Below are 144,179 nucleotides of genomic sequence, written 5' to 3' on the forward strand. Positions count from 1 at the left end.
TCTCACCAAAACATTTCATAATGTTACACATTCAGCAATCCTTCAGAATCTTACAACCCTGGGAGTCGGCGCCAGGCTGTATAATTACGTCCGAGACTTCCTCAGCCAGCGCACAGTTACACTTACCTTTGGCGACCACTGCCTTTCGGAGATCATGCTAGGTGCATGACGTACGCCCCGAGGCGCCGTCCTCTCCCCTATACTATTCAACACAGCACTCCTTCACCTACCCGAAAAATTAGCACAAATCGCCGACATTCATTTCAGCATCTACGCCGACGACATCAGTCTGGGCTAACCGCGGCAGTAATGCCGAAATAGACGAACACCTACAATTGGCACTAAACACCATCGACACATATGTAAGGGAACGTGGCCTAACTTGTTCCCCTTCAAAATCAGAACTCTTTCTCCACCGCCCCAAGCAATAGGATTCAGGCAGTACGCCTATTTCCCTCAAGCTAGGTACTCATTTGATCCCACTGGTATCCACAATCCGTGTGCTGGGTCTGGTTCTTCACTCCCATGGTGCGCACGGAGAAGTCATAAAGACTCTCCATACACAAAGCCAACAGACCACCCGACTGATTCGCCGCATAGCCAACTGTCGAGCTGGCTTACCGGAGCGAAACACAATTCGCCCCACCCAAGCTTACGTTATAAGCCGCGCCACATATGCCCTCCCATACCTCCCCCTCTAACAAAAGGAGAGAGACTGGGTGAACGCGCCGCTACGCAGTTGCACGAAAACGGCTCTACGACTTCCCCCAGAACATCTAATGCCCGACTCATTAAACTCAGTGTGCACAACACTTTCGAGGAACTTAGAGAGGCTACATTAACGGCACAAATACCCCGCCTATCCAACTCGGCGGTTGGCCGCACTTTATTAACCCACTTAAACCTTAGCCCAGTTACGCACCCCATTGACGGTGTCCCCCTTTCTCATAACCTCCGCTCTAACCTCATCATACCTCCCATCCCTAAAAACATGCACCCTGAGTGAGACCAGGGCCGCAGAATAGCCAGGGCTCATGCCCTTCAGAGACAATATAGCGACGACCAAGAGGTGATCTACGTGGACGCAGCGGAATATACGTCGGGCTCCCGTATGGTCCTGGCTGTAGCCGACAATCAAGCAAAGCTGCTTACTTCCAGCTCTATAATCACCAATTTCACCACAGAGGCAGAGGAGGCAGCCATTGCGCTTGCTCTCATCTCTACATCTGCCACAAAAAAGATCTCTAACTCCAAATCTGTGTTCTAAATTATGCCGACGGCTATATATCCCGCACCGCTGTTCGCATATTACGCTTCTGGCAGCCCCGGCCCCCCATAACCCTCATTTGGACGCCAGCACATGCTGGCCTCCCTGGCAACGAGGAGGTTAATTCCCTAGCCCGAGGTCTTACTTTCCGGGCTAGAGGAATGGAGCCCCCTCTACAGGCCGAGGAGCGCCTGCTCTCCTTCCGCGATATTCTCTCGTATTACCGGGACAAACGAAGGGAATATACACCCCCAGCCCCCTCTCTCACCATAGCGCAGGCCGTACACTGGCGAAGCTAGCAGACTTGGACGGCTCCATACCCTACACTTCTACATGCCCGATACCCAGACCAGTTTTCATCATCATGCACTCTGTGGCAAACCGGGACACTTCCTACACATCCTTCTTACATGCCCCACCTTTCCTCATCCCCAATCACCGAACTTATAGCAGAGTCCTACTGGGAGTCTCTCATGAAGAGCACCTCAAGTCAAGACCAACGGAAGATCATCTCCAGTGCTATGAGGAGGACTGCTCATCAAGGACTTTCTTTGCGTTATGAGGGTGTCTCCGATGTATTCAGGGAGCACCCAAGTGCCATGCAGGGGGCTTCGCCCCCAATATTTGTTGCAAATGGTAGTAAAATGTTTCTACCACCACCACCTCCGCTGCCTCGTGTAGGGGAAGAAAAAGACGAAGGAGAGAAAGACGCACGCCGCAACAGCCGTCGTCCACCACCTAAGTGGTGGCTAGTGCAATGACGGCCTAGAACAGACAAATATTAATTGGCTGGCTAGCCTCTGGCGCAAGCGGCGTTGACCTACCGTCCCAGCCCCGTAGGGCCAGGAACAGAAGTGAGCGATACTGAGCTTTTTGTTCTTCTGAACAAATTGTTAAGGCGTAAGCCTTTCTAGGCGCTTGGTAAAAATATCGCGTCAGCTTTATTTGTCCGCGAGTTCTATAAGCGACATTCCGCGAGTGGCCGATACGCAACGTTTCATCTCCTGTGAACCAATTTAGAAGGGAGGGGAAATTTGATGCGTTAAACGAAACATTGGCTTTGCTCGATCAGGGACGCGCGATATGTACCATGTGGACCAGTAACATCCAGGCTTTCGCACTTCTAAACTGTAGACTCTGCATTTCACTTTGCCTAGCAGTTCGAGCCGCCGGGTATGCATGGTATGTAGATAGATAGATGGATTTATTGAAAGGAAAAGGCAGAGAGGTTGGCCCGAATAATTCAAATCTGGCCTGCTACTCTGACTGGGGAAGGGGAAGGAGAAAAGAAAGAAGGTCATGATGGGTGACGATGTGGGAGAAGGCATATGTAAAATTGTAGAATACACTTTGGACCACTGAAGTGCGATGAGGAGAAAGACATTATAGCGCGGTGGCTGCTTCCGGCCCCATTGGGCTGGGACTGGTAGGTCACTGTCGCTTAGTTGCGACTGGGGCTAGCCTGCCACCTGTTATTGCACCCGACACCGCTTCGCTGGTGGACGACGGCTGTTGCTACGAGCGTCTTTCTCTCCCTCTTCTTTTTCACTTGTTCTTCTTTATGTATGTATGTATGTATGTATGTATGTATGTATGTATGTATGTATGTATGTATGTATGTATGTATGTATGTATGTATGTATGTATGTATGTATGTATGTATGTATGTATGTATGTATGTATGTATGTATGTATGTATGTATGTATGTATGTATGTATGTATGTATGTATGTATGTATGTATGTATGTACGTACGTACGGGTTCGAACCCGGGTTCGAACCCGGCCTCGGCGGCTGCGTTTCGATGGAGGCGAAACGAAGAGGCGTCCGTGTGCTGTGCGATGTCAGCGCACGTTAAAGATCCCCAGGTGGTCGAAATTACTCCGGAGCCCTCTACTACGGCTCCTCTTTCTCTCTTTCAACCTTCAGTCCCACCTTCCTCCCTTCCCTGACGGCGCGGTTGCGGTGTCCAAAGAAAACAAGTGAGACAGTTACAGCGCCTTTCCCTTCCTATAAATAAATCAGTCCACACAAAAAAGTGAGGTAGTTACCGCGCCTTTACCTTCCTATAAATCAATCAAGGAATGCCAGTAAAGCTGCGATGACGTCACATGATTAAGCTGTATACGCATGATGATGATAACTTTATTTTCCACCTGATTAGGAGGCCCCCAATTCCCGCCCCCGGCATGCTGGCCTAAGGGACGGGAGCAGAGACCTCCGCGATCAGAAGCAGGCAGAGGTGTTTGCTCTCGCGGCTTCTTCCGTCAGGCGGATGGCTTTAGCTGTGGAGCAGGGACCTCGCTCCGCAGCAGTGCTTCCCTAGCTTCTCTACAATTTATATTTGTTTTAGCCCCTGGGGAGCTAGTACGTTCCCAGATTATATGGTCGAGGGTCCCGGCGTCCCTGTCTCCCCACAGTGCTTGCATTTATCGTTTCTCCTATCTTCCGTTTGGACATAATATGCCCAGACCGGGTTTACAAAGTTCCCAGCTTGCAGGCGCCGCCATGCGACTGCCTCCCTATTGTTTAGACTGTTATCCGGTGGTGACACCAGTCTCCTGCTTAAGAATCTCCGTATAATTTTGCAGACGCTTGTCCATGTTCCGGCAATCGCGCGGCTCCACAGTTACCCGGAAGTAGAGAGCTCGGGCTAACTCGTGGGCCGCTTCGTTGCCAGGAACGGACGTGTGTGCAGGTGTCCACATTAGGCAAATTTTCCTGGCCCCGCCGGGGTGGTGCAGTGGTAAGACGCCCGACTACTGTGCCGGAGTACCCGGGTTCGATCCCGACCTCGGCGGCTGCGTTTCGATGGAGGCAAAACGAAGAGGCGTCCGTGTGCTGTGCGATGTCAGCGCACGTTAAAGATCCCCAGGTGGTCCAAATTACTCCGTAGCCCTCCACTACGACTCCTCTTTCTCTCTATCCACTTTATCTCCCACCTTCCTCCCTTCCCTTACGGCGCGGTTCAGGTGTCCACAGCTACAAGTGTGACCGATACTGCGCCTTTCCTTTCCTGTGAACCAATCAATCAATCAATCAATCAACCAATCAATCAATCAATCAATCAATTTTCCTGTTTAGTCGTCAACTGGCCAGAATCTTGCCGCTTCCGGCGAGACCCTACCTTTTCCAAAATTCCAAATAGCCGTTTTGCTATCGCTGATTATGAAATTGGCTTGTGTTCCGACGCAAGCGAGCGCTATTGCAACTTCAGCTTTTTCGGCGTTGCGGCTTCTAATGGTGGCGGCTGATACCGGGGCACCTCGGCCGTCGACTACCGAGGTGACCGCCGCCCCGTTTTGCCACTTGCCGCATCCACGTACGCAACCAACTTGCGGTCCATCGAATCGAAGCGTCTGATTAGTGCTTCTGCTCTCTTCTCCCTCCTCCCTGTGTTGAATATGGGATGCATGTTACGAGGGAGGGAGGGAATGATTAGATTTTCTCGGCAGTCCTGTGGGATACTTAATATTTCTCGTAGTCCCCTATCTGTCTGCAGGCCTATCATTTCGAGTATAGTTCTGCCCGTGGTCGTTCGACTTAATCTTTCCAGCTGCGAAACTCTGACAGCCTCCGCTATTTCGTCCCAGCTATTGTGCACTCCCATAGAAGGCAGCTTGTCTGTGGATGTGGCAGTTGGTACGCCCAGGGCCCTCTTTATGCACCGTCGAATGAGAGAGTCTAACCTCTTCTTCTCCTCCGACCTGATATTTAAGAACGGCGTGGCATAGCTCACGCGACTTATTACGTAAGCTTGGATGAGTTTAAGCAAGCTTCTTTTCTTCAGGCCTCGTCCTTTCAACGCGATTCTTCTAAATATTCCAATGGCTTGTGTGGCGAATCCCTCTAGCTTTCTGATTGTTCTATCATTAATCCATTTTCCTGAATGAATATTCATTAAGATACTGATTTGATCTACCTTTGGAACTGGTTTTCCTTCTACTTTAATGTCAAATTCCCAGCTGCGCTTGCATCGAAGTGACTTTGGGTCATAGACAAATAATTCTTATTTTTGCGGCGAGCATGATAGACCCCTACTGGCAGCGTAGTCTACGACAGTGTCCGCCGCCGCTTGCAGGCGCTCCTGAATGCTCGCATCACTACCCTGGTTAACCCAGAGATTGATGTCATCCGCATAAATACTGAAATTTAGCCCCTTTATACTCCTCAGAGCTTGTGGGAGGCCCCTCATCGCCACGTTGAAAAGGAACGTGGAGAGAACCGAGCCCTGCGGCGTCCCCCTGCTCCCTAACTTCACTGTGGGGGACTGAATGTCTTGAAACTTTATGCAGGCAGTTCTGTTTGACAAGAAGTCCTTGATGTACTCATATGTTCGTTCACCTACTTCGATTTCTTGGAGACCGTGGAGGATCGCTTCTTGTTCAACTTTGTCAAAAGCCTTTGTCAAGTCCAGGCCGAGAATCACTTTGGCGTCCCTAGAACGCGAGTCGATTATGTCGTATTTTAGTCGGAGCATCACGTCCTGCGTGCTCAAACCCGGTCGAGAGCCGACCATCTCGTGCGGCCACAGGTTGTGTTTCTCCATAAAGCGCGTCAGTCGTGTCTGGACTACATGCTCCATCAATTTTCCCATGCACGAGGTTAGAGAAATAGGTCTTAGATTTTCTAGTTTCGGGGGTTTGCCAGGTTTTGGGATTAGAATTACGTTTGCCGACTTCCACTGCCGAGGCAGGTGCCATTTAGTCCAAATTTCTTACATATACTCAGTAAGAGCGCTGATGGAGTCATCATCCAGGTTTCTTAAAATTTTGTTAGTTATCCCGTCAGGGTCCGGGGCCGAGTTTGTTTTTAGTCCCAATATTTCTGCCCTGACCTCCGTCTCCGTGATGGGTGCGTCCAGCTCCTCGTTGGGAGCTCCGTCATACTATCGGAGGGGGGCACTATGAGTATCACCAATGTACATGTTGACTAGTGCATCCATAAATTCCGCGTCTGTACCCTTAAACGCGTGCCTGGCTTCTGATAATCTAATTCCTGACTGAGATTTTGAGTTGGTCGGATCTAATAGGTGTCTCAGCAGACCCCACGTTCTGGAAAGGCTCATGCCCCCTTCCATCTCGTCGCTTCTGCTGCACCAATTCTGTTCGCATAATTTAACCGCATAATTTTCAATTTCTTTATTATGTCTAGCTATCCTCCTTCTAAGATTACGGTTCTACTTTTACTTCTTTAGTCTGCGCTCCATATCATGTTTTGCCTCCCACGTGTGAAGCAGTTTGCTATCAGCTATCTCCGGGGCACCGTCCCCTTCAAGATTCTTTGTTGCCTCTCCAACGTGACGCATGAGGGTCTTCGTCTATTTTTCTATGTTTGTAATCTTCCTTTCGGCAGCCTTCTCTCGCTTTTCCTTAAATAGTTCCCATTGCGTAACCCTCGGTTGACACACACGGCGCGTCTTTACTCCTTTTTTAAGGATCGAGGCGAGAATAAAATGGTCGCTGCCAAAATTTTGCTCCGAATTTTGCCAGTTCAGATCTTTCACATTTTTGGAGAAGGTCAAGTCAGGGGAAGTGTCTACGCAGACGATGTTACCCACCCTGGATGGAAAACTAGGGTCCGTGTGCAAGGTGAGTCCCAGCTCGTGCGCGTCTTCCCATAACTACCTGCCTTTAGGATGTTATTTAGCGTAACCCCATTCCGGGTGCGCCGCAATGAAGTCACCGACTATTAGCAAGGGGTTACTCCCGGCTGTGATTATCGCTTTGCGAAAGAGGGCCCTGAATCTCACCTTACTCTGCTGTGGAGTACTGTATAAATTTAAGAGGAACAGGCTTGGTTGCTCTTTTCGTCCCGTAAGAATTTCCAATAGCACTGCCTCAATTTCTTTCGAATTGATTTCGTGCATGATTGCAGCAATGTTCTTCACCAATGTTGTGACGCGAGATTTCTCACCTCTGTCACTTGGAAAAGATTGGTATCCCGAGAGTTTTGCTGCTTTACCCGTCTCTTGCAGGGCTATAGCTAGTCTGTCTGGAGCATGACGCAGTTGGTAAAGCGCTGAGCAGGGGCTTCAAGGTATGGAGGTTCGATTCCCGGTGGAGACAAGAATTTTCATTTATTTTAACTCTCGCTCTCAAGAGAGTGACACCTCTGCTGAAAACCCCTCTGTCGAGATTCTGAAATATGACGATGATAATCCTGAGTGGTTGCCAAAGAAAGAACTTTTGATGGATCTAAAGAAATTCTAGAACGACGGAGCCAGCCCCTGGCAGGCTTATTATATCAATGTCTTGTGTGTGTTTGTGTTGGCTTGCAAAAGTCAGGCAATAAAGAAAAAAAAAACGATGAGACCTTAAAGGATTTCGCTTTAAGATACCGCGTATGCCATCGCCGTAGAAACTGTGCATCCCCATCTGCATGCAATTGTTCCGCAAGGTATTTCCATATTTTCCATATCAGGAGCCGCAGTCTCTGCAGCATTGGGTACATCGTCCTCAAAGGTTCGCGGCGTGCCTCCGCTAGGTGTCACAAAACAAACAATGTAATTATTAAGACCAGGTTGCCAGACTTATCGCGCTGGCGCGTAGCATTTGGGCCCGTGCGCACGTTTAAATCTCTGCATGGCAAATGCCGCATTGTCAGTGCTACCGCGCACTGAAATAAAACACGTTGCAAAGTTTCCGTTTCGCCAATGTTGGCGCACTGCTCATTTAGCAAGGAAGACGGCCTATGTCGTGCTTTACATCGCCTGAACATTGTTGTTGTTATGGCTGTAGGAAGAAGGAAACGAAAATGCACGGGCCTGCTACTGGCTCTGTAGCTGCCTCGTGCAGACAGAAAGGAAATAGAAAAGAAAGAAAAGGAAGTGGGGGAGAAAGACGCGCGCCGTTACAATGGCCGTCGTCCACCACCAAAGCGGTGGCGGGTGCAATGACAGCCTACAACAGATAAAAATTCGGTAGCAGGCTAGCCCGCGGCCCAAGCGGCGGTTGAAATGTGGATTTAATAGTAGGTTTCAACGTCTAGCGCTGCCAGTAATTCGGGCACAGCAGAATCGAATTGCCAGTCGCAGGGCACAGCTTCAGCGCGAGAGATGGACGCCGGAGACAAGCGATGGTGATGGCGATGCCGCAGCATTTTCCGTTCTTTGTCTTCTTTACATTTCCCCCACGTGAAGAAGTCGCCATCCTGGCGACTCAGGGAGAAGAGACGACCAGAGGGTTGTAATATGGCTTGAGGCTGCTAACGTGGACAACCTCGCGGTCGCGACGGCGGTGGTCGGAAGAAGGGGTGACTGGCTCGATGACGTAGTTCACAGGGGATGTGCGTTCCAAGACGCGATAAGGTCCGTGGTATTTGGTGTCTAGTTTGTTGGTGGCAGGAACGCATAGCCAAACGAAGCTGTCGGCCAGGAACGGGGGAGCAGGGGTATCGGTATCATGCTGATCTTTGCGATAGCCTTGAGTGTTGGAGGTAAACGGGTGAGCTAGCTGACGGCATTCCTCGGCCTTCTGTACAATATCTGACAAAGCACTGTACTCAGAGGCATCTGGATGGTATGGCAAAATTGTGTCCAGGGTACAAGATGGTTCACGGCCGTATAAGTTGGAGCTTCCAGATTCAGATGTAATATACATTGCGAGCATGTCCCCAAGCGTACGGTTGAAGCGCTCCGTGAGGCCGTTTGTTTGCGGGTGGTACGCAGTTGTAGCCATATGTATCGATTTACAAGACGACAGGAGCTCTTGGACTACTTCGGAAAGAAAAACACGACCTCTATCACTCAGTAGCTCGCGAGAGGCGCCGTGTCGAAGAATGAAGTGGTGCAGAAGAAAATGGGCTACCTCTCGGGCTTTTGCCGCGGGAAGTGCAGCAGTCTCGGCGTAACGGGTCAGGTGGTCGACGGCGACGATGACCCATCGATTACCATCGGCACTGCATGGTAGTGGACCATAAAGGTCGATTCCCACATGATCAAACGGGCGAGCTGTACACGGTAAAGGCTGGAGAGGGCCAGCGGGGTGGCGAGAAATCTTGCGTTGTTGACAGGCGGTACAAGAGCGAATGTAGCGACGTACGAAATTGTACATTCCCCGCCAGTAGTACCTCTGACGAATTCGATCATAGGTTTTGAGGACGCCGGCATGAGCGCTTTGCGGGTCAGTGTGATGGTGGGCACAAACCTCGGAGCGGAGGTGGCGCAGAATGACAAGAAGCCACGTTCTGCCGTCTAAGTTGTAGTTCCTTCGGTAGAGAAGGCCGTCCCGAATGGCGAAATGGGAGGCCTGTCGGCGGAGTGCCCGAGGATGCGTAGCCGCGGAAGTAGTGCCAAGGATATCTAGCAGGTTAGAAACCCAAGGATCTTGTCATTGCTTGAAAGGCATATCCTCAATTGTGAGTGCTGACAAGGATGCTTGAGGAGGGGACGATGAGTTAGGCGAGCGCACCGCTGACCGAGAAAGAGCGTCGGCGTCAGAGTGCTTGCGGCCAGAGCGGTACACTCACGGATGTCGTATTCCTGAAGCCTGAGAGCCCAGCGCCCGAGACGGCCAGACGGATCCTTGAGAGACGCGAGCCAGCAGAGAGCGTGATGATCTGTAACTACCTCGAAGGAGTGACCGTATAAGTAAGGACGGAACTTCGTTACAACCCACACGATTGCTAAGCACTCCTTTTCGGTAACGGAGTAGTTGGACTCGGCTTTGGTGAGAGCACGGCTTGCGTAGGCGACAACGTATTCGGAGAAGCCAGGTTTGCGCTGGGCGAGGACGGCGCCGAGGCCGACACCACTGGCATCGGTGTGAAGTTCTGTAGGTGCAGTAGGGTCGTAGTGGCGAAGGATTGGCGGTGACGTCAGAACATTGCGCAGTGTCGCGAATGCATCATCGCAGGCTGGCGACCAAGAGGAGAGGTTAGAGGTGCCTTTCAAGAGCTGTGTAAGGGGGGCTATGATGGTTGTGAAATTCCGAACAAAACGACGAAAGTACGAGCAGAGGCCCACGAAGCTTCGCAATTGTTTCAAAGTGGTCGGTTTCGGAAAGTCAGCGACGGCGCGCAGCTTCTCAGGATCAGGCATAACTCCATCTTTACACACAACATGTCCGAGTATTGTGAGCTGGCGGGCACCAAAACGGCACTTTTTGAGGTTCAGTTGAAGACCGGCGCGGGTTAGGCAGGTGAAGACCTTGCAAAGTCGTGTCAGGTGGGTCGGGAAGTCGGTTGAAAAGACGACGATATCATCGAGGTAGCATAAACAGATGTTCCATTTCAGGCCGCGCAGTACAGTGTCCATCATTCTTTCAAATGTGGCTGGGGCGTTACAGAGTCCGAATGGCATAACAATAAATTCGTATAGTCCGTCTGGAGTAATAAAGGCGGTCTTAGGACGATCCACCTCTGCCATGGGCACCTGCCAATACCCGGAGCGTAAATCGAGTGAGGAAAAGAATTCCGCGCCTTGCAAACAGTCTAGGGCATCGTCGATTCGTGGGAGGGGGTACACATCACGACGAGGGATTTTGTTGAGGCGGCGATAATCAACACAAAATAGTATGGAGCCATCCTTTTTTTTTAACTAGGACCACAAGAGACGACCATGGGCTACAGGATTCTCTAATTACTCCGCGTTGGAGCATGTCATTGACTTGTTGGGCAATAACACGGCGCTCAGTCAAGGACACACGATACGGCCGCTGATGGAGAGGTGGATGAGCGCCAGTGTCGATGAGGTGGGAAACGGTCGTCGTGCGGCCCGAGGAAGATTGCGGGATGTCGAAGGAGGAGCGGAATTGGTGTAGAAGGTCAAGAAGTTACTCGCGGTGGCGCGGCTCTAGAGCGCTGTCCACAGAATGGTCAAAAAGGTCCCGCTGTAGCGGATCGGAAGCCACACGAGTTGGGGTCAAGGCGTCAACCTGGCAAACAGGGAATGACACATCATCAAAGGTGAACAGAAGGTCCACGGGCTCGATGCGGCCGAGGCACTCCCCTTCGATCAACATAGCGGGAGACGCAAGAGGATTGGCTACCAGAAGTGTGCTGGCGCTGTTTTTCATGTCAAGGACGGCAAACGGCAGCGGTAAGTGGCGGCGGCGGCAGACAACGTTAGAGGGCACAAAGAGGACTGTCGTGGCGGTGGTAAAAGAGGCAGTGAGGGGAACCAGAACAGCGCTAACGGGTGGGATGGTTGTGTCATGAGGTAGGTGCAATGAAGTCGGCTCCGTCATTGGGGTAGTCAATGTTCTGCTGCGAAGTTCCAGGGTGAGATGGGTACAGGGAACCTCAGATTGACCTCCACCAAGTGAAATGTGGATTTAATAGTTGGTTTGAACGTCTAGCGCTGCCAGTAGTTCGGGCACAGCAGGATCGAATTGCCAGCCGCAGGGCACAGCTTCAGCACGAGAGATGGGCGCCGGAGACAAGCGATGGTGATGGCGATGCCGCAGCATTTTCCGTTCTTTGTCTTCTTTACACGGTGACCAACTCCCATCTCCATCAAGGGAGTCAGTAACCATCGCCTGAACGCCCCATTGCTTCCCTTTGCCATGATGAGAAACATCTGTAGAAGGGAGGCTTACTTATATGTGTGTTTGGCTAACATGAAGCTTCTTGACTCCTTGTTATGGCGACAAATCATCGGCATGTTTTTTGTGCATGCTGCGTTTAGCTTTTATACCCAAGAAAGTAGCAGGGGGACAGCGGTCGATGTAGCTCAGTTGGAAGAGCACCGGACGCGATATCCAGAGGTCGTGGGTTCGGTTCCCACCATCCGCACTTCGTTTTTTGGTAATATCAGCGAACACATTTTCTAGAATACATATAGCTACTGCAATATATATAGCTGATGTGCTCAACGGAACTCTGGTGGTGTTGGAAAGGGGCGCGTGATGTGTGATTTGCAGCAGCAACGCTCAGGCTTTAGCATTTCTCAAGTGCAGATTCTGCAGTGCGCTAGAAATTTTTGCGTGCCCTGAAGCATTTCTGCCTACATTTTTTTTTACGTTTCTTATTGGGAAAATACCGTACCTGCCGATGATGATGTAAATTTTTGTGTTCTGCGTAATTCCACTCTAGCGGAGGTTTTATCCATTTGCATCTTGTAGTGTGTCCTGGCTTGTGAATGTGGTATTTATTGAATAAAATGCTTCAGCAGCAGTTAATAGTTGTAATTGTGATCATTTTTGTTCGCCTTGATTGTTTCTTGCATGAAGCTGTAATACATATATAATCAGTGCCTACAGCGTGCCACCATATGTAAACGTAGATTAGTGATGCGTGAACGGGCAACGTAGTAATAAGAGTCGGCCGGCCTGCCAAACGGACGTGCTCAAAAAAAAAAAAAAAACTGTGGTGATACGGATTTGCAAGAAAACGTATGGACCGATGATAAGTTTTGTGGGATGTTTGAAATCCTAGTTTAACAAAAAACCCACATCCGAGTGCATTGTTACCGTAAAAAGTGTTTTGGATCTGCTGTTTTCTCCGAGTAGCCTTTTTAGTCCACACTGCCTTGCATTTAACAGTGTTTAGAGCTGCTTTGGAAAAAAAGTGACTTTGTTCGTTGTAACTTAGTAAAAGGAGAGGTTATATAAATAAAAATAAAACAAACATGAAGGAAAATATTTGTGATTGAGCGTGGGATTCGCGACTTACTTAATGATTGAGACAACGAGTGGACGCTAAGAGGAAATAAAAGAGAAGTGGTAGGGCGAAAGGGCAAGTTGGCGGCATAGTAAAATTAATATAAAGCAAGTAGGTGAGCTCGCGACCAGCGTACGAATGTATTTAGCCACTGTGCTCGCAGCTGGGAAGAAAGGGGGGGGGGCGCACTCCACGCAGGAAGTTTTGCCACTGACTGAACAATCACTCAAATGACACCTCCAACACTCCCTTCCCCGTCAACCCCTTTCCCTGTAGGTTTCTATCATCCGCGTCGTGAGGCGTCATTTGTTCTTTGTGGTCTTACATGCTGACCCCCTTGAACCTGTTTCCTTTCTCGCCCTACTGCACTACACTGCACACCGCAGGTGCAGCCGATCTTGGGAGGGAGAGTAGGATTTTGTGAGTTCCCGGTCCTAGTGGCTCTGCCCGCGGGCTTCGCCTTTTGCCTTCTCCCCTCCCACCACCCTCCCCCGCCTCCTCTTGCGTAGATAGTTCTTCAAGCAATGGGAATTAACTATAACCTCCATGAAACCCACACGCAAACAGCATACATTCACGCTCAACATGACCCTGTCATATGAAAGCATAATACAACAATAAAAAGACAAACGATATTTGAGTAGAATAAATTCAATTTCTCTCAGTACAAAAGTCACGAAAAGGAAAAAAAGAAAATCAAAGTTTATAAAGTATAGTGCAAGGAATAAAACAGAATTAAATGTTTACTGAAGGAATAAATCTCTGAACACTGATTTTGGAACATTCATCTAGACAATATCTTTTTGGTATAAATAGTTTAATATGCTTGGTACTGTCTGTCGTAGCATTTGGTCGCCATAGTTAGTTCGGCTGCACTGCACTACCCAGGGCTCAGGATGCTTAGTTGTATAAAAATGTCTGTTTCTTCGTAAGTTTGCTAGATTAGTGACAGGTTTAACGTTCAGTTTCTTTTCATCTCCGCATTTTACATAGGCGAAAGTTATAGAGGTTCTCCATGTTAATTAGTCTCAATTTCCTGAGCAAGCTATCTGCGGAACAGTCTGGTTTGGAATTTGTAATAATCCGGATTATCTTATTTTGCATTACCGAAAGTTTTCTAACGTTTATTTATTTATTTATTTACAGAAGACTGCTGGCTTTATTGCAAAGCCTTAAGCAGGAGTGGGTGTAAAAGACACTTTGACAAAAAGAAAACCTCCCTGAGGTACACGCAACTCAGCAAACAATACCGAAAGAAACAACATTATACAATATTAGACGACGCCTGGCGTCAAAATGAGCACTGGGGAAAAAAATGAAAATGTTGAATGCTGCAAAATTGTTACAAATTCCTAAGCGACTCCGTAAATGACTCCACAGTAGAAGCCTCTACAATATTCGCTTTGAGGACATTCCATTCCCGCACAGTACGGGGGAAGAAAGAATTCTTGTATGTTTCAGTTCGGCATGAGTATTCCTTCAATTTTAAAGAATGGTAGGATCGTGTCGAACGACCCGGGACGAGCTCAATGTACTTGCTGCTGTTAATTCCTAATTTGTTGTGAACAATCGTGAACATATATTTAAGCCTCTCGCGGTATCTCCTGAGCTGCAAAGAATCCAAATTTGCTTTCTCAAGTAGCATGGTAGGGGACGTCTGCCAGGTGTATGAATTATAAATAAATCGCACTGACTTTCTTTGAATATTTTCGAGTGTTTTAATGTTTTCTTTAGTATAAGGGTCCCACACAACAGAGGCGTATTCTAAAACAGGTCGGATAAAAGTTTTGTAAGCTAGTAACCTAATTTCCTGCGTAGAGTACCGGAGAGATCTTCTTAAAAAGTCAAGTTTTTTCATAGCTTTATTTTTAATATTAGAAATGTGTTTGTTCCACCGTAGGTCAGAGCTAATCGTTAATCCCAAGCACTTGTAGCTGTCCACGGTAGACAGGGGATGGTTATTAATAGTATAGGCAAAACTTAATGGCCGCTTCTTCCGCGTAATAGACATTGAAACTGCTTTTTTAGTATTAATACTCATCTGCCACGTTGAGCACCAATCATGTATTTTAGCCAATGCGTCATTAAGAAGAAGCTGGTCAGCAGGAGTTCGTATTTCATGATATAATACACAATCGTCGGCAAACAGCTTGATTTTGACAGGAATTTCTTTAACAATGTCATTTATAAAAATTAAAAAGAACAATGGCCCAAGTACTGAGTCTTGTGGGATACCGGAGCTTACCAAAGCTGGGCTCGAACATGCATTGCCGATTGATATGGACTGATATCGAGACGATAGATATGCTTGTATCCACGTCAACAGTAGATCGTTTTTAAAGATAGTATTTAGCTTTAGGAAGAACTTTCTGTGTGAGACCCGGTCAAATGCTTTTTCGAAATCTAAAAAAATGACCTCAATTTGACACTGGTTATCAATGGCTGCGGCAAAATCCTGCATCGTCTCTAGAAGTTGGGTCACTGTAGAGAAGCCTTTGCGAAAACCGTGTTGCCGGTCGTCAATTACGTGACTGGTTTCCAGGAAGGCTGATATATGCCCAAAAAGCATATGTTCAAGTATTTTTGAAGAAGTACACAGTAAAGATATTGGCCTATATGAGCTAAGTAGAGATGAATTTTCAGTTTTGGGAATAGGAATAATTTTTCCGTGCTTCCAGTCCTCCGGGAGCTCGGCGTTTAACAGAGACTTCTTAAATATGAGCGTTGTACTTGGAACACCATTCGGCATATCTCACAAGAAACGTATTTGGTATGTCATCAATTCCCGGCGTCTTTTTTGCGTCACAACTGAGAAGCAGAGAGAAAACACCTTCTTCAGTTACAGAAATATCAGTAATAGGCGGACAAGCTGAGTTAAAATGAGGCTTTCTACCACCATCGTGCGTAAACACAGTAAAATGGTTGAAAGCAATCTGTGTCGCATCAGTAATCAGTTCGCCGTCAACGACAACGCTGTACACAGGTTTCTTTTTCTTTGATAACTGCCGGCAGAACTTTGCAGGGGACGAAACAAGAAAGTTTTTCATAGATACACTAAAGTGATACTCTTTTGCTTTTTTGATACTGTGTTTTAAGTTCAAGCGCATATCAGACAGTTTAGCAGCATCAACTGCCGACTGGCTTCGCCGAAGTTTTTTGCGAACTCTCTTAATTTTTCGCCCCATGCGTACAAGTTCCCTCGTCATCCAAGGGCTGCTGGTGCGTAGGGTAATTACCCGAGTAGGCACAAAACGCGAAATGCAATTCAGAGCAAGGTTCTTAAAGAAAACCCAGAGATTTTCTACTGAGCAGTCGCAGGATTCGTAAGGAACCACAAAATCTGAGAATGAAATATCAAGTAAGTCTAAAACTGCAACATCATCAGCACGCGAGAAGTTTGGCACAACACGCACCTCTTTCTTTTTATTTTTCGGAAGAAGCAATGGAATGTTTAAAGATACCATAACATGGTCAGATATGCCTTCGAAATATTGAAGTAGAGGACCGCGACGAAAGACACTGTTACTAACGAAGGAAAGATCAAGAATGGATTTCTTATCCTTTTGTATACGCGTTGCTTGCTTTACTAATTGAGTTAAATCGTGACCAAGTACGATGTCTACAAGAAGTTCGGCTGATGTGCAGAGCGGCTCTGGAAACTGTTTCTCCCAATTGACGAGCGGCATGTTAAAGTCTCCAGCCAATAGTACATTACTTGATTGTGCTTTCGTAGTTCATAAGAACTCATTTAGTTTCTCAAAGAAAACACCGTCACCTCGTGATGGGCGGTAAAACGCGCCAGTAACAAGACCAAGTTCATTTAGAATTAGTCTACAGATGACGCATTCAATTCCTTGCACGTCAGGTAGCCTGATTACTTGGAAAGATTCTTGAAAAAGAATTGCAACACCACCACCGCGAGAAGTCCTGTCTTTGCGCATAATTCTGTATCCTGGTGGTGTAATTTCTTCATCAGTGATGTCAGAGTGCAGCCAGGTTTCGGTGATTATAATGATATGCGGTTTATGCGCCACTCCTATACTTTCCAAATCCTCAGACTTGTTCACAATGCTCCGGGCGTTAAACTGAATACATTTTAGCGATTTAATTTGACTGTTCTCGATTCATTGGTCACTTTGTTTTCGATTCCGGCTGCCATGCTCTAGGACTCTTTCTTTGCTAGTGTCATCCCAAAGAAACAGATCTTCACCAATTTTTATCTTGTTGTAGATTAGCTTAACCTTCTGACCGGCTTTTCGAATCTCTGCGGTGCTTTCCCAGAGATTCTTCCGTATCTGCCGCGTGGTATACGAAAAGTCTTCTGAAATAGAGTAATCGGTGTCTTTTAGTTTCGAGGAGTTTTTCAGTATGTTAACTTTCTCACGATGATCCATCAGTTTGTTGATTGTCTTGCCCCATACTAAAGAACAGTAGTTTACGTGTGATAGAAACAATGTATGATAGATGAACAGTCTGTGCTAAGCGGAAATAAATCCCGATTTCTATACAATAATCCTATAATGCGAGCTAAGCTTGTTATGACGTGATTTGTATGAGCATCCCACAGCACGTACTCTGAGAAAAATACTCCAAGAGTTCTAAATTTGCTGACGATTTCAATAGGCTGCTGGTTTATGTGCAGATAACTGTTTGATACGATTATTTTGCTTTTAGCTCGAAAGACACCAGCCTTAGTTTTTTTCTGCATTAACAAACAATCCATTGCAAGCACACCAAGAATGAAGTTTGCTCAAAGTACTGTTAGCGCGATTGACAATCATTTCGTAATCATTTCCCTCAAAAAAACAGACTAGTGCTATCGGCGTAAATTATAAATTTTGGGTCATCATCAATGTTAACAAGATCATTTACATAAATATTAATTAAATACGGACCCAAAATGCTACCTTGAGGGGCACCGAAAAACGTAGGTTTAAGTGAGGAGAAGCTACTATCTATACTAACCGACTGCATACGATTTCCAAGATACGATTCAATCAGTTTCAAGGTAACACCACGTGAACCATAAAATTCTAATTTCTTCAGTAAAATACCCCGGTTAAGGGAATCAAATGCCTTTGTGAAATCTACGAAAACAGCCAGTGCATACCGTTTTTCTTCAAGTTTTTCTAGAATAAACTCTTTTTGATGAAGCAGGGCAAGCTCAATGGAACGGTTTTTCCTGAATTTATATTGAGATTAAGTCATAATGTTGTGTTTATCTGAAAATGTCACTAGACGGGAATGAACGGCGTTTTAGAGGATTTTCGAAAAAGAAGGTAGTATGGAAATTGGTCGCTAATTTGGTAAATTGTTTTTGTCGCCTTTTTTGTGCAGAACGCAAACTTTCGCGTATTGAAGCTTTGTTGGAAATACTCCGCTTGTCAGACAAATATTGATATGGGTAAAGGGAATAGCAATAATGTCAGCCACGAATTTGATCGGGCGGACTTGAAGGTCAAATATATCACTGGAGCTAGTACTTTTTAATTTCATGACAATAGAAAAAAGTTTTGTTCCTGAAATTGGATGCATATAAATCGTCTCAGGACAACTGTCTCTCAAGTATTGAGTGCAGTCCCCTGATTTTGCAGGAAAGGTCAAGTTTACTAGATAGTCAATGAAAACGCTAGCTAGATCTGTATCTGAAAATTTTCTTCCATTCATAACAATGTCATGAATTGTTTTCGACACTTGCACATTTTGGAATTTTGAACTTAGTTTTTTTTTCCACATTACGGTCGAATTAGACGAGTGTAGGAAACGATTGTTGAAATATGTATCCCTGGCATGCTTAAGTTCCTTATTTAGATTATTACGGTATTTTCTAAAAGCTTTCAGTAGTTCAGGATCACGGTGTTTTAGGAATGCCTCATACATTGTATACTTTGTTTTTATTTTCGCAAATAAATTTCGATTGATCCATGGTTTTCAGGTCTTCTTGGATTGGGAAATATGCCGAAGTGGAAAGCTTGATTCATAAATATTTCTAAATAGGGCAAAACAGTCATCAAAAGATGTGTGCATTATTAGATGAAAGCACATTCTCCCAAGATAAAGCTGAGAGTTGTTGACGTAAATTGTCTAGGTTGGCTGAAAAATATCTTGTGAGAATCGGGAACCTATTTTCTTTTTGGTGATGTGGAATGACTACAGACATAGGCAAGTGATCACTAAGGTCAGATGCTACTACTCCAGACATGAAATCTTTGATGGTAGAGCTAACAAGAAAAAAAGTCTATAAGTGTTGAAGAGCTAGCCAAAAATTCTAGTTGCCGAGAAAATAACATTCTTTACGTCATAACTCTCGTATAACCATGTCATTTCTCTTGATTCACGAGCGTCGGACATCATGTCGATATTGAAATCCCCGCCACAAATTTGTTTGAGCTTGTTGTTGATACAGTATTGAAAGAGAGGCTCTACTGAAGAAAAGAACATAGCATGGTTACCATCTGGTGGTCTGTACACTACAGAAATTATATGGTTACTCATTGCAACAGTCAACATTTCACATTCGTGGTTTGAAAATGTAAAATCAGGCAAGAGGTCACATCTGAGATGCTTTTTCGCTAGCAAAGCAACAACACCACCACGGCATAACGAGCGATTGAGGTAGAAAGCATCATATCCGGGTATTGAAAAAAACATTGTCATCTCTGGTATACCATGTCCCCGAAAGCATAATGACGTCAAAAGAAAAGCCAAAATTGCTAAAAAATAAATCCAAATAGTCCTCTTTATTTCTAGCAGACCGGATGTTAATATGGAAAACGTTTAAGCCTTCTAAGTAAGGTTTACTAAGGACTGATTTGAGATCGTCAGGTGCGATATGCTTAAAAATACTGAAGGTCTTTAAATAAACACTTAAACAAGCGTCGTGAGGTGATTTTTAGACTTCACAACAACGGCTGTGTCGCCTTCTTTCCGTCTGACGAGGACTTTGCCACCACTCTGCCAAACATAGCGATAGTTCATGTCGCGTGCCCATTGCTTCGCTTCCCAGAGGAGTGCTCGTGTTTGCTTAGTCAGACTGTCTTGGAAGTACACATTTCCATCTACATCCTTCCGTTCCTTTCGGTTACTGAACCAGTTCTCACGGACTGCTTGCCGAGCGAAGCGAACAATGATTCCAGGTGTCTTATCAGGTTTAGATGGCAATCGGTGAATTACAGTGACGTCACCAGCTGCAAGCAGTGGAAGCTCAAGAGAGGCCGCACACACGTTCACTTTGACAAGATCTTGATGATCTGTTCTCTTTATGCCGTGAATTTCCAGATTTAGCTTCCTGTTATGTCTTTCTAGTTCATTGATGTCTTTCCTGTTGTCCTCAATCTGTCGCCTGCTTTGGTTATTCTCGAGTTCCTCGATCTGCTTCTTCATGTCTGCCTGTCTATTGTCATGTTGGCTAAGCTCGGCGAGTGCTTTGTCAAACTTATCGGACATTACCTCAACACTTTGTCCCATTGAAATAAGAAAGTCTGAAAGCGACTGCACCTTTGCCTGAAGTTCGGCTATAATAGCAATATTGACCTCTCGACAGGCTGGACAACGCCATTGTTTTCGGGCTGATTCTCCCCTTGTTCTGAAAGTTCTTCCAGCGATACCAAAACAAGAACCCATATGGTACGAGCAAAAACACTTATTACACACTATGCAATCATCATGAGGTTCAAAAGGCTTGCCACATTCGAAGCATGACTCTTCTTGCTCACTACCCATCTTTGATAGCTGCAGGGGCAGTGCTGCAGCAGCACAGGGTAATAGAAACGCAATAGTTTCAAATGTTCAGGGACAAACCTGCAAGAACACGAGGTCCGTCAGAGAAGTGCCGTCTTTGTGCCGCTGCAGCTGCCGTGTGCTTTAGTACTGTATAGATTTATCACTGTACGATTCGTGTACGGATGATCTCTATGAACACGTCTTTTGTGCGCTCTGCTGCTGTCTGTGTGAGTACGGGGGGTGAAAGCTTGTCAAGTTGCTGTCCAGCAGCTTCTTCTTTCATTGCCCCATGTTTTGAAAAAACATGAAATAAACAGTATCTTATCTAGAACGTGTGCATGGCATAGGGAGCTCTCAGGAAGCTGTCTGGCGCGTCGGCATTCATGTCTGCTCGGAAGTGCTCGATGCTGCAAGCCCATGATCCGGTTTCTTTGTCAGAGGCTGCGGGGCTAGAGAGAAAGGAAAATGTACTTGCCCATCTAATCACAGAGGCGCTCACCCTTGTATCCCTGAATCCTATTGCCTTTTACACGGGAAAGACGTTCGTGCAGTGCCTCTGGCCGACGGCCCCTTTTGTAATTCCAAAGTTAAATAGTTTTCGTTGTTTGTGTTAATGAACGCGTCTCCGGGTCGTCACTCCATTCTCCACAACATTCACCGTCGAACGATTCAACTCGGCACATTTGGAGCTGTTTGTAGACTGTGGAAAGGAAAAGCGTCATCTGACACGTGGGAGCGCAGCACACCTCAAATGCTTTGCCTGGAAGACCCTATATGTGAGTAGCCCCGTCTTTTCATTTCGTCATACACTCGGAAAATGCAGAACATCGGACACTCTGTATTTTTTTCGGCAGGATTAGAGAATGAGAATGCTGGGATGAGTTTTTGATAACTTCTGAGAACTGTCAAGCTTAATTTGGGCGCAAAGCAGCGCAGGGAATTTGAATTCTTGTCTTTGGTAAGACTGATCCTCCGAATAGGTATCATCTCTGTCATGTCTACTGCCGTCAGTTGCGTCGGCGAGCACGGCGGAATCCGCCGGAGACCGGAAGCGCTTGCTCTTGCAATGCAGTAGGCCAGTTAAGGCTAGTTCACATGCAAATGATGCTCAATTTAGTCGTAGGCCGCGGAATTGAAGCCAAATACTTCGAACTCGTTGGAGCCTTGTCGTTCTTCCTGCTTGAGCCGCCGCAATTGCTCAAAATACTTGTTTTTGCAGCGTGACAGTAGAAATGGCGAGCATTTTCATTTGCATTTATTCTCTTTACGGAAGTGCGTAATGCTTACGTACTGTTTTTTGCATGTCTAATTTTACGCGCACATGAATTGCTTCATGTGTACAATTCATACTGCCAGCTTATTCTGACGAAGTGTCCTTTAATGAGAAAGCTATAACTGCTTTGTCAGGAACTTGTCGCATTTTTTCAATTTATAATGTCTTCTAAACTACGGCATGAGAAGCGACATGTATCTGTGTTTGTTTTAAATTAGGCTGCACAAAACAAACCTGCATTAGAGTTCATGCGTTCCGCGGATTTAGGCGTCTTTGCGAGGGTCTTTGCATCGAATTGCAAAAAGAAAATATTCAAAACAAGCAGAACATTCTCCCCCTTCTCTCTTTCTTCAGAACGATTAGGTACCTAACAACAACCTATTTTATTGAATAGCGTTGATATCTATTCCAAAAATACCAAGAAATGTTCTGTTTTTTAGATTTCTCATGTAGTGCTGCGATTTTCTTCCTTTCTCTTTCATTTTTCACGACGCTTCCGTCGTTTTGTATGAGGAGGTAAATAAGACCTTTCTGTAATTATTTATGGATACTTTAGAACAGGAAATAACTCAACAGTGAAAGTGCAGATGCTCTAAACTCGGCGCAGTTTTCCGCTGCCATTCGAGTCGCTATCTGTTTTCAAGGCACTATTGAAAAATTTCCAACCGTCTACAATGCCATTATAACATAATTAAACACAACATACCAACTAGCGCAACAACCACAAAGTTTAGGTAATAGTTCATCGGATTTTTTATGAAAGCTTTGTAACATTTTAAAAGTAATATTTGACTGCTTTATATTGCTTGCAGCATTGAACTCATTGTTACAAATGACTTGTATGCTCCCCGTTTCTGGCTTTTGTATTTCAACAATTAACCGAATTTCTACGTGGTTCAGAAATGATTGTGTTACTCATTTTTTTTTGCAGATGCCACAGTGAAAGCAAGGAATGGCTGATTCTGTCTCCCAGGATTTCACCTTCAAATGGCTGCCGGATTAGCGCGAATCCTCTCCAGATGGGCACTGTTCCCGTCCATGAGAACTTCTAAACCCCTGGGCACCTCATCAAGCGGCGTAGCCTCACCTCCCTGGATGACTCTAGCCACCTCGCAAGAGCTCCTCCTCCATGGATTTTATGCATAACGAATGGTATCTTGTAAGTATTGAGTGGCTTTGAGTCGTCAGCAGCTGAGTAATGATACGAGATATGTATAGGTATACAATTTTGAATAAATATACGCTGAATACTGAAAGGCTGTTCACCCTCTAATGAAATAGCCAATAGTGGGACCTTCCTCTCTCAAGAGTGTTGTGCAAGCAGGCACTGAATGCATGAATTGGAGTCTAATAAACATTTTTTCTGAACTATTTTGCTGCCTTTTTATTGAATGCGTTGTTGCTTGTGAGTAAAAAGGTTCATTGCACTGGTTGCCGCAGCAAGACAGAAATGACAGTTATCAACTGCGTGCCCTCATAACACTGTAAAATAGAAAAATGTCGCCTATTCATGTAGGATAAACTTCTGCAAGGCTTTTCAACGCATACGTAATGCGCAGGTTTATAATGGGAAATGAATTTCAAAGCCATTGATATGACAAGATAAGGATACCACTGTTTTCCCAACCTTGGAACGGCAGTAGATTTGGAAGGCCATCCTAATTGGGCTACGGGTGGACACTTGAATATAAACGCATATTGGTAGTGCCATAGTGGATCAACGCTGGACCACTGATGGCGGGAACGATGGTCCAATGTAAGATAAAATAGTAATTTCTCCTAGAGCCAACGAAGGTCTGACATTGAAACACCGGTTTTTCAACACTGAACCTCCGGTGGTCCAATAAAGGTGTGCTGCATGGGGAGAAGCTCACACATCGCGGAAGCGAGCCAAAATCGAGGCGGCAGCAGCGGCTACGACCGATGTCTTACGCTAGTGCAGTTTAGTCCACGAAAAGGTAAAGCTTCACGAATGTTTTGTTGTTCTTAAGGAAAGGAAAACACAACCGAAACTGGGAAGCTTGCCAACATCTGGTTCGTGGTGTTCTTGGTTTGAAGTATTTAATTGTCTTCGTCTATGAACAACGTCGTAGAGAAGTACTTCGGATAAATTGATACACCTTGACACTGAAATGGGGCACTGCACGTGTGAACTTCTCCTCGCCGGCTTACCAGGAGCGCCCATACAACGAGCCGGCGCGACGAGGAAGCAGCAAAGGGGCTTGTTGGCGAGCTGGTCATTATGTTGAAACAGCGCTTAGAAGACATACAGATAGAGAGACAAACACGCATTGCGAAATATGCTGTAAACAATTTTCAGCCTGAATGATTCGTTCGAAGGCAATTTTGTTGTAAATAAGCCTATTTTAGTACACTTTAATTATGTACATATATGAGCAATATCCTAGTCGACTGCAGAAATCAAGGCAGACGAAATGGAAAGTTTCAGCATAATATATTAAATTTTGATTCTAGCAGTCATTTTGTGTCACTAAAATTGGCATTGACGCCAATCGGAGAGAGCCTAACCTTTAAGTGAATATCAAAATATACATATATCGCTGCGCAGGCACAAAGAATATATAAGTTTGTGACCGCTTGCAACGCTCTAGGCTCGCTATGTCTCCAGTTTCGAATGCATCGAAGCTTTTCTCATTATTCCTCTTCATTCTTCTAGCTGAGTAAGTAAAACCGTTTTACCTAAAATTTATTTGACTATCAGCACGGATTATTTTAGTTCACATTCTTTCGCCAAATTCACCCAACATACGGTTTTAAAAAGAGCCTACGATTTTCGCAGATTTTAGATGAAAAATCTCGTGAACAATTTCATATCGGTGTGGCTTGTACTGCGCACAACAGACTCTGTCCAAGAAGCAAAACTTGGTTAAACTAAAAAAAAAAATAAAACTTTCGTATTATATATTCGCTCCTCAAATACCAACTGGCCGCCCAATGCAAGCCCCAAAAATAGCAGGATACGTCCAGGAGCTGTTCTTGACAAATGTCCTCGGTGGCAATAAGAAGTGTTATTTTTTTTTTGCAGCGTCCAAATGTAATTTACAGATTCTCATTACAAAAAATGGTGAAATCGTCCTTTCGCGATGGGTGCATGGACTTAGAGATTAGTCGCAAAACCAAACAGTTATGTTTTATTTTGCTACTTGCCGTGGTGGCGCAGTGGTTACGGCGCTCGACTACTGTTCCCAAGGACGCGGGATCGAATCCCGGCCTCGGCGGCAGCTTTTCGATGGATGCGAAAAGCAAGGCGCCCGTGTGTTGTGCGATGTCAGTGCACGTTAAAGAACCCCAGGTGGTCGAAATTTCCGGAGTCCTTCACTACGGCGTCTCTCATAGCCTGAGTTGCTTTGGGACGTTAAACCCCACAAACCAAACCAAACTTGCAACACAGTAAGAGTCACCAAATATACTTGCACTAAAAGAACACAAGAAAAAAAAGCTTGCACTACCAAGTATTTCAAAAAAAAAAGTGCGCAAGGCTCACTGTGCAAACTACTATACTATATGGCTTCATAAATATCATTATGCAGCTTAGGCACCTCTCTGAGGCGGTAGTTAGGAGCGCTCTCACAAAGCCTTCAAAAGAAGTTAGAGTCTTATGCTTGGTTGGTGCATAACACTAACTACTCTGTGTACTGACTTTTAGAACTGCACACTAAATTTGAACACGAATCGTTCATTTCAGAATCTTCACTGTACTTTGACTTTTCTTCATTCGTGATGATTGAATCTAGTCGAAAGAGGAATAAATAAAATTGTTGAAGTTTTAGCGTGCTGAAACATGCACTATTAGAATTACCCAAGTGAAGCACTTTAATGTGTTTGTTGCAATTGTTGCGACTGTAGGAAGAAGGAAAAGAAAATTCCCGGCCTTGCCACTGTCTCTGTAGCTTAACCCCCTCCGCTGTCACGTGTGAACAGAGTAAATAAATTCTAGAGGGGACTTTGGACCACTAAAGTGCGATGAGGCGAATAACATTATAGCAGGGTAGATCGTAGCCCTCCACTATGGCACCTCTATCTCCCTCTCTTCTTTCATACCACCTTCCTCCCTTTCTTTATGGCGTGGTGCATGTGTCCGCGGAGAATTGTGACAGATACTGCGCCTTTTTTATCCTTTAAATCAATTTGAAATGCCGTTGATGCCTGCTGCCCTAACGCATCCTAAGCATCTGGGTCTCTGTTGTTTTATTCTTCCATCAGATAAGGAGACCCCCTAGCCCCCGGCCCCGGCACGCAGGCCTAAGGAACAGGAGCCGGGAACTCCGCGATTAGAAGTAGGCAAAGAAGTCTTGGTTATTCGCGGCTTCTTCCGCCAGGAGGATGGCTTGTCGATGTAGAGCAGGGACCTCACTCCGCAGCAGGGCTGCTCAGGCTTCTCTACAATTTATATTTCCTTTTGCCAATGGGAAGCTAGCGCATTCCCAGATTATGTGGTCGCCTTTTGCCCATGGGAAGCTAGCGCATGTCCAGATTATGTGGTCGAGGGTCCCTCTCTCCCCTCAGTGCTCATATTTATCATTTTTTTTTCTGTAGTTTATATGGACATAACATGCCCAGACTGGGTTTACAAGTTCCCAATTTGCAGGCGCCGCCATGCGACTGCCTCCGTATTGCTTAAACTTATATCCGGTGATAGTACCAGCCTTCTGCTTAAACTGTTTTTCGCAAATCTCCGTATAATTTTGCAGATGCTTCTCCATGTTCCGGCAGTCGGGTGGCTCCACAGTTACCTGGAAGTAGAGAGCTCAAGCTAACTCCAGGGCCGCTTCGTTGCCAGGAACGTACGCGTGTGCATGTGGTTCAAATTAGGCTAATTTTTCTGTTTAGTTGTCTACTGGTCAGAATCCTTGCCGCTTCCGGCGAGACTCTACCCTTTCCAAAATTGCAGTTGGCCGTTTTGCTATCGCTAATTATTAAATTGGCTTCAGTTCCGACACAAGCGAGTGGTATCGCAACTTCTTCAGCCATTTTCTTTTTGCGGCATCTCATGGTGGCCGCCTATACAGGGGAGCCTCGACCGTCGACCACCGAGGTTACGCCGCACCAGACATGCCACTAGCCCCGTCGACGCACGCAACCGACTTGCTGTCCATCAAATCGTAGCGGCCGATTAGTGCTTTTGCTCTCGTTTCCCTCCTCACTGTGTTGAATGGGGGATGCATGTTAGAACGGGGGGGGGGGGGGGGGGGGGCAGATTAGATTTTCTCGACAATCCGGCGTGGTCCTTGGTTTTTCTCGGAGTCTGGTATCTGTCTGCAGGCCTACTAACTCGAGTATACCCAAGTGACAAGCCTATGGTCAGCCTACTCTCGGCCCTTGCCAATATGGCCGACTAAAACTCATCGGGCCGACCTTGACCACCCACCTCGGCCTGAGGTCAGTAATTGACAATGGCCTAACAATCGCCGACAATCTACTTCGGGTCGACGAATATGGCCGACTTGGTCAACCTACCGCCGCGCTAAGGTCATGCATGGGCCATGGCTTAACCACACATGGCCCAACCACTTTAGCGGTACTCGTGGCCCGGTGATTTATCCATATATAGTTAGTGGTCTACTCATTATTGACCTAATGTTGACCCATTAATAAGTCTGCAGTTCGATTGGGCATAGAAATTAGTGCTGCGGCAGTATTTTCAGATGCTCATATTTTCCTCCAAGCTGGTTCTAACTTTGTGGCATCAACAAGGGTGATGTTCTCCGGGCAGGTGAAAAGCAACCCATACATATGTAGCTTAAAAAAGCCTGCGCATCGACAAAGGTAGGTTTAAAGAGCATGTTTTATTGGTGGTTCTTAAATAATCGAAGCAGGCTAAAAACCGTCCTAATAAAAATGTGGCACCTTTCTTACAGCTTATTAAATGTGAGGTCTCACAGCAATTTATTCATGCTTTCAGCTTCTAAGCTGAGTTGAAGATGTCACGTGTCTCTGGTCGTTGTGCCCGCCATCCTATTACTTCTTTGTTAGGAGCCATCGCTTGACTGCTGCCGCGACCTTCCAAGACAGGGCGTACTCAAGACAGGGCGTGCATAAAAATGTACACGCTGTCCCTCCTCAGACGCCCTAGAAAATATACGAAAAAAAAATCAGCCTTCAATCAAGGCGCCCGTGTGCTGTGCGATGTCAGCGCACGTTAAAAAACTCCAGGTGGTCGAAATTTCCTGAGTCCTCCACTACGGCGTCTCTCATAGCCTGAGTTGCTTTGGGACGTTAAACCCTATAAACCAACCAACCTTCACTCCGTATTCATATGAATAATTTTCTAGCCTGTTAAAGTGATAAAAAGGCGTCACTCAGGCAATTATCATAAATACCTTCAAAGGGATCAGTGGTAAGGTTCGGTGATGTAGATATCGGATGATATCAGAAGTCAATTGAAATATGGAATGCATCATGTTTACACACATACTGCTTGTCCAAGCTAATTTGATGTTAGGACTAAAAAGGCATTTCACAGGCAGGCGAAGGAAACCAGTCATATATTTCTAGCAGCTACCTTGATTGACACAGAAAAGGTTCTGTTTGCAATCTTTAACTGACATTATTTACCTAAATTACTGATTATTGATTTACACAATGAATGGCATTTGCTACGTTGAAGACCACCTGCACAAACCACGCTTCATTATTTGGGAAAAGAACCCTCACGTCTCTAATGTTTTCTAGATAAAGTAGGAAACCCTGAAAATACAAAATTTAGATGGCCGGAGAATTCGATTGTGGCCTTGGCTTGGCTTGACAGCCCAGTGCAGCGGTAGACCTATAAGCTGGCGATGGGTTTATTTCTTTACTGTATTTTACATCTGAAAAATAATTATCTCCCCGTTCATTGCCTCACTACAAAGCCTTACGGCTTTGTAGTCCTTATCCGCATTGCAAAGTTTGGCGCGCTCACTGTAACTCACGCCTTCAGGTGCGCCAAAGGCTGACGCGAAACAACCATCACCAGCATAGCACCTGTACTCTGCACGGGGCCACCCATCATGGCTGCAGGTTGTTTCGTCTGCTGAGAATCATGTTGAGAGCAGCCCAATAGCGCTGCGCGAATGGGCTGGTAACGGTTTCGGTATCTACATTACGCGGAATTTCTCTCCAAATGGGAAAAAAAGGTACACGTGAGGTTTCTTACCACAAATAATGAACTGAGGGTTTCTGAAGGTGCTTTCTGACTCTGTAAGTAACATTCGCAGTCTAAAGTGAATATTTAGTACTTGGAGCGAATAACTTCAGTTCCCTATTTAAAAAAAGAATTACGGCGCAGTCCTAAGTGGCTGCCAGAAATATGCTACCGGTTTCGATCACCTGTTTGTAATGGTTTATTCTTCACCCTCAGCTCAAACTATCGCGCACTGAGGTATAATGCAGCTTGAATAAAACCTGTATGGGATGATATATATGGGTAGATTTGTAAGCTTTACAGATTTCACTTACAAATATACGAAAATCGCGTCACTGCGGCTTTTCTGGAATATTGACATTGCGTATGAAACAGCGCTATATTCGTGACTAGAATAAAGCATTCAACTTATCAATTCAGCTCAGCAAGTGCAGCTGCAAGAGAAAGTGGGGGATGGCGACACCGAAGATGTGCCTAGATTTCAAATTTTCTTAGGTGGCACATGCGTTCGAAATATGGAAGTTAAAAATTTTAATAGTCCCTTGATATTGGTTTTCCCACAGCATATGACAATTTTTTTTGCAATTAAATTTTTATATGTAGTGGTAAAATATCACGACACAAAGGAATGCACGTTAATTTTGCAAAACACGGCGTAGTTTCCTTGAAACAAAAAGTCGTATATATTTGTAGGTAGAAAACGCTGTTTCTTCAATTCAAAAAGTTGCATGTTTGGAGAAATGATTCTGTCATCTAATCATCTAACATTTTTTACTACTCACTAAATATATACAGTTTTTACATTTAAAAACACCATTAGAGATCCGTCTTGTTGAGTTAGTAAAAATCGTAAACATTTCTTCAGGAGCGACGCGCTGCAAAAATATCCACTTATAACCTTACACGCTGGCATGATGCGTTACGTTGGTTGCACTAAACCGTTTTTCGCTTCCTTACGCATGCTCTTAATTTCAGGCAATATTTGGAGCTCCAGACCGCCAGCTGTGTTCTCTAGAACGCATAATAATCGCCCAAAATTAGAAAAGAGCAGTAAAGGACTAATTTACTGTGAAAAAAACATCTTCGATTTTCCTTCAAATCGCTCTCAAGAATCCTCAGTGCCTAAAAATATTGCGGACTAAAAAGTGTTTCATTATATTGTTTGAAAATATAACAATAAATATAAAACTGAGTGCTTGTCCTAATAATGGCCCAATTCAGCCTGTATTCTTGCAAGATTCAATAATATAGTGGCACTGGAACTATTTCTCTACGTTAACCTGGTTCTGTTCTTTATTCCTGAAATAATTTAAAGCTGTAGACTTGTCTGCTTTTCTGCATAATATTTTGAAATCGGTAAAATTCAAAAAATGCAAAATAAAGAAGACTGACTAGAATTCAAAAAACTACCGCAGCTTCGATTTCTATCGACCTCTCTGAAAACAATTCTAAGTACTTTTTAATATGAGTCATTAAATATACTGAATTCTGCAAAAAATAATATTAGAAATGTAAAATTGCGTGTTTTTATTTCCTAGATATGCTATATGGCTTCCCCTTATAAATCAGGCTTCAAAATATCGATTTAGTATTTGCTGAATGTAGTTACATTTTATGTTAAGTAATCTCTAAAGCTTTCTAAGTGCTTATGAAGTTTTGTTCTGCTTGTTAGTAAGGGTTGCATATACCTTACAATGGTATTAATTCGTTATTTCTGGCAATTTCATGGCAGAACGCAAATGAAGGCTGATCTTTTTCTATATCTTTCATTTTTTTAATTGCAACGTGAAGTGGTATTCAGTATAGTTTCTTAATTATATTATTCCATTTCTCAGCTTTCACAACAAATAAGAATGCAATATTTTTGAAGATCTTTTTTAATGTGCACTTAAGTACAATCATAAGCAAATTGCTTTGCAGCATGTTTGTTTTGGTGGCATTGTGGCGAACACACCTAGAGGCTTAGTGCTTCAGATTCTGCCTTAAATAACGAATATCACCTGCATAATAAACAAAAACGTTTTAGTGCAAACAACATATGACATCATGCCAGTATGTAAGGTTGAAAATGAACATGTTTTAGCGCGTTGGTTCTGAAGCTGTTTGCGATTTTTTTACTAGATGAACTGCACCAATAAAACAAGCTTTTAATACTTTTTATAAAATTAAAAAGTAGCTTAGACGTGGTGAGTAAAACTAATGGATGACAAAGTTATAGTGCGCAAACAAACTTGCAACATATTAAAATGAAAAACGTCGTTTTTCACCTTTAGTGATGCATTCGTGCGTCGTTTGTATAACCCCCGTTATTATCGATGACTCCAATTATGGACAATATTTGTGGGAACCAAACATTTTTCAGTATGCGTGCGTCTCGTTAATATGGAAGCTCGTTGTTTGGACAATGGACAAGGGAACATTGCACAGCGCCCATTGAGGCCCATGTAGGTTTGTTGTGGTAATATGGGCACAATTAGACCCAGTAATTTACTTCTTCGCTGAAATCTTTGATTTTCTGCACTTTGAGCACGCGCTATTTGAGAGAGGCCATTAGGAAGCGTAAATTTTTAAGTAATACTCCCCGCCCCCCCCCTTTTTTTTTTCTGGTTTCATATTTGCAGCGTGAAGTTGTCTAGCCAGCCGAAAAACCGCACCATTTGCAGTGTTGCATGAATGGCTGTGACGAAAAGTCTCTCGCCAGCTTGTGCAGCGTACAAAACTAAATGTTAAGCAGCTATTCGCGAACTGAATGCTGCTATGATATAGCAGCAGCTCGTGGTATCTGAGCTGTTGTAATAGAAGTTGCCATTTATCCATAATACATCATCAGGTATATCTACGTATACCACTAGAAAAGTCTCGATACAATAATTTATTTCAAGCATAACGGTGACTAGTTTCAATTTCAGTACCCATTACTATGAACAAAAGCGGACCACAATCATGGATTGTTATTCAAGATTTTTATTCGCGATTCGTTATTAGAGGCAACTACCTTTATGGACAGTTCTGATCAGGAACCAAATGTCCATAATAACGAGGCATGACTTACACGGTTTTTGTTTTTCAGAAAAAGTACGCCGTATCTTACACACTTAAGGGTCAATCCTTTGTGTCGAGACATTAGCCAACCATATATAAACATTTAATTAAAAAATGGTAATGGCGCCTCGATTGCTGTTCCTGTCCGAAGACATCCATGTTTATTTTCATTTCGTCTCTTCAATAGAGGCTTTACAAAAGTTAGCGCCGTCTAGTGAAAGAGACAGAAACTGTGCGCGGCGGCCATGTTTTGTTCAGTCCGCCCGCGCCTCCAATCGAGTACGCTGTCAACGTGCACCTTCGTGGAACCCGTGCTTGCACAGCAAGGTGTATTAGAATGATCACAAGCGATTGTGATTGTGAACATCACAGCAGTCGCTGCTAGCACCAAGCTCTATTCGGAATGATGCCAGCATGTTGCTGCGTGCCCTTCTGCAGCAAGCGCACCGTCGTAGATGAGCACGGAAACACGGTATACGCGTGTACGCGACCGCTCGTTTGCAATCCTAATCGGTTTTACAAGTGTCATTTGCATCATGTAAACATTACTGCACGTCCCTCTGACTGGGAGCTAGCTCACATAACGTGCTATCACCTAAAACAGCAAGGTTGTTTTGCGTGCTATGGAGCCTTGTTAACTTGAAGGATAAGCTTATGCTTCGATGGAGGACACGAAAGAAGCAGCAATACATGTATACCGAACGCTATAGTTCAAATACGTTCTTTGAAACCTTTTGTACGTAGGTTGCATTTACCATCGTGTATTTGATTTAAGACAAGGGCATGATTACCGAAACTACTTTTCACAGTCGCACGAAATTGTAGTGCTTGGTGCATAGAGTAATACGGCTGTCTAGTGCACCCGAGGTGCGTGTTTCACGCTGCAAAAGCGGCTGCCACACCCGCGGCGTCTAGTAAAGCAGGAGAAGATGACATCCCACTAGTGTGTTGTAATATGCTCACGTCCAGCCCGTTTGGAAAGATGTTATCACGTGATAATGCATGCGCAGTCTGGTCCGCGTCCAGAGCGCGCAGCTCAGGTTTGCATTCTGTGCCTTATACCTGCGAGTGCGGCCGATGAAATAACGAAGTTTGCTTTTCACTTTTTTTTTGCGTTTTATGGAGTCGCCCGATGGCTCGCTAATTGACAGCCACCTGAATTTCAGTTGATTTTGTAAATATGCCGATTTCTTGTTTATTCCCTCTATCAGATAGCAGACATTTGAAGCCTTAACCTCAAATGAAAGTTCTGTCATGGGAAGCTTCGAGGAACTCGGAGGAAGAGGAACTCGATTGAAACGAAAAGAAATTTGAAAAGTCAACTCGCATAACTGCGAAGTGTCAGTGCTTGGTGCAACTGGCTGTGTTCATAAAGTCAGATTTATATTAATAACAGGGTTATAAAACATTAGGGGGACACTTAAGCTCCGCCGTTAAGGGTATGACGCGATAGCGTCTCTCTCTCTCACGCACACGCGCTTTCTTTCTTCCCTTTTTGAATTTTTAGCTTTTATTTATTTTATATTTCGATTATTTGTTTCTTTATTATATTTAATATTTTATATTTTTATACACCAATACTCAGGGTCAACAACAATCAGCTTTCCATTCTGAGCAATTTGACACTTTTGAACACATTCAATTATTCCAAATAACCAATTACACATTCTAAATTTTCTTCATTAGCATCACCAAGTACTGTTTTTTCCTTCTGAGCATTTTGCCACCTTTAAACCCTCAATTTCCAATTTCTTTTTCTTTTGTGTTGCTTTATTTCATCAGTTGGTCAATTAATTACAAATATTTTATTATCTAATCATCGCCTATTGCACACCAATCAATCTTCACTAGCTGGAAGCAGAAATTACCATGACACATTTTTCTTTTTTTACGCAGCCTCCGATTATTTCCGAGACCCGTGCCAATAACTGCGTCGACAGCATAGGCAGGAAAGTGCTAAGCGCCATTCCGACTTACGTCAAATTACGCACGATTTTTTCATCTGAAAACAAATTGCATCCTCGCTCATTTCACCATCAAGTATCCCACTGGTAGCAGTGGAATGAGCGACGGTGATGCGCAAACCAAGTAAACTCGCGATCGTCTCTCATAGTCGTTAAAGTAAATAGCAAAGGCACACAGACAAAAAAAATCTGCACATTACAAAACTAGATACTGCACCTGGATACGGATGACGCTGCGCGGATCGACAAGGGGCCCATGCACGATTCGTAGAGCAGTTTGTAACCACTACGCCTCGGCTGTCAAAATACGCTTCTTGGCTTCGCTAACAGACACCGTCAGGGAAAGAAGAGAGGTCCAGGCAAAGCACATTAGGTTACAACATGATAGGCGCGGACAGAACGGCGGGCGCTGACGGACGGACACGGAGAGAATCAAAGCGAACGGATGGAGCGAACAAAATATGGCTGCCAGCGCCGGTCAGCGTGCCGCGCATGGTTGCCAGACTTACTTTTGTAAACCCTCTATTAGGCTGGTTTAGGCTGTGCGCTGAATAAAGACATTATCGCATATATTAAAGTTTTTTCGCGTCTTATGCTATACCTAAAGCCACCTATATTGCTAAAACTGTCATCCGTTATATGTAGGAGACGTCACAAAAAGAATTCGATTGCATATTTTCTCAAGGTAAATAGACATACGGGATGACACACGTAACTAAATATAATTTAAAAAGTTACTAACTATAGGCAAATTAAAGCTATGATATGGAGCGTGTGTATTACTCCACTTAACAGTAAAAAAAGTCGATTTTTAACAACCTAATATATTTGACAAACTGACACACACACATGTCAACATAGGAACACAATTAATGAGGTCATCCACGCATCTAATGCCTATGGGCATTAGATGAATGAATAACTTCGTTTTATTCCAAAGCGAGCGTCACTCAACAATAAATAAACGAGAAAAATTTAGTGTCTACACAATGTTCAGCCAGTATATCACAAAATTAAACTAAGGTGCTTCCTTATAGTCAGATCATCTTGCAATTGAAGTGGGATAACAGAAGAAATCAAACACTCACCTTGATAACCATTTCGCTTTTGTGCCATCTTTATAAGTTTTTAGGCAGGCGTTTGAAATGACTATCTTCTTCTTTAATTCTCCTTCCAAACATATGACACATACATTTTGGGGGTGCCAAACTGTCGGCTTTCGCACCAGTGATTCAACGCAATCGATCCATTTTACGTAGTAAACACTCTTGATGCGCATCTAAATAAATTAAAGCATGTATGTGTAGGCAGAATCATTCACACGCGATAAAAATATGATTTCGACAATAAAGTCAAATGATCACAATCGGTGAAGCAAGAAAGTGATGAAGAGATAAGAATTGGAGCAATGAATGGCGGTTGGTTACTGAACAAATCCAATAACACGCTTGGCATCTTGAAATGGAGCAATGAATGGCAGTTGGTTACTGAACAAATCCAATAACACGCTTGGCAGCTTGAAATGATAACATTTTCAATCTTGTTATGGCCAGAATATTTCGCCCTGCCCTCAATCACGTTATAGTTTCTGCCAACGCAACAAACGCGGGAACCCATATAATTGGTGCATCGACAAACGCTCGCGTCATTTCTCCCCTCCCTTTCGCTTCCCGCTCATAGAAAACGCTCCGGCTGGGCGTTTCCACAAAGATTGAACAAAGGATGGTCGCCCGGCCTTTATTATTTTCTTAAAAAAATTATATATTGTTGACTGATGACTGATTAATAATGTCGAAAAGGCAGAGGCAAACATGATAGAGCAGCAAAACTTCCAACTTTGTTCTCAGCCCAGCTATCTATCAAACAGCGAAAGCTTAAATTTATGTGACTTTACAATACACAGATACGATCACGCTAAGTGCAAGAAAACTGCGAAAAATGAAAATTGCAGAGGAATTAGAAAAAAAAGATTTGATATTTTTAAAACTATTCGAGGACAATAAAAAAAACACTTGATATTTTAAACTTCGTCTACCTATTCTCCTCTACTTTAGCTTTCAAAATCGTTAAAACATATTGCATAATTTTATCGCACTAGCAAGTGTGGCTACTTCAAAAAGACCCTTGTACACGGCATAGGGCACCACGCAGATCGGAAGATTCTAAGGCTGTTGTGAGTCGCCCACGATTTTCAAATTGTAGTATACTATTGCGACAGGGAGAAATATTTTTAGAAAATAGGATTAAAGATATATACATTTAGAGACAGCCTAGGAGCCAGGCAATGAGCACCCCCCCCCCTCGTTCAATGCACTTTCTCTTCACCTGTCACAAACGAGCGCACCACTTCGTCCTCATGGTTCTCCTTTCTTAACAATATTGCATCTTCATTTTTCGGTCGACGTTGCAAGTTCGCTGTGACAGACACAGCAATGAATGATTCGGAGTCAGCTTTCAACCGTGCAGCTTGGTTGGAATGATCGAACTCTGAAATTACAGGCGGAGAAAATGAATTTATATATGTGCCGGGGCTTGTCGATCGTAGCCTGCGCGAGAAACTGTCGGTTTTTTTACCGCCATGCGAATGCCAAAAATAAAATGGTAACTTCGAGAGTCTTCCTGCGTTTCATTTTGCAGGGCTTATATCTAGACAGTACACACAGCGTATTCGGTCATTTCTACAGATGAACATACAATGAGGCCCAAAGTACCTTGGAGACAATGAAGAAGCGCTAGAAAAAAAGGGACTGTTTAAAGACGGTCTTTTTGATGAACTACTTTTGAGGCAACCTTCTCGGCAATGAAAAAGGTACCTTCTAATCAGTAATTTATTCTCACATGATCTTGCTATATCCACACAATTTAGTTTTGTATGCGCGTTATCACTGATAACTGAATTTGTAGTAGAAGTTAAGTAGATTAGCTGCTTTTACATTGTTGTCGTTATGTCTGTAATCGGCATCCAGTACATGCATGTTGGGTTGTGAGTGCTAGCCGGCTTCCTGGCCAACATGGCACGTGGCCAACCGTGGGCCGCCAAATTGCCGAGCAACCATTGCCCCACAGGTCGGCGTTCAGTCGGGGTTACAAGCTCGGGCCACGGATGCTGGCCGATTTCTGCCCAACCTAGTACGTGGCCGACCATGGGCCGCCCGATGGCCGAGCAACCCTGGCCGAATCGTTCGGCATTCGGTAGGGTGCCCGAGCTTAAGTCTTGTTTGATGGCCGACTTACGCCCAACCTGGTACAGGCCAACCATGGGCTGTTACTCGGTCGAGCACCACGTACCGGCCAGGTCGGCTGCCGACCAGCTGCCGATGATCGACCATAGGTCGGCAGTCGACCAATCCTAGCAGGGTAGTTCTGCCCCTCGTCGTTCGACTTAATCTTGAAAGCTGCGTAATTCTGACAGATTCCGCTATTTCTTCCCATGTATTGCGCACTCCCGTAGAAAGGAGCTTCTCTGTGGATTTGGTATTGGTAAGCCCAGGATCCTCTTTATGCACTGTCAAATAAGAGTAATCTCCTCATCTCCTCTGACCTGACATTTAAGATCGGAGTGTCAGCTCACGTGAATTATTACGTAAGCTCGGCCTAGTTTAAGCAAGCTTCTTTCCTTCAGGCCTCGTCCTTACAGCGCGACCCTTATAAATATGTCAATGGCTTGCGTGACGAATTCCCCTACCTTTTTGATTGCTCCATTATTATATCCATTCTCCTGAATGAATGTGAATAGTTCTAAGATTCTCAATTGATCTACCTTTGGAACTGGTTTCCCTTCAACTCTAATCTCAAATTACCAGCTGCGCTTGTATAGGAGTGACATTAGGTTATAGATGAATAATTTCAATTTTCGCGGTGAACATGACAGACCCATACTGGCAGCATAGTCTACGATAGTGTTCGTCACCGCCTACAGGCGCTTCTCAATGCTCGCATCGCTGCCCTGGTTAATCCACAGATTGATGTCATCCGCATATATACAAAACGTTAGCCTCTTTGCTTCTCAGTGCTTCTAGGAGGCTCCTCATCGCCACGCTGAAAAGGAACGGGGAGAGAACCGAGCCCTGCGGCGTGCCCCTGCTTTCTAAGTTCACTGTGGGGGACTGAATGTCTTGAAACTTCATGCAGGCAGTTGTCTGACAAAAATCCTTGATGTACTTGTATTTGTATGTTCGTGCACCTACCCCAATTTCTTGAAGACCGTAGAAGATCGCCTAATATTTAACGCTACCAAAAGTCTTCAAGTCCAGGCCAAAAATCACTTTGGCGTCTCTAGAACACGAGTCGATTATGTCATGTTTGAGCGGCATGAATCGCCCGGTGACATCATGACCAGTCGTGACGGTATATGGTGCGCCCCTTGTTGAATACAACCAACTTTGCATTGAACGAATAGAAGTTCACCGGCGATCTATGGTTCGTTTACAGGAGATTAAAAGTGCAGTATCTGTTATTCTCGGAATTCCGCTATCATCATCACGGTAGACAAGGGGAATTATGAGGAACGTTTCACAATCCGGGACGTGGCGCAGTTGGTGAAGCGCTCGACTGGGGATCCAAGGGTTGGGGGATCGATTCCCGCTGGAGCCAAGGCTTATTTATCTATTGTGAAGTATCTACCTCGAACGTGTGACACCCTCTGCCGACAGCATCTGAGTACACTGCACCTATGCCGAATGTTCTTGTTGACAACGGTGAGGCATTAAAGGCTTTCGTCTTAACAGAGAAGAAAGAAAGAAAAAGAAGAGGGAAAGAGAAAGACACGCGTCGTAACAGTCGTCGTCCGCCACCGAAGCGGTGGCGGGTGCAATGACCGCTTGCAATTTTACCAATCCCAGCCCAGTAGGGCCAGGAGCAGCCACCATCCTGTCGAAGCTACAGATGGTCGAAATTAACCGGGAGCCCTCCACTACGGCACCTCTTTGTATCTTTCCGCTTTCACTTTCACCTTCCTCTATTCCCTTGAGAATGGAGGAGAGGTGGTGAAGGGTGGCTGTTCCTGGACCTCCGGTGCTGGGACTAACGGTCAACACCACCTGTGGCGGGGACTAGTTTTTCACTGAATTTTTAATCTGTTGTAGGCCGTCATTTCACCCGCCAGCGCTATGTGGGGGACGACAGCTGTTGCGGCGCGCGTCTTTCTTTCTCTCTTCCTTTTCTTTCTTCTGTAAGTTCTCTCTTCTTTCCGCACGAGACAGCGGAGGTGGCGCAGCTAGGGAGCCAGTAGCTGGACCGTGCATTTTCTTTTCCTGCTTACTACAGCCACAACTCAACTCTATTCCCTTACGGACGGGTAAGGTGCTCTCAGAACACGCATGACAGGTATATGCGCCGTTCCTTTCCCCTTAAGCAATTATTTTATTATTATATTTAGGGAAAATTACTATAAGTGATTATTAGACATTGAAAAACATTGTCTTGTCAGTTACTGTTGAACAATGCAAAAAGGTAATTCTCAGAACAATGCTAATAGTGGAACTGAATTAAGCTTCTAGACATTTTTTTCCGGCGATTTTCTACACAGTGTTTTCAAAGTGGGTGCGCCAGCGTTATTTCGTTTCTTTTTGAGTAAAGGCTGCTTTGTTAGTTTCACCCATGATCAGTATTTTACTACGAATGAAAGAATTGACCTGAAACTGCCTACGAATCTTGATGTATTTTTCAGCTCAACCTTTTCACAGCCAGCCAGATTAAGAGGCAGGATATTCAGATCTGCAAGGTGAGTTTCCGTCAGCTTGTTTCTCTGAATGTAGCGCAGACACTCAAAAAGAAACGCTTCTATTTACATTCCTGGTGTTATCGCCGCCCATAAGTGTCCATAATAATAATAATTGGTTCACAGGAAGGGAAAGCGCAGCTTATGTCACACTTGTTTCGTAGTATGTAGTATGTATGTATGTTACTTGTTATGTAGTAAGGGAAGGGAAGAAGGTGGGAGTGAAATTGGATAGAGAGAAATGGGAGCCGTAGTGGTGGTATAGGGAGAAATTTCGACCACCTAGGGATCTTTAACGTGCACTGACATCGCACAGTACGCATGAATAGGAATTGTGGCCACATTCCGGGTAGTATTATTTTGCGCGAAAATTCGAGGTATCGTTTAAGTAAAGCTTAAGAATTCAAATATGCGCTTAATTCTTCATCGGAAGAATCGTTTTGTTTTATTTTTAAACAAAATCATCCCATAATTTTTGTACAACTACAGAGTCTATCATATTTGGCTGGTGCCTTAAGAACAATTCCTCTGCACAAACTACTTCCCTATTTGCAGCTCATATATAGTTCAGAAAGGAGCGCATTACTGCCCACATTGCTTAAGAAATAATTTAACATTGCAATTTGCTAATTGTTTCAATTCAACCAGAACCAACTGTTGAATGTGACCTCTGTTTACCGAGAAGTAAACAGCAGCAGAGCAGAGTGCAGGTGTAGGAGATGCGAAAGCAAAATAAACAGGCGAGGTTGATGTAAGGGTTGTATGGCTACCTGCAAGATACGCTGCTGCGCTCGCTTCCTCACAAATGAGTCCATCAAAGGCCATCTGTTCGTGATTTCGTGCGATTTCTGGTTATACATTAGTTATCAGTCAATATTAGAAGCCTTGTCGCTCGTTGTGAGTGCAGAATAATTTCAGAATCTGAAATGCACTGGGAATCTCAATTCTATACTCCCTGGGCACCCCTTATCGACATTTGCATCAGGCGAGGAAGTTGTCGAAGTTCCTCCTTTTTGGACAGTCTTAAGCCATTTTCGCTGCAGCTTACAAAGTGTGCGGAGGGGACACGACTGTCTAGTGAACGATATGGTAGAGCGTAGGGAGCCCAAAATGCAAAGCCCTAATGGAGTTTGAGTTTGAGTTTATTTTGATTTAGACAAAACTGTCTGGGTGAAGAGGGCTAAAGGTGACACGCGTGGTCACCTGACTGGGCCCTAGACACCCTACATTCATGCAGACAGAGTTTGGAACACAGCAAGAACACAGCAAGTTTGGAGCATAGCAAGAACACAGCAAACGATTTCATGTTGCAATATATACATAGAAAAAAAAAACACCTTTGTTACAAAACAAACAATACCCACAGATAGGTTTGCTTAACAAAAAAAACACCTTTGTTTCAAAAAAATAATACAAACAGATACGTTAATTTGACAGAGCGAAAAGAAAGACATTCCAGAAGAACTTGATCTTCCAAACAGTGTATAATATGCGAACATTGCATTGCTTACACACACCAGCTGGTTTAAACTTATTCACGTGGCATTCACTGAAGAAAATGACTAAAGAAGAAAATCTTTGCCTGTTTCCGGAAGGCAGGCAGAGAGGAACAGGTTTTCATGATATCAATCAGGTCAGGATAGAGGTTCAGGAGGTTAGGAATTTGCCAACTGAATAATTGTCTACCATAATTCGTCCGGCAGTTGTTCTTGATAAAAATGGTTTTCCTAAATTCGTAATGTGGCTCATGTTTTGTATATTTGAAAATGAATAGTGCTGGATTGCTTTTAAAATCTGAAAAGGCAACCTCTGACAATCGCAGCTTAAATAATGATTCAATGTCCAGAATTCGAGTCGAGTCACGTCGTGATAGATTTTCAATAAAGCGGACACCTTTCTTCTGTAATAAATAGAGGCTTTCCATATTTGTCCTCGAAGTGCTGCCCCATACAAGCAGGCAGTAATGTAGCCGCGAGTGAACAGTGCTGAAATAGAGCTGATGCCGGTGATAACGAGGCAACAGTAAACGGAACCGATTGAGCGTACCAATGCGTTGTGCAACACTGCGTTTAATGAAGCGAACATGACAAGACTGCGACTGGAATCCGCCTAACGGTCATTTTTGAACATTCTTCCCGGAGACGAGTTGCCAGTGCTCCTCCTTCACTGGAGCAACTGCTGACGATCGCAGCGAAGCTTTTTTTTTTTCATCTCCTGTTGATTGTTTGAATTTTATTCTGAAGCATAAAACTATTGTTTTCCTTTGTGTAGATGCGAAAATACTCGTGACGCAGCAGCCGTCTGCGAGAAACTGCTAATTACTTTTGACAGGTGCCTCCCTCAAAACAGAGCTTAATGGCCAGCTGCAATGTTGAGCCCAGCTTTATTGTGGGTATGCTTTACCGGCTGATAAATAACATCAATAGAGTAATTCGGTGTTTTTGTTTCGCTTTTTGTTTTTAAATTTACTTTTCGTTTGCTACTCAAGCGCATTGCATATACACACACTGACGCGGCTCGACCCAATGAGACATTCTACACCGTTTTATTTATACATCGCTTCATCTGTCGGATTCACAAGACGCTAATACGTTATCGCCAGCGATCCCGCTTGGTTGAAAATTTGGCAGCGCCATCATCGTCGCTGGCAGCGACCAAAAAGTATTGATGAAACATGAAAATTCACAAATATGTCGAAGGGTATGGGTTTATGTTAAATTCTTCAAGAAAGTTCCTGTAACGAAAGGAAAGAAATTAAGCATTAGTGAAAATTTTGTTAGTATAGAGTCGGGTGGAAATCGAACTCGGTATTTGAGAACTGCGAGACGGTCACGCTGTGATATGCAAGAACGCACGTTGGTATTAGTTGTATAAAGGCGAACCCATTGAATGCATGCTGCGAATAGGGCCCGACAACACCTCACGTTTCTATCTCAAAAGGCGGAGCATAAATAAGTGCCCCATGTTTTCGAGCATACACCCCATGGGATTAGCAGCGACAATAGATATGACGATTATGGCTTTCGTCGCACGTAGATTTGTAAATTGTGAAACACGATAATGCGAGAGCTTATATCCTTCAATAAGTTCTGCATTTCTCAAAATATAAATGTCTCAGTACGAATGCAGACTATATATTGGTACGACTATCAACAAGCTCCATGTAGGGGCCATTAAATGCACGTATACCATGCCCTTGTAGCACCGTGTTTCTTTTGTTACCTCGTATGTCACTTTCTTTATATAGATCTTTACTTTGAACTCAATGCCTATGAGATATCTTCTAGTAATAAGCGCCAGAAAAGATTGATCTTGCAGTAAACAGGTGAGAAACAAAAACCAAGAAGAGCAGAAAAGACAGGCAAGTTAAAAAAACAAAGGATAGGATATGAAAGATGGGACAACAAATGACAAAAGCTACTCTCGATTTATCCCGGTTGGGGTAGTGGCAAGCACGAGCAGAAAGGGTGTGTTGCCTCCGCAGAAGGGCCTTAATTGTTCAAACACTCGGCATCAGCTCAACCATCAGGACCCTCTATGCACAGGACACGACGATCACCCACGCAGCTAAGCATGGGTGCTTGTGCCCATGGTGGCCCAAAGTACATATAACATCCGGTTCAGTGTATGCCCCTGTACACACAAAAGGACTATTCTGTACAGCTGCCTAGCTGGTACCCGACTTGTACCTATCTCTAGAAATACTACCGAACAGCGCAATAACACGTAGTTTCTTGACTTTACCTAACTGATATGGTAGCGAACGTAGAAATATTTATTATTATTATGTACCGACAGCGTTTCAAATACTTTCACATCAAAAGGTCAGACAAAAATAACAAGCGACTGGTTAACTCGAAAATTCCCCAAACAGTGCGCTCTAGGTTCTGTTGCTAGCCGAGCTCTATGATGAGTAGACACATAGTGGTGGTTTACAGCGCAAAACACAGAGCAAGAAAGGTAAGAGACACGCAAACCAGCGTTGGTTCATGCGTCGTGCCTCTTTCTTGGTCTGTGTCTGTTTTGCGCTCTTGAAGCACCATTATGAATCAACATCAACTTGCCCAATCTGCAGTTCTTCTAGAGTGGACACAACCGTTGGAACATTTAACTAAGGAAAAACAATTGCTGGGGATGCCTCGAAGTCAGTTTCACAGGACATTGGGAGCGATTGCTGCTTATGCAATGAAGCAAACAAAAATCATGACGCAACGACTGCATAAGATATATCCAGACGACGCAACGCAGACTGCACCGCAGACCGGTCACGTGGTGGTGACCGTGCACGGTTCAGTTGGCGACAGCATCCACAAGGTGCGAGAAAATAGCAGCCGATAAGCCGTACCACGGGACGGGCCGAAAGGATACTCTATATACCTCGAAGTTTCGTGTGATACGCTCGTAGCACACCGCCTCTCAATGTTTCAAGTATTAATTCACAATGGCGAGCTGGCTGCGCATCTGGTCAGTATTCAGTATTCAGCAAATATGAAGGCAAAACGGATTAACCGACACAAGCGGCCGGTTTATCGTGCCTTTGCTCATTAAACCTCAAATTAAGCACATGAAACTTCACCAAAGTAGAACCAGTCGCACTCTGCAACCTTCACGCTTCTATAGTTAAATGCGGAAAGTTGATGACAATGTTGTTATAAACTGCTTTTCAGACAAATACAATTAATAATTTGCCTCCAAACGCACTACAGTCGATTCCCTACAAGAAATTACTATTTTTCAACGCGACTTATCCCCGCCGGCGTTCATTTGCCCATATCACCATGTAATCAATATTTGTGTCAGGCCTAGCGGCCATCAGTGGGCTTCAGTCGTTTTCCTAGAAATATGGAGCTTGATGTTTCACTCTCCAGGTCGGCTACTTTAGTACTTGATGCAAAGAAAGAAGCTTCGTAAATCTTAATAACAGGGGGTCGTGACCTTTCTGGCTGACGCGAGCAATGTTTTAAGGGTGTTAGCTTTAACTACTCACGTTTATACAATTAGTTGCTCATCCGAGATTCAAGGCCCGTGTAGATCATCAATTGCCTTGGCTCCGCCATCGCAGCCAAGTTACCACTCTCGTGCAAGCAAAAGTGGTGACCGAGGTGAATCTACAGCGGTGGTAAAGTGGTCGAAAAACACACACAAAAATAAACATCACGGCAAATTCTCGATTACATAAGCTCCGCCTTTGAGGGTATAAAATCACAGCTAATGACTTCCGTCAGTGACTCCTTTTGCAGATCCTCGTTTGCGTACGTTTATTTTGCTACATGCTCAGTCGAAAATATCTTAAGAAATAGCGTTAAAGGCCTCGTCACCAAAAAATACTGGCTTCGGCGTTGTTAATGTTGTGAGCAAAAAATTAGGTTTGGTTTAACTCTGGTTAACCCTAGTTGAATTGCGATAGCAAAGGCAGAAGCTTCTTTGCCTGCTACATTATTCCCCTATCACGCCCTATCAGTGTGGGTGCTACATTATTGGGAACGCCTAAAATCATCCTTCAAGAGTATGATGCGAGAGGGTAAGTTACCAGTTGTTCTTTTTTCATCTTCTTCTTTCTCGCCTCTTCTTTCCTCTTCTTCTTCCTGCTTCTTCCTTCTTCATTCTTCTTATTCTTCTGCGTTTTCTTCTTTCTTCTTCTTCTTCATTCTTCCTCCTTCCTTCCTTCTCCTCCTCCTCTCTTCTGCCTCCTTCTTTCTCTGCTTCTTTTTCCTTTTCTTCTCCCGCTTCTTCTTTCTCTTTATTCTTCTTCCTTCTTTCCTTCTCATCCTCATTTCTTCTCCTCCTTCCTTCTTCCTGTTCTTCGTCGTCTTCTTCTTCTCTTTCTTCTCCTTTTCCTTCTTCTTTTTCTTCGTCTTTTTCTTCTTTTCTTTCTTCTTCGTTTCCTTCTTCTTTTTCTTCGTCTATTCCTTCTTCTTCTTTTCATTCTTTTTCTTCTTTTCCTTCTTCTTTTTTCTTTTTCTGCTTTTCTTCTTTTTCTTTTTTACACTTCTTCTTCTTCGTTCGTCTTGGTTTCCTTCTTCTTTTTCTTCGTCTTTTCCTTCTTCTTCTCTTCTTCTTTTTTATTTTTCTGCTTTTCTTCTTCTTTTTCTTCCTTCCTTCTCCTTCTTCCTTCTCCTCCTCCTTTCTTCTCCTCACTCCTGCTCGGCTGTTCAAGATAAAGCGTGGCTTCCGTCGGGACCACGTGTCGGTTCGAAATGTGGCGCAGTATTGCTATCGCAATACAAATCGTGAGTGAGGTGCTGACAGGTTGTACATCTGGCAGCGGCCATGACTTAGCACTGATCTCTCCATCGTTTGTGCTTCATAACGGTATGACACGATATCAGGAAATTGGGAGGAGCCTCCGAGATTGGGTTCGGTAGTAAAATGGAATAAGAATCAACCTTCCAGACCTCTTAAATTCTGATGAAGGCATACTACATCTATGCTTTTCTTTCCTTTATTGCCTGCTTCAATATAACTGCTATACAGCCATGACAGAACGCAGTTACGTTCCAAAAGCTTGGTTTTCACTTAAAGCTAGAACTACTATTCTACACCTCGGCTACGCACGCCCATTTATATGGCTTGGTTAGAGTAGAGTTTTATGTTTGGTGGTCACCTACACTATCGCGTTACTCCCGTTAAATGTCAAGCTTAAGTGCCCCTATAGTTCTCTATTGGTCCTATTATTCCGCGCATACTCACCTGCTTGAAGTCATAAGCTGCCGAAGTATAGAAAAAGAAACACCCCTTCTACGTACAAAGCCCAATAACTGAATCCTACCAACGCGCCAGCATAGCTCAACGGCAGCTATTCTTGCCCGTTCAGTATGCAAGTTAGAGAGTAGAGAGGAGTCGACTCCCAGCCTTCAACCTCAAAGGCTAAGCCCGAGTTGGCAGCGGTTGATAGCTCGGCCACTTTACGAGTTACAGGTACTTCACGCACTGGAAGGACTATTAAGTGCTAGCCCATGTCGCCTAAAACTACCGGCTACCAGAGTGATGTCCATGATTTTTTATCTCTCAACGCTGAAGCCTGATTGTGAGAAAAAATGCCTTTATGGCTGTCACGGTAATGTTTTGTCACAGTGTGCAAGCAGCATTCGCCATCGTCTGTGTGACCCTCTTTGTACTTATAATATAAAGGTGCCGGTAAGCTGAAATGCTTCGGTGCAAGGTTGAAAAAATCCACCACTAAAGGGCTCTTTATGTCAACTGAGGAGAAAAATGGTGTGCGATCAAGACGGGTGCACTACCTAGGCGCATTTGCTGAAGGATCGCCTAGTTTGTGGTCATCAAAATAACCATTGGTAGTGCTGAGAGGGCGGGAGGGTAATGTTTTAAATTATTGATGCCAATCCTCCGCGCTGCAATAGAAATGCCTGGTAGTATTTATTGTGCTTGACCGGATACTTTCAGGCCTGGCATTACATCTCGCGGGGGTGTCCAAAATAGCAGTTAGAAGCATGGAGAGCATCCGATGGAAGGAGGTTTTAAGATATTGTTCGAAGCGTTAGGATTGATGAGCTTCGGTAAAGCCAATCACATTACCTTTGCTATTGTTTTCCATTGGTCTTGACCGTAATAATTTCTTTTCAATACGCTCGCTTTAAATAATGAGCCCCTATATTTTTTATATGTTGACAATATCTCCTTACCCCTTTTTTATGGGACTGGGAAGGGCTGATCACTTAATAATCAGCTGCTACATTAATATTTTTTTTGCTTATATTTCAGATATATTAATCCCAAAAGTCCGTTGTATCCCCATCGTCACTGTGTTAGAGCGGTAAGATACATGTTTACTTACGTCCTTTGTGCGGCGAAACAGTGCAGTTACACTTTAGATGTTCGGGAGAGAAATGTCCTATTTCGACACCTGCTGCAGTAAGAGCGTCCAATGCAAGCAGGTTCATTGCTGGTTTGGCAGCCTAAGGAGCATAATGCGTGCAACTCCATATAATCGGACATTGAGAAAAAGTGAAATTGGAACTTGTTTTATAACTGGGCGAAGTTAGGCATGTTTAGTTTCTTGTCGTCTGAAGAGAGATAGGTGTGCCCACATTGCTGTCTGCTTAAGACAGGAATTAGAAGCAAATCTGCAGCACGAAAGGGAAAATGCTACGAGAACATTGCGTTAGAACGCATTTCGGAAGTACTTGCAAATTATTACTACCAGCTTACCTGTTTCACTGAATAAGGTACATGTGACTAAAAGGTGCAGGCTACCGAAAGGTATTTACTTAAGGTAACGACAATACAGAGAGTTATGGAACAAAAAATTAAAAGTATAATGCTAAGAGATAATAAGAAAATAAGTCAAGTAATGACGTTTTAGAAGTAATCAAGAAACGGCCATCAGCAGGACATGTAGTGCGAAAAGAAGATAATGGATGGTCGCTAGGAGTAACAAATTGAATTACAAAGGAAAGTGCAGTAAGGAGGGGGGGGGGGGGTGCTGACGATTAGGTGGGTGGAGGAGGTTATGAAGTTGCAGCGTTCTAATGAAACAGCTAGCGCAGGACCAGATTAATTGAGGATTATGGTCAGGGTGTAGTCCTGTCGACGATGATAATGATGAACATCCCGATTTAAAACATCGCCACCAACAGACGCCATACCTGATGATCACCGCATTGCGAAGTCGAATACTAAGACCTGCTCAAGGTTCAGCGTTATTTTTATATTATCACATGGCCACGCCTCAGTGGTGCAGTGGTTAGAGAGCTCGATTTCTGTGCCTATGGACGCGGGACGTAATCCCGACCGCTTTTCAATCGAAACTGCTGCTGTAGGATGCTTTGCTAAGTAGTTCAGTTGCGTGTTAGCATTACAATCATTTGTTTATTATATACACACTTCGGTCTGGGCCCGTATAAGCTTAATTACAAACTTAATTACTCATTCAGCAAGCAAACGACTTACTGAATCAGAGTTATCAAAGCTGGCGAGCTTTAACTGCTGCGACGACGCGCACCGGCTGCAGCATTGCTGCTTTATGATAAAAAGACACAACTGATGCTGCCACACAATCAGTCAGATGCAAGCGACCTCTGAACAAGTAAAGGGTTTCCTCTGCAAAAGCAGAGGACCGTCAGGAGCCTGACAGAGGCCTTCGCAATAGCACCGGCGGAAGCGCTACTGTTCCCCTCTTCCTTTGAATGTAGAGCAGAAACATTTGACAATGAGAATGACATGGATTAATTTTTTTAGCAAGAGTGAAGACATGAATTCTACGCAGCGAATTCTTGCGCTGTTACTACCAACATTGGCACCCTTGGTTAGAGCGGATACTTGGTTCTCCGCGCACAGTTGTTTTTTTACCATACCTCGATCCGCACATCACAATATGCCTGCCATTTCCTATCTTTCATTTGTTCACAGACTGTAATTTTAACTGCTGAAGTGTTGGAGACGCTGCCTGAGACAACTCACCATTCATACCGCTGCCCGAGGCGGGAGGATCTTCTGTTACACTCCAGTAAAACTGCCATGTCAAAGTGTTCGTTTCGTATAATTTGAGACTTTCTGGCTTTCGCACGATCCTTCCTTTCTTTGGGAGCGTACTGCTCCACGAAGAAGTCGACATCTTGTCCATCCCTCCAGCAATAGTATCGTTTGCTTCACAAATGACAACCTCAAAATAAAACTCGCGCGCCGTTTCTTCTGAAGCTCATCGAAGTGTTTAGCGCGAACTCAATGGACAAAATCTTGATCACTGAAATGTGCGCTATGCACATCATGACGTTAATCACTCACTTCTTTGCCCAATCAAGTCTTGAATAGGGAATATTCTGCGAGCCTATGTTTCGGGTAGCAATGGGAGCTAGCCCCGGGTTCCCTCGCTTACCTCCGTGTACAGAGCAGTAACGGATCATAGCAACAGCTTAAATAAACTTCAGTAGCCTCAGTAAGATGCAAGATCAAAAAGTGGAAGGCTGGTACTGTTTATCAACCAAAACTACAGAAACAACGGCGACTTTTAGCATTTAAGACGCACAAATTCAATCGAACGCCTGCATCAGCAGCAGTAAGAGGAGTCACGTGATCCCACTTGCTTTCCGTGGTCAACACTAGTGCCGCTCGCTCCAGTGGTGCCGCTCGCGCCCAATAGAAAAACAGGGCGCAGGCACTCGGACAAGCACTCACATCGTTCAAGTGAGGCTGACGTCCACCTCAGTCGCCTCTGCGTATGAGCGCAGCCTGCCGGTGTCATGCGTTGTCTTTATAAGCGCGCTTAGGCAGACCATACATTGAGGTCCCCTATCTTCGATACGGCGTTTGTCCGCAGCCTTAGCCTGGCGCTCTCTTGTGCAGCAGATAAACATGGCTTCGGTATAGCTCCTACGCTTCTGAGATAAATATTTCAATTGCTGTTTTTTGGATCATAAAGCATTCTACGAAGTCAGAGACCTTCGGCACAAAAGGCGGGCTAAATTAACACTTCTGAATACGCATAAAAGCAAGAAATATCGAACATAAAGCAAACACTTTTGAGAACATTTACCTTTGTTTTGCGTTGTTGCACCATGCTCAACTTTCTGGAAAATGAGATTGTGCTCGAAATGCTTAAATATTTCACCACTTTTTAAATAAAGACTTGAAAAAGTTATGTGATGATAGCATTGGAATTGATGCAATTTTACAAATATGAAGCGTAAGAAATGTGCATAGGGCACTTCGCATCGATATCTTCAACTATATATCCAGCAACTAAATGATAATTCTGCTTACTGAGCATGCTCATGGTTTCAAATATTAGGGTAATTTTGCGACTTAGAATTAAATATAGACAAGTTGATCAGTCAGTTTATTTCCTTTTAAACCTATGAATCGCAAGTAATCTATAGATAACGTCCAATTTTATATCTATATAACCGCTGCACAGGCCGTGGCAATGTACATTTTACATTTATTTATTCACTTTACTCTCGGGATACAGAGTATATTACAGAAATTAAGGGCAGTTCACAAAAATACAAATTATCATGAAGGATAATGGGTAAAATGATGGAAAACAAGAGGTACACATTACTAGAGTTAGCATTTTTGCTAAGAATATAATTTGTTTACCATTAATATAAATTGGGGCGACAAAATTGCATAATAAGTCAGCTAAAGCAGAGAAACGCATTATTTAGAGAGTTAGTACTTCAAGCGCTTTTTTAACATGAAAGGGATCACTGACGCTAATCATAATGCAGGGAACGGTTTGAATTCTTTAGAGGTTTTTGAAAATATGATTGTGCACATGACGCTATATTGCAACGGAGCTTTCAGACGTTTTTTGTTAACCTTCGCTGGATCATGGAAAAAGCAAGAGAGTTCCAGAAACCCATCTACTTCTGCTTTATTGATTATGCGAAAGCGTTTGACTGCGTAGATCACAGCAGATTGTGGCAAGCTCTCCAAGAGATGGGAGTTCCAATTCACCTCATCTGTCTCCTAAGGAACCTGTATGAAGGGCAAGAGGCCACAGTCAGAACTGGGCATGGTCTTACTGATTGGTTTCCGATCGAGAAAGGAGTGAGGCAAGGCTGCATACTGTCGCCCTGCCTATTTAACCTATATGCAGAGTGCATCATGAGGAAGGCCGGTCTGGACGAGTCTTCAGCTGGAGTGAAGATTGCTGGAAAACGTATCAACAACCTTAGATATGCGGATGATACCACTTTAATTGCAAAAAGTGAAGTGGAACTCAAGAGACTTCTGATGCGCGTACAAGAAGAGAGTGAGAAGTTTGGGCTTAAACTGAGCATTAAAAAGACAAAGATCATGGCGTCTTGCCCTATCAAGTCCTGGAGCATCAATGGACAAGAAGTGGAAGCTGTGACAGATTTTCTGTTCTTGGGCTCCAAGATTACCTCGGAAGGAGACTGCAGCCATGAAATTAGGAGACGCCTGCTTCTGGGAAAGAGAGCAATGGTTAGCCTTGACCGCCTAGTAAAAAGCAGAGATATTAGTCTGCCAACCAAGATCCGTGTAACTCGTGCTATGGTCTTTCCAGTTGTGATGTATGGATGCGAGAGTTGGACTGTGAAAAAGGCTGACCGCCGAAGAATTGACGCGTTTGAATTGTGGTGCTGGCGAAGACTCTTGAGAGTTCCTTGGAATGCCAGAAGATGAAATCAGTCGATATTGTCGACCATAAACCCTGACTGCTCATTGGAGGGTCAAATTTTAAAGTTAAAGCTCAGCTACTTTGGTCATCTGATGAGAAGAGAGGAGTCGCTGGAGAAAGATTTGATGTTGGGAAAGGTTGAGGGTCGCCGGAGAAGGGGTAGGCAGCGAACGCGATGGTTAGATGGCATCCACGAGGCACTGCAGATGAAGTTATGTGATGTTAGGAAGATAGTGAGAGACCGGAGAGCGTGGCGTGACATGGTCCATAGGGTCACGAAGAGTCGGACACGACTGAACGACTAAACTGAAACTGAAGGCGATGAGAAATGAAGGGTGCTCGGTATGAAATTCCGCATTATCGTAAAAAATTGTATGAAAGAGAGAAATGCGTGTGTGCTTTCGGCAGGAAGCTAGTGGTATAAGGTTTAAGACAATTTTGTTTGGGCAACACAAACTGAACAGTGATGGACAACATAAATGGCCCTTCACGGCTTTGCACAGAGTGCAACGTTTTTATCAGTGTGACCTGTTCAGAATCCTACATATGAAGAGTCGCACACAGGTGGTTTATAATAATGATTTCAATAATAAAGAAAAAGAACTTTCTTCTAAACTAGCACAGTGTTTTGTTTGTTTTGAATGTGGTATATTCAGTATGTAATTTCCAGGGCAGTATGTCACTTTTATGAACGTCGAGACACCGGTAAGATTTTAAGTTCTCAAGATAATGACAGTACAAAATAAGTAGGGCATGTATTCGAATGAGAAATCCTCATAGACTTTTATTTTGCTATGTTTACGGCCATTTTTCCTAATAGTCAGCTTCATTATTTAGGTGAACCAGCATCGAAATTGATATTTTGCGGCAAAAACAATGTTTAGCATAAAAACAAATTAAAGAGGTGACTAATAGATGCGTCATTCATATAGATTAAGAGCAGCAGAGAGGCAAGTACTGATTCTTTATGCATTCCTGAACCAATTGTTACATAGAGGAATTAGCGTCCTTAGTGCTGACCAGTTTGAACACGGGAAGCTTTGGGTGCTTGAAACATGTGACACAAAACTGATATGATGTTTTTTCTCTGCCGTTATCTGAAATGATGCATGATCGATAAACATTATTGGGCTTTTTAAAAACACCTTTCTGATACTGAGTCAAGTTTTCATGCCTCATATTGTTTTACACCCTGCAAAATTTGACTGCTTAGTTTTCTTTTACTGCCCAGTGTGATCCGATCTGGAACTCATTTGACTGCCCTGATGGCTGCCTCTGTTACCCGGAGGATGGTAGGTCTTATAGTGGGATGTGCCTCGACCCTTTACTCCCACGGCCCCCTGGCTTCGGTCCCAGACTCGAGCGTCATATACAACCCAAACCTCGTGTGAGACTTGCAGGATCAACGTGATGAATAATATTCTTTCTAGAAAATATATTTTTTTGCAAGAAAATATATGTCACCATAATAAAGTTTGAAGCTTTAAGATGAATAAAGTCTGAAAGGGCCTCTTGACAAAGAGAGACACTGCTAAACAGGAAACTGATATACGTGAACACATTCATGTCTTGCTCCTACATTTGTGCCCCTTCAGCAGTGTGATAAGTAAATGACATCCAACAGATAAATCTCTTCCGTCTTCTTACGTTCAAGGTTTAAATGATCACTGCTTGAACGTACAGCCCTGTCAATTCGTTTACAATAACGCGCGAGCATCGACTGTCCGGTGCCGCGGCGCCTAGCTGAAGCAGAGCGGAAATCGGGAGAGGGAACGTGCAGGGAGGCCTAATCTCGCTGTTGGAACGAGTGTTGTCTGCTCGGCTGTTCTGCATCGTCGGAAGCGAACCCTTGAATCCAGTTGAATACCCGTGTTCTGCGAGCGCTTGTTCTAACTGCTGTATGCTTTGGCTTTGATTGGTTCTAACTTGTAACGTTCCAAATATTACTTGTCCTTGGTTCCATCTGCGGGTACTGTTTCGAGAAGGTTTTTTTTTCGAAAGTAATCAAGGGGACGATATTTAATGTTGTCGAGAATAATTCGGACACGGTAACAATTGCAAATAATATTTGGGCGTGGAAAGTGTTTCATTGCAAATGTGTTATTTCAAGATACTATTCGCTGTATATGCACACAAGGAGGACGACAACAAGCAGTGAGAGCTTCTTCGGGTACTGATGCCTACCAGGCGATTGTGAGCAGTGGTTGCTTCGCGCTAATCAGAACAGCCTAGCAGGCGAGGGTCGTTGCAGCAGCAGGAATTGTGGGCATATCTTACCTTCGCTTGCCTTGTCACCTACTGCGTCTTCAGTTGTAGCAGCGCCGGACAGTCGACGCTCGGCCGGTAGTGTTAAAGAATTGACAGGCTGTATAGAGCTGGAGCAGAAAATATATTCGGTTAAGAATTGAATATCTTGCTGTACTAATACGCTGCCACTAGATAACGGTCCAGCTGTCGCTGCCCTCTTGCTTGTTCTTGTTCCCGTCGTTGCATACGGCGGAACTAGTCTTCTTTGTAACATCCGAACGGCCCCTTTGCAACCTTCGTGCATAAATGATAAGCATAGGCACTGCGAAATGTGTTTAAAACACACTCAACTATGAATGCGTAGTGAGACGAGATGTCCATGCAAACCCACTGACATAGCTACTGGGGAGTATACTGTGATGCCCCCCTCAGAAGAAAGCGCACTTTGATCAGTTGCGCCGCCTCTGACATCAGGTACAGTGCCCGTGTAACTAATCAGTGTTTATGTGTGCTCATCGCCGCGCAAGAAATGGACTCAACTGCGATCATCCTCTGCACTTCCGGCGCTCCCAAGCTGTGAATGCTCATATATTTTATTTACAACTGACACACTGCCTCTAATCAAGGATTGGTATTGCGCTATTACATGAAATAATGTGCGGGATAAACCGTGGCCTGCCGTGCTATCTCAGTCTCCCCCGAATGAATGCATGCATTATATTAGAGTTAAACTACTCAAACGCTCACCGCTTCCAACCAAGGAGTCTGGCATAGAGACTCTAACGAGCTATATTCACAAACAGCCCTTTTGAGTTACCAGGCCAGAAGCCCAGTAATGAAGCCTGATGGCTGATCATGAGCGCTTGAAGTGCAAACCATACTAAATAAAGACCATCAGAAGAGACTGCAACTGGACCGGTTAAAATGCTGGTTCTCGTATTCAGTACTGAGAGTCTGAAATACTCAGCCACCACGCCTTTTTGCTTTATTGCATTCATTTCAAAAACACTTCAGGCTGGCCGATTTTTTAATAAGTGAGCTGGCTTACATGCAACACATCTAACTGTGAAACGTTACTATTTATCACACTTTACAATACACTGGCAAACTCAGGTACAGACAATTTCGCTCGCTTTATGCAATGAAGGCTATAAATAAAATAGTGTCAATAACAGAAGCCCACGTCTATACAGACTGCGCAGCCGCCATAAACAACTGAAAAGAGCAACAAAGACACTGCGTGTAACCAAGGAGATCCATGCACTTAATAAGCAAACAAAATATCTTCCGAAAACATTGGGCACAAGATAAAGCTAAGAACGCTGAACAGAGAAACGTTTACAACCTCTAACACCAAGTTTTAAAGTTCCAAACACTAATCCACTCCCCTAATAAGCTACTTTTTGATGCCCGCTACATTGTCGCCATCCTAGCATCCTCTTCGCGGAAAAGTACACGTGCCATCATCCCGCTGTATACTTATTCTCTCTTGACAAATTAAGTAGACTGGAGGAGGTATCCCTTAGAAGGATAAGGGCTGGGACGTCCCTTACCCCGTCGGTAAAGTGTCGACAGGACTCCCAAGATATAGGACCAACCATCTGCCCGAAATGTTCCGCACCGTCTGTAGACTTGTGCAGGCAAGAGGGCGTAAAGAACACAGGTTCTCCAGGAAGTGAGACTGTCGGCGGTGAGGGACGAGGATATCAAGCGGAAAACAGACATCAAAAGCAAAAGCCTTCTCCAGTTATTGGCAGAAAACGAGTTACAAGACTTTTTGTAGTATGCCTTATGGCAATTGAGCGAAAAAAAAAAAAAACACCGTTCTTAAGCACGGCGGCTTCCAGATGGCGCCACATGTACAGGGCCATCCACTTCCAGCTATAACACGGTCACTGCTTTCAAAGCAACACTGCATCCAACGCTGGCGCATATCGACGCAAAATGACACAGGAACAGAGATACCCGAAGGTGGTGCTTCGAATGGCATGCCACAGCTTCATTTCACAGTCAGGTCACACTATATGCTGTTTTGAAAGCAGGGACTGTGGAAGCTAGAAGTGGATGACCCTGTACACCTCAAACTGCAGTTCTCTAATTCTTGGCCGCCGAAATTTTGTATCAGGCAATTATTGTGTGAAAAGGAAGGAATTACACTAATTTAATTCAAAACAGGTGCATTGACGGGGGTCGTCAATAAAGAAGCTTAATGCTCTGCCTTTTTTTTTTTGCTATCAACTGTGCGCAACGACATGGCAACTGTGAAACTGTGATGATGTGACATTTCTTACAAGCCTACATAGCATCGACTGCTGTAGGCGTGCTAAGCTGTACTTTTATCATGTTGCCACGCTTACTTGGTGCGGATGGCGAGTTGTATATATGAAAAGAGTAAGATAACGTCGCTATAAACTAGATTTTAACACCACCATGGTAAATCTCTTGTTTTGCAAAAAACGTGGCGCTGTATACGGCGTTTCAGCAAATAGCAACTAGCGTGCATGAGGTGTGTGGTATACGGCAGCTGACAAGCCCGGGCACTGATTATTAGGTAAATATACGACATCACTCGACCACATGACATAACCGAGTTGGCAAGAGCTGGTTACAAATTTTGGGGTTCAACTCTTACCCCAAACTTTAGATCGGAAGTGAGGAACCACATAGTTACTCCTAGGATGTGCAAGCATATTCATTTGGCTTGAATAAAGCAGAGATTTATACTATATACCTTAATCTTCCGCGTAATGCGATGAGTTACGATTCTATTTTAAGGCTTATTCGCGAGATAATGCAGAAACAAATTGAGACTAAGTGATTAGCTGGACAGCTAGGTGCGAAGCGGGGAGTCTTCGGGTGAAGCATATTCGAGTGAAGATACACAACGCTAGCCGCAGGCGGGAGCCATTGATAGTGAGGTGTCGCTTTCTTAAAGGTGGTGGTTATACGTGACCAAAATGCTCATATGTACTTCAATACGCCCCGCCCCTTATTCAATGCATGACGCACCGCTGATATTTTGGGCACCTCACATGCCGGTTATTTGTTAAACTTCGCAAAATCATTCAGGCAATGAATGACACCGTAGTGGAGGGCTCCGGATAATTTTTGTAACACAGAGATTTTCAACGTGCATTCTGATTAGATAGCAAGAAGTTTCGGGCTTTTATAGCATCGCACGAGTCTTCTTCGCGGCACTATTGCGCCTGAAGACAAAGAAGATAAGAGAGCATGGCAATGACAAAGGCATGCCCACAGGCCATGCTTTTGAAGGTAGCGTCAGAAGTTAGGCTGTTGTCATTTCTCTGAAGCAACTCTTGCATTTCCTTGTTTCTTATGCACCTATTCATACGATTCCCTTCATAATGTTTTACCCGTAGCATACGCTGCGAGCGAAATAGGAACCAACGCACATTTGTAAGAGACAGCCAACCATGAACAAGGAATAAAACGGAAGTGTTGAAGCCGGCATTCACGACATGTTGTGGGACTGCCCAGCCCTGAAACCGACACGAATCCGGCACTTTACAATAGCAGGCCTTTCAGCAACCAATCGCGCCTCATATATCGCTTGGACGCAGGGACCTCATCATCGCTCACTGCTGGACTTCGTAAAACTAGGCAACCTTTTCCATTCATTTAATCATTTATTCATCCTTCATCGCATACCCTACTGATGCCTTCAGGCAATAAATATCGTTTAAAAGAAAGGAACCACTTGCGATCGCTACTTGTACTTTATTATGTACGTGGGTCTTTACTAAAAAAAAACAACGGAAGTAGAGTGATGTTTACCTGCCCTGGTATGTGCTCTCAGTGACTAAGGCCCTTGAAGTGGGGCGTGGTTATATAGATATAGAGAGGGACAGGGAGGGAAAATTAAAGGTGTGAGAGACATTGAAGGTCATTAGAGTGGAAACACAGACTCATGCCACGAGTAAGAACATGGCAGATTAAAATAAAATAAAAATGTATCATACGCTATAATACAGTTGACAGCAGGAGTTTTGATGGCCGCCCGCGATTGCCTTGCTTGACTGAAGCATATGGGCAGAGCTCCAAAATGAGGGAGAGCACGGCGGCGAAACCGATTCAGTAACGTAGTGGCTTGCGCTGCAGAGTAACAGAGGCGGAGTAAAAAAAAACAAAAAACAAAACAACAAATCGCATGCGCAGTGTCTCTGTCAATACTAAAAGATACAACGCGAGCTTATGACACACTGCTCCTCTCTACTTACAAAAAAATAATCCTAAAACCTGGGGCCCTTCGCCATTGGCGCAGTAATTTAATTATGAGGGAACGATTACTTACTAGAGCCCGCGAAGGCAATGAGATAAGACCGGAAAGCAAAATTATGCGGATTACAAAGAAACATCTAAGTGAGGAAAACTTCACCCCAAAGCAGGGCTCAGGTCCGAGACCACTGCCTTCCGGGGCATTCACCCTACCATCAGATCTAACACTAAAGGCGAGCAACTAAAACAATCGGCAAACACTGCCCATAAACATGACCGGCGCCCACCGTCATGCTTGTAAAGCTCCGAGCTGGCACCCCTGCTCTGCTACAAGCATACAGCCAGTATACGCGAAACAAATGAGACATCCGCTGGGCATTGCTTGCACGAAGCAGGATAACCGAAGACACGCATGCTCTCTTGCAGTATTGCCGATGCGCAGCGTGTCCCCTATGCATATATTCGCCCCACTTCTCATCAGATTCGCTGTACCTAGGAATAAAACTGCACGATAATATTACAACATATGAAGGCCGTTGACGGGCGTCTTGTGTTTGGCCTCCAAATAGACATGGCACCATCGGGCGTCACTGAACTCGGGTCACCGGGCTCAATAGCTGCAGTACTGGGCGTTAAGTGCCTATCAAAGAAGGCGCTCCACTTGATGGTATCGACCGGGTCCCGTGATGTGGGGGTTAACCACGTCGAAAGAAATTGTAATGAATACTATATTCGAGGAGACTAGTGGCCGTGCAGAAAAGGCCCTGGCAGAAAAGAGAAGGTGACTGGCTTTTGCCCCCGTCCCATGCACAATGGGTCCTACCGCCCGTCCGCCAACTCACCTCCACACTACCGCACCCGTAGTCCGAACAATACGCACCACTGCATGTAAACAAAGGCGTGCCTCTCTTCCTTTCCTGCCTGGTTTCGGCTGCAGCGCCACAGAATAAGCTGCCCGCGAGATTGACCGCAACAATCCCGGTCGACGCCATTAGATGGAGGGACTCCTTGATGCGTATTTGCCTCTCAGGTCTTGAGCTGTACTGACTACAGCCACCTAATTATTTTGGAGGGCATAGCCAAATACATCTTGTACTAATAAAAAGAATATATCGAGATTTGTTCATGTGACGCATTATACTATAACTTGGCTTATGGTAGGAATGCGATCAGTTGGCTTAATTTAGTTTGGTTTCTGGAGTTTAACATCTCAAAGCTATTCAGGCTAAGAGGGACACCACATTGGAGAGACGCCATAGGGTGGTTAGAGGTGAGTGAATGAATGATAACTTTATTACACAGCCGTGGGTACAATGCGACATCTTGTAGACTAGAAAATGGTGTGTATGATGCATTCGTCAATTTCATTTAATGGCTGGTCTAGTTCTTGTTTACAATACCCAAAAGCATCGTTCACCCGGTTCTCGCGAGTTGTCAGGAGGTCTTTATGCTTGGTTAATTAGGAATCGATCAAGGGATTCGAGAGAGGAGCGTAACTGGTGGACAGTTGCATGACCCCGCCGGGGTGGCGCAGTGGTTACGGCGCTCGACTACTGTTCCCAAGGACGCGGGATAGAATCCCGGCCTCGGCGGCCGCTTTTCGGTGGAGGTAAAAAGCAAGGTGCCCGTGTGCTGTGCGTTGTCAGTGCACGTTAAAGAACCCCAGGACAAAGGACAAGAGAAAATGAAGCCACAGTACAAGCGCTGACTCACAACTATGTCTAAGCCCTTACTCCAAGGCCCGGTTAAAAACAAACATGACGAAAATGAAACAATCACGTGAAACAACCCCTGGGTTCACTTGCTGCACAAAAAGTCACTTAAAAAAGACACCTCTTTGCTTCAAAGAGCAAGAGAAGTCTTGCTCTTTCAAGCAGAGATGACGAGAGAGATAGTTGAAGCATATTGTATTTCAACGAACAATAAGTGTGTCAGCAAGACTTCTCTTGCTCTTTCAAGCAAAGAGGTGTCTTTTTTGAGTGACGTTTTGTGCAGCAGGTGAACCCAGGGGTTATTTCACGTGATTGTTTTGTTTTCGTCATGTTTGTTAAAGGCTTAGACATAGTTGTGAGTCAGCGCTTGTACTCTGGCTTCCTTTTATCTTGCCCTTTGTCTTAGTGTTCACGCTGTTCAAATTATTAATAATTTCGGCGCCTTTGCTCTCCCGTAAATCAAATATAATTATAGATAACACGGCAATGAATTGAAAGGAAATAAAAGTTTCACTGTGGGGCACGAGCCCCGGCCTTGCTAGCAAAACCGCCGTTGATACACACCAATGCTGGTTGGGGGGGGGGGGAGGGGGGGAGGGGGACTTTAATGTATATATAGACGAACAGGAATTTCTTACCACATGCGGGATAACATCCCGTTCCTATTACTCATCAAGACTCCGACAGCTGTGAAAACTTCGCGAAATACTTCCATAGACATCGTCTTCGGGAACTTGGTATTGGTGCTGCAATTCGAGCATGTATCCGTCTATTTCTTCGACCGCAAGGCTTTCTTCATGAAAATCAAGAACTGCTTCGGGAGCATTTCTCAAAGAAGGATGATGTGTGACGAAAAAGTCTGTAATCGCAGTACGTGTCGTGCCCGAATTATTTGCCTCAATATATCGAAAAGCTGGAACAGCTGATCAGCTTCACTGAAACTTTGCATTATGCAGTAACGTAATCGTCGGCAATTTATTTATTCGAATGACGTTATTTTCAGTTACGGGTAATAACGTTTTTCATTGACAGTATGATTGTAAGCCAATTTCAACCCTCATCTCTATGCTCGAACAATGTCTACATCCCTGATTTTGACTCGAGATGCCTTTTGACATCTGACATCCAAGGCGATCAGTGGCATTTTTTCTGAGGATCAGTGGAAAAAGTTTGACAGGTTAACCATGACTATTTATTACTGTTGTAAGGTGTTCGGGCTTAATAGAGATGTTTGTGGATAGAGTGCGGGTTCTTTAGGCAGAACAGTTCAATGCAATTCAATTTTATTACAGCTGCGTTAGTGCACATTTCGGCATATGTATACCTACAGCTTCCAGTGAATGGCAGGATATGTGGACAGTTCCCAGTTACACATTCTGTGCGTCAGGGTTGTCCTTTGGCGCCTGCACTATACGTTCTGTCTCTTTACTTTAATTTGAAGGCGGTTGAGACCGGTTGCAGAATTCGGGGCTTCCAACTCAAGAGACAGGACGCTGTTCGTATTTCAGCTTATGCAGGTGGCTTCTCATTGTTTTTACATGATTTTGAAAGCTTCAGTATTTTATTGCGAAAGCAATACTACTCCCATTTTCAGCCCTTCGCGAAGCCACGGTCGGTAGGCACGTTTGACCTTTAATGACTAAAGTAGCTGTTACGTCATACCACCTGCGTGAGATGAGCTACCAAGTCGAGTCGTTGGGTGGCGGCGGTCGGTGGCACGGCGGTCGGTAGGCACGGCGCGCCGCAGATGAGATGATGACGTTACTGTGACGTCATAGTAGCTGTATGAGATGGGCTATCAAGTCGAGTCGTCGGGTGGCGGCGGTGGGTAGGCACGGCGCGCTGCAGGTGTAGCCGTGCTGCTACCTAGTGGAGGCGCTGCTGTCACTTCTTCTTTCGCAGTTGAGAGGAGGAGTTGGAAGAAAAACTGATTGATTTATAGGAAGCAGCATTGGGCTCGGTCAGTACTTGGGAGGGAGTAGGAAAATGATTAGTATATAAAGCTTCGCGCTTGCTAAGCTGAGGTAGGGAAGGGTGGATGCTCCTGGCCCTCATGAGGCTGGGACAGGTGGGTTACCGCCGCTTGCGGCAGTGGCTAGCCTTCCGCCGACTTTTTATTTATTGTAGGCCGTCATTGCACCCGCCACCGCTTTGACGACGGCTGTTGCGGCGCGCGTCTTTCTCTCCCTCTTCTGGTTTTGTTCTCTATTTTTTCTTCTGGGGTGGTGCAGTGGTAAGACGCCCGATTACTGTGCCGGAGGCGTATTTGGGTTTGCTCGGCACGGTGGCTCCGCAAGGGACAAAGCAACAGAAGAGACGAAGAAAACGGACTGTTCCGACTATCACCTACCACCCCCAGGAGCCGAGCAGCCGAGCTATTACCGGCTCATGCTTTTTCAATGGGCGTCACGTTGGAAGCGGCAATAGCTTGAGAGAGCCTATAATACTACTACTACTACTACTACTACTACTACTACTACTACTACTACTACTACTACTACTACTACTACTACTACAACTACTACTACTAAATAATAATAATAATAATAATATTACACAATAATATTTTTCTGCTAATTATTATTATTATCATTAGTAGTAGTAGTATAGAGGAAGACTTGCTTCTCGAAGTTGGCGCTGAATTGTCTAGTTAACGGCCGAATTAACTGGCTAAGTATTATCTTCACAGTTTTAATTATAATAGTAATAATAATTGTTTCACAGGAAGGGAAAGGCGCAGTATCTGTCACACTTGTGTCTGTAGACACCTGAACTACTCCGTAGCCTTCCGCTACGGCTCCTCTTTCTCTCTTTTTCCCTTGTGTTTGTGGACACCTTCATCCCTTGGTGTTCACAGACATGTGTGTGACAGATACTGCGCCTTTCCCTTGCTGTGAACCAATTTATATTATTATCATTAATAATTAAAACTGAAGATATTTAGCCAGTTAATTTGGCCGTTACCTACAGACAATTCAGTGCCAACTTAGTGACACGAGTCTTCCTCTATACTACTACTACTACTACTATTACTACTACTACTACTAATAATAATAGTAATAGTAGTAGTAGTAATAGTAGTAGTAGTAGTAGTAGTAGTAGTAGTAGTAGTAGTAGTAGTAGTAGTATAGGCTTTCTCAAGCTAGTGCAGCGTCCAACATGACGCCCATTGAAAAAACATGCGCCGCTAATCGCTAGGCTGCTCGGCTCCTGGGGGCGGTAGATGCTTGTCGGAACAGCCCGCTTTCTTCGTCTCTTCTGTCGTTTTGTCCCTTGCGGAGCCACCGTACCGAGCAAACCCAAATACGCGTGCCGGAGTACCCGGGTTCGAACCCGACCTCGGCGGCTGCGTTTCGATGGAGGCGAAACGAAGAGGCGTCCGTGTGCTGTGCGATGTCAGCGCACGTTAAAGATCCCCAGGTGGTCGAAATTTTTCCGTAGCCCTCCACTACAACTCCTATTTCTTTCCGCTTTCACTCCCACCTTCCTCCCTTCCCTTACGGCGCGGTTGAGGTGTACACAGAAAACAAGTGAGACAGTTACCGCGCCTTTCCCTTCCTATAAATAAATCAGTTCAATCAGTTCAGTTCTTCTGTCCGCACGAGGTAGCGGTGGCGGCTCAGCTACAGAGCCAGTAGTAGGCCCATGCATTTTCTGTTCCCTCATACAGACACAACAACAACAGCTGAGGTAGGCGGTGAAGTGTGGCTGTTACTGGCCCTACGGGGCCGGGAGGGCAGGTCAACGTTGCTTGTGGCGGGAGCTAGCCTGCCACTAAATTTTTACTTGCTGTGGGCCGTCATTGCGCCCGCCACCACTTAGTAGTGGAGGAGGCTGTTGAGGGGCGCGCCTATCTCTCCTTCTTTCTTTTCTTTCTTCTCTACTCTCTCTCTTCTGTCCGCACGAGGCAGCCGAGGGCCCCGCCGGGGTGGTGCAGTGGTAAGACGCCTGACTACTGTGCCGGAGTACCCGGGTTCGAACCCGACCTCGGCGGCTGCGTTTCGATGGAGGCGAAACGAAGAGGCGTCATGTGCTGTGCGATGTCAGCGCACGTTAAAGATCCCCAGGTGGTCGAAATTACTCCGTAGCCCTCCACTATGCTCCTCTTTCTCCCTTTCCACTTTCACTCCCATTTTCCTCCCTTCCCTTACGGCGCGGTTGCGGTGCCCGCAGAAATCAAGTGAGACAGTTACCGCGCCTTTCCCTTCCTATAAATAAATAAATCAGAGGAAGCCGAGGTTTTTTAGCTACAGAGCCAGTAACAGGCCCGTGCATATTAGTTTCCTGCTGCCTATAGCCACAAAAACAATATCAGCTGAGGTATATAAATGCTCGCGCTTGCTCAGCCGAGGCAGGGGAAGGGAGGGTGGCTAATCCTCACACTGATGGGGCTGGGACAGGTAGGTTACCACCGCTTGAAGCGGAGGCTAGCCTGCCATCGAATGTTTATCGGTAGTAGGCCATCGTTGCACCCGCCACGCCACCGCTTCGGTGGTGGACGACGGCTGTTGCGGCACGCTTCATTCTCTCCCCTCTCTTTTTAACGCAGTAGCGTTAAGGAGCTCGTGTCGAAGAAAAGCCGGTGTCGTCGGCGGCGTTGGCCGTGAGCGATAAATCCCGGCATGCACTTAATAAATAAAAAGCAACTTCCAGATGGGCTGGGTGGGAATCGAACCAGGGTCTCCGGAGTGTGAGACGGAGACGCTACCACTCAGCGACGAGTTCGATGCTTGAAAGCGGTACAAAAGCGCTTCTAGTGAATGCGGTGTTGCCTTAGAAACGTGCCGTAGAACGTTATACTGCGGTGTATATCGGTAATTATGAGCCTGTTACTTACAGAAGTCGCAGTTACACGAGTTGAGAAGTACGTTTCCGCTACATTTCTTCTGCGCTCTGCGCACATGCAGAGTCATCTTGCGGCAAACACAGAAGAACCCCTCTTCGCGATGTGCGGCGCTGCCCCGACACGTGGCGCGCCACTCGCCCCTGACGTTTCGCCGTGCACCCTCACGGGTTGTAGAATCAAGCGTCTTTCCTTTCTTTAGATCACTATCTTCGCTCACCCGCTTCTCCCCTTCGGGCCATAACGCAATAACGCTATCGCGTTCACCTCTTGAAGGCGGAGCTTAAGCGTCCTCCAAATTTTCTTTCTTCTCTATTTTCTCTTCTGTTCGCACGAGGCAGCGGAGGTGGCTTAACTACAGAGCTAGTAGCAGGCCCGTGCATTTGCTTTTCCTTCTTCCTAAAGCCACAGCCACAACAACAGCTGAGACATTCACTATGCATCCTGATAAACAGACAAAGAGTCGCGGCATCTAGTTGAAGCCAGGAAACGACAGCGGGCTACAGAGACAGATGAAGAAGAGGAAAAGCATCTCGCTCGATGGCGTGCTCGAGATGCAGCTAGACGAGCGCGTCGCGCTTCTCTTGAATCATTCTCAACCAGTGACGTCTCCGAATGGAAATTAAAGGACGCTGTCCTTTACATTAATCACATTATTACAATATTGTCATTACATACATGTGTGTCCTGTGTTAATCGTACGATAAACATGGTACAACGTAGACGTTGACGAGCACCAGGCTGCACTTCAGCGTGAGCTGTACTGCCCTACGCATTGTGTCATTCAAGCTTGTCGCATACGAAAGGGGCGTTCTTGGATCATTACCTTGCAAGGCCCCCATGACTCATCCCCCCACCCTCGCCTATATTATTATGGCTGCAATCTCTGCCCTCGGTCATATAAACCGAGTGTCTATTGTTATAGCTGTTTCCGACCTGGACATATGTATAAGTCCTGTCCTTTTACAACACCAGCTGAAGCTATGCCAGAAGAAACAGTATCTTACCGATGCGGACTTTGCAAAGCTAATGACCATGAGATCCCTTCTCAAACTTGCCAACAAAACAAAAAGCAACTCAAAAGGTCCGTCATGGGATACAGAGGCATGGTCTCAGCATGTTACCTCACCACCGATTAAGACATTCAGCAAATTTGAGGCTCTGCAGTTGGACGACGATGAATGGCCACAGCTATCAGAGACAACCACCAGCAATCTCTACGCCGCCACATGCTTACAGCGATAATGTGAATGCACACCGTCGTCACAGAGTACAAACATGAAGAACATGGGGAGCCTCCATATGATGACGTGACAGCATTTGACGACAAAATTGAAAGGTTTTGAAAAGCTCCGCAAACGTCGTGAACTGCCTGCTCGTCGGAAGCGAGCAAAATAATCCAAGGTCGCGAATATCAGTGCTGCCTTGCAACCGATTATGTCCGATACTCCCATGCCGCGTTCACTGATTCCCAAAAGTGTTCTGCTGCCCTGCCCGATAACTCTTGTACATCACTACTGAGGTTTATGGTCACTCAGTTATCTAACCTGACACCTGTGCTTTTGCGACATCTCGACTCAATATCAAAATGGCGACTACGAGATATCGCGGTGTGCTTCAGTGGAACTGTAGAGGGCTCTCCATAGAGGTTGGAGAGCTCAAATCCCATCTTCGCATGAACAAGCTTCATGTATGGTTTCTTGAAGACATAGCGCAAAAAAGACAGGGACAACACAGATGTAGACAGGACAGGCCTGTCCTGTCTACATCTGTTGTCCCCGTCTTTTTTGCGCTATGTCTTCAAGAAACTGCTACCAACTAGCCTAAACCAAACATCTGTTGCTTCATGTATGGGCCATGCTATTGCAGGAGACCAACGCGTTTCCACTCATTCCTGGTTTCAGTGGATACGTGTCTCCTTCCATGAGCAACCGACGTGTGCACACGGATACTCCTCCGGGAAAGGTGGCTGTGTATATTGACATACGGTTTCCTAAGGCCCGTCTTGCCCTGGAAACCTGGTGTACTCCATATCAAGAGGTAGTTGCAAGGGCGGTCAAATTTAGTAAGGCATTGTAGTTGTGTCAGTCTATGTCAGACTTGGCGGTGGCTCTCCTTCTCGCATAAACATTGGATGGTTACTGAATGTTAGGCAACAATACCCGGGATGTCCAGTTTTAGTTGGTGGTGACTTCAATGCACCTCACCCGGAGGTACCCGACGTGGAGGTATCCCACCTTATGTCCACGTCGAAGGCCAGTGCGGGACACCTTTACGGATTCGTTGGTTATTTTCCTGAACCATCCAGATACACCAACGAAGACTGTGCTTCATACTCGAGTGGAACATACGCTTCAGATCTTACATGGTGGTCAGGACCCGGCACTCCCTCGTGGCCCTTAGAGCCAAACTCCTGGGGGAGTGACCATCATCCTATCGTCACCGGCCTCTATCCATCAAGGGCCCGACGAATATGCCGCAAGTGTTCAGTTGTCCAATGGGACAATGTTCGCGCCATTCTTCAAAATCACTCTGCGGAGTCTACACCATCCCTTCTAGACCGCATAAAAAGTGCGACAAATGAGGCTACAACCATTACCTGGGTGGAGGTTGGTCGACCAACACCGGATGTGCTTCTGATCAACTTGTGGGCTGCTCGTCGACAAGCGGAATTGACTGCAACTAGAAAATCAACTTCTGCGCAAGTACGTATAAAACTGAATTACATTACTGCTGAGGCTCGAAGGTATGAGCGTGATCTCTCACGACGACAATGGCATTTCTGGTGCGAGCAGTTCCCCACACATTCATCGAATGTTTGTCACTGGCGAACTTTCCATGCCATGGAACACGGTTGTCGTCATCCTGATGCAGCGGCCACAGCATGCTTTGCGGCAATCTTGTTTCCGATTGATTTTGCAAGACAAGCAGCGCGCAAGTTTTTCGCCAATTACGACGTGTTGCCTACACCAGTTACAAGAACGTATACTTGTGAGGCATGCCAAACCATATCGATAAGCTGTCATCTGCTACCGACACCGAGGGAATCGCGAGCCCATTCTCCATGCCCGAATTGGCTGTAGCTATAGATGAAGCCAATCGAAAGACAGCGCCTGGTCCGGACTCCATTACATACGAGGTTTACAAGAACCTCAAAGGTGAGGCACTTCCTCAACTCCTTGACGCAACTAACAAGGTATGGCTAGACGGCAATTTACCAGACAGCTGGAAATCGGCTATTGTGATCCCCATTCCAAAGCCGGGAAAGCGCCAACAGACCTAAGCAACTTTCGACCTATTTTCTTAATGGCAACAATTTTCAAGCTTGCAGAAAAAATGCTCGCCACACTTGTCTCGTGGTGGCTTGAACATCACGGTCTCTACCACACGGCCCAAATTGGCTTTCAACCATCTACAGGCACAGAAGACGGATTGGCTGTCTTGGCGTCCTGAGTATTATCCACCCGTAGCCAAAATGTAGGCACCGTCCTCGCCATGGATGTAGAAAAGGCTTATGATAATATCAGTCATGCTGCCATTCTGGATTAAACTGGCATGCTCCATTTATCATTTAGAGTACGCAATTTTGTAAAATCTTTCCTTGAAGGTAGAAGATTTTCAATACGCCTTGGTGGCGAGACCATAGGATCATTTGTCCCTCTTCGCGGCGTACCCCAGGGATCTGTGTTGTCAATAACATTATGTAATAGTGCGTTTGTCTTCAATGTATGGCGGTTACATGAAATTTCTGATGTTAAATTCTTCATATACGCTGATGACATCACAGTTTGGAGCACACACAGACCTACAGACTCAATCCTCTGCCTTGCAATAAGCTTTGGATAATACGTGTACATATGCATCTTCCATTGGGCTTGAACTTTGCGGCAGTAAAACAACATTCATAGCACTCGCCAACCGCTGGGACCAGCGTAAACTATCGGAAACACCTATTCGTCTACATCTATCCGGAACCCCACTTCAGGAAAGTTCAACAGCAAAAGTATTGGGCTTAACAATTCACGAGTCAGGAACTGGAATTTACTTGCTATCTGGGGCTAAAAACACATGTTACAGACTCTGGGTCTGATCAGACGCATTGCTCCAAAAACGGGCGGCGCTCGCTCAGATGGTGCAAGACAGTTGGGGCGGACAGTTGTGCACCCGCGCCTTGTTTATCAAGCCCAATTTCAGCATTTGACAAGAGCACAATGGGATCGACTTGAGGCTATAAATCGAGAGGCAATAAGGGTCACCACCTGCCTTCCTCGCATTACCCCAATCGTGGCGCTCCAAGAACAACTAAACACAACAGATGAACTGGTGCAGCAACCAAAGTTAGCAGCAACGACGTGATGCAAGCAGGCTTAAGGGCACATTCTCTTATGCAACGTGCGCTCTGAGGGCTTATGCTTCGACACATTCAATACTGCCACCGTCACTGCCAGTATGTTTTTCCTCCATGGCGTTTTGTACAGCTCAGCGATAACAAGCAAAGTGATTTACGACGACTGAGAATACAGGAAACGGCGTCGTCACTTCGCGACCGAATTATGAAACAAGACGCACGCTTGCCCCATGGTTCCATTAAAATTTATGTCGAAGCAAGCATCCAAGCCTGCCGAGTGATAACAGCAGTTTACGGTCCAAGTCTTCAATGAATAAGGCACCAACATTTCAATTACCGGAGCCTCCATCTTCTTTTTGTGCGGAACTGCTTGCAAGAGACGCTTCGCTCTGTGACCGCCATTCGCATGCTTCCCACGGCCCGTATTGTCATACATACTGGTGCCCTCCAGGTGATAAAGCTACTAAGACGCGTTAGTAGTAGCCCAGAAATTTGCCGAAACATACACAGTCTAGCGGCTCGCATACCAAATCCAATTCGTATTGAATGGACTCCGCGTGACCTTTTAAGTGCCCAAAGCCATGTGGATTCTGCGACCCGCCTTTCAAACTCAACCTCGACATCGCCAAACCTCATAAAATAGGACAATGCTACCGTGCTTTTAACAAGAAAGGAGCACCTCCGGCTCCGTACGCGTCCTCATATAACTCCGTGTACGGTAAGTCTCCCCCGCGGTCTAACCCATGCAGAGGAGGTGGCGCTTCGGAAAATTAGAGTTGGGGCGGCCCTAACACCAGCAGTGATCCGAAAGTGAACACAATTTCGGTATTTATATTCACACCCTAGGTGCCCCGTATGCAAGTCAAAATACAGACGATGACATCCATCACTTGATGTTACAATGTCCAGCTGAAGCCGACGCGGATCGGGCCCCTGATGTAAGCTGGCCTTCCCCCCCCCCCCCCCCCTCCTCATCCGCAGGCATATTCCGCAGACATATGCCGTTTGGATGCTGGGACCGCATCATCGTTCACTACTCGATTTCATTGCATCAGCCAGCCTTTTTTCTTTTATTTGACCCCGCCCTTCATCCATCATAACATTCCTTTTATGCCATGAGGCAATAAACGTCGCAAAAAAACATGGTACACCACAATAGGCTACACTAAGAGCTGAACTATAGCGTAGTCATGATATTATTGCTTTCAAAACCTACCGGGTTAAAATAAAGCTAATTCTCAGGTAATATTTTTGGCCATCTGCGCTGAGTATTCAAAATTCTCTGAGGCTCAAATCAGTCCAAAATGCTGTACCTTGTCCTTTGGTTCATTTTCAAGTGCATTGCCCAGAGTTGCCCCGTTTGTATAGGCCATACGTGTCTGGCATAATCCTCACGACTCGGAAGAGGCGCTCAGACAGGCTAAAGCTGCCATTCGGTCAGCTGATCCGCACGAACTGACGAAGAATGCAAAAGCTGTTTGTGAGGCGAAAGTCTTTCCAGGCTAATGGAAGGAATCTCGTGCTTGAGATTTGTGCGCGAGATCTCGCCAGACCTGTCAACGCCTGCTGTGAGAGGTTATTGATAAGAGAGCAAGGGTCGGCTTTCATCATTCTCCTCTTATGCGACATCTAAGACTCTTTATGCTATTAAAAATTACACCCGATTTGTGTACTTTATCACAAGCGATATACGTAGCTCTGCGGGGGCGGAGGTGGTGAAGGGGGGTAGTTCCTGGCCCTACGGGGCTGGGACGGTAGGTCAACGCTGCTTGCAGCACGGGCTAGCCAGCCATCCAATTTGTATCTGTTGTAGGCCCTCCCTGCACCCGCCACAACTTAGGTGGTTGATGACCGCTGTTGCGGCGCGCGTCTTTCTATCCCTCTTCTTTTTCTTTCTTCTCTACTTTCTATCTTCTTTCCGCACGTCCGCACGAGGCAGCGGAGGGCCCCGCCGGTGTGCGTATTTGGGTTTGCTCGGTACTGTGGCTCCGCAAGAAAGAAAATGACAGAAGAGACGAGGAAAGCGGTCCGTTCCGACTAGCATCTAAATACGCTCCCTGTGACGTAGCCTGGCTCTCGCGCATGCCCAGCTTGGTCGGCGCAGAGGATACGCGAAACTCCTTCCAACCCGCATAGTGTAGCTCACGCCACAAAAAAGCTTTCGCCTACCCTCTATTGCATTGCTAGCTCTTAACATTATATAAATGTCTCATGCAACGTACAGAACAAACCGTATCTAAGGCGACAAGTTGACTCAGTTGAAACCTCGGCGGTGATGCAGGCATTGCGAAATCAGGGGGTAGACGAGCCGTACGTGAAAGTGCTGGAAGATATATATAGTGGCTGCACAGCAACCATAGTTCTACATAAAGAAAGCAATAAAATTCCCATAAAGAAAGGTGTTAGGCAAGGAGACACAATCTCCCCAGTACTATTCACAGCTTGTTTAGAGGAAGTATTTAGAGACTTGGAATGGGAGCAGTTAGGGATAAGGGTAGATGGAGAATACCTCAGTAACCTGCGATTTGCTGATGACATTGCCTTGCTAAGCAACTCGGGGGATGAACTGCAAATAATGATTGATGACCTAGACAGAAAAAGTAGAATGGTAGGCTTGAAAATCAATATGCAGAAGACTAAGGTAATGTTCAACAGCCTCGGGAAGGAACAGCAGTTTACATTAGGTAGCGAAATACTGGAAATAGTAGGCGAATATGTCTACTTAGGACAGGTAGTAACCGCAGATCCAGACCATGAAAAGGAAATATCAAGAAGAATAAGATTGGGATGGAGCGCATTTGGCAAGCACTCGCAGATTATGACTAGCAGCTTACCGGTATCGCTCAAGAGGAAAGTGTACAACAGTTGCATCTTGCCTGTACTCACCTATGGGGCTGAAACGTGGAGGCTAACCAAGAGAGTTCTACTTAAGTTGAGGACAACCCAGAGGGCTATGGAACGAAAAATGGTAGGGGTAACATTAAGAGATAGAAAGCGTGCAGAGTGGGTCAGAGAAATAACTCAAGTTAATGACATTCTAGTGGAAATTAAGAAGAAAAAATGGACATGGGCAGGACATGTAGTGCGAAGAGAGGATAACCGATGGTCGCTGAGGGTAACAAACTGGATTCCAAGGGAAGGAAAGCGTAGCAGGGGGAGGCAGAAAGTTAGGTGGGCGGATGAGATTAAGAAGTTCGCAGGGGTCAAGTGGATGCAGCTAGCACAGAACCGGGTTAAGTGGAGAAATATGGGAGAGGCCTTCGCCCTGCAGTGGGTATAATCAGGCTGATGATGATGATGATGATGATGAAGGCGACAAGAAACGAGTTATTGTTTATATGTCGCACATGATGAAGCACGACACGCAAGCTGACCGCAGTCCTTTCGCGCAGCATAAATAATCATACGTTGCTCGAAATCATAAACGCCGTCTCAATGTGCCAGTGTGGTCCGTATGTTTGCGACTAAGTAGCCACGAGAGCGGCACCAAGCCAACCTCGTTCATTGTCGGCATTCAGAAGGAGGGCATAACGCCGAAGAGCCCTACATCGCGGCGATCGATTACCCTCCTTAGCACTGACTATAAACTCGTAGCCGCACTGCTGGTCCGTAGGGTACGAATCTACCTGCAGGATATGGTTAGCCCATACCAGTCCTGCGCGGTACCTCGACGATCGGTGTTCGCTTCGCTGACACTGGCGAGCGACGTCTTCGAATACGCCTGTGCCAAACGGATTACTGGAACTTTCGTTTCCTTAGACCAGGCGAAGGCATTCGACTGCGTAGAACATGGTTACTTGTTCGACGTGCTCCGCTAATTTGGTTTTCCTGACGAATTCGTTCTGCTCCTATGCGGCCTTTGTACAGACCTTAGCAATGAACTAGTACTGAATGGCCATATTGCCGGCAGTTTTCTGATTACGGGGATGGTGCGTCAGGGGTGCCCGCTGTCGCCAGTACGCTTCATACTTTCACTCGACTCGCTCCTGCGTAGGTTCACCGCACAGGCATACTCTAGGGTTTCTATCAGTAGGACAAGGGGGCTGTCGTATCTGCATACGCAGACGATATTTCATTCTTCTTGCGTGACAATGACAGTTTCAGCGTTTTTAGTGCGTAGCACTACTAGTCGCAATCTCAGATCTCGTCGATATCTGTCCGAAATCCTCTCTACGTGTACTTGAAGTGGAGAAAGACTCGGGCGTCTTACCACTGCGCCACCCCGGCGGGGCAGAGACAAGAAAGGCTTGTCTCTGCCCCGCCGGGGTGGCGCAGTGGTAAGACGCCCGACTACTGTGCCGGAGTTCTCGGGTTCGAACCCGACCTCGGCGGCTGCGTTTCGATGGAGGCGAAACGAAGAGGCGTCGTGTGCTGTGCGATGTCAGCGCACGTTAAAGATCCCCAGGTGGTCGAAATTACTCCGTAGCCCTCCACTACGGCTCCTCTTTCTCTCTTTCCCCTTTCACTCCCATCTTCCTCCCTTCCCTTACGGCGCGGTTGCGGTGTCCACAGAAAAACAAGTGAGACAGTTACCGCGCCTTTCCCTTCCTATAAATAAATCAGTTTAAATAAATAAATCAGGCAGCGGAGGAAGGCCCCGCCGGGGTGGTGCAGTGGTAAGACGCCCGACTACTGTGCCGGCGTTCCCGGGCTCGAACCCGACCACGGCGGCTGCGTTTCGATGGAGGTGAAACGAAGTGGCGTCTGTGTGCTGTGCGATGTCAGCGCACTTTAAAGATACCCAGGTGGTCGGTATTACTCCGTAGACCTCCACTACGGCTCCCCTTTCTCTCTTCCCACCTTCAATCCCACCTTTCTCCCTTCCCTTACTGCGCGGTTCAGATGTCCACAGAGTAAGTGTGACAGTTACTGCGCTTTTCCTTTCCTGTGAACCAATTATTATTATAGAGGCAGTGGAGGGCCCCGCCTGTGTGCGTATTTGGGTTCGCTCGGTACTGTGGCTCAACAAGACAGAAAACGACAGAAGAGGAAAGCGGGTTATTCCGACTAGCATCTAAATACGCGTCCCTGTGACGTAGCATGGCTCTCGCGCATGCCCAGCTTGGTCGGCGCAGAGGATACGCGAAACTCCTTCCAACCCGCATAGTGTAGCTCACGCAACAAAAAAAGCTTTCGCTTGCGCTCTATTGCATTGCTAGCTCTTACAGTTCTGTAAATGTCTCATGCAACGTACAGAACAAACTGTATCAAACGCCATGACAAACGAGTTAGTGTTGATATGTCGCATATGATGAAGCACGACACGCAAGCTGACCGCAGTCTTTTCGCGCAGCATAAATAATCATACGTTTTTCGAAATCATAAATTTCGACTCAATGCGCCTGTGGGATCCGTATGTTTGCAATGTTTGCCTCGAGAGCGGCGCCAAGCCAACCTCGTCCATTGTCGGCATTCAGAAGGAGGGCATAACCCCGAAGAGGCCTTCATCGTGGCGACCGATTACCCGCCCTAGCACCGACTATAAACTCGTAGCCGCACAGCTGGTCCGTAGGGCACGAACCCACCTGCAGGATAGGCTAGCCCATACCAGTCCTGTGCGGTACCTCAACGATCGGTGTTCGCTTCGCTGACACTGGCGAGTGACGTCTTCGAATACGCCTGTGCCAAACGCATTACTGCATATTTGGGTTTGCTCGGTACGGTGGCTCCGCAAGGGACAAAACGACAGAAGAGACGAAGAAAGCGGGCTGTTCCGACTAGCATCTACCGCCCCCAGGAGCCGAGCAGCCTAGCGATTAGCGGCGCATGCTTTTTCAATGGGCGTCATGTTGGACGCGGCACTAGCTTGAGAAAGCCTATACTACTACTACTAATGTTACTATTACTACTACTACTACTACTACTATTATTATTATTATTATTATTATTATTAGTAGTAGTAGTAGTAGTAGTAGCAGTAGTAGTATAGAGGAAGACTCGTTTCACTAAGTTGGCACTGAATTGTCTGCAGGTAACGGCCAAATTAAATGGCTAAATATTATCTTCTAAGTTTTAATTATTAATGATAATAATAATAATTGGTTCACAGGAAGGGAAAGGCGCAGTATCTGTCACACTTGAGTCTGTGGACACCAAGGGATGAAGGTGTCCACTGACACAAGGGAGGAAGAGAGAAAGAGGAGCCGTAGCGGAGGGCTTCGGAGTAGTTCAGGTGTCCACAGACACAAGTGTGACAGTTGCTGCGCCTTTCCCTTCCTGTGAACCAATCATTATTATTACAAATAATTAAAGCTGTGAAGATAATATTTAGCCAGTTAATTCGGCCGTTAACTAGACAATTCAGTGACAACTTCGTGAAACGAGTCTTCCTCTATACTACTACTAATGATAATAATAATAATAATAATATCAATACTAATATTTAGCAGAGAAATATTACTGTGTAATATTATTATTATTATTATTACTATGATTATTATTATTATTATTATTAAAATTTAGTAGTAGTAGTAGTAGTAGTAGTAGTAGTAGTAGTAGTAGTAGTAGTAGTAGTAGTAGTAGTAGTAGTAGCAGCAGTAGTATTATAGGCTCTCTCAAGCTAGTGCCGCGTCCAACGCGACGCCCACTGAAAAAGCATGCGCCGCTAATCGCTAGGCTGCTCGGCTCCGGGGGCGGTAGATGCTAGTCGGAACAGCCCGTTTTCTTCGTCTCTTCTGTCGTTTTGTCCCTTGCGGAGCCACCGTACCGAGCAAACCCAAATACGCCGGATTACTGGAGCTTTCGTTTCCTTAGACTAGGCGAAGGCATTCGACTGCGTAGAACATGGTTACTTGTACGACGTGGTCCACTAATTTGGTTTTCCTGGCGAATTCGTTCAGCTTCAACGCGGTCTTTACAGGGACCTTAGCAATGAACTACTACTGAATGGCCAAATTGCTGGCAGTTTTCCGATTACGCCGCTAGTGCGTCAGGGGTGCCCGCTGTCGCCGGTACGCTTCATACTTTCACTCGACTCGCTCCTGCGTAGGGTCACCTCACAGTAGTACTCTAGGGTTTCTATCAGTAGGACAAGGGGGCTGTCGTATCTGCATACGCAGACGATATTTCATTCTTGCGTGACAATGACAGTTTCAGCGTTTTTAGTGCGTAGCACTACTAGCCGCAATCTCAGATCTCGTCGATATCTGTCCGAAACCCTTCTCTCTCTCTCTGCGTGTACTTGAAGTGGAGAAAGACCTCTCTCTACGTGTACTTGAAGTGGAGAAAGACTTGTCTCTCTCTCTCTCTCTTTCTTTCTCTGCGTGTACTTGAAGTGGAGAAAGACTTCTCGCTCTCTTTTTACGTGTACTTGAAGTGGAGAAAGACTTGTCTCTCTCTCTCTCTCTACGTGTACTTGAAGTGGAGAAAGATCCACTTTCGCTCCCATCTTCCTCCCTTCCCTTACGGCGCGGTTGCGGTGTCCACAGAAATCAAGTGAGACAGTTACCGCGCCTTTCCCTTCCTATAAATAAATCAGTAATCAGCAAGGAGGCGACACCGCCGGGGTGGTGCAGTGGTAAGACGCCCGGCTACTGCACCGGAGTACCCGGGTTCGAACCCGACCTCGGTGGTGGTGGTGGTACGTACATTTTAGTGCCATTTCGAACAGATATTGGGAACGAAGCCTCCTGCATGGCACTTGGGTGCGTCCTTACTACATGGCAGACACCCTTATAAGGCAAAAGAAAGTCCTTGAATAGCAATCCTCCTCATAGCACTGGAAATGATCCGTTTGTCTTGACTTGAGGTGCTCTTCATGCGAGTCTCCCAGTAGGACTCAGCTAAGTTCGATGATGGGGATGAGGAAAGGTGGGGCATGTAAGAAGGATGTGTAGGAAGTGTCCTGGTTTGCCACAGTCTGCATGACGAGGAAAACTGCTCTGGGTGTCGGGCATGTAGACGTTTAGGGTATGAAGCCGGTCGAGTCTGCACGCTTCACCAGTGTACAGCCTGCGCTATTGTCAGAGAGGGGGCTGGGGGTGTATATTCCCTTCGTTTGTCCCGGTAGTTCGAGACAATATCGCGGAAGGAGAGCAGGCGCTCCTCGGCCTGTAGAGGGGGCTCCATTCCTCTAGCCTGGAAAGTAAGACCTCGGGCTAGGTAATTAACCTCGTTGCCAGGGAGACCGGCATGTGCTGGAGTCTACAGTGGCTGCGTTTCGATGGAGGCGAAACGAAGAGGCCTCCTTGTGCTGTTTGATGTCAGCGCACATTAGAGAGAAAGGGGGGCCGTAGTGGAGGGCTACGGAGTAATTTCGACCACCTGGGGATCTTTAACGTGCGCTGACATCGCACAGCACACGGACGCCACTTCGATGGAGGCGAAACGAAGTGGCGTCCGTGTGCTGTGCGATGTCAGCGCACGTTAAAGATCCCCAGGTGGTCGAAATTACTCCGTAGCCCTCCACTACGGCCCCCTTTCTCTCTATCCACTTTCACTCCCACCTTCATCCCTTCCCTTACGGCGCGGTTCAGGTGTCCACAGAGCAAGTGTGACAGATACTGCGCCTTTCCCTTCCTATGAACCAACCAACCAACCAACCAAAGGTCCCCAGGTGGTCGAAATTACTCCGTAGCCCTCCACTACCGCTCCTCTTTCTCTCTTTCCACTTTCACTCCTACCTTTCTTCCATTACGGCGCGGTTGAGGCCACAGAAAACAAGTGAGACAATTACCGCGCCTTTCGCTTCCTATAAATCAATGAATCAAAAAGGAGGCGAGGTGCGTCGCGCGGCTTAGCGAACCCGATCTCCGGCGGCTGCGTTTCGATGGAAGTGGAAAGGAGAGGCGTCCGTGCACTGTGCGACGTCAGTTCACGTTACGATCCCCAGGTTACAAAAGTAGAGAGCTTTAGTTTAGCGTTAGCGTAAATAGCGGTGCTAACGGAAATAAAGTTAGCGTGCCGCAAACGACTCCCTGTCGGACCGAGTTTTAGTATAGCGTTTAGCAAACGCCACGCAATCTATTTTGTATGGAGGTATGAACAGCTGAGGATATATTCGAAGTGCTTGCCAGCGCTACCTAGTAACAAAGCGTTGACTGAAATGAAACAAGGCGGAGCCGCAGGTTGAGCCGCAGCGAGCCGAGACAAGCTCATCTTGAACTCGCGAGCAAAGCGAAACCTTTGGAAGCAGACGAACAATTGAGTGCGCTTTCTGCGCGATGTTCGGCCTCTTCTGAACTGTCTACCATTCTGTCGGTGCCTTTCAACTATGCCGTCAAGCATCTTGAATGATTCGCGATATTTATCGATGTTGACATGGGCAGAGATTGACGAAATGCATCTAGGAGTGCGCGCTCGCGAGCTCGCTCTTGCTGACTTGGTGAGTTATATATGTGTCATAACCCTCCCCTCTTCTTTTTTTTTTTTTAACGATGGCACTAGCGCCACCCATTGGCTGCAACGCTGCGTTGCCAGCTTTCGCTTTTTCGAGCTCAATACAGACGATTCCAAGTAGCGCGGCCGAACCAGGCAAGTGCGATTGTCAGACTTACTACGAGACAAAAGCTATTGCAGTGCGCGAGCTCTGCGCCAGTTTCATACCAAATGATGCTAGCGGTTGAGGTGGGAGAATTTTTCACAATGAATGGCTTACAGTCAGTAGGAATGGTCGCCCTCTCGATATCGATGTAGGCAGACTCGACCGCACCAGGTGCGTTTGGAGGTACGCAACGTACTGAAGAAGATGCACCTCCTTGAACTTGAACACGCGGTAGCTGCTTTCGGCTCTTTTACCCTGTATCCAAACTCTCTTGAAACATCGATGATTTCTTGCAGCAAATGCGCTTTTTCATCTTATTCCTCCTCGATCCCCTATCTATAAGAAAAGGCCAGTATACTTTGAATCGCGTAGCGCTGAAAAGTAACAAAAATAACTTACCTGCGGATGTTCGCCCGGTCTTCGCTTACATACTGAGACATCAACAAGTCGCAGCGGTCTTTGATAGCACGAGCTGTGAACGCTTTCTCCGTAGCTTGTTGTACGTTGCTCGAAATTTCTGGCCATAGCGACGAGTCCCTAAACGGATTCAGGTTCCGTACTTCTCGCAGCATTGCGACGTCGTCATGAGCAGTGAACCGTATACGCATATTTACGTTGCACCGGGCTCCGACTCTGGCACTGGACATTTTGATTACGGCGCTTGTCGTCTGCTTTCGTCTGCTCGGCAGATTGATGGACGTATGCTACAAGAACCTCGTCTGCATGCCCCCTTGAAGTGAGACTTTCAATGTAGAAAAGATGCAGTGCAAACTTCACAACGAGCTCAATACTCTCGCATAAAATGTAATTATATAATAGCCAAAATTAGTAATAAAATATAGTAACCGCCGAAACGAGGCTTTAAACCAATTCGCTGCGTTCAGAGTGGATGCATTGTCGCAGGCGACCTCATTAGGCCTAGGAGCATTAGATTTCAGACCGAATCTCCACAACAAAGCTTCTTTACACCCTGCACATCATCGTCGAACCAAGATTAGTCAAATAGAATGGTGACAGTACCAGTAGTTGTCCGTAAACGTGCCAACCGGAACTGCAAAAACTATTTGTTCGTTTGAAGCGGACGGCTGCCCGATCCATGGACGCCGCCATGTTTTCGCGCTAAATGCGCAAAAGACGATCGCTAAATTCTCAAAATTGCATGAACGCGCTAGCGCTATTTCTGTGCTAGCGTTCAGCGCATGCGCGTTTCCGTTCCGCTATTCCGCTAATCCCGCAATCACCGTAAACCCCTCTAAACTAAAACTCTCTAGTAACTCCGTAATCTCCCACTAAGGCACCTCATTCTCTTTCCGCTTGTACACCCATCTTAGCCCCTTTCCTTACGGCACGGTTAAGGTGCCTACGAAGTGTGAAGAACTCGCGCCTTTTTTCCTATAAACCAGTTAAGGTTTTACGCGGATTCGCGTGTTTTGCTGAGGATGCGGAGCAGCCGCAGGTGCTCTTAGTGAGAGGGCGCGAGCGCATCAGTCCAACACCACCTAGAGGAGTCTAAGTGGTGGTCCGTCGCGGACGTCACGGCCCCGATCACAATAGCGAGCTCGTTCATCTGGATGTTAAGGATCCGCAGGTCGTTTAAATTGCTTCCAAGCCCTCCCCTACGGCACCTTTTAACGCGATAGCGTTAAGGAGCTCGTGTCGCAGAAAAGCCGGTGTCGTCGGCGTCGGCGGCGTCGGCCGTGAGCGATAAATCCCGGCATGCACTTCATAAATAAAAAGCAACTTCCAAGATGGGCTAGGTGGGAATCGAACCAGGGTCTCCGGAGTGTGAGACGGAGACGCTACCACTAAGCCACGAGTTTTCTTTCTTTATTTCCTGACCGAGGACGTACAGAAAAAAAGACACATGTGACATCAATAACATGACAAAATAAAAGTTCAAGCATTGACTTAAAGCTTCAGCCTTCCTTAGCTGATGTTGTCGGATTAAAAATCCCTCATATGTGACAACCCTTCAAAACTAACTAACCATTCTGGCTCTAGTTTTAAAGCTTTCTGTTCGTCCACATATGCCCGTATGCTCTCTCTAAAGAGCTGTCTCGCTGAACGTGCATCGACGTCACCGCGCTCTACAGCCATTCTGCTTTTCCATATGCTGTGGAGATCCAGTAGCATCAAAAGATCCAACGGTGTATCATTGTTCGCTTCTACTGGCAAGAATCGGATACCATGTGGGCTTATGGGTAGTTCCTTTTTAAGCGTCCTCTGGAGCACGTCCCATAAAAATACGGCATCCCAGCATTCGAGAAACACGTGTTCAATCGTCTCCTCTTTCCTGCATATTATGCAGTGGACACCCCAGGGTACAAAAAGCCCTTTCTGTTCCTTCCATTTCTTCACCTCCAATGTTCCAGTGTGCAGCTTAAAAAAGAACGTTTTCACCCCTGCCTGCACCATCATCCTCTTCACTCTTTTAAGAACATTTTTGCCCCCTGTGGACGAGTACACAGCTCTGTACAACGGGTCTGGAAGCACCACATCGCACAAGTCTTTATACAGTTTTTTCCGGTTTACACTCCACAAATAGTCAAAATTAAACCGCACCATCAAGAACCTGTACGCCAAGACCACTTCCCTTAGATACCCGTGGACACCTCCTGACATGCGGTCAGAAGAAACGACAATTTCCGGGAGAGCTTGACCGTACGAAAAAAATGGATTTTTCACATTCCTCAAAAACATGAAACGATTGACTAACTGGCGCAGAAACAGATGTGCCAAACCAAGCCCGCCGTCCTTCACCTGGCGGAAGAGATTTGTCCGACTTGTCCGTTCCCACGAAGACCCCCACACAAAGACGGCAAAGATACGATGCATCTTTTGGACATTAGCTCTTGAACAATATAACACTTGAAGCACATACCAAACTTTTGTCACTAAAAACAAATTACAAATCGTGGCCTTAGCAAACACCGACCACTGCCATCCATTCCATTTGTCCACTCTATCTTTCAATTTACCGACTTGGTTTTTCCAGTATGGGTCACTGTCCCGATACGATTCAAGAGGGGCACCAAGGTAGCTGACAGGGTTGGTAACAAATTTCATGTTAGCAAAAATGCCTGGGGTCGCTGGCCAGTCATCGTGCCAGAAGCCCAGGCACTTGCCCCAGTTAACAGCACTGCCGCTTACAGCGCAAAAATCTTTTACAGTTTTCACAACTTCTACGATGCTTTCGTAGTCTACACAAAACATCGCGACATCATCGGCATAAGCCAAAAGCTTCACTTCTGCTTGATGCAGCTTGAAGCCCCGCATTTTCTCATGCTTGATAATGCTTAAACATAAAGGTTCAAGATAAATACAAAAGAGAAGAGGTGAAAGGGGGCAATCTTGACGAACTGAGCGTTGGACAGCAATACTGTCACCGACAGATTTGTTCACAATTAGCCTAGTTGTACAAGCACTGTAAGCCATAGCCACTCCTCTGATGACGCATCCGACCTTGACATAGTCTAATATACACAAAAGCAAGTCGTGGGGCACTCTATCAAAAGCCTTTTCAAGATCTATTGGGAGCATTGCTACTCCAAGTCCACCAGCATCGCAACATTCAAGAATGGCCCTCGCGATGTGAATGTTCGTAAAAATGGACCTGTCTTTAATACCGCATGTTTGGTGGTCTCCAACAATATCTTTAATAACTGTTTGCAGTCTTTTAGCTAGTATTTTCATAAAAATTTTATAGTCGACATTGGTTAAACTAATCGGCCGGTAAGAGGTAACACTGCGTAATTGACCTCGGTCCTCCGTTTTGGGAATTAGCACAGTATGAGAAGATGCAAAGGACGGCGGCAGCACATTAAGCTCATATGCTTCATTATACACTTTTTCCAGTACCGGCGAGAGAAAATCCTGGAAAGCTTTATAAAATGCGGCGCTAAGTCCATCAGGCCCAGGCGATTTGCCGGGGTTCAAATTCCCAATAGCGCATTTCACTTCGTCCTCCGTGATGGGGGTCTCTAGCACACGTGTCGTCTTTTCGTCGAGTTGTGGCATTAAAGGTAAATAAGCTCTCTTGAAACACTCGATATCAACTGCACGCCGTGCGAACTGCTGACGATAATGCTCGAAGAAAGCTTGCTGGATCGTTGGTAATGGTCCCTTGGTATTCAATCTCATCTATCTGATTCCTTCGAGCGTGCCACTTTTCTGTGCCTAACGCCCTTTTTGTCGGACCTTCCCCACTTATCAGCCGTTCGGCTCTAGCTCTGACAAGGGCACCGCGATATCGGTCAGTGTCGAGTAGTTCAAGCTTGCCCTTAAGGGCTCGTATGTCGTCTATGAACAAACCGGGGTTATTGCTTTCCACATCAATTAGACGCTGTAGATTCACGTGAAGAGACCTTTCTTCGGCCCTTTCTTGTCTGGCTATAGCGCTCGATCTTTCCAATGCTGTCATTTTGACATGCTGTTTAAAAGCCTCCCATTTAGCCCCTAACTTTGTTACGCCTTTGTCATTCATATTTGCTATATGTTTTTCAACGTCGGCTTGGAAACTGTCATCAGATAATACTTTTGAGTTTAACTTCCACATTTGCCAGTCAAATCCTTGACTTTTAGTTTTGTTCCCAGCGATAGTGACGGTGACCAAGCAGTGATCGCTGAACGATACTGGCTTAACGTGGTATTCGTGGCATACAGGCACCAGATCAAGAGATATGTACATCCTATCGAGTCGAGCGTGGCTAGAAGCCTGGAAATGAGTGAACTGAGCAGCTCGTCCACCCTCCAGACATCCAGCCACCTCAACAAGGTTAAACTCATTTACCAATTCTGCGAGAACACAGGTGCTGGCATCACTATGCGGCCTTCTAGTCGTTTTATCTGATGCGGAGAGTACACAATTGAAGTCTCCCATTATCACAGTTAGCCTTTCAGAGTTGCAATACTGACGAATACCTTCAAAAAAATCGCGCCTTTCGCCCACGCTGTTCGGTGCATAAACACAAATGATGCGCCATTTGTATGAATACAGCACGAGATCGCAAACAACGAAGCGGCCATACGCACAAGTCGTGACAGCTTGAATTGTGACACCAAGGCACTGACGCACAAAGAGCACACAACCAGCCGCTGCACCAACTGCATGACATACAACGGCATTGTATCTTGAAGTAAAAAGGCTAACCATTCTCCCGGTTTCTTCTTCACCATCAACTTTAGTTTCCTGAATCGCGATGACGTCTAGCTCCAGCTCGCTAACCAAACGAAACAGTTGATTTTGCTTGCGCCTTGCTGCGAACCCTCGAACATTAATAGTCGCGAATCTAATGGCTTTGTCAAGACAAATCATTGCTGATGAACGAATACCCGGGAGCATGGTCATACCTGTAGTGATGTCTGTGGCCGAGCACCCCTCCATGGTGGCAGGTGTTAAGTCTGAGGTGGGAGCGGTGCAGCCCCCCCTCTTTTCTCTAAGTTCGGCCTAGGCCGATAGGACGCCCGCCGTACCGCCGCGGAAGTCTTTGTCGGCGGTCCTTCGACGTCTGCGTTCTCGTGACCTGGTGTTCGGTCCTCCGTGTCGTCGTGCGTCCGCTTCGCTACCGCTGCCGAGTTCGCTGCCTCAGATTCGACCATGCTGTCTGTCTCGTGAATGAATACTGTGTTGTGACTGACCTCCGTGTCCCCAGTTGAGTTGCTGCTGCTGGCCACCTTAGCGGCCGCGACGCCGACGGAACACGCTTGCAAATTCTTGACACCCTGCTCCTTGACCTCGTCCGCGTTTGGGGAGAGGGGAGTGACCGTTGTTTCTGCTGATCTGATGCCTGTCTCCTTAGATGCTTCTTCCGCATCCGCCTCGTCCATGAGGTGTTCCGACATGTCGTCGTTCCTCACGGGCCCTGCGACGTTTGCATACGTCTTTACACACTGCGGTTCGTCGTGGCCGAAACGACGACAACGAGCGCAGCGCGGAACCTGGCACTCCTTCCGGATGTGACCCGTCGTCTTGCAGCGAAGGCACAGGGGAGCCCTGCCCGGAACGACGACGAGCGCTGACAACCCGTGAGGGTGCTTGGCGAAACGTCAGGGCCGAGTGGCGCGCCACGTGTCGGGGCAGCGCCGCACATTGCGAGGAGGGGTTCTTCTGTGTTTGCCGCAAGATGGCTCTGCATGTGCCCAGAGCGTTACAAAGGGACTAGCTAACACTATCAGCGCAGACGAAATGTAGCGGAAACGTACTTCGCTGCTCATGTAACTGCGACTTCTGTAAGTAACATGCTCATAATTACCGATATACACCGCAGTATAACGTTCTACGGCAGGTTTCTAAGGCAACACCGCATTCACTAGAAGCGCTTTTGTACCGCTTTCAAGCATCGAACTCGTGGTTCAGTGGTAGCTCTTTAAATTTGTACACTGGGCTGAAATCAAAATCCCGGTCCGCGTCGGGTCCCGTGGGAAATGCCCGGAGAGAAAGCGCGCGGGCGGCGGCGTCGGCTGCCTCATTCCCTTGGAGACCTTGGTGACCTGGAGCCCAAACGAGAGATCGGTACGCGGGATCCGAATCTCGACTGCAATTTTTGTATATGCGGTAAGCTAGAGGAGCAGTCCACCCTTGCTGGACGTTCCGACAAGCCCCTCGCGAGTCTGTTATGATGTATTTAGAGGAGGAGTCAGAGGCTGCGAGGGCGATGGCAACGCAGAAGAGGTTGCCATCGCCCTCGCAGCCTCTGACTCCTCCTCTAAATACATCATAACAGACTCGCGAGGGGCTTGTCGGAACGTCCAGCAAGGGTGGACTGCTCCTCTAGCTTACCGCATATACAAAAATTGCAGTCGAGATTCGGATCCCGCGTACCGATCTCTCGTTTGGGCTCCAGGTCACCAAGGTCTCCAAGGGAATGAGGCAGCCGACGCCGCCGCCCGCGCGCTTTCTCTCCGGGCATTTCCCACGGGACCCGACGCGGACCGGGATTTTGATTTCAGCCCAGTGTACAAATTTAAAGAAATATGTGAATATTACAGATCTACGCACCAAACTCTTCCCACCCCGTGCAAAGGGCTGGGGAAGGCTAACGAGCGGGTGCTCCTGCGCCTGCTCACCAATACAATGTTGTGCCCGGCTATTCTAAAACATTTTGATCCGCAATTCGACGGGCTGTGCTCGCACTGTGGGGAGGTGTCTGACATCTACCACATGGTGTGGGCCTGCCAGAAAACCCCATCTTTGCCCCCTATCCCCAACCACACCCGAGAGAACTGGGAGGCGACCCTGTCCGGCTGCTGCACCCTAGAGGCCCAAAAGGTCTTAACGCAGCGCGCCCGGGCTGCGGCAAACGCAATGGAGTGCCTGTCTAGGCATCCCACCTAGTGTACATACCTATATGTATTATAATAATAAATGTTTTCACCACCACCACCACCGTCTCACACTCCGGAGACCCTGGTTCGATTCCCACCCAGCCCATCTTGGAAGTTGCTTTTTATTTATGAAGTGCATGCCGGGATGTATCGCTCACAGCCAACGCCGCCGACGCCGACGACACCGGCGTTTCTGCGACACGAGCTCTGATTTATTTATAGGAAGGGAAAGGCGAGGTAACTGTCTCCCTTGTTTTCTGCCGTCACCTCAACCGCGCCGTAAGGGTTGGTTGGTTCACAGGGAGGGAAAGGCGCAGTATCTGTCACACTTCTTTCTGTGGACACCGCAACCGCGCCGTAAGGGAAGGGAGGAAGGTGGGAGTGAAAGTGGAAAGAGAGAAAGAGGAGCCGTAGTGGAGGGCTACGGAGTAATTTCGACCACCTGGGCATCTTTAACGTGCGCTGACATCGCACAGCACCCGGACGCCTATTCGTTTTAGCCTCCATCGAAACGCAGCCGCCGAGGTCGGGCTCGAACCCGGGTACTCCGGCACAGTAGTCGGGCGTCTTACCACTGCACCACCCCGGCGGGGCCGACACGAGCTCCTTAACGCTGTCGCGTTAAAAGAAGAGGGAGAGTGAGACGCGCGCCACAACAACAGCTGTCGTCCACCACCGAAGCAGTGTAGGGTGCAAGACGGCCTACAACAGATAAAGATCGGTGGCAGTATAGTCTCCGCTGTAAGCGGCGACCTGCCTGTCCCAGCCCCCTTAGGGCCAAGATCAGTGACCCATCACAGACTGCCAACGGGGGCAACTCACCCTTCTTTTGCCCGTATGCACTATACTCGGACCAGTCTTCATAGCCTGTCAGCATCGCATGCAGGTGGCCACACCAGACCCACCTTTTAGGAGAAAAACCCACCTCACCCGAAGTCAAAAAGTCTTTTTGAACAAGCTCATTGCCCATGCGGCTTACATGCCACGTATTATGGCCCACTGGCGGCAGTATACAGAAAAAATGGTTATGTGCCCCCGCTGTACGACTCAACTCGCGGCAGCAAATCTCACCTACTCTGGGATTGCCCTGCTTTTTCTACTGGACGCTCCGAGATCAAACCCTACCGCCTGTACGGTTCCCTTCTAGAAGCTTATGCTAACACACAGATGATATTTGCCAAGTATGGCTCACTTAGTGGCATGATTAGAGCAATGTGATTTTAGTGACGACCTAAAAATGAAGATTCTGTCTACTCCCTTTTATCCTCATCCACGGCCATGAGCCTTCCAATTCATTAAAGTACATTGAATCAATCATCGAAGCCCTTTATTTCAGCACCTCTTTCTCTCTCTCCGCTTTCACTCCCACCTTCCACCTTTTTCTTAGATCGTTGTTCAGGTGTCCGCTGAAAACGTATGACAGATATTGCACCTTTTGTTTCCTGTAAAGCAATTTAATATATTTTAAATATAGAATTTACAGTGTTGAAGCATATGCATCCAAATATTTCGTATCAAAGCAAAACGAAAGCATAACAAAATAAAATATATGGAAAAGTATAAAAGGGGTAAGCTGTGCTGCGCTCATACTTCGCATTTGATTAGGTATGCAAATCGGCTATAATTTTTGAACTTTTTTAGGGTACGCAGCTTTTTCTGGAGCGCAGCTCAACACGTAGAATAGTAACGCACTCCACTTTGGCCAGTTCAGGGGTCCTTAGCCCCCATCGTACCGTTTGTGGACGCAGTGCTTGTACTTGGCGTGCTGTGTGAGCCAAGCGTGGTTTCTCCTCGCAACTGGGACATAGTTCTCCCGCCAGCAATTCACGCCCTTTCTGACGCAGCACGTTTCAACCTCACGCTCAATGCTCATGTCAGCGTCGTCAAGACAGGAGCGTGCGCTTTCACCCTTTATGTGGCGCGTATCGCGACTATCCCGTGCCATGTGGTGAACAGACTCGCGTCCCTTATAGCGACGTTTGTTTGGGATGGCACGATAGCGCTAGTCGCCTGTCACATCCTACATCTTCCGAAGGGTAGGGGAGGCCTTGGTCTGCCGTGTATCCCGACACTGGCTCGAGTACTCGCGTTAAGGTACGTTAAGAGGCTATTAGCGGACGAGTCTTACCTTGGTCGCTCGCTCATCCTGTACTGGATCAACATGGCTCGTCGTGGGCCTACGCCCGAACATTACCTCGGTCCACAGGCGGACAGACCTCTGCCGTCTTACGGCGAGGTTGCCGAGACAAAGTCGACTCTCGATGCAGACCTGTCAGATGTTTATGTAGGTGACCTACCAGCCATGCGCATCAGCGAGCTAGTGTCTATCCTCAGGCTTTCAGCGGATGAGCAACGAAAGACCGCTGTCCCCAAATGGCGAGCGTGGGCAGCTTGTCGGCTGCCAAATGAAGTGCGAGATTTTGACTGGCTTAGGCGCTGGGGCGTCCTCCCCACGAGACAGCACCTTGCCAGATGGGGTATTGTACCCAATGACCAGTGTGCCAACTGCGGTGCTCCCGAGAGCCTCTCGCATGTTTTTTTCGAAAGTGTAGCTGCGAGAACAATGTGGCGGCTCGCATATAGAATGTTCAACGCCCGCATGAATCCCGGCATCAGGAGCCGGCGCAACCCTTTTGAAGACCTTGTGTTCACGGTTGTTCTGTTTGTGTTGTAGCGTCGCAGGTGCCTCGTGGAGGTGCGCCGCTCTACCGCCCGCGAAATGTACCCAGCCTTGTAGAAGCTGCGCCTCGACATATGGAAGTATGTCTGGATTATTTGAAACGAACGGCGAGACACGGTTTCTGCGAAGCTGGCACACGCGCTTTTATGTTGTACGAGGGAGCACATTTGAGGTGCTTGTCGTCCTTTATTGGAACCCCCCCCCCCTTCTATTGCGTTCCCCTTTCTAAAAAAGCATGTTTTAGAGTTTATTATGTATTAGTACCCAATAACGTTTTTATAGTGCTTTGGTCTGGAAGTAATATGCGTTTTGGTATGCATGTATGTAGCCAATAAATTCTCTTTGTACTTGCACCACTCAAATAAAAAATGGCAGTGGCTTAGCTCAGCTACGACAGGATGCCAGAGGTTCGTTTCTTTGGCTAAATTTATTTTGCTTGACAGAGACGAAAACTGCTAGATGATGTGGGAAGTAGCATGCAGCAGTCTCATTTTTGTGTATGAAGTATTTCTATTTGGCAGATTCTACCCTCGCGGTCTCATACAGCCAAAGTTCAGAATGAAATAATTAGATATATATGCTGAGCACAACAGTGGATATTGTCTAAAAAATTAGAGAGCACTGCAGAATCTGCATTGGAGTAAGACGAAAGCGGGCATGCTGCTGTTGGTTGCTTCTGGTCGGTTCTAGTTGCTTCGAGTTACTTAATTCACTTCTGTTTACCCTTTTTTGTCTTTGTTACTTTCAAACTGCTCGCCAATTTCTTTCTATGCCCTTTTTCGGCTCTGCTTTCGGTTGCGTGACGTCGCATCCTCTACGTCACATTAAATTACTTTTTGTTTATTAATTTTAGTCTTCTAGTTGTTTCTGCAACCCGCCCAGCGCCGACCTACGCGTGCGTCGCTGCAAACCTCCCCCTCCCCCTCCTTTGGTTCCCCCATGCCGCGACCGGCACTACAGGCACCAACCTACAGTCACGTCAATGCAATGGCGACGGTTCAACCTGCACCACCCTATTACGCACCTTGGCGCCCCTCCTGACCAGTTTGGTATTACTGTGGCATTAGAGGACATATATTCCGCTTTTGTCGTCGCCGCCTTCAGAACGAGCGCCGTGGTTACGACACCTTCGAAAGTGACATGCCTTCAACGTCATATTATCAATGCCGGTTTATTCCAAGCTCACCTCGACCATCTTCCTCACCTCCAGAATTCTCGTCTTAGCCTCGTGGGACTCATGTATCCCGACGCCGGTCCCCGTCCTCATTCCGCCGCTCAATTTCCCCTCTCCGACCCGCAGCAGCTCTCCCTGTCCGTGGGGAGGTGGATAGATCCTCCTTAAGGCTCTTTGATGTTCAAGGATGGCTCCATAGCGTCTAGTGACTGCGTCCGGTTCCCCGTCGTTGTGCGCCCCCCGGTTGGCGTATGCTCGGGCATTGGTGTCGGCACGTTGGTTACCTTTGACAGTCTCATGGCCTGGTGTCCACGTTATGAAGCATCTCGAAAAGCTGATTTTTCTTGCCTTGAGTATGCGGATGGCCACAGTGGATATGCGTCCGCTGCTGTACCTTCTGCATGCTTCTTGCGAGTCCGTAATTATTTTTGTGGTAGCCTCCTCACCCTGTTGGGTGATAGTGATTGCCGCTTCCTCAGCCTCAAGAATGTTGTTGCTCTTGATCGAGGCGCAGTTGACTTCTTTAAGCTGGTGATCAACCACACTGGCTACCGCTCCGCGTTGTTCTTTGTATGTGGTCGCGTCAACGTACAATATGTTTTTTTTCCCTGCGAGGCTTCTTTCGTGTGCCTCGGATCTTGCCTCTCTTCTGGCCTTGTATATTTTCGGATGCATGTTTTTCGGAATCGGGTTGATCTTAATGATCTCTCTTATTTCTTTCGGTATGCTGCCCGTGCTGTTTATTTCTCTGCAAGCATCTCTCATGCCCAGTATATTTAGCGTGTTCCTTCCCGTTTGCGTCTGCATGAGTCTTATTTTCTGCGCGAGAAGGTGGGCCTCGATGTGCTCTTGCACTGTGTTGTTTATGCCCAGTTTATTGAATTTTTCGGTTGAGATGTTGACCGGTAGTCCAAGAGCGCATTTGTAGGCTTTCCTCAGGATTGCCTCCAGTTGTTCTTTTTCCTGTTCGAGCGGAATTTGGGAAGACCTAAATAGAGAGCAGTCGGTTGCCTGGAGACAGCTACAGACTAACACATACCCCAATCTGAGTCTACTCAGTAAAGTCCACCCCATTACGTATGAAAATAAATGCCCACTATGCGGAGAACCCCCTACACTCTACCATGTTACATGGGCCTGTCTAGAAACACAGGTAGCACCAATAAACACCACACCAACACCGGAGCAGTGGGAGCTGCGCTGTCCTGCTCGACGCCTGACGACCAGCTCAAGCTGATTGACAGAGCGCGCAAGGCCACTGGGGCCCTGGACTGAGGGCACCACCAACGCCGGGAGAATTCCCTTTGTGTAAATAAAGTTTTTCATTCATTCATTCTCCCTGTCCGCCATCAAGAAAACTAAGCGTTGCAGTTTCCGGAGGTCAAACTGCATTCTGCGAACTTACTAAAAGTCCTCCTGATAGCCCGTATAATGTGATTTTTGTTTTCGCTGAAGGATTACCGGTCGAAGCATTGATTGATACAGAGGCTGCAATTTCTGTCATTCCCGCTGATTTGTGCTACCGTTTGCGAAAAGTTACACCATATGATGGGCCTGAACTCTGTGAAGCCAATGACGTCCCTTTACGCCCTTTAGCGAAGTGCACCGTACGAGTTGTTATTGACGGCGTCTGCCATCATGTGTAGTTTGCTGTGCTCTCACCTTGTGCGCATCTGATGATTTTTGGATGGAAGTTTTTGGCAACCGCTTTGGCGTTAATTTCGTGTGACGCCCGTGTTATCTATATGAGAGACAGTGATTTTTTATCTGAAATTTCTGAACGACATCATCCCCTCGTTGCCGCCGCTGATACTGCTTTGCCTCCTCAGTGCGAAAAAGTACATACTGTTGTTTCTGACCACATCAATGGCCGTCAGACGTCTCTCTTTCTGTTCTTACAAAGACTAATAATTCTAACCTCACGCCGAACCAACGCCAAGAACTGCGGACATTGCTTCGACACCACCAAGCCACTTTTAATGCCACTTCCCCAACCACTGGGACGGACTAGTATTGCGCACCATCGCATCATTACTGAAGGTAACTCTATCGTTCGAGACTCCCTTATCGGCTTTCCCTCTCTGAACGAAAAGTAATTGAAGAAAATGTAAATGACATGCTCCGTCGAAATATTATTCCTTCCTCAAGAAGCCCATGGTCCTCTCCAGTAGTTAGTGTTAGTTAAAAAAAGGACAGCTCGGTACGCTTTTGTGTTGATTACCGCGCACTCAACAAAATTACCCGCAAAGATGTATACCTGATGCCACGAATTGATGACGCCCTTGACCCTCTCCAAGTCGCCGAATATTTCTCGACTGTGGACGTCCGCTAAGGTTATTGGCAAATACCTGTGCACAATGGTGACTAAGAAAAAACCGCTTTCACAACTCCCGATAGCCTTTACGAATTTAATAATATGCCTTTCGTACTTTGTAACGCACCAGCGACATTTAAAAGAATGATCGATACTGTATTTCGGGGCCTAAAATGGAGAGCCTGTTCATCTTACTTGGACGACATTGTTATCTTTTAGTTAACTTTTACCGACCATCTCACGGGCTTGAATGAAGTCCTCACGTTTCTCGCTTCAGCGGGCCTTCAGCTCAACACCAAGAAGTGCCACTTTGCAGAGAAGGAAATTAAAATATTGGGACTTCTAGTCAGGCATGACGACATTCGTACAGGCCTTGAAAACATCATCGCGGTCTTGAACTTTGCTCGTCCACAACGGACTACAGAATTGCGCAGTTGTCTCGGCCTGGCGTCTTATTTCCGGCGTTTTATAAGGCATTTTGCAACTATTGCTGCTCCACTTCATGAACTACTTTAAGCAAGCAGCCCTTTCGTGTGGATCGAACAGTGCGAAACTGCATTTAACAACCTGAAGCACGCCCTCCCATCAGATCCAGTTATCGTCCACTTCAGTGACAGCGCTCCAACCATCCTGCACGCTGATGCCAGTGGTCACGGTCTTGGCGCTGTACTTCTGCAGCGCGATGCGACTTCGCGTGAGAAAGTGATTGCTTTCGCCAGTCGGACTATAACTCTAGCTGAGAAAAACCACACTATTACCGAGCAGGAGTGTCTTCCCGTCGTCTGGGCTGTCCAAAAATTTCGCCCTTACCTATACGGTCGGCACTTCACAGTTGTTACCGATCGCCATGCTCTTTGCTGGTTGTCTTTCGCTCAAAAATTTGACAGACCGACTTGGCCATTGGATTTTACGCCTGCAAGAATACCATTTCGACGTCGCTTATAAATCGGGTCGCCAACACCAAGACGCCGACGCTCTTTCTGGTTGTCCACTTTCGGAATCAGCTTGCTGTTTTTCGTCCGAATACATTTCCACCTATGACCACAGCTGACCATCGCTTTCCCCGACGTATACGACAACAGTTTGTTTTGACGACACCGAGAACAAACATGCCCTCCGCTCACAGGAATTAGCCGATGCCTACTGTCGTCCCATCATCGACCGCCTTATCGGCGCTTCGGACCTACCCAATGCTCGTCTTGGCCGACGGCTTCGCAATTTCAAGCTCGAAGATGGCATGCTACTCCGCTACATGTATTGCCCTGATGCAACTCGCTGGATCCGAGTCATAGTGCGCGTGTTTCACCCACGTATACTTGCGGCTCTCTACGATGACGCTACTGCAGGTCACCTTTGTTTTGAAGAAACCTATGACGGCGTCAAAAACGATTATTTTGGCCTGGCCTACCATCCAGCGTTACCAGATAGGTCGCAGCCTGCCCTCTGAGCCGACGTCGCAAACGGCCGACTTCTTTGCCCGCTGGCCTTCTACAACCTGTTCCGCCACGCCATTTGACGTAGTCGACATCTACTTATATGGGCCCCTACCTCTCTCCGATGGGTGTAGCCATTGTATTATAACAGCTGTCGACCACCTTAGACGCTACGCTGAGACAGCACCTGCACCAACTGGTTCGGCTCAAAAGTAACAAATTTCTTTTTGCGATCAATTGTATTGCATTATGGCGCTCCTCGGGTGCCCATAAGTGACCGCAGGACGATCTTCTTATCGACAGTCGTTGCCGAAGTTCTTTACGCGTCATCCACCCTTCATAAGACAACCTCAAGCTACCATCCCCAGACTAACTAGCTGACTGAGCGATTTCACCGCACCTTATCGGATATGATGTCCATGTACATCACACCGGATCATCGAAATTGGGACACTATTCTACCATTCGTCACAGTAGCCTATAATACAGCAGTACAGCGAAATACCAGTTACTTCCCATTTTTCCTTGTTTATATGGCAGTCCTCCCACTACAATTCTCGACACTTCCCTCTCTACGCCCGACTACTCCCCATCAGTACCTACCCAGCTCTTATCTGGTGTGGCCAGAGGCCATCATATTGACCGCTTCAACGCAACAGCGTGCCAGCAAGAACGCAAGAGTCGCTACGATTCTACGCATCGCGTGGTCTCTTATTGTCCTAGTGACGAAGTACTTCTGACGAAGTACTGCGCAATCCTGGCCTTAGTGACAGATTCCACCCCCGCTACCTTGGTCCCTACGAGGTCATCAGCCAAACTTCTCCAGCTAACTACAAAGTCACTTCTGTTGATCCCCCAGTCGATCGACCACACCGTGGAACTGAAATTGGCCATGTTCTCGCTTGAAACCGTTTGTGCGCCTAGGTGCATCGGCTAGTTAGGAGCGGCCAGGCTGGCCGCTTCCGACCCCCCGGGTGCGTATTAGCAAACAATATCGCGTAAGTGCACTCGAGCACACGATGCTCTGGCACGTGATTCCTCTGAGTAGCGTCACCTAGCGACAAGTAATGGGAATATTCTCTCAACGAATAAGAATACATTTAAAGGCTGCTGCTCCCGTTGCTTGCGAAGCACAATCGAAAGTGAAATCAGTTTCGATTGTGCCTCGCAAGCAACCGGAGCAGCGGCCTTTAAATGTCAAAGTCGGCAATAAAGAAAAAAAGAACATTGCGAGGCACAATCGATTAACACGACGCATCTCCGCTCTAATGCCACTAAAACATCTGTTCGATTCCTGTGTTCTAATTTTTTTCTGAATTTTTGTTTGCAGTTACTTTCACTGTAATCATTTCCTGCCTTGCGTGAGTGTATGTTACCTTTAAGTTACGTTCAGAGATATCTTTCAGAAAAAAAATCGCGGTTTGCAGTGAGAGTATGTTACCTTTAGGTTGCGGTCAGAGACACCTTTCAGCAATAATCGCCATTTAACTCACAGAGACCATCGTCTGCTCCAGTGCGCCTACGGGATATAGTTTGGCAATACGCCCCCCGAGTAGACTGTGCGAGCTTTTCGTGAATCGTCTTTCATTTGTACACGCCATGATCTTCTTCTTTCATTTGTACATACTGTCATCATCGTCCTACCGCGCCAGCTCCAGCAGGCGCCTGGGTTAGTGATTGGATTAAAAATGATAGACAAGGCATCGCTGGCCTGGGCGTCGAGACCGTGGCGCCTCCGACCTATTTTTCCTTCATAATATTTAGTAAATTTGGAATATGCTATATTCGTTACAGCTCGTCGCCCATCACATTGCGCAATATAAGTCATTTCAAGTCAATAGTTGGTCCTTTCCATCACTTATGCTTATTGATAAGCATTTTTAGTCATTTATAGTCAATTGGGTTTCACGGAACGCATCAAAAATCCCGGAATTTATATAATTAGTTACAAGGAAAGGAAAGACACAGTATCTATCACTCGCGGAAACTCATTGACACGTCTCACGGACAAATATCGCAGACCCGAAGATTTTTATCATTAGCCTAGAAAGGCTTCTGCTCTATATGCTGCAAATGCTAATAACCAATGAGTAGGGTTGGATGTTGGTTTATGTTCAGCAGTTGAGGGTTTTGAGGCATTGTTCATGGCCTCATGAATAGGAAAAGAATGGCAGCCGTGCTTCCTGACCCTCACAAACCTGTCACGCCTTCGAGGAGAGGCGCTTGCGGCAAGGCAGGCACTTTGAGGGACTAAGGAATGACCAGAGCGTTTGCAGCGCAAGTGCTTCGAGCAAATCGTGAAGACCAAAGCCCGTCAGTTTTTGCAACGTGACACTTCTCATAATAATAATAATAATAGACACAAGCATGCACAAGCGAAGAATGTAGAAATATTTATTGATAACTTGAGAGCCGCATGTGAAACCTTAATTTGGTTCACAGGAAGGGAAAGGCGCAGTAACTGTCACACTTGCTCTGTGGACACCCGAACCGCGCCGTAAGGGAAGGGAGGAAGGTGGGAATGAAAGTGGAAAGAGAGAAAGAGGAGCCGTAGTGGAGGGCTACGGAGTAATTTCGACCACCTGGGGATCTTTAACGTGCGCTGACATCGCACAGCACACGGACGCCACTTCGTTTCGCCTCCATCGAAACGCAGCCGCCGAGGTTGGGTTCGAACCCGGGAACTCCGGCACAGTAGTCGGGCGTCTTACCACTGCACCACCCCGGCGGGGCAACATGTGAAACCTTTGTTTCTTTTTGCATCACCTGTGCTCTTACATAAAACTCGCGTCCTTTTCTGTTTTATTTCAGTTACTGATTTGTCTAAAGTGTCAATTTATGTTTTATATGCGTTTTGTGATAACGCCAATCTTATACATGACAATACCATTTTCTTCCACTAGTTTAGCTGCATATATGACCAACTCTGCAATAAATAAAATGCGTAAAAGAACATGCAAGAAAAAACGCCAAAACGAAAACTACCTCACATTTAACTGTACACGGATGCCTCTTATCTCGCCAAAAAAAAAAACGATATTTCTTTAGCGGAAATTATTATTAACCGAAATAAACCGGAAGTTGTGTTTGCAAATAAAAATCGAAAAAAGTCAGTCGAAATCTCAGAAAATAAAAACCGAAAACTTCAACCCCTACCAATAAGATACAGGAGCGTAAGTTTCTAAGCACCACAATCTTATTTCAAGTCGTTTGATACCAGACGCATGTGTCTGCGACCAGTGGTTTGCCAGATACACATCCCTGAAAACACAAATTTTTACCATTTGACCCCCAGAGGTTGATGGTGCGACTTCGCCATCAGCAGAATAGCAGATTTAGAATTAAAATTTTACGCGTGTGAACCAACTATTCGCTAGGCGTCTATCCAGTCTCTCTATCACCATCCATTGGGTCACAAATTGGCTTAGGTACATGTCTATGAATATATCCATTTGAATGCCCCACATGCATTCAACTAAAAAGCATAGCTGTCCAAAGCGGTTCACCACTGAGGAGTGGGAATGTTTCAATTTCGCTGTTAGGTTCCAAATTGTGATATCAACACGCCAAACATTTTACGATGATTCGTTTTGTACTGCCGATGTCCTCCTGCTGCTACTTCTACTACTTTTCCTGCCACTTCTTCGCCCGCTAGAGTGGCTCAGGGGTTAAGGCGCTAAGTACTGAACCAGAGTACCCGGGATTCATCCCGACTAAGGTGGCCACGTTTCGATGGCGGCGAATCTCAAAGGTGTCGTGTGCTTTTGGATGTCAGTGCAGGTTAAAGATAACCAAATCATTACGTTGGCCAAATCATTACTGAGCCCTCCACGTGCACATTTTTTTTTTCTCGCATCTCCCTCCTGTCCATTTCGGCGCAGGTCAGGAGTCCATCCACAAATGTGACAGTTACTTGCGCCTTACCTTTATACTTAGCAATTCTTCGCTATGGCCGCCGAAATTTACACGCCTGTTACAGCTGCAACGTACAGAGGTCGTCGCTGCTACTGCGTCATAAAGTTTGAAGCTTGATCTCGACTATCAATAACGACTTACCGGACCGTTTAGCTCCGGTATGAATCTCAGACCTTAGGGTGGACGCTATCTTGATTGCTAAAATATAACACCACAGTGAGGAGTGTGAGTGAGTGAGTGAAAAACTTTATTAAGCTCTAAATTGGCTTGTCTTCGGCGGTTTTCAGATGGCTTCGTCCGTCTTCTAAGGCAAAGGTCGGTTGCCCTTAGTCCAGGGCTCCGCTGGATGCTGCTGCCAGTTGTGCTCGCCGAATCAGACCTTCTTGGTCGACTCGAACACAGGTTCGGGCTTACAAAAATTTGTATCCCTGGCAAAACCGACAAAATTCGCTTAACGTACGAAGCGAGAGATTACACACTAAAGCATTTTGAAAAGCAAGGTGCCCGTGAGCTGTGCGATGTCAGTGCACGTTGAAGAACCCCAGGTGGTCGAAATTTCCGGAGTCCTCCACTACGGCGTCTCTCATAGCCTCAGTCGCTTTGGGACGTTAAACACCACAAACCAACCAACCAACCAACCTTTTGTTGCACATTACTGCAGGTGATCGTAACAGATAAATCCCACGCATGTAGATGAATTCGCTCGCTAGATAATAGAAAGCGCCGATACCATTATTGCTTCATTCAATAGCAGTGCTGCAGATTTAAATCCTTAGTTATATGTTAATGTTCTAAACACATACAAACCGAGCAATCACTATGTGTGAAGAAAATTTACAACCACATTACGACTGCATTAGGCGACACACACCATAAATTTTATTTTGTACGAACAAACGACAATAGGTGCACACTGCGACAAATTCTTATAGGGTACACACTAAGATAAAAGCGTGCCCCTCCCCCTCCCCCTATGTTCTATTAAAGAAACATGAACATGCTGCCACACACTCATTGCGACTGCACAACATAAAGAGTTCTACATGTAACCGCCGACACCACACCATGCATCATAATGTGGCGAAGAGAAACGCGCGTAGTATAGTAAATAACAATGTTACTCTCCCTATGTTCGGGTAAAGCATGATGACAAAGTGTGGAGATACGTTAGCAGCATTACTTTTCGGAGACTCTGTGCAGCTTTTATCTGCCTATCTGTCAAGTGAATTGTTGAATACAATTAGGGGGACAAATAAGCTCGAATCTTAAGGGCGGGATACTTTAGCATTTGAAACTCGCAAATTACGTTTATTCACAATTTTAACTTTTAATTTATTATAGTGGCACGTGTAGTAGAGGAAGTAAAAGAAAGAGAGCGTAATCGGTAGAAGCAGAGGACGCTGAAATGTAGATCCGTTTTTGGTTGGTTGGTTCATAGGAAGGGAAAGGCGCAGTATCTGTCACACTTGCTCTGTGGACACCTGAACCGCGCCGTAAGGGAAGGGATGAAGGTGGGAGTGAAAGTGGATAGAGAGAAAGGGGGGGCCGTAGTGGAGGGCTACGGAGTAATTTCGACCACCTGGAGATCTTTAACGTGCGCTGACATCGCACAGCACACGGACGCCACTTCGTTTCGCCTCCATCGAAACGCAGCCGCCGAGGGCCGGGATTCGATCCCGGGAACTCCGGCACAGTAGTCGGGCGTCTTACCACTGCACCACCCCGGCGGGGCGAAGATCCGTTTTTCTCTCGTAGCGTCCCCCGGCCTGGCGCTCGGCTTTTCCAGGGGTGTGCGTTTGGGAGAAGCTCCGTAAACCCCGCTGCGCGCCCCTCCTCCGCAGTGGGCCCAAACCCAGTTTCGAACCTTGCAGCCTGCAAAGGTGGTTCTGTTTGTCTTTCAAAGGTACTTCCTTTGACCCCTTTTCCCAAGCATTTCACCCCAGAAGAGCCGAGCACCAGGCCGGGGGAAAGCTTGTACCCATTTAAAAACCGGTGGGTAACCGGCGGCACCAGGGATCGAACCCGGTACCTCCCGAATGCGAGGCGGATGCTCTACCAGAGCCTCAGCTGCAGCAGTCCTAAAAAAAACAAAACAAAAAGGACTGCTGCAGCTGAGGCTCTAGGAGAGCACTTCAGGTGAGGGTCAAAGGAAGTACCTTTGAAAGACAAACAGAACCACCTTTGCAGGCTGCAAGGTTCGAAACTGGGTTTGGGCCCACTGCGGAGGAGGGGCGCGCAGCGGGGTTTACGGAGCTTCTCCCAAACGCACACCCCTGGAAAAGCCGAGCGCCAGGCCGGGGGACGCTTGTACCCATTTTTACCGGTGGGTGTCCGGCGGTGGGTTTTTTGTCCTGGAGCCCCTTGCGACTGCTGCCCTACCCGACCTGTGAGAACCAGACCTTTGCAGGTCATTAGTTGTTCGAAACTTTAAGCCCTCTAAGGAGCACAGCAGGGTTAGCAGAGCCTCTTCCAAACGCACACCCCTGAGAGAGCCGGGCGCCGGGCCGGGGGACGCTTGTACCCATTTTACCGGTGGGTGTCCGGCGGTGGGTTTCGAACTGGCCACCTCCCGCAGTCGAGACGGGCGCCCAAACCGCTTCGCAAAGCACTAACAAATATTTCAGAAAGTGAGTTTACTCCTATATGAATACTTTTTTTTTGTTAGGTTTTGTTCCTTACTTCCTTTTCTTTCGCATACTGTAAGCTATCTGTTTTTGTTTATCTATTTTGTTCAGTTGCCATATTACTCATTTGTCTCTATTTTGCCGATGCAATTATGTTCTTCATCTTGTTTGTATTTCATTTATATAATGATGTGCAAAAGCCCCTCCCCTCTATAACGCTTCTTGTAAGCCCTGAGGGTACAAATAAATAAATAAATAAATAAATAAATAAATAAACGAAGGTTGGGAAGCGCACGCAGCACCTCCACCAGATATGTGTAAGAGTTGTTACACTGAAGGAAACTGCAGCGGCTGAACTAGGGCACCAAGAGAGCTTAACAAGGGAATCAGTGTCCTCTAGTTCTACAGATTGCGCCTTCTGTTTTCCTTTTCTTCTACTACGCGCGGTGTGCAAATGTGATGTGCGGCGTGCACCGGACCGCCGGACGCTGACGTGCAGAGGACGCGGAAGTGCAGTTCCGTTTTCTAGTGCTCTCGTTTCTTTGTTCACCTCTCTCGGTGCCCTCGTCCAGCCGCTGCAGTTCCATTTCAGTGTAACAACTGTTACAATATAGTGTTTTCGTATAGAGAGAGATAGAAAAAACTTTTATTACCAAAAGAGTAATCATTAAGGCATGTCGGCCTGGTGTGGCCCCCAGGTGGGGGTAGTGGTGGTGAAAACGTTTATTGAATCTTGAGCCTTATTGACTGTTTTGATGGGTCGGCTCGATATCGCGTAAGGTGGCCGGGAGCTTGTGGCTCTCAGCGACTCTTAGTCCAGCCCACCAGCTCCTTTTGTGCAGCTGGGTCCGAACTGGAAACCGCGATCTCCCATCGCTCTATGTCTGTTAGTTGAAAAATGCGGGGTGGCTGGAGCTCAGTGCACGTGTACAGGATGTGATGAAAGTCTGCTTTGGGTGCCCAGCAGAGGGGGTATACAGGGGAGAAAAGGCCCGGGTGGATGTGGGCAAGGTATGCTGGAGATACGAAGGTACGGGCCTGGAGCTGGCGCCAGGTCACCTGCTCCAGTTTAGATAGTGATTGGTGTGGGGGCGGATACTGGAGTCGTTGCTCCCTGTAGTGGAGAGTAATTTCGTTATAGGTAGCCAGGCGTTCGCGTGCACTACTTGGGTCTGTAGGTGGCCCTGCTCGGTTGACGTGCGCTCGAGCTGTGTTTTGGGCAGCTTCATACCCGGGGTTGCCCGCATAAACAGGTACCCATAGGAGCGACGCTCTTGGCCCACGAGAGAAGCGCAAGCTGCGTCTTCTTGTCTGAGTGCGTAAAAGTTGGTCCCAGCTCTCCTCGGAAGGAGCTGGCTGTAAAGTACGAGGGGTGGTCTTGCCCTACATCCCCAAAGGGTGTGTGCCAATGTGGCCGTTACTGCACAGTTGCAATTAGGGCAAATGGGGTCGTAGACTCCGTCCGTAATCAGTGCCAATCTCAAACAGCTGAGAATAGAATTTGTTTGAAGTTTACGCAGCATGGTGGCCTGCGATCTGTCAAAGTCAGGATGGGGAAGCGGGAAGCGTCGTCTCGTCTCTCTGTGTAGGTTGGTGAATTCGGTAAATGTCAAAGCGGCCTCGGCGAAGGCCTCTGGATCCGGCGAAAGCCTCTGGATCTGGTTTTTCTGACCTTGGGCTAGTCGGTCGACCCCTTCGTTCCCAGAGTTCCCCGCGTGGGAGGGTACACAGACTAAGTTGATAATGATCGGGAGTGCTGCCGCGGAGTATGCGTGTGGCGGTTGGGCAGATAGAATAATTTTGAATCGCACGTTTGGAGTAGCTAAGGACTGTGTGCACACGTGGGTCAATGATGGACAACGCGATCGCAGTTTCCTCCACCGCGGTGGGAAAGGGAGCGCTAACCGTGGCAGCAGTAACAAGTGTGGAGTGTGGCGTGGCTACGCATGCAACATAGATATTTTCATTTTGTCTCGCTACATCCACGTAGCATGCGTGGTCGTCTGTAAGGCAAGTGGTGGCAAGTGTCTTGGCCGTGATTCGAAGGCGTGCGTCATGGCGCTCAGCCAGCATATTCTTGGGAATGGGTTTAACTGTGACGCGGCTGTAGACCTCTATAGGGAGGGGAGCTGCGTGATATGTATTCCCGATAGGAGTTACGTGTAGGCGATCAAGTATATGGCGACCAGCCTACGGGACTTCGACTTCAGCGGTAAGCTCTGACGCCGCTTCTTGAAGCTTGAGTCTCAGTGCTGTTCAGCGGAAACCCAAGTTTTGATTTCATGCAACCGTGGTTACACAGCTACTGTGTTAAGGATATGCTGCCATATCAATTCACACATATGAGAAAAAGTTTTCAGTTTGCTGTAGTTGGTTCTCTTTCTATTAAATTGTTTTCGTTCTTATACGCCAATAATTCAGTATCAGCTAATTTGCTATTCTTTTCTGAGCATTGGACACCTTGGAAACTTTTTCTTTTCAAGTTTAATTTTGTAGTTATTTCACTCAAGTATTCCATCGATTACACGATATAAAGTTCACTAATTAGCATCATCTAGCATTGTCTTTTAAATCCGATAATATTTATACATTTGAACAACTCTTTACCAATATTTCATTTCTTCAAATGGTTATATTAACTAATTTATTAATTGACCCTTTAAATATTCTTTATTAGCATCATCACGCATTAAAGCTTTATTCTGATCTGCAAGATTATGTAATTTTCTAGCCAGCGAACTGCGATATGTGAGGCAAACAGTGCCGCATCCGCATTATTATCCGGAAAATCTGAACGTAATAAACAGCCCCACTCAGGTCTGAGTTTCTTCAAAATCCTTCCAGAATAAATGTAGTCGCAGACATCCCTACTTGTTCGCGGTACAAAAATGAGAAAACAATTACAATTCCTCCACTGGATATATAACTGATTACAGCAGTACAGCACACACCCTGAAAAATATTTGATAATTACAGAAAAGTAAACGATTGCAATCACTTTACTTTTCATCGAACTTTATCGAAATTACACAAGCTCATTTAAACTGGAATAAAGCATTGCAGCATTTTCGATATTTTACTATATGCAGGAACATTTTAAAATGAGTGTTAGCCTTTATCAATGACCCTGGAGTGTTTTTTGGGAAGACGTCATGTGCTGCATTGAGCACTCCTCTACAATTAAGCCCGGAAATCTAGGGTGGTGTTACGACCCCTTGCACACTCGTTCTTGGTTGGGCAGTGATTTCATTGCAGTTCCTGAATGCTCCATGATCTGCAGCAGTGGTTCATTGGTTGGGGAGCTCGGCTACTGAACTCAAGCACGCGGGATCGAATCCTTGCCTCAGCGGCCGCTTTTAGATGTAGGCGACAAGTAAACCTTATGTATGTGCGATATTAACCCCGATGATTCTTCCCTATAGCCTTTTCTGCATAGATATTTTTACAACTGGTGATCATTAAAAAATCAAAGAGTTGAATTTGCGGAAAGGTAATATTTTAAAATGTAAATATTATATTACAAATTAACCAGAAAGTGTAACTCATTAGGACTAATCGATTACAACTATTCAGTTACATACAACACTGCACTCATCATACACAAACACTGCTACAAGGGTATAGTTAGTTTTTTCTACTTCGCCATAGTTCTGCTATGTTGCCCTTTATTACTTGCAGAGCGGCTGTGCCCGGCACCACATGGCCAACCAACTCCTTGCAGCGCAAACTCCGAAGCTCGTAACGTTTGGCGACCAGAAGCTCGATACTTATAATGATGTCAAAAATATAATTTTTCACAATGTCCTCTCTGACCTATTCAGCGCTTCCTTCTCATGCAAGAAGATAAAAATGCGAGAGAACCAAATTCTTAATGGATAGCGCCAGTAAATGACTGATATTGAAGGATACAGATAGAGCATAAAAGGATGTAGACAGTGCGACCATACGAATACCCATATGAGAGGCAGTGGATAACCGATGTACTGCTAGCATAAAAGCGAGTGTAAAAACGCTGCACTGAGAAGATTAGCTCAAACATTGATTAACAAAACAAAATAACTTTAGAAAAATTTGCCCTATTGGTCAATGCACACCTGCACCCCCACTGCAATAAATACACTTGCTTGGTATACTTGCTTGGTATATTACAAAAAAGGCAAGTGCGTATTTTACGACACAGCATGCAAAAAATACTGCCAATATAAAAAGCTAAGGTCGCTAAAAGATGGAACTTCAACTGCTGTAATCGTTTAAGCCAAACATGCATTCATTCATCACTCAGTTCGTGACTATAATATCCACGAACAGACTTGAGAATACCTGAAATGCATACGCCTCCCTCACTTACAATTTATTTGATTGATAATTGAAAAGTGAAGATTGTTTGGTGGATGCTGGCAAGCAGAATGTTACCCATTTTCTGACCACCGTAATGTACATACGTATGCCAGCAGGAAGTGTACTGCAGAAACATGTTCTTTTATGCAGCCTCTATTATCACTTTTTTAGGCCTTTTATGTATAGTAATAATTATTGTTTTTATGGTTTCTAAACAGTGATCAGTTCTGCCATAGGTTTATTTTATTTATTTGTTTTATTTGTACATACTGCAGCCTCGATGAGGCTATGGCAGGAGTGGGCAAACAAAGCAAACTGTACTGTACAAAGCAAACATACTGAAAGGGGTTGCCATTCCCTTCTCAAGCAGATCACATTTTGTTAGAATTTTGCTGTCAACTGTCTATTATGAGTGACCCTGCGCAGCATAACTCACCACATTCTTGAGATTCTGAAGCCTTTCCACAACGATAAGACACTAATCCAAACGAGAAATGGAAAGCTGATCATTTATTTCTCTGGTATCAGCGAGCCAAAGACGACTGGGCTCCGGCGACCATGACGTCTTTTACTGAGGGCTCAAACTCCGCAGAATAAATCTAGTCACTCTTATAGTCAATAGAAGAGTGGGCAAAACAGTGCTACCTCAAGTCGCACAAAGTGGGCTATCAAGCGGGGCCTGTGCTGTGCCCATTACGGCCGCCCACATGGGTCCCAATCGAGATTTGCAGATATTGCCTGGAAGGACCTCGCGTGGGTTGTCCAGTTTTGCTACGATCGTTCCAGTTCGCACCCATATGGGCAATGCGATTAGGTTTGTCCGCATTCGGTCCATATAGCCGAATGTGGGCAGCAACCAAAATTACTACTGGGAAACACTTTTGAACAAGCGGGTGCCGCCCGCGGAATCAACGTTATAATGCTTGTGTCGGTCACTCGGTCCAACACCCGAATGGTACCAGAGCGGGGTTTACGGAGTGCAGCCCAATCAGGGTGGGCCCTCAAGGGCTGAAGTTGGCATTTTCAGGGCCTTGCTTCACAAAGAAGTATGAAATGTTAAGTGCTACTTATTTACCTCGTCTTCTATACGGAGCAACATAAAATAAACTTATTCCGAACAGTTTAACTATATCGACTGGATCACATTGCCCCGTATATGCTCTGTGCCAAATAATACTGGCGCAAGGATTATTGGAATATAGCTCAGTACATCCTCGTAATGATGTGCAGTTACTGCTGGTTATGTTCTGCCAATCGCGTAGGAAACTTTCAAGCTACGTTTACTAGATGGAGTGCACTCATATAAATAGAGAGAACTGCCTACTTTGGGGTACGTTTGCTCTGCTCAAGCCAAGCGGCTGCCACGAACACACCCCGATGAGAATCAGCTTGTTTGAAACAGCTGAACAGCTAGATGTCAGCCTAATGATGGTGGTTATGTTCACTGCAAGTACAGGGAGCACTGTCAGCAAAGACTCCTAATCAGACCCAGTGTTCCCCAAAGCAAACCACTTCGCATGGACCAATTTCTTGAAGGAACTCTAGGCAGCAACCACAAACTTCTAATCTTATCCCTAACGATAGCCCCCAAGAAGAAGACTATACAGCTCCACCAAAATAGTGGGCTGGGATAAATTCGGAAATAATAGGATATCAAATGGCTCAAATACAAGTATAGAAGATTGGGTTATGAGCATAAAAGGTGCGCACTTAACTGTACTATCCAAACAGAAGCGCCAAGTGAAGACAAGCAATAATTACACTTACGGGCGGCCAGGAAAGTTTAATAATAAGCTGTAAAACACTAAGGATAAAGAGAAACCTAGAACTGAAAAAGCTGAGGTTACGGGAGTCGCTAATAAGTGTTCTATTATGCTCTCCAAACAAAACTGCAGCACGTTGAAACCAGCCTTCAGTACGACCAATACATGGTCGATTCTAAAATGACCGTGCCACCTTTCTCCTCACAGCTCAAATTTGCTGCGTCGCTGTTCCCTGTCTCCTCTGCCACGGCTTCCCAATGCTGCTCAAAAGGAAAACTGAATGCCGCAGTTCCTGTCTCTAGAACTGAACAGCGCGCGAAATGTAAAATGCCTCACTTACCTCCCGCAAATCTGCAGGACGTTTTTCTTCAGGGTGTTGGATGACTCTGGCTCTACACCGGCGCTTCTGTTTCTGCCATGGCTGCAAGTCTGCCGTTCACTTTGCAATGTGATATCTAGCTCAGGATTCTAGCTATGCACGCAAGTTTCCTGCCTATAGAGCCGGTAGCGACATGCACTGCTCCAGTCACCATTGAGGAAGTGGGTACGCAACAGTTCGTCATGGTGCCTTTCTGCTCCCAGGATCTTGCGCAGGATTTTCTGTCGCGTCATAATGCGGTGATCAATTGTGCGCATGCTGAACTGGAGGTTTTTGCGTTTGACGAACCATCGTCTGTCGATCCTTTTCTTAAAGTCGTCATTTTCAAAGATATTGACCTTTCTGCGTGCTCTTTCATTCTAGTGCATATCGCTTGCACCTTTTTTCCTTTATACACCATCGTCCGTCTTTCTAAAGCGCAAAAGCCTTTATCCTCCTTACGCGCACTTTCTATATCCTGTGTCCTCACTGCGTCCTGAATTTCTCATCTAATCTCATTTCACATGTCCTTGCGTCGTGGTGAATGCCTCGACATCATCCAGCTCATTGATTCCATTCTCATAGGTGACGCAAGGACCGCTTTGCATGCCGCGGACTTGAATGCCCTCACGCCAGCTGTTATTGCGCTAGAAAAGTCGTATGCACACGTTTTCCTCCACTCCATCAATGCCAGACTTCCTAGGCCTAAACTATCTGAACTTCTCGCACTCCTACATCGGTTTCGTCCTTCGTTCGACTCTTGCCAATACTTAACCCCACGCCTTCACCAAATGTAGAAGCTGGTTTAATGACGATGTTGAGGTAGGAGGGAGTAGCTGGTCGATCATCATCAGAGAAAATCTGAGCGATAGCAGCGAGACAGGTTGCCCCATCTTCGTTGGCGTCTAGCGAGGTGTCCATCTTCTTCACAAAAGTAGTAATTTCACACTGAATACCCCGTATAATTATAATAGGAAGTTTTTCAATATGCTTCATTTATTTCGAATCCCTTTTCACCTTTTCATATTTTTCGCATGTCTTTCTTCATGAGCCACTCATTTTTTGATCTAGGTCTGTACACAAAAAGACAGCATTTGTTAGTAAACTGCTGCATAGAGATCACTATAAAGAAGTAACGCATAGATGAGGACAAGTTCCCTGTATTTCTGCGCTAATGGATGAAATTGTTCACCCATCTCACAGGATTAAAGAAATCATGAAAATATTTTTAATGAGACTAGTTTATTTCATCAGTCATCTGCAAAACAAAAAGGGCTTAACCTGTTTTAACCTAACACAGATAGAGGTCACAAAACCGTATCCCGCTTCTTCCTCAACTCACCTCAAGTGCGACAAGAAATAAAAAAAAATGGATGGCAGCTATATGTGGTTATTCCTAAATATGCATAGCGGAAGCAACCCAATAGATTGTTCACAATTTGACTCGAGCATTCTAGTCGCCGATAAACTGGCTGCAAACCGTACGGTGTCAATAGGGCCTCGGTGCGTCTTCTAGGCGTGTTCCGAATATTTTTCTGAATCAGCATTTTCCTCTTCTGGTCCCCCTTCTCTGCTCTCGTCTTCTTCCTCTCTCCATAATTATCTTTTAAGGGGAAATGAGGGTGCTCGTTATAATACATGAAGGAAAGAAGCCAACAGTCGGCGAGGCCAAGGAAAGCGTTGGGGATAGTCCTTTATGTCTTCGATTTTTTTTTCTGCACCTTTCTTCTTCTTGGCGTCTTCCGAATCGTCTTGCTCCATTTGACCAGCTATCAATTATTCTCCCACTCTATGTTCCCTACTTCTTCTTGGCTTCCGTCACTCTGAGCAACTAGTTGTTATGGTTACGGCGCATGTGCGGTATTGACTAGCAAAGCTTACACGAAATGCGCCGCTAACCAACCTAGTGTAATATTCGCTAAAAATAATGAAAACTTCGCGACTGCTGTCACTCTGGCTAATTCTGCCTGAAGCATTTGGTTCTAGATCGCCCAGCTTATGCCAACGGTAAGGAGCCGCTAAACAGTTTTATCCTTTGGGAAAAGCAATTTTGAAAATGTTTTAATCATAAGGTGTATGTAGATACGGATTTTAAATTTGACTTGCTCCTAACAAACAAGCCCCTAGAAATGTACCGAAATTCCATATGTCCATAATTATCTTTTAAGGGGAAATGAGGGTGCTCGTTATAATACATGAAGGAAAGAAGCCAACAGTCGGCGAGGCCAAGGAAAGCGTTGGGGATAGTCCTTTATGTCTTTGTTTTTTTTTTTAATGTTCACTCGGATAATCACGGAAATTAGTAATGTAATCTGTTTAGGGGAAAGATAATTAAACACAAAGTAGAAGAAAAAACAACGTGCCGGTGGTGGGAACCGATCCCACGACCTCCGAATATTACGTCCGGTGCTCTTCCAACTGAGCTACATCGGCCGCTGTCCCCCCTGCTACTTGCTTGGGTATTTATGTTGTCTGTATATGGAGCTTAGTGTTCACCAGCGCCACCCCCAACCATAGCGGCGGACGTGGAACGTCCATTGTTACCGCCAGCGTCATGTAGAACATGATCAAGAGCGAGGGCGAAAGCTTTGCTAGAACCCTCTTACGCTACCTATGGCTTCAAGACTGCCAGAACCGAGACCCCCGTAAGCTACAAGCAGATCAATTAAGGGGAAATGAGGGTGCTCGTTATAATACATTAAGGAAAGAAGCCAACAGTCGGCGAGGCCAAGGAAAGCGTTGGGGATGGTACTTTGTCTTTTTTTTTAATGTTTACTTGGATAATCACGGAAATTAGTAGTGTAATCTGTTTAGGGGAAATATAATTAAACACAAAGTAGAAGAAAAAACAACGTGCCGATGGTGGGAACCGAACCCACGTTCTACTTTGTGTTTAATTATCTTTCCCCTAAACAGATTACATTACTAATTTCCGTGATTATCCAAGTAAACATTATAAAAAAGAAATAAAGTATCATCCCCAACGCTTTCCTTTGCCTCGCCGACTGTTGGCTTCTTTCCTTCATAATTATCTTTGCGGGATGCCTTTGACATATCTTTAAATGAAAATTAAAATCCAATTTGAAAACAAGATACATGCAAGAAATGAGAAAACAATCTAGAAGACTCTTAAGATTCGATGACTCCCCAAAACCTCCATTCAGTAAAATTCCTGGCTAAGTTATTTGCCTTTTACTCATAACTAGTGTGGTGTTTCCTCTTAATGACTCATTGTCACTTTTTGCGGTGAATATGCCATCTATTTTGTCTCGTCGATCTTTCGTGGTGTTTTTGAATTGAGCTTCGGGATGTTGCTTTCTCAATACAGGAAACTTCCATGAGCAGTTTTCTCGTATTAGCATTTATACTTTCAGTGTAACGGAGATGAGGATAATGAAGTTTTAGTGTTGGTGCCTGTCAAAATGTGGATCGTTCTTCTAAGTTCTTGCTCATGAAAATGTCCGAATGTCATTGCCCTCGGTGTAATTACCAGCTACTTCGGTGCATGAGTTGTGCACAAACTCCAACCAAATCTGCTCTCAGCGGAATAGTTTAACTCACTACCCTCTGATGACAGCACCATTTTCCCTATGGTATCCACTAATATGAAGGCTAGCCCACTGGTTTGATATGGATGTGATATGACTCTGACAGTTCTCTAGTCATTTGATCTTCGTGTCTAAACCTAATCTTGGTTTTGTTAAGACACAAAGTAAGTTTAGACACAAAGATCAAATGACTAGAGAACTGTCAGAGTCATATCACATCCATAAGAACAGTGACACGTGTGTGAGCTCACCATCTATAAGCATCCATGATTCTGAGATTTTATATCTGGATACCTAGGAAAGATCTGTGAAGCGCATGTGCCTTTGGTTGTCTTCTGGGAGTATTTAATCTGTGTTCTTCGAATAAACTTCCAGTTGATAGCGCCTGTCATTGTCATTACGCTCTCGTTGTTCTCCGTCGCGGCGCTCGTAATTTGCAATCAAGTACCAACTAGCTCAACTTTCCGTATTACTGCAATTTATTTCTAGTACAATGAGCTCTGTTCTATGTCCTAATTCCGCTCCTTTTGACAACCAGGCTGCTCTGGCTACTCTAATCGCAGTTTGTGCCTTCAAGGCTAGGATAGCTTCGTGGCATGCCAGACATGCTCTTTGCCCCGTTGAGGTCCAGGTGTTGTGCGATGGTTTGCTCCCGTCTACTGGGCACAATCGCAGTATCTGCAGGATTGTGGCTTCGGAGTGGTGGCGACAACATCGTTACTACAAGGACTGCCTCTGGGTGACGTGTGGGAAGAACAGGCTCCGTGTGCGGAACTTCCGTGCGTGGTGCGAACTAGCGAAGAAGCACACTGACTTCCTTTGGTACTCCGCCCGTCCCTGGTTACCCTCCAAAGGAACGTCGCCGGGCTCTGAAGGGAAGCTCTTGGTTTTGGGCGATCAGCCGGTGCCAAAGAAGTTTCAGGAGATCCTCAGGTTGGGTCCGAAATCCGGTGTGCAGCCTTCTTTGGGAAAAGAAGAAAAAACTCTCTCTTGAAAGGACTATTGCGCGTCAAGCCCGGTAAGAAGATCAACCCAGGTGCGTTGTAGAAGGTGTTGATGCCCTCAAGAAGTGTGACGGAGGGCCTATCAGAAGGTGGGGCTATGCTCCATTGATCGAATTCCTGACGTCCGCAAAAATGCCTCTGGTTGTTTCGGATAAAAAAGGTTATTTTGTTACGCTCTCAGAGAATCTTTTCCGTGAGAAGGCTATAGATTCGATCACCAAGAATTTTAAGCGTGTGCGCACCAGTCCGTGAAACAAAAAACCGAGGCGTTAAGGCTACTAGGAGAAATGAAGTTAGACAGATTGCACACCTCCATTAAAAACACGAAGGGAAAATTTTTAGAAGTATTTTTTTTCTGTTAAAACACATAAAATTTACATTCCCTTTCGTTCCATTGTTACTGAACGGGGAACCTGGCAACTAGTTGTCTCAAGTTTTTTGCTAAGTAATTTATGTTCACTTTCCGTAGAAGATCCATTTCTCGTACCTAATTCAGTGGCAGTTGTAGAATGTTTGAAATGCAGCAATCCTGGTGTGTGTGGCATGTTCAGTATTGATGTGCAGGATTTATTCTATTCATTATCGCATAGTAGGCTCCTCCAGTATGTTAAAAAATGTATAGAAGTGGAAAATGATGAAGGGGCATTCATTTCAAAGTGCGGTGTATCTGTTGGTTCCTTTTTAGAGCTATGGTCTTTTTATCTTAAATCCACATTTGTTGATTGGGAGGGTAGACTATTTATACAAAAATCTGGGGTGTGCATTGGCTCAAAAGTGGCTCCAGTTCTTAGCAACATATTTGTTTCTTATGTGGACAGATCCATTAATGACAAATTAGGTAACTATGTAAAAAAAGTCTTCCGATATGTAGATGATTATTTGGTTTTTGTTGAAGCCCAGGACTTCAATAGTCAAGTGGATATGGTTTTGAAAACATTTGTAGACTGTGGGTATGGATTGAAATTCACGTTTGAATTACCGGAGGGCAACCAGCTTCAATTTTTGGATATAAGATTAGAAATAAAGTTGGATCATGTTTGTTGGTCTCTTCTACAGCGGTCAGAGAAGCCCTTGCTTAGTTATCATTCAGGTCATTCAAAGATAGTAAAATGTGGCATTGTAGTGTCTTGTTTAAGTTCTGCTGCTACAAAATTATGTGTTCATGCTATAGATAGCAGTTTCAAACAACAGGTCCAAAGGTTAAGGTTAGCGGGCTTCCCGATGGATGTGATAATTCTAGCTAGCAATAAAATCATAAAGAAGATTAAGGCTTTTGGTAGAGAGGGTACACAGGTCCATATCAATAGCGATAGAAAGAAGTATGCAGTGATCCCGTATATCCATCGGTTATCCCATAGGCTTAAGCAAATCGGCAGTAGATATGGAGTTAAAGTGTTATTTTCGGTTCCTAATAAGCTGGGTAAAATTTGTGCGGTTGTTGACAGAAGGGCTAGAGATCAGAAACAAAAAAGTAGAACAAGAAAAAGTGCGTGCCAAGTGGACCATGATTCCCGTTTTGTCGCATGTGAAGAAGGGGTTGTGTATCAAATACCTTTTAAATGTGGGAAAAATTATGTAGGGCAAACCGACAAATGTATTAATAGGCGCCTACGCCAAAATAAAACTTCTTTGAATAGTGCCCCTTCATCCAATTTGGCCCTTCATTATAGAGACTGTCATCTGAATAAACCTAGTGGGTCAAATGTGCCAAGTAGGAAAAAATGCCTACCGCTTTTTAATAAAACCAAGATTAAGTTTAGACACAAAGATCAAATGACTAGAGAACTGTCAGAGTCAAATCACATCCATAATAACAGTGACACGTGCGTGAGCTCACCATCTGTAAGCATCCAAGATTGTGAGATTTTATATCTGGATACCTAGGAAAAATATGTGAAGTCCATGTGCCTTTGGTTGTCTTCTGCTAGTATTTAATCTGTGTTCTTCGAATAAACTTTCAGTTGATAGTAGCGAGTGGCCTTGTCATTACTCTCTCGTTGGTGTTCTCCGTCGCAGCGCTCGTAATTTGGAACCCGTAACTGAGTATACAAACTCTGTGAGGGAGGCCTCCGTGCGCGTCAAGTGGCGTCGGAGGAAGTGCCTGCTACACCAATGCTGTCTCCTCCACCGCTCAGCCCGTGCCATATCAATAAGAATATCCCAGCGACTTTGGTGTTAATGCCGGATCCGGATGAGCTGCCAGGCAAATGCATCGGTTATTCACCCCCGGCCAGCAGAAAGAGGCTTCGAGAGCAGAAGGACGACATCAGAGATGATGGTAATCTCCTGTCACTTCTCACGTGTCCGCTTAATTTGCACCGCCATGAAACAGTTACGCGCTACAACCTCATTGTGTCCAACCCAGCACTGTCCAAAGCCGCGTTCGACTTCAGGGAACATTTAAGAATGCGGGAAAATTTCTTTACGACTTCCTGGTCATCTAAAAACCACGAATTGAGGCGTAGAGTCCCCTACCCGCGAGGGACCATACTCCTATCAGTGAAGCGAAGGATGACACACACCTGTCAGCACTCTTCGCGAAGGTGACAGACCGCATGGCGTGCATGCAGAAGTCAGTGTTGGAGAGACGTAGAAACAATCTAGGCTGCTCTGAAGACACCTGCAAGCCCCCAAGTCATTCCTTTCTCTCCTGAGCTGTGCACCCTCAAGAGATCAACTAGATTTAGCTTCTTCACCAGCTCCCTAATCGCCCGCGCTCACTGTCTATCGCGCTCTTTAGACAGAGTGCCACAAGAAGAGAAGCGATCCGCCCTGTCGATAACACAGTTGAAGTCATCAACCAGAACTATCTCGGATGGACCTACTAACTGAGGGCCAAGACGCCTAAAGAATGCACCCTGAGAACGACCATTCTTTGGAGTGTAGACCTTTACTATACAAATGCCACAATCATCAATTTACAGAAAGGAAGCGGTCCTCATCTGCCCTGGAGTGGCGCAAAGCCGAGCCGCGGAAGCTTGTCATAAAAACAATGCCAACCTTACGGTAGTTCGACGCGCCTTAGCTCCAGTAGGACCTGTTACAAAATGTCCTCCACTATATTCTCCCCAACTAACCTCTCTTTAACAATTTAGTGGTTGATAAATATTGAAACCTCCACCATCGCCACCAACATTCAGTATTTTTATGATGACTATCAATCACAGCAAATCCCCAATATCAACTAAGTGGTGCGTACTTAGATCGAACATGTCCCTTACTTGTATGTAGTGAAAAAACACCTAACGCTCGTGTAGCGTGGCAGTTGGCTGGCATTCGAGCCGTTGTCTTCACGCGACACCCTACTTCCTTACCGGCCCGATTCTTCAGAAGCGAGCACCGTACATGAAGCCTCTAGATACGCTGAGAAGTGCAGGAAGCTCGCCCGATCATTCATTTCTTCCAACCAGGGCCGACAGAAAAATCGTTTTGATGCCACTCACGCTACGAACAGCATTCTTTCGCAAGCCCATATTATGCTAAGTGGGCCTTGTACATCAGCTGATATCTTCTTCCAGCTACTGTGAAATACAATACCAACGACTCTACGGTGTCCTTGAGCACACCTTACCATTCAACTACATTATTGAGCACGTCACACCTTCTCCACAACTTCTACGACGTGGACGTGAGACTGTCCATGACTCTCGGGTAAAACCCTGCTACGAGCCAGACGTACTGTTGCCCGCTTGAGTCGTCAGGCTGGCTCCCTCATCTCCTTGGGGGGGATTGTAAAGAAGGTGACCAGGCACCAGCGCGCCGGCACGAGACGCGAGCACCAGCTGTTCGAGCCGGGATCTGCGAGCGCCTACCTTTACCTAGCCCTAGCAAGCGAGTACGCCATACAATAAAGCTCGTCATAGTGGGATTCATTTGAAAGGTTCGTAATGAGGAGTATTCATGTAAACCGGATAATTCATGCAAAATCGACCAGCCTGTGTTGGTTGTGACATGAAGGCAATAAAAACGAAAAAGGTACTGTGGTGGAGTGGCCGTGTGGTCGCCTCGCAGTGTGAAGAAAAATGTTGGACAACGCGGGTTTCCGGGCGACATTTATTGTTTTTTTTTTAAATTGTAGTTTTCGTGTTATTATTAGAAAGTCAGTACCGGCTTTTTCTCCAGTCGTGAGGCTATCGTGTTAAAATGCACACACAGAATTAGGAAAGTACCAGCTGGCTCAGTTCACCTGCAGTGTAGAACATGATCCCATCAGCGTATACTGTGACCCGCACTGTGCCGCTTTCTGGCAATGGTATACCTTAAATACGCTATGGCGATGTACAGCCAAAAAGAAAAGGTTCTAATACCAGCAGAAACACACTAAGGGTAGGAATCAATCTTGATGAAGAGGATGGGTTACCAGTCAAGAAGCAATGCGCTGCAATGTACCTCCATGCACTGAGAACTTTATTATAAGTCCAAAACAAAATACATACTGATATACACTTAGCCCAAAGGTGTCTTAAATAATGCAATACAGGGTGCATGTTTGCCCTGCCTTACGATGATTACCTTAGTGCCAAGTTGAGAAGTACACATCATCTACAGTCGTGAGCAAAAGTAGTATACAACACTCAGCCAGTGACAGAGCTCGAGAAAACTGCATCGAAATACTATCTAGCTACAGCGTAAGACACAGCGACATCGACATATGCATGGTGATAAAATGGGGCATCGCTGCCATTGTCTTCATCTTAGATGCGATTTCTAGATAAAGTTGGGAGGCAGTTTTCTCGAGCTCCGCCACCGGCTGAGTGTTGTATACCACTTTTGCTGACGACTGTACGTGTTAAAACACTTACCATTCCTAAACCGTGAATGGAAAGAAGGGGCTTGCACTTCTCGCATGTCAGCGCGCCATTATATCAAACAGCAGGCGGCACTTGATAAAAACAATGCGAGCATTGCCAGTCCTTCTCCATACAATACAGAAGAGAGTCTATTGACTTCCAATCACGTAGAACATACATATGGTGAAAAATACACTTTATTTATATTCTAAACCAGCAGCAGGTTTCGCCTGCGCGTCTAAGCTGCTACAGGATACAGCAAAGAAATGTAACATACATTTTCTCACAGGAAAAAAAGGTCCTCAAGAACACTCTCACTGGCCTAGTGGGACACGTATTCGACAGACCACAGGTTACATTTCTCACAATGACCCAAGGGTGACTGAGGGCAGGCGGAGTGGAGGATGCGTATATCAAACCATTGGCATCCGCAGCCGGCCCCCTCTTAAGACGAAACACATTGCGTGCCAGCGCCACGACCAGGTTTATCTGACAGTACCAGCATATAGAGCCGAAGTGTTTTCTTAATGACCATTCATGATATGCCAGCAAACGCGCCAATACATACATAGAAGCACTGCTTCTGTTTCCAGAGCTAAGCTAATTGTCTCTTGCAAAATCAAATAGTGACGACTGAGTCATTTTTTCTTCTGGGACCACAGAGAGAGATTATTATTTGTAGTCTCTTATGCAGGTGAGATGATGGAGTGGAGCCGCTCTAACAAAATATAACAGCGAACTTAAGATTTCAACTGAAAATAAGATAATAATAATAATAATAAGTTCACAGGAAGGGAAAGGCACAGTATCTGCCCCACTTGTTTCCGTGGACGCCTGAACCGCGCCGTAAGGGAAGGAGGAAGGTGCGATTGAAAGTCAAAAGAGGGAAATAGGAGCTGTAATGGAGGGCTACGGGGTAATTTCGACCACCTGGGGATCTTTAACGTGCGCTGACATCCCACAGCACACGGACGCCTCTATATTTCGCCTCCATCGAAACGCAGCCGCTGAGGTCGGCTTCGAACGCGGGTACTCCGGTATAGTGCTCTAGAATATTGGGCAGTGTGACGACCGGCGCCGGAGAGCGGGCCGCTTTTGCGATGACAAGAACCGACTCCCGCGAGAGGGCGCGACGTGCAACAGGGGTGCCACGTTCGCCGCTCGGCGCGTAGCGGCCGCGGGATAGCGGGGCTATAGAGGAGGGGTGCGGTTCTCTTTGGAGCGATTTTCAGACGCTACGCAATTAGTGTGATAAATAATAAATAGGCGACTTATTCCAGGTGCTTAAACTGATCTCTGCCATTCTTTTACGTCTATCTGGAGACATCGTGCACGCTTGGGTAGTCCTTCGAAGCAGCGCGCGATGTTTGAATCGCTATCTGAAACTCTCAACATTTCTTCCTGCGGACAGTTACAAATCGTCCAGATGAGCAATTTGTACTTAATGTTTGCAACGAAGCGTGGTGTTTTGCATTCGTGTTTCCCGTCAGGGAATAAAGGCTACTGCCGAGGAGCGCTATTAACACGCGGAGAAAAACAGTGTACATGCGAATCAAAGCTTGTGCTTCGTAAGGCCTCTTTAGGAGCACCTATTTTTTACAAACCTTATTTACGAACACCTGCTTACATTTTGCAGCTTGCGCTTATTAATACATAACGGCGTTTATCTTAAATCGTGAGTAATCTGTAATATATCTCTTTAATCGGTGTTCTTTACGTGCCCTAATCACCGCTTATATAAGTTACAAATACAGTGTGCGAGCAAAACATATTTATTCCCTACCGTACTAATTTAAAGCACTGTGGTATTTACCGGCAAAAAAAAAAACAGTAAACAAGGTATACGCGACTCAAGCATTTATTCTTTGTTCGTGATTAACATATACGTATATCACGGATATTTGTTTGCGTGCCACTAACCAATGGGTGAACCAGTTGTTTAGATGAAAAAAAAAGCAAAAAGTCAAGTACAGCTACGGCATTAATTCAAATAAAATGTGAAAAATTAAACCTGTCACATACTTAATACGTTCATAGTAGGCACTTGAGTGCGGACGCTTTACTTGCATCAAATGGTACAGAGCAAACAAACAAAAATAAAAGTACTGATAATTGCGCGTCGAATTGGCAGGTATGATGCAGTTCTTGGCGCGCACCGAGAGAAAGAGGAAAAATGCGAAAAAGATGACGAGCACCTAATAAGCAAGCAATTAATATAATGCCGAAATCGAATGCGGACATAATACGTGTTCATTCTTTGAGTGTGTGGTAGGGGGGGGAGGGGGAGGGGAATATGAGTAATCGACTGGATATACTTGCAACTAGTGCTTAGCGGACTATATGTTATCGGGCTGCTTGCCGCGGGTGTGCCCCAAGTAGGTAAACTTTTTGAACCTTCACATTTTACAGGAAGTTTGCAAAATCTGAAGTGCAAAGCAGTCGAAAAGGACGGTGCATCCGAGCCAAATTTTTGAGTAAATTGCGACCTAGCTTCGAACCTATAGCGCTATTTTTGTTCGTGGTGAGAAACCGTGCCGGCCTCACAACCTCTCTTTCGCAGAAGGATGATCTAGCGGAAGCGAATAAGCGTATACCCTATAGCCTCTGCGTCCTCTATTTCCCGTCTTTATTTCTTTTTCAAAGCTATTAATTTTTTTTAATTTTGTATGTACATAAAACAGGACTAGAGCGATCTTCTGGAGGCAATGACTTGCATATTACCGGTGGCTTGCGTACCATAGAATGGAAACTTTTTCTTTTTCTCTACCTCCATGCGGGGTAGTCCACATTTAATTCATTCCAACTGAATTCCGACTTCTCTTGTGGATTCAGTGACGTACTGTAGTCGGCATAGTTGGCGTGGGAAACAACGGAATATACTATTTTGGACTGTTTTGATAATGGAGTTACTGTGACCAGTTTTAGTCAGAGCTCGAACGCACGTGTTGTATATTTCACTTCTTCACACATCCTGCCTCCACACTGCCCTCTTTTCAAAACGACTACATTTCTGGACGTGAATTGGGTGATTTAGGAATGCTAAAGCAAGCTGTACGGCGAGTGATGCGTGCTGTGCGAGTCGTACGCCGGCCCTCTCCAATCTGTTTTCTTCGGAGTCAACTCCTGTCATGTTACTTCCCCGAGGTCTTGCCGACGGCCAAAATGGAAAATAAATTAGGTGATTGCTAACAGTACTGAGCCCCGTAAACCGGCATATTTGTAAAATCTTGTCGCGAACAGCTCGAGACGACGCACAAGCAAACAAGAACGTACAGTCCGCGCGGTATCCGCCCCGCCGCACAGCGCGCATACGCGGGCGCTCGGACGGCTGACACACAAGTTGCTGGTGGCGCCCTCTGCGCTGCGACGCCTCCGCCATCGCAAAAGCGGCCCCTCGCTCTCATGCATTTCGCGGCGCGGTCGACACACTGCCCAATCTTCTAGAGCACTATAACTCCGGCACAGTGTCGGGCATCTTGCCACTCACCACCCTGGCGGGGCACTGAAGATCAGATGAAATTGGTTTTACAGAGAAGGAAAGGCGCAGCATCTCTAACACTTGCCACCGGAAACACACTGTAAGGAAATGGAGGAAGATTGGAGTAGAGTGGAAAGAAGAAGAGGTGCCTGGTGGAGGACTCGGGGTTAATTTTGTCCTTCAGGTGATTCAGATGCACTATCTCCGAGCACACGGACACCTCTCCGTTTGTCCTCCATCGAAACTCGGCGGGTGGCAGTCGGATTCGAACCGGGGCAATCTGCCACTCTAGTCCCTGCATCACGGGGCCACCATAACGGGAAGGATGCAATTCAGCATTTTCAAAATTTATCTTCCACTCGAGAGGACGCTAAATAGAAACGAGGAGTTTATCAGAAAATTACAGACAGCGGTTTTGAAGCGAATGCTTCAATATGTCAGATAGAGCCTCTTTTCACGTGGCACCAAATTTGGCACAGTGGCACCGCTGCCTGTAATTGTCTGATAAACTCCTCTTTTCTATTTAGTGTCCTCTCGAGTGGAAAATGAATTTTGAAAAGGCTGAATTGTATCCTTCCCGCCATGTTGGCCCGGTGATGCAGGGACTACAGTTGGAGATTGCCGAGTTCAAAACCGACTGCCACCGGCTGAGTTTCGATGGAGGATAAACGGGAAGGTATGAGTGTGCTATGATAAGTCAGTGCATGTGAATCGCCAGGAAAACAAAATTACACCCGAGTCCTCCACCAGGCACCTCATCCTCTTTCCACTCTTCACTTCGATCTTCCTCCATTTCCTTACAGTGTGGTTCTGGTGTCCAGAGAAACAAAGTGGGCGACACTGCGCCTTTCCTTCTATATAAAAACAATATAAAAACCAATTTCCTCTGATCTTGGCCCCGCCGGGGTGATACAGTGGTAACAGGCCCGACTACTGAGCGGAATTACCCGGGTTCGAACCCGACCTCGGCGGCTGCGTTTCGACGGATGCGAAACGAAGAGGCGTCCGTGTGCTGTGCGATGTCAGCGTTGTTGTGGCTGTAGGAAGAAGGAAAAGAAAATGCACGGGCCTGCTACTGGCTCTGTAGCTGAGCCACCTCCGCTGCCTCGTGCACACAGAAGATAAAATAGAGAAGAAAGAAAAGGAAGAGGGAGAGAAAGACGCGCGTCGCAACAACAGCCATCGTCCACCACCTAAACGGTGGCGGGTGCAATGACGGCCTACAACAGATAAATATTGTGCGGCAGGCCAGCTCCCGCTGCAAGCGGCGGTGACCCACCTGCCCCAGCCCCATCAGGGGAGTACTGACGATGTCAGCGCCCAATTAAAGTCCCCAGGTGGTCGAAATTACTCCAGAGCCCTCCACTACGGCACCCCTTTCTATCTATCCACTTTCACTCTCACCTTCCTCCCGTGTCCTACGGCGCGGTACAGGTGTCCACAGAAGCAAGTGTGACAGATACTTTGTCTTTCCCTGTGAACCAATTAATATTATCTGATCTTCAGGTGAAATCTTAAGCTCGCTGTAATATTTGGTAAAACGCCTGCACTCCATCACCTCACCTGCATAAGAGACTGCAAATAATAATCTCTCTGTAGTCCCCCCAAAAAAACGACTCAGTCGTTAGCTATTTGATTTTTCAAGAGACAATTAGGTTAGCCCTAGAAACAGAAGCAGTGCTTCTATGAATGTATAGGCTTGTTTGCTGGCATAACATCAATGACCATTCACAAAACACCGCTTTCAAATGCCGATTCTGTCAAATGACGCTTATTACGGCGCTGGGTATTTCGTTCAAGAGGGAGCAGGCAGAAGATGCAAATGGTTCGATATAGGCACGTAAGCTGTGTTCTATCCAATATGTGTCCCACTAGGGCAGTGAGATGGTTCTTGAGGATTTTGTTTCTGTAGCAAAATGTATGTTGCATTTCTTTGTCATATCCTGTTTTGATGCAAGTAGCATAGATGCGCAGCCAAAACCTGCTGCTGCTTTAGAATATAAATGCAGTGGGTGTATTTTGTACAATATGTATGTTCTACATGATGGGAAGTCAATAGACTTCCCTTTGTATTCTATGGAGAAGGGCTGACATTGCCGACATTGTATTTATCAAGTGCCATCTGCTGTTTGATATTACGGCTCACTGGCATGTGAGAAGTGCGAACATCCCCGTTCTTGCAATTCATGTTTTAGGGACGTTGAATATTTTAACACCTAGATGTTGCGTACTTAACTTGGCACTACAGTAATCATCGTTGGGCAGGGCAGACATGCACCCTTTATTGCGCTATTGAAGACACCTTTGGACTATGTGTATATCGGTATGTATTTTGTTGTGCAAGTATAATAAAGTCCTCTTAGTGTATGAAGATACTTTGCAGCCCATTGCCACTTGACTGGTAACCCATCCTCTTCATCAATATTGATCACTATCCTCAGTGTGTTTGTCCTGGTATTAGAACCTTTTCTTTTTGGCGGTATATCGCCATCACGTATTTAAGGTCTACCATTGTCAGGAAACGGCATAGTGCGGGTCACAGCATATGCAGATGGGATCTTGTGCAGGTGAGCTGAGCCTGCTGGCACTTTCCTAATTCGGTGTGTACATTTTAACGCCTCAAGACTGGAAAAGAGCCGGTATTGGCTTTGTGATTGTAACACTAAAACTACAAATAAAAAACAATAAACGTTGCCCGGAAACCCGCGGAGTCGAACATGGTTCTTCATACTGCGAGGCAAACACGCGGCCACTCCAATACAGTACCTTTTTCGTTTTTATTACCTTCATGTCACACCCAACACAGGTTGGTCGGTTTTGCATGAATGATCCGCTTGACATGAATACTCCTCATTACGAACCTTTCAAATGAATCCCCCTATGACCAGCTTTATTGTTCGGCGTACTCGCTTGCTAGGGCTAGGTAAAGGTAGGCGCTCGCAGATCCCTGCTCGAACAGCTGGTGCTCGCGTCTCGTGCCGGCGCGCTGGTGCCTGGTCACCTTCTTTACAATACCCCCCCCCCCCCCCCCCCCCCCCCCCCCCCCCCCCCCCCCCCCCCCCAAGGAGATGAGGGAGCCAGCCTGACGACTCAAGCGGGCAACAGTACGTCTGGCTCGTAGTAGGGTTTTACCCGAGAGACATGGACAGCCTCACGTCCACGTCGTAGAAGGTGTGGAGAAGGTGTGACGTGCTCAATAATGTAGTTGAATGGTAAGGTGTGCTCAAGGACACCGTGGAGTCGTTGGTATTGTATTTCACAGTAGCTGGAAGAAGATATCAGCTGATGTACAAGGCCCACTTAGCATAACATGGGCTTGCGAAAGAACGCTTCTGGCAGCGCGAGCGGCATCAAAACGATTTTTCTGTCGGCCCTGGCTGGAAGAAATGAACGATCGGGCGAGCTTTCTGCACTTCTCAGCGTATCTAGGGGCTTCAGGTACGGTGTTCGCTTAAGAGGAATCAGGCCGGTAAGGAAGTAGGGTGTCGCGTGAAGAAAACGGCTCGAATGCCGGCAAACTGCCACGCTACAGAAGCATTAGGTGTTTTTTTTACGACATACAAGTAATGGACTTGTTCGGTTAAAGTACGCATCATTAGTTGATACTGGAGGTTTGCTATGATTGACAGTCATGTTAACAATATTGAATGTTGGCGGTGATGGTAGGTTTGAAATATTTATCAAGCTTTAAATGGTTAAAGAGAGGTTAGTTAGGGACAATATAGTGGAGGACATTTTGTAACATGTCGTGCTGTAGCGAAGCGGCGTTGTGTTCTTGTGGGGTTGGCAATGTTTTTATGTCATGCTGCCGCGGCTCGGTTTTGTGCAACTCCAGGGGTGATGAGGGCCGTGTCCTATCTGTGGATTGATAATTCTTGCATTTGTATACGTTAATGTCTACACTCCGAACAATGGTCGTTCTCAGGGTGCATTCTTTAGGCGCCTTGGTCCTCAGTTATTAGGTCCATCCAAGGTGGTTCTGGTTGGTGACTTCAACTGTGTTATCGACAGGGCGGGTCGCCTCTCTTCTTGTGACACTCCGTCTAAAGAACGCGATAGGCAGTGAGCGCAGGCGCTTAGGGAGCTGGTGGAGAAGCTAGGTCTAGTTGATGCCTGGAATGTGCCCCTCTAGCGACAGAAAGGAATGACTTGGGCTTGCAGGCACCTTCAGAGCAGCCTGGATCGTGTCTACGTCTTTCCAACACTAACTTCTGCATGCACGTCATGTGGTCTGTTCCCTCCTCGTAGAGTGCTCACAGGTGTGTGTGTCATCCTTCGTTTCACTGATAGGAGTCTGGTCTCTCGCGGGTAGGAAACTTGGCGCCTCAATTCGTGGCTTTTAGACGACCAGGAAGTCTAGCATATGAACAAGCTAGATAAACTAAAAAGACGTGCAGCGATTGTTCATTATAATTGCCGCATCCGCTCAGAGTCGCGTGTGCAGACGTCGATAATGCAAAATAAACTTTCAATAATTTCATTTCATTCAAATTCGAAAAAGGTCTGTTGTTTTCCAATTTTGATTTAATTTACTTGGAACACCGCATGCGTGTACCAAACTTCGCCTTTGTTACCTTTCATAAACAAATCTTTATTAGGGAGCACATGAAACTGCTGTATCACGGTACATGGGACCTATTCACACCTCCAAAAACTCCTTATATATATCCCACATGCAATGTAAAGGAATTAGAGGAGTCTGTAAAGAAGAAACAGACGTGTATGCATAACTCAGCCACCTCCTACTAGTCCTTCATGCTTATTTATGCGTCTTTTGTGCCCCACTTTGGCTTGTACATACTCCCATATTATTTCATACAGGGCATATTAAAATTGCGCTAAATAGGTTAAGAATAGACACATGTGATTCGTAAAAAAGTTCGTCTTAGTTTTAACATGGAGTACTTCGAGTCCGTGGCGTGGCTATGCCCTCGATATTGACGTCAGTGACTGTAGGCACCCACACCTACTCTAGTAAGGGAGAGAGAGAGTAGAAATTTTTATTTACACCAGCGGATGAAGGCGCTCCTGCCCACCGTCGCTTGGGGTGGATAGCGGGGCACCGCCTCAGACGCAGGCCGACATACATTGGGCGTGGCGTCACAGGCAAGCATGATGGCGGCAACTGGAACCCAGGGTCCGAGCAGCGCAGCATGGTCTCTTAGAGGTGAGGCCTCAGGCTTAGGCGCCTCCGTTATATTCTTATATTTTTGTTGTGTTTTGTATATTAGTTTATAAGAAACAAAAACGCAGTATCTGTCTTTTACCTCAAGACTGTTCCAAGTGGAAACCTCTGCGACGATGAGGGCTCGTAAAATTGGCGCATTTGAGTTTTTTTGGTACGGTGGCTGCGCAAGAGAGAAAACGAAAGAGACAAAGAAAGCGGGCGGTTCCCACTAGTTTCTACCGCCCCCAGAGGCGGCGCAAGCTTGAGGGAGACGAGCGGCCTAGCGATTCGTGGCGCATGCTTTTATGCGAAGCATATTAACGTAGGTTTCGGGTGGCCGCTGTGGTTCAGCACCAAAGACCGCATGACGGACTACAACGAAATAACCAAGGTGTTCCGCCTAGCTCGCAGACCTCTTCCACCCCTTTGCTCGGGGCTCAGTCGAGAGAGCAAGCCGTTTTATTCAGACAGCTACAGACGGGCTCACTCCCCAGTCCATTGCTGATGCATAGAATGTATCCCGAGACCCACCCGACAGACAAATGCAGTCTGCCGAACGGAGACTGCCGGCTTCGCACATATGCTGTGGAATTGTACCCAGTACCAGGAAGAAGCTAAGTCTGGGAGGATCCCGCCGCGACTGGAAGCAGCCGCAGGGAGCGACAATCAAGAGGAGTAACTCTGGGCCGTCCAGCAGGTCATCAAGGCGCTGGCCCGGCAGGGAACCAGCGAGCCGGCCACGGCGAGCGGGGATCCAGGCCGCGCGGCCGGTGCCCAGAGGACGACGTAGGCCCCGTCCGGAGCGCGCGCGCGTTCTACTGCAGGCCCCGAATAAACGTTTTACCAATCCAATCCAATCGGGCCTTCGCGCGACGCCCGGCAGTGGCCACCATTGACCCTGAAGTGGGGTCACTTGACATGACGTCACGTGATGACGTCACACCGGCTGCAGATGGGGCCTCATATTGCGCCGTCGGTCGCCTCCCGGCGGTGGCCACCTTTGACCTTGAAGTGAGATCACATGACGTGACGTCACGTGATGACGTCACACCGGCTGCAGATGGGGCCTCATATCGCGCCGTCGTACGCTGTCGGACGTCGCCCGGCGGAGGCCTCCATGCTTCGGTTCGCGCCGTCGCGCGCGACGCGGCGGCGGCGCCACCATCGCTGCATCACGTGATATGTGACGTCACGCCAGGGATGAAGCGGCGCGCGCCCGCCGTAGCGTCAGTCTCTGTGCCCGCAACCGCGCCAGCGTCTTTGCGCCGGGCGTGTGTGCGGTCAAGATGCCTCCAAACGCTAAGGACGTTAATAATAGGAATGCAGAACGAAGGCTGCAGCGTGCTACGGAAACCATAAGAGTGTGTTTGTCGGGCTGCAAAGAATAAAGTACGACGATTAACCTAAAACCACGTCTCCGTGACTTAGCCCCATCCACACTGAGGCAGCTGCTTAACATGCTTCGCATCCACTGGGCTTAAATTTGATAAGCCTCCAATTTTTTCAATGGGCGTCATGTTTACGGCACAAGCTTGTGAGAGCCTAGAGGTGTAGCGATAATAATAATAATGATAATAATATTAATATTAATATTTATTATTATTATTATCATCATCATCATCATTGGTTCACAGGAGTGGAAAGGCGCAGCATCTGTCACACTCGTTTCTCTGGGTATCCGAACCACTTGCGCTGCCTCTTGGTTCGGTAGATGCTAATCGGAACAGCCCGCTTTCTTCATCTCTTCTGTCGTTTCCTCTCTTGCGGAGCCACCGTACCGAGCAAACCAAAATACGCCGTAAATTAGGGTTTGGGTGTAGCAAGGAGCCTTAAACTTGGAGTGGAAGCACGGAATTATGGACATCTACAATTAACCAGGTCAAGATCATGTTTTAATATTTTTCTTGTGTATTGTACTGTACATGTGTATTGTACATTTCGTCGATGGACAAGGAAGACAATGTGGAGCTTAAGGCAGAGGACAACGGAGCCTCAGGAGGCACCGGCGAGCGAGATGAAGCGTCTGCGTCGGAGTGCTTGCTCCCTGTATGATGTATAACTCATATATCATACTCTTGCAGTCTAAGCGACCAGCGGGCGAGATGGCCGGTGGGGTCTTTAATGAAAACAACCAGTACAAAGCGTTTTATAGGGTAGGGAAGGCGCAGTAGCATCTTTGATCTTCAAGGTTGTTCAAGGTGACAGTACACATGCCTGGACTGCATAAAAATAATTCATTGGAAAGGAAAAGGCATAGTGTCTGTCACACTTGTTCTTTGGACACCTGAACAGTGCCGTAAAGGAATGAAGGAAGGTGGGAGCGAAAGTGGAGAGCCGTTTGTTTAAGTACTGTTTTTGGGAATGAATAATAATCGGTTCACGGAAAAGGGAAGGCACAGTATCTGTCACACTTGTTTCTAAGAACACCTGATCAGCGCTGTAAGGGAAATTGAGAATGTGGGAGTGAAAGTGGAAAAAGAGAAAGAGAAGCCGGAATCGGAAGGATACGAGTAAATTGGGCTGCTCCTGGGGCTACGGGGCTGGAACTAGTAGGTCACTGCCGCTTGAGTCGGGGGCTAGCCTGCAACCGCATTTTATTTGTTGTAGGCTGTCACTGCACCCGCTACAGTTTCGGTGTTGAACGACGACTGTTGCGACGCGCATTTTTTTCTCCCTCTTCTTTTTATTTCTTCTGTACTTTATTTTCTGTCCACACGAGACAGCGGAGGTGGCTCAGCTACAAAGCCAGTAGCACGCCAGTGCGTTTTCTTTTCCTTCTTTAGTCGCATCAACAAAGACCACCTGGAGATCTTTTTTGGGAGGCCGTGAACAGTGGCTATTCCCAGCCCCACGGGACTGGGACGGTAGGTCAACGCTGCTTGCGGCGGCGGTTAGCCAGCTACCAAATGCTTATCGGTTGTAGGCCGTCATTGCACTCGCCACCGCTTAAATGGGGGACGACGGCTGTTGCGGCGCGCTGCTTGCTCTCCCTCTTTATTTGTCTCTGCTGTCCGTACAAGACAGTGGAGGTGGCTCAGCAACAGAGCCAGTAGCAGGCCCGTGCAATTTCTTTTCCTTCTTCTTACAGCCACAACAACCTAGGGAATGTATTGTGCACTAACATCCAACAACACACTGACACCTCTTCGTTTCTCCTTCATCGAAACACAGCTGCCAGCGGTCAGGAGCGAACCCAGAAACTCTGGCACAGTAATCAGGCGTTTTACCTCTGCACAACAGGGGCGGGGAATGAGGCGGATACACATTTCGGTGAACACAACGAAAAATTGGAGGACACAACTCTAGGGGAACCGAAAAAGGAGTAGGTCTAGTCAGTGGCAGAAGCAAGTCATGAGACAGGTGTTAATCCAGGAGGACAAGCAGCTCCAGTTGCCGAAAACAAGCCAAAGTACACAGACAACCCCAAGCAAACCGGCAACCCACGGGGAAGAGATAAGACGCCGGGAGAGAAAAGCATCAGCTTCGCAGTTGAGTCGCTACTAGGTCAGGGGAATAGTCAGGACGAGAAAGTAGGCTAATGAGCAAACCTTGGAAATGCAGACGACAATACAACAGCAAAACGAAACCATACGTTTACTTGAAAAATAGCCGAATCTAACGCAGGCACAAACACAGATGCAGCTATCCACAGCTGTAACACGAACAGCAGCTGGAAACAAAGCGGGAGTAATAGCGATAAGGACATGAGACCTATACAATCGCCGCCAGCAAAACGCAAAAACAATGACACGGGGACTTCGAAAGAACTGAAAACTAGGCTCACAGGATTGAAAAATGGCTTCACAAAGCTAGAGAGTGTGATAACAAACGTCACAGATATTATAAAACAAATGAATGCGCAAATAAATGCACAGATTCGGAAGCTAAATGAAGGGATGCAAAAAGAGGCAGACGATAGCCTAATACAGGTGGAGTTGGCAGCCAGCAAAAGGTAGGAGCTAAAAGCAGAGGAAGCGATACTTCAGCTTCAATATGTACAGAACGAAGAATATTAACAAATAAATCTGGCAGCGGAATTGCAGAGGTTTGAGGAGAAAGAGGCCAGTGCTACAACAGCATCCTAAGCAATAAGAAAACAAGCCTCTCGCAATAGCACTGCAGGAAACAGGTATCCTGTGAACTTGGCAGGATAATATGCTTTCCATAGTAACAAACACGTGGGTGACAACGCTAGTAAAAGGAAATGTGGCAGCTTTGGAGCATGAGATACGATCCTGGGACACAGAACACGTGTTAGTGGAGGTGTTAGCCGGGAGCATCACAGAGTGGAATATTTTCATACTCAAAGTCTACAGCTCGAAAAACCGAAAAGGTCAGATTCCGAGCAATAATACAAAAGGCTAAAGTATAAGCGGACGGCCACAGCTACTGACAGTAGGTGACTGCAGTGCACAACATCAAGCATGCGGTTAAAGCAAACAATGCCCCAAAGGCAGGCAACTATGGAGAGATATTCAGTAGCATGGCTTCACACTTTATAAAATCCCAGACAGCCCTACGAGGATAGGAAATAGTGTCAGCAAAGACACGTCTCCGGGTCTCGCAATTTCAAAGAACATAGAAGGTCTAGAGTGGTACAACCCGAAGTTTAACCTAGGCAGGGACCATTATATCATAGTTGTTAAGTGGGGATCCAGGCACTGGTAGCGGGCACTGATAGCGAGAAGAACCGGAGCGGTTGTGGCTTAGCTTTGAATCAGCTGGTCCGCAAAAGCACCTCCTCTTCCGCTTTCTTGGCTATCTGTCTGTTTAATCGGAACTACTTCTTTACAATCTGGCCCTCGCAAAAAAGAGGAGCCATCCTGGCGACTCAAGGAGACGAAATGATAGCAGGATCGTATAAGGCTTTAAGCGGTCGACGTGAACAATCGCACGCCAACAGCAGCGAAGGTCGGTAGAAGCGGCTAGCGGTTAAACTAGGTAATTGACGGGATAAGTCTGTTGGAGTACTAGATAGAGTCTGTGATACTTGCAAGTAAACTTGCTGGTCAGACCGGGTGGTGTCGATGGGACCCAGAGTCATACGTGAGAACCGGGAAAGAATTGGGGGACAGAGTGACTGCTGTCGCTGTGCGCTTTCTTCTGGGCTTGCTCGTCCGAAGTAAGCGAGCGAGCCGGCTTGCGACATTCTTCAGCGTGCCTAGCAGCTCCTGAAAGTGATATATACTCTGAGATATCAAGACAGTAGGGGAGGATGGAGTCGAGTGGAGACGAAGGTTCACGTCCGTACAGCAGAAAAATGACGAGAATCCGGTAGTTGCTTGAACGGCGGTGTTGTACGCATAGATTATAAATGGGAGAATCTTGTCCCAATCGGAGTGGTCGGAGGCGATGTACTTGGACATCATGTCACCGAGCGTGCGGTTGAAGCGTTCTGTGAGGCCGTTAGTTTGAGTGTGGTACACACTAGCTGTTCAGTGGATGGTCTGACATTCACGTAGGAGCGCTTCGACAACCTCGGATAGGAAAGATTTGCCTCGATCACTCATAAGATCACGAGGGGCCCCGTGCCGCAGAATGAAATAATGAAGAAGAAAGCACGCGATATTGGGTCCGGTGGTATCCTGAAGTGCTGCTGTCTCTGCATAGTGAGTAAGGTGATCGACGGCCATGATGATCCAACGATTCTCTGCAGGTGTATATGGCAGAGGTCCATACAAATCGATGCCAACACGATCGAATGGTCGGTATAGGCACGGAAGATGCTGTAGTGGAGCCGGCTGATGGTGAGGAGGCGGATTGCGATACTGGGAATTGATGCACGAAAGCACATACTTTCTGACGAAGGTATACATACCGCGCCAGTAGAAGCGCTGTCGCAACCGTTCATAAGTCTTAAATGCACCCACATGACCACACTGCGGATCGTTATGACAAGGTGCGCAGATATCACTACGGAGGTGGCGAGGTACGACTAGCAGCCACTTGCGGCCATCTGGCATATAATTGCGTCGATAGAGGAGACGTTCACGAAGGTCGAAATGCTGCGCTTGACGACGAAGGGCGCGAGGAGCCGGTGAAAGTGACGAGTTCGTTAGAAGATCAATTAGTGATGTTAGCCACGGATCCTTGCGGTGTTCTGATGGTATGTCGTCGATGGACAAAGAAGACAATGCAAAGCTTAAGGCAGAGGACAACGGAGCGTCAGGAGGCACCGGCGAGCGAGATGAAGCGTCTGCGTCGGAATGCTTGCGCCCTGTATTATGTATAACTCATATATCATACTCTTGCAGTCTAAGCGACCAGCGGGCGAGATGGCCGGTGGGGTCTTTAATGAAAACAACCAGGACAAAGCGTGGTGGTCTGTAACAACATCGAAAGGGCGCCCATACAAGTATGCCGAAATTACTGAAGCACCCAAACAATAGCCAACCATTCCTTTTCTGTCACCGAGTAGTTGGTCTCGGCCTTGGTCAACGTTCGACTTGCGTACGCCACAACGTATTCATCAACACCGGGTTTTCGTTGGGCAAGAACAGCGCCGAGGCCGGCGTCGCTGGCATCGGTGTGCACTTCGGTAGGAGCAGCCGGGTCAAAATGGCGCAATATGGGGTGAGGTAAATATCGTGCGCAATTTCGTGAAAGCAGTATCGCAGGCCGGCGACCAGACAGAAAGATCTTTGTGAGAGCTGAGAAGTCGCGTCAGAGAGGCAATGATGGTCGCAAAGTTCCGAACGAAACGCCTAAGATAGGAGCATAAGCCTATAAAACTGCGTAATTGCTTGATAGATGTCGGCTTCGAGAACTTAGCGACAGCACGGAGTTTAGACGGATCCGCAAGGATGCCATCCTTGGACACTGAATGCCCTAAAATAGTGAGATGGCGAGCGCCGAAATGGCGAGCGGCAAAATGGCAGTTTTTCAGACTGAGCTGCAGACCGGCATCGCTGAGACATTGCAAGACAGTTTCAAGACGAGTTAGGTGGGTGGCGAAGTCTGATGAAAATATGACGATATCTCTAAGCAGCAAAGACAAGTGTGCCACTTCAAACCTCGGAGAATATTGTCCATCATGCGTTCAAAGGTGGCGGGATTGTTACACAGGTCAAACGGCATGAGGTTGAGCTCATAGAGCCCGTCGGGGGTGACAAAAGCTGTCTTGGGGCGATCGTGCTCAGCCATTGGAACTTGCCAGTAGCCAGAACGTAAATAGATTGAAGAGAAAAATTCCGCTCCATGCAAAGTGTCCAGCGCGTCGTCTATGCGTGGTAGCGGATAGACGTCCTTTCGTGTGATCGCATTAAGGCGGCGGTAGTCTACACAGAATCGAATAGATCCGTCTTTCTCCTTGACTAAAACGACCGAGGACGCCTAAGAGCTACTGGAAGGCTGAATGACACCCTTACCGAGCATTTAGTCGACTTGATCATCAATAATGTGCCGTTCTGAGGCTGATACCCGACTAGGACGTTGGCGTAATGGGGCGTTTGTACCGGTATAGATGTGGTGGGCAACAGTTGATGCACGACCCAAGGATAACTGCTGGATGTCAAAGGAAGCTTGGAATCGGTTTAGCAAGTCGAGGAGCTTGGCGCGTTGATCTGGAGCGAGAGCACTGTCGATGGCTTGAACGAAGGCAGCCAGAATCGACGAAGGAGACGAGGAACGAGGTTGGCTAAGGAAACTGACGCTATCGGAGATTGTGTAGGCGCAGGTGGAGAGAAGCGGCGGGACGGTCACAAAATTTTCTGATCGAACAGGCTCGGAATGCCCAACGCACTCGCCACGTTGCAATGTGAGTGGATAGAACGAATCATTTTTCTAATGGCGAGTTCGGTGCGGCCGCTTTGTACGCTAAGGACGGTGCAGGGGAGGGGAAAACAGCGTCGCGAGACGAAAAGAGAAGATGGGGTGAAGAGCACTGTACAGTCTTGTAGAGAGGCACAATTTATAGGCACAATCGCAGCAGATGAAGGCGGGATATCGTAGCATCCGCAACGTGGTATTTGGCTTCCCCAAAAACGTTAGCGGCGGTCGGTGCGGTGTACAGTGGTGAAAGCTCTACTTCGGCACGAGTGCAATAATTTACAGCGCGATTGCGACACAAGAAGTCCCATCCTAAAATAATGTCTCGTGAGCAGTCACGGAGAACGGTGAAACTGGTGACGTAGAGAACGTCCTGAATGGTGACTCGAGCCGTGCAGGTACTGAGCGGTTCGATGTGCTGAGCAGTAGTGGTGCACAAAGAAATCCCAGACTACGACAGAACAACTTTTCGTAACAAGCGGGACAGTCTAACATTAATAACCGACACAGCAGCAGCAGTATCTACAAGCGTAAGAGTACAAACATTTCCAATGGTAAGTTCGATTAAATTGTTCGGTGGCGAAGCAGGACTTTCGCTTGTCGACGAAAGCGCTGTTCTTGCCTGCGGAAATGCCTCTAGTGGTTTTCCGGCATTGGCGAGGTAGAGCGACGACGCATCGGTGACGGCGAGCGACGACGCGGAGAGGCTGAGCGGTGGTCGTGCGAGAAGAGGTCAAAGTGAGACGAGGGCTGAGGTGGCGCACGGGGTGGGTACGGCGGCTGTACGTAGGCAACCCAGCTCTGATCGAAAGCGTACGGGGTCGGGCGACGGCGGCACAGGCGTGCAACATGGCCAGGGGGACCACATGCAAAGCAAATGGGCCGGTTGTCAGATGTGCGCCAAGGGCGTAGAGTAGGTGGCGCACGGCGCTGAGTGAAAAATGCGCGCTGAGGCGGACCATACGATGGCAAAGGCGTAGGAGGAGGTGGTCTTGTGTCAACCTCAGCATAAGACAGTGGAGTGGGTCCGGACATCGGAACAGCGTCGGCAGGAATAAGCGGAGCTGTCAGTGGTGCGGAATGAAGAGTAGGTTGTCGAGGGGGCGGAAGTGCGTCGGCAACGTGTTCCTGAATAACCTGGCGTATGGTCGGAGCCAGGCGTGAACTGGAATGCGGAACGTGTGGAATTAGCGATAATTGCCGTGCAATTTCTTCCCGCACGAAGTCTGATTTTTTGAATAAGTGTGGTGCTTACAGTGGCATCTTACATAGGCGAGATCGTAGGTCCAGCTGGTCGAACCTACGATCTGCGACGAAGGTCGTTGCAACTTTGGCACATAGTGACAACATCACTTACAGTGCAGGGCTCTTTTGCCATTGAGGATGTAAATACACCTTCACTGATTCCCATCTTGATGTGGCGAATCTTCTCGGCTTCACTCATCGATGCAAGTACACGGTGGCACGAATCTAAAACGTCTTCGATGTAGCTAGTGAAGCTTTCGCCTGTCTGCTGCACCCGCTCTCGCAAACGGTGTTCGACGCGAAGCTTGTGGACCGCAGGCCGACCGAAGACTCCACAAATCGGTATTTGAACGAGGCCCAAGTTGGAATGTCAGCCTCGTGATTTGTGAACCACAACTTTGCTACTTGGGTCAGGTAGAAGATCACGTTAAGTTTCAGGATGTCATCTCACTTATTGTGGGTGCTTACGCGTTCATACGAAGAAAGCCAGTCCTCGACGTCCTGATCGTCGGTACCGCTGAAGATCGGCGGGTCCCGCGGTCGAAGAACCCCGGTGCATGGAATAAAAAGGGCCGAGGGAGCGGGGCCGGTGGTGTTTGTGCTGGACTCAGCCATTGAGGTCGGAATTCGGCGGCTGCGGAGCTTCAGGGCGAAGAGATGGAAGATAAATTCCGCGACCTCCCCCAAGTGTTAAGTGGGGATCCAGGCATTAGTAGCGGGCACTAGTAGCAAGAAGAACCGGAGCGGTGGTGGCTTAACTTTGAGTCAGCTGGTCCGCAAAAGCACACCTTCCTCTTTCTCGGCTACCTGTCCGCTTAATCGGAACTTCTTCTTTACATAGTATATAACATAGGAGGGCCGAAAGCGCGAAAAATCAAGCAAAGCAAAATCACTGAGTGGGAGAAGTTTAGGAACTGGAGAAGCGCCGAGAAAATTCCACCCATAAACAGCAGCGAGGAGTGGTGTAATAGGATTAAACGGGACGTCCAAAAGCAAACCAAAATCGTACAGGGGGAGGATCCTCCAGAGGCGAAAGCAGCCGGCTATTGCACATGTGGCAAGCCAAGTACTCTCTAAAAAAACACTTAAGGAACAAAAACGGAACAGATGCCTTAGAAGGAGCATAGCGATGCACGCGACCACGCGACCATGCCAGCAAAACTGGGGAGACAAATGCAATTAAATGGAAAACAAAGTTGGTATGGTTAAGACATGAAGCATAAACCATAAGCAAGAAGTAAAATGCAAACTTCCATTAAGTTGTTAAAGGCTAGGCATCATAATGATGACTTCCTTAAAGAACGTAAAGACAAATATTTCGGAGAAGTAAGGAAAGATAAATTAGAAAACTACAAAGGACACTCAAACCAGCGGCTAGATGTCCCTGTAACGGTAGCTGAAGTGGTGGCAGAAATCCGTAGACTAAACACGAAATCGGCACTAGGGACGGAAAAAATAACGAATAGGATGCTAAGGAACAGATAACGACTTGATAGTGGAGCTAAATAATTTTATAAAGAGATGCTGAGAAACAAGGGAAATACCAGAGCGATGTAAATTTGCTGAGATAGTGCTAATACCCAAACCCGGAAAACCTCCGACGGTCGATAATTTGAGAAAATTATCATTCACATCATGTGTAGGTAAAATATTCTGACATGTTATTCAGAGAAGACTGATCAGATACATGAAAAAAATGAGGTATGACCCCAAGAGATCATAGGGTTCAGGCAACATCTTAGTATGCAAGACGTAACAATATTAGGTCAGGCTACACCATGACACAGCAAAGTCAAGACAAAATATGGTAATGTAATCTTAGGATTGAGCCTGAGGAAGGCATTTGAAAGTGTAAAACATAATGCTTTTCTACAGGGCCTCATGGAACTAAACGTACAGGAAAGGATGTAGGAATACATAAGAAAATTTATAATGAACAGAAAAGCAAAAGGAAGACACCAGGGGATAGAATCTCAAGTATTAGAACTGGGGAGGCGAGGCTCACCACAAGAAACGATACTACAGCCCACACGCTTCAACATAACCATGTTTGGACACCCAGAAAAGCTAAGGACAACAGAAGGCATATAATTCAGCCTATATGTGGATGACATAATCATTGGGACAAAGAAAGGTAGCGGTGCTGAAATCACAAATCGCAAGAGGCGGCAAAATACACTACAATATGCAAAAGAGGGGGGCATGAAATGTTCTTCAGAAATATTGGAGTTGTTTGTATACAATCCGAAACACTTAAGGCAAAAAGAACAAGTGGACCTAAATATGGAAGTGGAAGGACAAGTGGTTACAAAAGTCGAGCAAATGAGGGTGCTAGGACTGGTCCTCCAAACAAACGGATAAATCAAAGAAACGATAAAGAATCTGGAAGGACAGGTCATACAAACGACAAACCTTACAAAAAGAATAGCCAATAAAAGGGAGGCCTTAGAGAAAGTAATCTATTGAGGCTCATACAAAGTTTTGTAATAAGCGGGGTCGGTAAGCCATGCCCTATATAGACCTGAAGAAGGCCGAAAAAGATAGGATCGATTGCATCATATGATAATGCAATGAAAGAGCACGACACCTCCCGGCAAGCACCTGCACGAAAAGGCTAATGATGCTGGGAATACACAACACTTAAACTGAAATAATTGACCCAACACTAGCAACAAAACAAAGAAGGCTAGAGAAAACTAAGGGTGTAATGAGCATATTGATGGAAATAGGTAGACAACCGAAGGAAGTTTGGAACAAGACAGATGAAATGAGAGCGTAGGACCGAATACGGATCCACATCCCATTTACCAAAGAACATGCTGTCTGAATATAATAAGCAAAAGCAAAAGAAAATGGATGAAACGCACATACGGAGATACGAGGTAGATATCCAGGTAGAATTGCATATGTAGACGCTGCATACTGCGGCAAAGGAAAACTGAATACAGTCGTAGTCAATTGCAAGCGAGAAATTGTTACAGCAATCTCTATAGGAACACGATCGATATAGACAGCGGAAGAGGCTGCAATAGCACTGGCTCTTGCTGAGGCCGAGGCAAAATACATAGTAGACCACCATGAGACCCCACGGTATTCAAAGAGGAAGCAGTAGAATTGAGAAAGCTACAGAGAAATACATACCTGAACTCAGTTCTAGTCAACAATATATGACCGGAAATACGATGAGACTTATGTTCATTATATAACGAAAGGGGATCTCTAGATCACGTAATATGGGAATGCGCAAAGTCACCAGGCCGGGCTAAAATATATCTAAAGACACCTGGGAGACCATTCTGCGACGCTCAGACCCAAGAGCCCAAAGAGAAATATCGGCCCGCCACTGTGCGACCCTTTGATCTTCACCGCCAAATGGAGTATATCTCGGTGCGTGCGCATTTAGAGAGCTCCGAAAACAAGGCCCCCGACAGCTTATCCCGAGCATCATATGCCCGGAACACGCGACTCCGATGTCGGAGTTGTCCCGGGAGCGTATGTATTTTGTCAGTGAGCTGCTCAGTTCACCAGGCCTACAGGGCTAAGAGAGCTATATCCCCCCTCAAGTGGTTTTGCTGGAAACGGAGTGGCTTCAGTTTGAAGGCAAGCAAGCTCAAGCAGTGGGTGAAAGGAGAAACGAATTGTTCGTGGGAAGTAGCAACAGAAGGTGCGGAAGCTGATAAAAGAGATGCTTCGAGTGAGAAGGTGGGAGGACGGCCATATTATCTAGAAAAAATTGGTGGTTCGTTGAATGGTAGTGTTGCATGCGAATCAACAGAGGGAAGTAAAGAGCTCAAGTTGCTGCGATTTGGGTGAATGCAGGTGGACAGCATACGAGAAAGAGTGTAATGAAAGCGTTCTTTAAGGCCATTGGTCTAAGGGTAGTAAGCGAACATGGTTTTGTGCTAAGTGAATGAAGCCTGAAACACCATGGCGAGTACAATGGAAAGGAATGACTTTCCACGATCGCTAAGGGGGATGCGAGGGGCACTGCGGAGAAGTATGGTGTGGATAAAAATAAATTTGTCGATTTTGGCACATCGGGTGAGATGGCCGACGGCAGTAACGACCCTGCGTTTCCCAGTTTAAGTCAACAGCAGGGGCCACACAAGTCGATGCCGACGACTTCTGAAGGCGTAAGTGGACATTGGGAAGATTGCAGGAGACCATCATAAGGTGATATAGACCGCTTGCCTCATTGAGTCAAGTGAGGTGAGAACGCACATAACTGAATACCGATCACCGCATTAAAGCCGGCCGAAGGTCTGCTGGCATTATAGACATCAGAAACGCTGAATTATTGATTAGTATCACTGATGGCCACCTTCTCTAATCAGAAACTAGATAGCCTTTATAAAATCTGGCAGTGGAATTGTTGGCCATTCAAAAGGAAAAGGACATCCTTGCGGATTTTTATTAAAAATAAAGCCGCCAGTGTATGTCATCGGCCGCCATGTAGCGGGATGCGTGCCATGCGCCAACGAAAACCTCATATATAACTGCCACGTGGTATTTACAATAGTTACACTAGTCACGTTTGAAATTAAATAATATCAATCATATCAAATTAAGTCATATTATATCACAAAAAAGGAAGCAAAGGCTTTTCATCCGATACGTTTACAGTCCTGAGAGCAGCGCGTAGGAAACTTTCAAGCCACGTTTACTGGAGTGCACTCATATGAATAGAGAGAACCACCTATTGTGGGGTACGTTTGCACTGCTCAAGCCAAGGGGCTACCACAAACACACCCCGATGAAAATCAGTTTGTTGGAAACAGCTGAGCAGCTAGACGTCTGCCTAATGATGGAGATTATGTTTGCCGCAAGAACAGGGAGCACTGTAAGCAAATACTTCTAATCAGACCTCGCATTCCCCTAAGCAAACCATTGAGCATGGACCAATCTCTTGAAGAAACTCTAGGCAGGAAGCACGAACGTCTTATCATATCCCTACCGATAGCCCCCAAGAAGAAGGCTACAGATCAACCAAATTAGTGGACAAGGATAAATTCAGAAATATTAGGATATCAAATGGCTCAAACACAAGAATTGAAGATTGGGTTAAGAACACAAAAGGTGCACATACAAAACCTAACTGTACTATCCAAACAGAAGCACCAAGCGAAGGCTGTTATTAATTACATTTACGGGCGGCCAGGAAAGTTTAATAAGAAGCTGTAAAACACTACGGATAAAGAGAAACCTAGAACTGAAAAAGCGAAGGTTGCGGGAGCAGCTAATAAGTGTTCTATTATGCTCTCCAGACAAAACTGCAACACGATGAAACCTGCCTTTAGTACGACCAAAACATGGTCGATTCTAAAATGACCGTGCCACCTTTCTCCTCACCGCTCCGGTTCGCTGCGTCGCTGCTCCCTGTCTCCTCTGCGACAGCATCCCACTGTTGCTCAAAAAGAAAACTGAATGCCGGAGTTCCTAGCGTGAGAACTGCACAACGCGCGAAATGTAAAAGGCCTCGCTTATCTCCCGCAAATCTGCAGGAAGTTTTTATTGCGAAAGCAATACTGTTTGCACTTTCTCCCATTGATGGTCGTGGCGCCTCCTCACACAGCTGCGCACCACGTGGCCGTGTGACTTCACGACAGACCGAGAGATGGGGACCCAGCTAGCGCCATCGATGGCGGAGGTGAGGCTTCACAGTCTGGCTGCACCGCTGCCGAGAGAGAGAGAGAGAGAGAGAGAGAGAGAGAGAGAGAGAGAGAGAGAGAACAGAGATTTATTTCATCTAGAGGGTTTGTGGTGGTTAGATGTCTACCATCTTCTGTAGCGGTGGTCGTCCGTCCTTATTCCAGGGCTCCGCCGGATGCCACCGCCAGCTGGGCCCGTCGGGTCAGACCTTCTTGGTCTTCCCGCCGGTAGCTGGAGAGCATTCCCTGCCACTGCTCCACACTCGGGTTTGTTATGATAGGCGCTACTGAACTTCCCTGACATTCCCACGTCGTGTGATTTAGCGTGGGTGTCTCTAAGCACCATGGGCATTTATTTGTGCATTGTGTGGGGTACATTTTGCGTACTGTGTGTCGGTTCGGGAAGGAACCTGTCTGTAGCTGCCTCCAAGTGACGGAGTCCTCCTTGCTGAGGAATCTGTGCGGGGGTGGATACCACATTCTGCAGCCTTTGCAGTAGTCCAGGATGGCCGAGTACTCTTTGGGTACGGGGTCGTTGTCTAGAGGGTCGCACGTGTTAGATGCCCGGTATTGAGCGCAACCTCGAGCTATGTCGTCCGCCTTCTGGTTTCTCCTTACCCCGGTGTGTCCCGGTGTCCGCACGATCGTGTGTCTGATTAGGTCTTCTTCCTCAGGTTGTTTCATTGGGTGGCCACTCGAACAAATTTTGCGGATCGCTCGATGACCGATTCTGCCCTGCAGATAGTTGCGGCACGTCGCTTGTGAGCCTGTCAAAATTGTCAGTGACTGCTTATTCCTGTAGCCTTCCGCAAGGGCCATAGCTACGGCTACCTCCTCGACCTCGACGACCGAGCAGTCTTTCAGCTGGTTACTTCTCGTAAATTCGAGTCAACAAGCGTCGCTACCGCGTTTGAGTGTTCCTGCCGAGAGAAAGCGCTCGCTAGAGCGGGATAAACGGGTGGCTGCAGCTGCGCTCCTCTCAGTGAGCTATGTCGTATGATGTGTACAAGGCGAGGCTGGAACGAGCTACTACGGCCAAGCGACGGCGCCGTGCCGAAGAAACAGACGAAGAGCGGGAAGAACGGCGAGCTAAACACCGTGCGTATGTATCAGCCTGGCGAGCACGCCGGTCAAGATCGCTTGATACGGAGCGGCGAAGTGAAACTTCGGATACAAGTTTCATGGACGCTCTTAATGCCGAAGATGTTGGTAAAGAATCTATGAATAGCATGGAGCGACACAATGTCAAGAGAAGAAAACGCCGTGCAGAAGAGACGCCGGAACAGAGAGAAGAGCAAAGCGTATTCATCGGATTGAATAAAGCAAAATTACAGTAGAACAATGTTCTGTCCAGAGTGAATCCATGCATAAGCCTTACGGGGCAACCATGTCCAAACTACCAGCTGAACCAAGGCGTTGCTTTCGCAATCTTCCATGCTTAACCAAGCGAAGCCACAGGAAATGTTTCTTCAGGGCGTTGTACTACCGGCTCTGGTCAACTCTAGCGCTGCTGTTTCTGCCATGGCTGCAAATCTGCCGTTCACTTTGCAATGTGACATCTATCTCAGGATTCTAGCTATACACGCACGTTCCCTGACTATAGAGCCTCTAGCGACATGCACTGCTCCAGTCACCATTGAGGAAGTTGTGTACGCAACAGTTCGTCGGGGTGCCTTTCTGCTCTCATGATCTTATCTTTCGCGGGATTTTCTGTCGCGTCATAATGCGGTGATCAACTGTGCTCGTGCTGAACTGGAGTTTCTTGCGCTTGACGAACAATCATCTGTCGTTCCTTTTCCTAAAGTAATCATTGTCAAAGATATTGACCTTCCTGCGTGCTCTTTCATTCTAGTGCATACCGCTTGTACTTTTTTCTTCAGTGCCGGTGTCCTTTATACACCATCGTCCGTCTTTCTAAAGCGCAAAAGCCTTTCTCCTCCTTACGCGCACTTTCTATATCCTGTGTCCTCACCGCGTTCTGAATTTCTCATCTAATCTCATTTCACATGTCCTTTCGTCGTGGTGAATGCCTCGGCATCATTCAGCTCATTGAGTTCATTCTCAAAGGTGACGCAACGACCGCTTTGCATGCCGTGGACTTGAATGCCCTCACGCCAGCTGTTATTGTGCTGGAACAGTCGTATGCACACATTTTCCTCCACTCCATCAATGCCAGTCTTCCCTAGGCCTAAACTATCTGAACTCCTTGCACTTCTGCATCGGTTCCGTGCTTCGTTCGATTCTAACCAGTACTTTACCCCGCGCCTTCACCAAATGTTGAAGATGGTTTATTCTGGGTGACCCTCAACAGAGAAAATCTGCGCCATAGCAGTGAGACAGGTTGGCTCTTCTTCGCCGGCGTCTTACGAGGTGTCCATCTTCTTCACGAAAGTAGTAATTTCGCACTGAATATCCCAAAAAATACCAATAAGAAATTTTTCAGTATGCTTCATTTATTTCAAACCCCTTTTGATCTTTTTATAGTTTTTACATGTCTTTCTTTGTGAGTAACTCATTTTTTTATCTAGGTCTGTTCACAAAATGAAAGCATTTGTTAATAAACTGCTGCATTGAGATCAACACAAAGAAGGAACGTATAGATGAGGACAAGGAGCCTTTTTTCAGTTCTAATGGATCAAATAGGTCGCCCATCTCACAGGAATAAAGAAACCATGAAAATATATTTACTGAGGCTAGTGATTTGTATTTCATCTGTCATCTGCAAAACAAAAAGGGGTAAACCTGTAACCTAACACAGATAGAGATCAGAAAACTGCATCCCGCCTCTTCCTGAACTCATGCACGACAAAAAAAAAATGGATGGCAGCTAAATTTGGTTATTCCTGGATATGCATAGCTGAAGCCACCCAATAGGTTGTTCACAATTCGACTTGAACAATATAGTCGCGATAAACTGACGGCAAACCATACGGTATCAATAGCGCTTCGATGCGTCTTTTAGGCGTCTTCCGAATATTTTTATGAATCAGCATTTTCCACTTCTGGTTCCTCTTCTCTGCTCCCATCTTCTTCCTCTTCCCTTCTGCCCCTTTCTTCTTCTTGGCGTCTTCCGAATCTTCTTGCTCCATTTGACCAGCTACCAATTATTCTCCCACTCTATGCTCCCTACTTCTTCTTGGCTTCCGTCACTCTGAGCAACTAGTTGTTATGGTTACGGCGCATATGCGGTATTGACTAGCAAAGCTTACACGAAATGTGCCACTAACCAGCCTAGTGTAACTTTCACTAAAAAATAATGAATAAGTCGCGACTGCTCCTCACTGTGGCCAATTCTGCCTGCAGCATTTGGTTCCAAATGGCCCAGCTTGTGTCAAAGCCAAGGGGCAGCTAAGAGCAGGCAGTAACAGTTTATCCTAATTGGTTGGGAAAAGCAATTATGGAAATGTGTTAATCATAAGGGGCATGTAGAAACAGATTTCAGGTTTGACTTTTTCCTAACAAAACAAGCCCCTAGAAAGGTACCGAATGTCAATATGACCATAATTATCTTTGGGGGATGCCTTTGCATATCTTTAGATGAAAAAAAAAAATTAAATTTGAAAACAAGACACGTGCTACAAATGAGAAAACAATCTGGAAGACGTTTAAGATTCAATGACTCCCCAAAAACTCCATTCAATCAAATTCCTGGCTGAGAGTTTGATGCCTTTTACTAACAACTTGTGTTGTGTTTCCTCTTTATGACTCATTGTCAGTTTTTCCTGTGAATATGCCATCTATTTTGTCTCGTCGATGTTTCGTGGTCCTTTTGAATTGAGCTTCGGGATGCTGCTTTCTCAATACAGGATACTGCCATGAGTTGGGCCGTTTTCTCGTTGTAGCATTTGTACTTGCAGGGTAACGGAGATGAGGATAATGAAGTTTTAGTGTTGCTGCCTGTCAAAAGGTGATCGTTCTGTTAAGGTTTTGCTCATGAAAATGTCCGAATGTCATCGCCCTCGGTGTAGTTGCATAGAAGGCTGTACCAGCTACTTCGGTGCATGAGCTGTGCACAAACTCCAACCAAATATGCTCTCAGCGTAATAGTTTACCTTATTACCATCTGATGAGGTCACAATTTTCCCGATGGGATTCTCTAATCTGAAGACTAACACACAGGTTTTCAGCTGAAACTGATGCTTGCAATGTTCAGGCCAGTATTCTGATTGACAAGATTTTTGCTTTAAACTTTCAGGATTACCCCGATGTTTTGAGAGCCCTCTATCTGTACTCATTTAGTAGAGTTAGCCACATCTGGTCCCGGCCATAGTATTGTTGTACTGTGAAACACCTCTTTAAAGATAAAACTGTTCTCATATCTTACGTAAATTGAATTATGAATTTCCTATGATCGCGATGTGCCCTATATATTATCAACTAGCGGAGAAATTTAAAATAAAAAAAAAATGGTGCGTTGTATTTTCATATCACCACTACATATGCTCAGCTGTATACATTTAGCTGGGTACGATAAATGTTCTCATACTTTCGTCATTTATTTTCACGGAGAACTTTTACTGTTCAATAAATACACCTTGTGGGGCTCCGCAGCCCCTTTAGGTGTTTTAAACCGCGCGCGCGTCTTTCTATTTGTATTGTTTGCACAGACAGCTCGAGTGCGCATGAGCAAGCAGATAATCTTGGGCGTGATGTTAGCGGCGACAGACGAGGGTAGATAAGCGCGTGAGAAGCGAGGCGCGTGGCTTTTTTGCCCCGGCGGAAAGGCCGGCGCGGGGCTACCGGCGGGCGTCATGGGCCAGCAGGGTGTGCACGGACGACCGAAAGAAGATCGCAGACGCGAAGATGGAAGCAGTGCCTGCAGGAACAGCCTAGGCGTATTTCTGTGAGTTGCTCTGCCGCGAGGGGCAATCTTTATTGTGTCGCCGTTAGCGCTTTGGCCCAATT

General features: G+C 46.3%; 1 non-coding gene across 1 annotated transcript; it reads right to left on the reverse strand.

Annotated features, from left to right (window-relative positions):
- Positions 1-108,987: 108,987 nt before the first annotated feature.
- TRNAL-UAA (transfer RNA leucine (anticodon UAA)) lies at positions 108,988-109,060 on the reverse strand. Its single transcript has one exon. It is a non-coding gene; the product is annotated as a tRNA-Leu (tRNA).
- Between the last annotated feature and the right edge of the window lie 35,119 nt (positions 109,061-144,179).

The sequence above is a fragment of the Amblyomma maculatum genome, chromosome 8 (assembly GCF_055883805.1).
Source record: "Amblyomma maculatum isolate TAMU_Amacu chromosome 8, ASM5588380v1, whole genome shotgun sequence".
Classification (NCBI taxonomy): Eukaryota; Metazoa; Arthropoda; class Arachnida; order Ixodida; family Ixodidae; genus Amblyomma; species Amblyomma maculatum.